Here is a 144179-nt window from a genome sequence, read left to right as displayed (position 1 = left end):
CTACCTTATGCTAGTGGGAATCTTCATTATATAACTTGGCTTGTATATTCCAGTGATGGGCTTCCTCAAAATTGCCCTAGGTCTTCGTGAGAAAGCAAGTTGGATGCACACCCACTACTTCTCCTGTTGAGCTTTCACATACTTATAGCTCTAGTGCATCTCTTGTATGGCAATCCCTACTCATTCACATTGATATCTATTAATGGGCATCTCCATAACCTTTGATATGCCGAGTCAATGTGACCATCTCCTCCTTTTTGTCTCACAACCACCACCACACTCTATTCCACCTATAGTTATAAAAAGTTTGAGAAAGTAAGAGTGCGAAAACAATTACTTGGCCAATACCGAGGTTGTGCATGATTTACATTAGTTGTGTGAGGATGATGGAGCATAGCCAGACTATATGATTTCGTAGGGATAAATTTCATTGGCCTTGTTATTTTGAAAGTTCATGATTACCTTCCTAGTTTGCTTGAAGTATTATTCTTTTCATGTCAATAGCAAACTATTGTTTCGAATCTTACGGATCTGAACATTCATGTCACGTGAAAGAAGTTGCAAAGGACAACTATGCTAGGTAGCATTCCACATCAAAAATTCATTCTTTATCACTTCCCTACTCGAGGACGAGCAGGAGTTAAGCTTGGGTATGCTTGATACATCTCCAACGTATCTATAATTTTGGATCGTTTCATGCTATTATCTTGTCAAACTTTGGATGTTATGCATGCCTTTTCTATATTTTTTGGGACTAACTTATTAACTCAGTGCCAAGTGCTAGTTCCTGATTTTTTTTCACGTTTTTGACCCCTTTCAGAGGAGATTTTGAAATGGAGTCCAAACGGAAGAAAATCCCCAAAAAGATTTTTTTCGGAACGGAAGAAGATCGGGAAGCTTGAGAGCCAAGGCAGGGGAGCCTCAGGGGCCCCACAAGCCCCCACCCCGCGGCCAGGAGGGAGGCTGCGGCCCACAGGCTTGTGGGCCCCTGGGCGCCCCTGCCCTAGGGGTTGCGCCTATAAATTCCCTAAAAATCCCAAAAAAATCAGGAGATCATCGAAATTACTTTTCCGCCGCCACAAGCTTCTGTCTCCGCAAGATCCCATCTAGGGCATGTTCTGGTGCCCTGCCGGAGGGGAGATTCGGATACGGAGGGCTTCTTCATCAACCCATGACCTCTGTGATGATGCGTGAGTAGTTCACCATAGACTTACGGGTCCATAGCTAGTAACTAGATGGCTTCTTCTCTCTCTTGGATATTCAATACAAGGTTCTCCATGATCTTCATGGAGATCTATCCGATGTAATCTCCTTTTGCGGTGTGTTTGTCGAGATCCGATGAATTGTGGATTTATGATCAGATTATCTATGAATCTTATTTGAGTTTCTTCTGATCTCTCTTATGCATGATTTCATATCCTTGTAATTCTCTTCGAGTTGTGAGTTTTGTCTGGCCAACTAGATCTATGATTCTTGCAATGGGAGAAGTGCTTGGTTTTGGGTTCATACCGTGCGGTGACCTCACCCAGTGACACAGGGGGTAGCGAGGCACGCATCGTGTTGTTGCCATCAAGGGTAAAAAGATGGGGTTTTCTTCATTGGTTTGAGATTATCCCTCTACATCATGTCATCTTGCTTAAGGCATTACTCTGTTCGTCATGAACTCGATACACTAGATGCATGCTGGGTAGCGGTCGATGTGTGGAGTAATAGTAGTAGATGCAGAAAGTATCGGTCTACTTGTCTCGGACGTGATGCCTATATGTATGATCATTGCCTTAGATATCGTCATGACTTTGCGCGGTTCTATCAATTGCTCGACAGTAATTTGTTCACCCACCATGATATTTGCTATTTTGAGAGAAGCCTCTAGTGAACACTATGCCCCCCCCAGGGTCTACTCCAGACCATATTTTTAGCCTTACACTTTTTTACTTCGTTGCACTTTCCGCCTTCAGATCTCACTTTGCAAACAATCTTGAAGGGATTGACAACCCCTTTGAAGCGTTGGGTGCAAGCTTGTTTGTGTTTGCGCAGGTACTATGGACTTGACGAGACCCTCCTTCTGGATCGATATCTTGGTTCTCATACTGAGGGAAATACTTACTGCTCCTGTGCTACATCATCCTTTCCTCTTCAAGGGAAAAACCATCGTAGGCCCAGTCTCCGTCAACGTGTCAATTTCTGGCACTATCGTTTGAGAAGTAGCAGAAGGATTTCTGGCGTCGTTGCTGGGGAAGGACTTTTGTTGCCGTAGCAGACATCATCTCATATGTACTTCATTCCATGTCCATAGATATCCTTGTATTTGGTCCTTGTGTTTGGGACTAACCCATGTTGGTGAGAAGAGTAAGAAACAACAAGGATTGCTCCCAACTCAAGATGATCTTCATCAACAATGAGCATGCACCACTAGTACACCTACATGAAGTCTTCTACGACAAAACCCATGGTTAGTTTATCCCTCTTAGGGGGGTGTCACATCAAGGGGGAGATTTACTCTAAGACTTGAGTTAAAGCATCTCTTAAGATGTGAACACATTGTAAGATTTATGTAAAGGTGGCAACCCCACTTGTGCTTAAACGATGAGTATGACCTATATTCTTGCTTGGCTCCTAAGTCAATATACTCATATAGATGACTTTGTCATCGCCAAATTGCTTGGTATATACTAGAGTGGTTGTGCACGTTTGCCATGTTTTATTTGACATCTTATGTGTGAGCATGTTTGTATGCATATTTTTTCTCTTTCGAGGATATCCAATTGTTGTTATATGGCTTTCTATTTTATTTGGCCAATTGGATCAGTATGCTGGCACACACAGTACATCAATGCATATATCAAAGTGCAATCACATGGAAATAGCATAAAACTGATATATACCTTAAATATCTCAGCGGAAACAGTCAAGGAGGTGGAGTCCCAAATAACACCAACGGTAGGTTGAGTGCGGACCGTAACCCTGAATCGTACTCTTACTCGTCGAGGAAAAATATCTGCAACGTAAGACGTTGTAGCCGTGTAGGTCAGCATATTGAATATGCCGGCAAGTCACAAAAGAGAGGGGTAAAATATCATCTATACTATATGCATATATGACAGGTGGGGCCGTAAGTTTTTAGCGAAAAGCAAAGTTTTCTCCTACATCAAGAGAGGGGCTAAAAGAAAAATATTACTACGTAGTTGGTTGTACATGAGATGGTTCCGCCAACCAGTTCTCATACCCAAGTTATCAATATTACCCACAGCAAATATATATAATGGTGTTGAGAATTCCAGATAACTTCAGTTCCTTTGGCTCAAGTTGTCCATGACCGTGGACACGGCTAATCGATTAGGTTTGAGTACTTTGCAGAGTTTTTCACACGTTCCCCACAAGATTTGATCGCCTCCGTGTATGTCCTCGCACTTCAGGGTGTTTGAAGACGGGATGATCAAAACTTGGTCTTTCAACGGGTCCCTCTGAATCCCTGTCGGTGCCCATCCAAATCCTACCGTTCTTCTACATCTGCTGGCACCGCCTGTCCAGAGTCGCCGCGTTGTCCAACCAAGCCAGAGCCCATAATGACTTGTGGCTGTGCAGGTAAGCCTTGGGTCTTGAAAATATCCGTCCGTCTCTTTGAGCCTGGGTGAAGCTTTTCGCAAGATGTCATGGCACGTCTCCAGCATCCCGGGTCATCCACTAGTTTCTCCAGGGAGCCGATCAACCGTCCTTCACCCAGAGTTGCATTGCATCACGAGGTCTTGAAAAGTCTTGACTTAACCGGTCTTGGTTATTAAATTATTCTCGCATCACTCGTGATAAACTCTCAACCAGAATCCCGTCTACTCAAGCATAGCAATATGAAATTTGTCGTCCCGGGCCAAGTAACGGGGTTGTTGGGTGCCTACCACATGATACTACAATATATAACCATAATTTCCAAGTACCTACTCAGCATGCAATTGGGCATATGATGGTAGAACTACGATGCATAAAACATAGGTGATACATGATCAAATGACTTGCCTGGTGATGTTGACGAAGAAGAATTTTCGTTCTCGAGGAATAACTTGATAGACTACTCGTCACTCTCCGATGAAATCTATATAACAACCATATCATTCACGTAAGCACTCATACTAGCAATCATTCTAGCAATCAAAACAAAGGAGAGACCGAATAAGAATCCAAAGGAAACTTCAAATAAGACTAAGGAGTCTTCTACTACATCAAACACTAAATAGTTTTCGTCTAACAAAAAATAAAGTACTTAAATAACAGGGAACTATGATATAAATTTAACTAAGATAAAATAAAGTATTTTTCACTAAACTATTTGAAAGTATTTCCAAACGGGATTTGAAACAGTAGAGAAACCAATTGCAAGTTATTAGAGAACTAGAATTGATTTCATGATAACATATAAAAATAAAATCAAAACTTGTTGCAAACCTACTGTTAACTAACAGAAACAAAACATAATCTTTCTGAAATATAAAAGAAAAATAATAATTTAAAAACAACTAAAGAAAGAAATATAGTCATAATCCTAAAAGAAGTGAAACAGAATGTGTTTCACAAGAAACAATGAGCTAAAATACTCAAACAATTTTGAAATTTTTTACCACTGATAAATAAGATCCGTAGTGATCAGTAGAAAAAAGAATTAATAAAAAATCTGTTTTGAAACTCCCAGAATAAGCAAAACAAGGTTTTAACTAAATCTGGTCTAATTCAAATTTGAAAATTTCAACCATACGCAAATAATATGTTTTTGAAAACTACAGAAAAATTATGATCTACTGGAAAAAGATTCAACTCTATTGGAGTTCTGGATCAAAAGTTATGGAGGAAAGAAGATTGGAACTCTCTTTGTTTTTGAATTAAAACAAAAAAACTGAATAGCTAATTAGTGAGCGGGGGTCCACGTGGCGTGCTCTGATTGGCCTAAGGGTGTGTGTTCGTTAGCTAAACGAGCGGATGGCCGCTAAGTAGAAGAAATTGTTTCGGCTAACTAGTTCTAATAGAAAACCGAACGGTTTTCTTAACAAAACCGAAGGGGTACCTTCAGATCTAATCTTACGCGTGGGATTTTGATCGAACGGCTAAGAGAGGGGGTGGGGTTGCTCACGGAGGTGGCTGCCGGTGCTGGTTCTTCTCCGGCGAACAGTGAAGTGGAGGTCGACGGGGATGGCCCTCCGGCGGTCTCCGGCGGCGTCTAGAGGGTCCAAGAGGCGGCGACGATGCTCCTCCTTCGGATGGCGGCGACGGCAAGGTGGCTCGGGGACCGGGGCGTGCAGGGGAGGCTCGGGGGGCTGCGGTGGTGGTCGGAGCTCCGGCGAGCTTGGGCAGGGGTGGCTAGAGGCGGCAAGGCGGAGGGGTGGCGAGGGGAATGGAGTGCGGGGGTGGCGGCGGAGTTTTGGGTGGCGTCGGGGGGTTTCGGTGGCTAGGGGAGGCGGAGCAGGGCGCCGGGGTTTCGGCTCCGGCAAGCTCGAAGCAGGGGTGGCGGAGCAGGGCAGGGCGGCGAGGAGGGCGGCTGCGGGAGGGGGAAGAGGGCCGAGGCGGAGCTTTATAGGGGAGAGGGGGGCACCGAGGGGAAAGGGAGGGAGATCCGGCGGGGATTCCGGCGAGGCGGAGCTGTCGGGCGCGGGGAGGAAGGAGAGGGAGCGCAGGGGAGGGGTGACCGAGGGGTGGGGGCTTCGGTCGGGTGGGGTCCGCCTGGCATAGGGAGATAGAGGGGAGAGGTCCTGTTGGTGGCCGTAATGGAAGGGGAGAGGAGATCCCGGGCTAAGGGGATTTGGGCCGGCTATAAAGCTCCCGGGGCGGGTTTCCTTTTAAAAAAAAATTGTTTCCGTTTTTGATATTTTTCAAAAACAGAAACTAAAAAGAATTAAAGGGAAACAAAATAAAATAATAATATAGGGTATTATATACCAAAATGATCAGAAAAATCTATACTTATACTAATTATTAGAGACTTTCAATACATTATCACGTTAATCAGAATTTACCAGCCATTCATCTGGTGGGACCGAGTTATTATGGTGTAGATTAACTTTGAAATCTTAATCAAAAAGAAAAAATGAAAGGCCAATACTCCCTTCACAGCCATAAAAATAGTAGTAGAAAAGTCCTAACTCAATCTATCTATGACCTCACGTCTATTTTGAAAAAGAAACCCCTAAATCAATATTTCTGCAGTCTATTTTAAAAGAGAAACAACATCTATAACTTCACGGCCTTTTCCCTGCCCCATAAAAATAAATGAACTGAAGCAATCTCTACGTATACTCCGTGGTCTCTTCTCCCATGGAGTCCATCGTCTCTAGCTATGCCAATAGAAAAAAGTTTATTGTCTCTCTCAAGCTGAAGCAACGACGCAGACATGTGTTTTCCAGCCATACACACGTACATGACAATTGCCAATTGGTATTGCGAGGGGATGGAAGTATATGGCCGAATTCGTTGACATATAGAAGCACAGGCGGCTGGATCGATTTCATAGGGAGACACACGTACATGAAGCTAATCCGTTCGATCCGCTCAGCAAAATACACGCACAAGAGGGCTCAATTTAATGCGTCATAGATTCAGGCGTTCGATAGTTTTAGTCAGAAATATATTCGCATTACCTCTTCTGATTTATTTGCAGTTTTAGTCAGAAATATATTTGCATTGCTTTTTCTGATTTATTTGCAACACCGACTCAGCTGTACGTACAAGATGAAAGAGGCCTCTCTACAAGACGATCTCACCCGCAGCAGGAAGAGATAGAACTGACGGAGTGGTGAGACACTACTGCTGTCCGTTGCTGCGTTCCAGCGGCATCAATGGCTGCACAAGATAAGATGCAAGTCACCCCATGCATGACATATCTCCTGTGTCATCTACATGCTTTAAGAAAAATAAGACCCGTGTTCTCTTTATTGCTTAAGTGTATGTCCGTCCAGATGATTCCCCTCTAACCTTTCTTCTAACCCCAACTCACGCAGTAGAATTTCATTGAGCCTTTGGGGGAAAAGGAGGTCTAACGCTGCGACGTTTGGTGCAGCTGCAGCAAACAGAGGTTAGGCCTAATTCTAGAACATACTTTATATAATGAATGTGTACTTGATTTGCTTAAATCACGTCTCCCAATCTCCAAAACTATGCCATGCTGAAATTTTAAAGGTCGACTGAATCCATCTAAATCAATTTCATGTCACAGTGTAGCCTCTCATTGATCATGCATCCTCCTCTCCATATTTTAACCCAGATGACTACTAACGGAATGTATTAGATGTAAATTCCGTTAGTAGTCATGTCATGATAGTCATGTATTTGTCGATATGATTCAGCCTAAAAACAGGACAAAATTTAACTTTATTGCTACTAATGTCACTCTCTGTGAACAAATAACTTTTTGATTTTGGATCTTTTGTCATTGACAAATTCATGTTCAATGGCATTTACCTTTAAAATGTTTGCATAGAAAAAATTGACACCAAATTTCTCGACTTCGTAAGATGTGGGCCTGCACTGTTAAAGTTGGAAGGATGAATGACAGGTCATCTGGGTGTGCAATAATATATTGTTTTTATCACTGGAAGTATTAGCTATGCTTTGTGTAATTACGAGGATCTTATGGCAAGGAGTCGTTGTCTTCTGCTGTCATGTTACCACTATTCAAAAGGAGTGTGAGATTCAAGGTACTTTATTTCATCGACAGAGTTATTCAACATGGTATTTGGACTTAATAAATAGTTACTCAATCATCATGTCTATATCTGCTTTTTATTCTTCTCTTGATTATGGATCGGATGAATAGTTGCATGGAATTTAGATTGAGATTTCAATGTTCCATAGATAGATAATATGTTTTTAACCAATAACGTAGTACCCCGAATTAGTACAAGAAATAACTTTTCCTTTATTAATAGTTCGAGTATAGATAAATCAACACCGTCCAAGAAATAACTAGACAAATGAATATTAGTGTAACATAATTTGTAAAGTACAGATATATGGAAATTGTATGTTTAGGAATTTATTTACTCATAAATCCATTCTACCACGCCGTAAACAATACACATAGTTTCATGTTATTGCTTGCCATAAATCAGAAAATACTACAATTAGTATTTTGCCTGTTAATTTCAAACAAGTGTTACCATGAAACAAATATTAAAATAAGTCAAACCTACATACATCTATCAAAAATAGGCCCGTGCGGATGCACGAGTTGACGACTAGTATTTCCTAATTATTTATCATTTTTCCAAGACCAAAATAAATACTTTCTAAAAATATTTTTTCAGAAAAACCCATAAAGGTTTTATTTTCTTTTGTAATTATTTTCTCAATAAAGATCTGGTTTTCTTGGCTCAAAATATTTCCAAAATGCCCCTGATTTTGGGAGGGTCATTTTCCTCCGCTCTTTCTTGCTAGCAAGAATTTATTTTTTCGGGGTATTTCTCAGGGAAGAAAAATAGAGAAGAAAGGGCAAATATTTGAAAGAATTCAAATGCAAAACTCCGTTCAAATTCTTTATAGTTGAAGAAGTCATGTCATCTTCTCTCATTGCTTTTAATAGGATGAATTTGAATTTACCGGGGAAGGGGAAAGTCATTTTATTCCCTCTCATTCAAAAGTTTTGAAAAGTTTCAAATTTCACTCAAGCTTCAATTACTCAATCAAACAAACAATCATTCTAATAATTATTTTAACATTTCAAAAATTTGGGATGTTACAAACTTACCACACTTAAAATGAATCTCGGCCTCGAGATTCGGAGGGGCTCGAAAGAAAAGGTTAGGGTTTGGGGGCCTTCAAACAAATCAAACCTCCGGCAAAGCGGGATGCTACCACACTTAAAATGAGAGCTACTGGTCCCTCAAAATTTAGAAATCCTCTCGGGTTTGTGCATCTGACTCCTCACAGTCTTCATACTAACTCCTCTGGTGACGCTCTTCCGTTCTATTCATAACGTTTCCATCAAAATCGAGGGTTCTTCTGTTGGTATAAGCTTCTTCCGTTACTGGGTCTTCTTAACTGGCAGCCTCGTGACCAATTCTAAATAACCTATCGGTGATTCTCATGGTGGTCTATCATTTGTGGTTATCCTGCAGAGAGAAGGGTCTTGGTTTCATCCTCGCCGTAAAATTTCCTACGCGTGACAACAAGTGCCATGTACATGGACTTTTCTTATACCATTCTAAGGCTTAAACAAAAGCTTCAAAGAACGTCGTCTCTCACTATGGGTAAGTCTCTCAGATTTACCATTCCGAATAGCAAGAGAATGATAATAGTAAGTCGTCATGGTGGCCAACTCATGTCGCACTGAAATCATTACCTTGTATAAGGCTTAGTGAATCTCGTATTCTAACACTTGGGCTGTTGGAAATATGCCCTAGAGGCAATCATAAAATGGTTATTATCATATTTCCTTGTTCATGATAATCGTCTATTGTTCATGCTATAATTGTATTAATAGGAAACAGTAATACATGTGTGAATAAATAGATCACAATGTGTCCCTAGCAAGCCTCTAGTTGGCTAGCTCGTTAGTCAATAGATGATCATGGTTTCCTGATCATGGGCATTAGATGTCATTGATAACGGGATCACATCATTGGGAGAACGATGTGATGGACAAGACCCAATCCTAAGCATAGCACTAGATCGTATTTTTCGTATGCTAAAGCTTTTCTAATGTCAAGTATCTTTTCCTTCGACCGTGAGATTGTGCAACTCCCGGATACCGTAGGAGTGCTTTGGGTGTATCAAACGTCACAACGTAACTGGGTGACTATAAAGGTGCACTACGGGTATCTCCGAAAGTGTCTGTTGGGTTGGTACGAATCGAGATCGGGATTTGTCACTCCGTGTGACGGAGAGGTATCTCTGGGCCCACTCGGTAGAACATCATCATGAGCTCAATGTGACTAAGGAGTTAGTCACACGATGACGTGCTACAGAACGAGTAAAGAGACTTACCGGTAACGAGATTGAACAAGGTATAGGTATACCGACGATCGAATCTCAGGCAAGTTCTATACCGACAGACAAAGGGAATCGTATACGGGATTAATTGAATCCTTGACATCATGGTTCATCCGATGAGATCATCGTGGAGCAAGTGGGAGCCACCATGGGTATCCAGACCCCGCTGATGGTTATTGGCCGGAGAGGCGTCTTGGTCATGTCTGCATGTCTTCCGAACCCGTAGGGTCTACACACTTAAGGTTCGATGACGCTAGGGTTATAGGGAATTGTAATACGAGGTTACCGAAAGTTGTTCGGAGTCCCGGATGAGATCCCGGACGTTACGAGGAGCTCCGGAATGGTTCGGAGGTAAAGATTGATATATAGGACGGATGGTTTCGGATACCAGAAGTGTTTCGAGCATCACCGCTAACGTACCGGGACCACCGGAGGTGGCCCCGGGGGTCCACCGAAGGGGGGCAACGACCCCGGGAGGTAAGGTGGGCCATGTGGGGAAGGGAACCAGCCCCTAGGTGGGCTGGTGTGCCTCCCCACTAAGCCCAATGCGTGGGCGAGAGAAAAGGGGGGCAAACCCTAAGCCAGGTGGGCCTAAGGCCCACCAGGGGTGCGCCACACCCCTCCTCCCCCCTTGGCCGCCGCACCAGCCCACATCTAGGGCTGCCCCCCCCCCCCCCCCCGGAGAGGGAAACCCTCAAGGGGGCGCAGCCCCTCCCTCCCCCTATATATAGTGGGCACTTTTGGTCATTGGAGATCAGACTTTTGCCTCTCCCTCGGCGCAGCCCTGCCCTACTTCCTCCTCCTCTCTGCCGGTGCTTGGCGAAGCCCTGCCGGGAGACCTCGTCTCTCCATCGACACCACGCCGTCGTGCTACTGGAGTTCTTCCCCAACCTCTCCCTCCTCCTTGCTGGATCAAGGTGCGGGAGACGTCACCGGGCTGCACGTGTGTTGAACGCGGAGGTGCCGTAGTTCGGCACTAGATCGGAATCACACCGCGGTGCGAATCGTTGCGAGTACGACTCCATCAACCGCGTTCTAGTAACGCTTCCGCTTAGCGATCTTCAAAGGTATGAATATGCACTCACGCCTCTCTCGTTGATGGTCTCTCCATAGGAAGATCTGAATATGCGTAGGAAATTTTTGAATTTATGTTACGTTACCCAACAGTGGCATCCGAGCTAGGTTTTCTATGCGTAGATTCTATGCACGAGTAGAACACAAAAGTTGTGGGCGATGATGTGTCAATTTGCTTTCCGCTACTAGTATTATTCTTTTCCGGCGGTATTGTGGGATGAAGCGGCCCAGACTGACTTTACACGTACGCTTACGTGAGATTGGTTCCACCGACAGACATGCACACCGTGCATAAAGGTGGCTAGCGGGTGTCTGTCTCTCCTACTCTGGTCGGATTGGATTTGATGAAAAGGGTCCTTATGAAGGGTAAATAGCTTTGGCATATCATCGTTGTGGCTGTCACGTAGGTAAGAAGTCGTTCTTGCTAGAAACCCAAATCAGCCACGTAAAACTTGCAACAACAATTAGAGGACGTCTAACTTGTTTTTGCAGGGTTTGACATGTGATGTGATATGGCCAAAGTTGTGATGTTGCATGTATGATGTATGAGATGATCATGTTATTGTATTAGGTTTCACGACTTGCATGTCGATGAGTATGACAACCGGCAGGAGCCATAGGAGTTGTCTTAATTTATTGTATGAGATGCAACGCCATGTGCTTACTACTTTTACTTCATTGCTAACGGTTAGCTATAGTAGTAGTGATAGTAGTAGTTGGCGTGACGACTTCACGGAGACACGATGATGGAGATCATGATGATGGAGATCATGGTGTCACGCCGGTGACGGTGATGATCATGCGATGCCCGAAGATGGAGATCAAAAGGGCGAAGATGATAATGGCCATATCATGTCACTATATGATTGCATTGTGATGTTTATCATGTTTTACATCTTATTGCTTAGAATGACGGTAGCATAATAAGATGATCCCTCTTAAAATTTTGAGAACATATTCCCCTAAGTGTGCACCGTTGCGAAGGTTCGTTGTCTCGAAGCACCACGTGATGATCGGGTGTGATAGATTCTAACGTTCGCATACAACGGGTGTAAGCCAGATTTACACACGCGAAACACCTAGGTTGACTCGACGAGCTTAGCATGTACAGACATGACCTCGAATACAAGAGACCGAAAGGTCGAACATGAGTCGTATGGTTGAATACGATTAGCATGAAGTTGCTCACCATGGTGACTAGTCCGTCTCACGTGATAATCGGACACGGGTTAGTCAACATGGATCATGTATCACTTAGATGACTAGAGGGATGTCGATTTAAGTGGGAGTTCATACTTAATTTGATTAAATGAACTTAATTGTCATGAACTTAGTCTAAAAGTTGTCTTTATAAATATTGTAGATGGCCAACGTCAACCTCAATTTCAACGCATTCCTAGAGAAAAACAAGCTGAAAGATGATGGTAGCAACTATGCGGACTGGGTTCGCAACTTGAAGCTCATCCTTGAAGCAGCTAAAAAGGCTTATGTCCTTGATGCGCCGCTAGGTGACCCTCCCGCTCCCGCAGCAGCCCAGGACATTCTGAACGCCTGGCAAACGCGGAGTGATGACTACTCTCTGGTTAGGTGTGGCATGTTATACAGTTTAGAAACGGGGCTCCAAAGGCGTTTTGAGCAACACGGGGCATATGAGATGTTCCAGGAGCTGAAGCTAGTTTTTCAAGCTCATGCCCGTGTCGAGAGATATGAAGTCTCTGACAAGTTCTTTAGCTGTAAGATGGAGGAGAACAGTTCTGTCAGTGAGCACATACTCAAAATGTCTGGGTTACACGGTCGTCTGACTTCACTTGGAGTCGAACTTCCGGATGATACTATAATTGACAGAATCCTCCAGTCTCTGCCACCAAGCTACAAAGGCTTTGTGCTTAACTACAACATGCAAGGGATGGAGAAGACCATTCCCGAGTTGTACTCGATGCTCAAGTCTGCAGAAGTAGAAATCAAGAAAGAGCATCAAGTGTTGATGGTCAACAAGACCACTAGTTTCAAGAAAGGCAAGGGTAAGAAGAACTTCAAGAAAGACGACAAAGTTGTTGCCGCGCCCGGTAAGCCAGATGCCGGGAAGAAGAAAAAGAATGGACCCAAGCCTGAGACTGAGTGCTTCTATTGCAAGGGAAAAGGTCACTGGAAGCGGAACTGCCCCAAATACTTAGCGGACAAGAAGGCCGGTAACGTTAAAGGTATATGTGATATACATGTTATTGATGTGTACCTTACCAACGCTCGTAGTAGCTCCTGGGTATTTGATACCGGTGTTGTTGCTCACATTTGCAACTCAAAGCAGGAACTGCGGAATAAGCGGAGACTGGCCAAGGACGAGGTGACGTTGCGCGTCGGGAATGGTTCAAAGGTCGATGTGATCGCCATCGGCACGCTACCTCTACATCTACCGTCGGGATTAGTCTTAAACCTTAATAATTTTTATTTAGTACCAGCTTTAAGCATGAACATTGTATCAGGGTCTTGCCTAATGCGAGACGGCTACTCATTTAAGTCAGAGAATAATGGTTGTTCTATTTATATGAGTGATATGTTTTATTGTCATGCTCCGCTGGTGAATGGTTTATTCTTGATGAATCTTGATCGTGATGTTACACATATTCATAGTGTGAGTACCAAAAGATGTAAAGTTGATAATGATAGTCCCACATACTTGTGGCACTGCCGCCTTGGTCATATCGACGTTAAGCGCATGAAAAAGCTCCATACTGATGGACTATTAGAGTCTCTTGATTTTGAATCATTTGACACATGCGAACCGTGCCTCATGGGCAAGATGACTAAGACTCCATTCTCAGGTATAATGGAGAGAGCAACCGACTTATTGGAAATAATACATACTGATGTGTGTGGTCCAATGAACGTTGAAGCTCGCGGTGGCTATCGTTATGTTCTCACTCTCACCGATGATTTGAGTAGGTATGGGTATATCTAATTGATGAAGCACAAATCTGAGACATTTGAAAAGTTCAAGGAATTTCAGAGTGAGGTCGAGAATCAACGTGATAGAAAAATCAAGTGTCTACGATCTGATCGTGGAGGAGAATATTTGAGTCACGAGTTTGGCACACACCTAAGGAAGTGTGGAATCGTTTCACAACTGACGCCGCCTGGCACACCGCAACGCAACGGAGTGTCTGAACGTCGTAATCGCACTTTATTAGATATGGTACGATCTATGATGTCTCTTACCGACTTACCGCTATCATTTTGGGGATACGCATTAGAAACTGCAGCATTCACTTTAAATAGGGCACCGTCTAAATCCGTTGAGACGACACCGTATGAACTATGGTTTGGCAAGAAACCTAAGTTGTCGTTTCTTAAAGTTTGGGGCTGCGATGCTTATGTGAAGAAACTTCAACCAGAAAAGCTCGAACCCAAAGCGGAGAAATGTGTATTCATAGGATACCCTAAGGAAACTATTGGGTATACCTTCTATCTTAGATCCGAAGGTAAGACCTTTGTTGCCAAGAACGGATCCTTTCTAGAGAAAGAGTTTCTCTCGAAAGAAGTAAGTGGGAGGAAGGTAGAACTTGATGAGGTAATTACACCCCCTCTCGAACAGGATAGTAGCGCAGCGCGGGAAGTTGTTCCTGTGGCGCCTACACCAACTGAAGAGGAAGTTAATGATGATGATCATGAAGCTTCGGATCAAGTTACTACTAAACCGCGAAGGTCCACAAGGGCACGCTCCGCACGAGAGTGGTACGGCAACCCTGTGATGGAAATTCATGTTGTTAGACAACGGTGAACCTTCGAACTATGAAGAAGCGATGGCGGGCCCGGATTCCAACAAATGGCTTGAGGCTATGAAATCCGAGATAGGATCCATGTATGAGAACAAAGTATGGACTTTGGTGGACTTGCCCGATGACCGGCGAGCCATAGAAAATAAATGGATCTTCAAGAAGAAGACTCATGCAAACGGTAATGTAACCGTTTACAAAGCTCGACTTGTCGCAAAGGGTTTTCGACCAATTCAAGGAGTTGACTACGAAGAGACTTTCTCTCCCGTAGCGAAGCTGAAATCAGTCCGAATCATGTTAGCAATTGCCGCCTTTTTTGATTATGAAATTTGGCAAATGGACGTCAAAACAGCGTTCCTGAACGGGAACCTTAAGGAAGAGTTGTATATGATGCAACCAGAAGGTTTTGTCGACCCTAAGGGTGCTAACAAAGTGTGCAAGCTCCAGCGCTCCATCTATGGGCTGGTGCAAGCATCTCGGGGTTGGAACATTCCCTTTAATGAGGTGATTAAAGCGTTTGGGTTCATACAGGTTTACGAAGAAGCCTGTCTGTACAAGAAAGTGAGTGGGAGCTCTGTAGCTTTCCTCATACTGTATGTGGATGACATATTATTGATGGGGAATAATATAGATATGTTGGAGAGCATAAAGGCCTATTTGAACAAAAGTTTTTCAATGAAGGACCTTCGAGAAGCTGCATACATATTAGGCATCAAGATCTATAGAGATAGATCAAGACGCCTCATAGGTCTTTGTCAAAGTACATACCTTGACAAGATATTGAAGAAGTTCAATATGGAAAACTCAAAGAAAGGGTTCTTGCCAGTTTTGCAAGGTGTGAGATTGAGTAAGACTCAGTCGCCGACCACGGCAGCAGATAGAGAGAAGATGAGTTTTGTCCCCTACGCATCAGCCGTGGGCTCTCTAATGTATTCCATGCTGTGTACCAGACCTGATATAAACCTTGCCATAAGCTTGGTAGGGAGGTACCAAAGTGATCCCGGTATGGAACACTGGACAGCGGTCAAGAATATCCTTAAGTACCTGAAAAGTACTAAGGAAATGTTTCTCGTTTATGGAGGTGACGAAGAGCTCATCGTAAAGGGTTACGTCGACGGTAGCTTCGACACATATCCGGATGACTCTAAGTCACAGACCTGATACGTATATGTGTTGAATGGTGGGGCAGTGAGCTGGTGCAGCAGCAAGCAAGAAGTCGTGGCAGCATCTACATGTGAAGCGGAGTACATAGCTGCTTCAGAAGCATCTCATGAAGGAATTTGGATGAAGGAGCTCATCACCGACCTTGGAGTGGTTCCAAGCGCGTCGGGTCCAATGACACTCTTCTGTGAAAACACTGGGGCCATTGCCATAGCCAAGGAGCCCAGGTTTCACCGAAACACAAAGCACATCAAACGCCGCTACAACTCCATCCAGGACCATGTCCAGAGTGGAGTGATAGATATTTGTAAAGTACACACGGATCTGAATATTGCACACCCGTTGACTAAACCTCTTCCACGAACAAAACATGATCAACACCATAATGCTATGGGTGTTCGATACATCACAATGTAACTAGATTATTGACTCTAGTGAGAGTGGGAGACTGTTGGAAATATGCCCTAGAGGCAATAATAAAATTGTTATTATCATATTTCCTTGTTCATGATAATCGTCTATTGTTCATGCTATAATTGTATTAACAGGAAACAGTAATACATGTGTGAATAAATAGATCACAATGTGTCCCTAGCAAGCCTCTAGTTGGCTAGATCGTTAGTCAATAGATGATCATGGTTTCCTGATCATGGGCATTAGATGTCATTGATAACGGGATCACATCATTGGGAGAATGATGTGATGGACAAGACCCAATCCTAAGCATAGCACTAGATCCAATTGTTCGTATGCTAAAGCTTTTCTAATGTCAAGTATCTTTTCCTTCGACCGTGAGATTGTGCAACTCCCGGATATCGTAGGAGTGCTTTGGGTGTATCAAACGTCACAACGTAACTGGGTGACTATAAAGGTGCACTACGGGTATCTCCGAAAGTCTCTGTTGGGTTGGTACGAATCGAGATCGGGATTTGTCACTCCGTGTGACGGAGAGGTATCTCTGGGCCCACTCGGTAGAACATCATCATGAGCTCAATGTGACTAAGGAGTTAGTCACACGATGACGTGCTACGGAACGAGTAAAGAGACTTACCGGTAACGAGATTGAACAAGGTATAGGTATACCGACGATCGAATCTCGGGCAAGTTCTAAACCGACAGACAAAGGGAATCGTATACGGGATTAATTGAATCCTTGAAATCGTGGTTCATCCGATGAGATAATCATGGAGAAAGTGGGAGCCACCATGGGTATCCAGAACCTGCTGATGGTTATTGGCCGGAGAGGCGTCTCCGTCATCTCTGCCTGTCTCCCGAACCCGTAGGGTCTACACACTTAAGGTTCGATGACGCTAGGGTTATAGGGAATTGTTATACGAGGTTACCGAAAGTTGTTCGGAGTCCCGGATGATATCCCGGACGTCACAAGGAGCTCCGGAATGGTCCGGAGGTAAAGATTGATATATAGGACCGATGGTTTCGAATACCGGAAGTGTTTCGGGCATCACCGGTAACGTACCGGGACCACCGGGACCACCGGAGGTGGCCCCGGGGGTCCACCGAAGGGGAGCAACGACCCTGGGAGGTAAGGTGGGCCAAGTGGGGAAGGTAACCAGCCCCTAGGTGGGCTGGTGTGCCTCCCCACTCAGCCCAATGCGCGGGGGAGAGAAAAGGGGGGCAAACCCTAAGCCAGATGGGCGTGAGGCCCACGAGGGGTGCGCCACACCCCTCCTCCCCCCCCTTGGCCGCCGCACCAGCCCCCATCTAGGGCTGCCCCCCCCCAGGAGAGGGAAACCCTCAAGGGGGAGCAGCCCCTCGCTCCCCCTATATATAGTGGGAACTTTTGGCCATTGGAGATCAGACTTTTGCCTCTCCCTCGGCGCAGCCCTGCCCTACTTCCTCCTCCTCTCTGCCGGTGCTTGGCGAAGCCATGCCGGGAGACCACGTCTCTCCATCGACACCACGCCGTCATGCTGCTGGAGTTCTTCCCCAACCTCTCCCTCCTCCTTTCTGGATGAAGGTGCGGGAGACGTCACCGGGCTGCACGTGTGTTGAACGCGGAGGTGCCGTAGTTTGGCACTAGATCGGAATCACACCGCGATCCGAATCGCTGCGAGTACGACTCCATCAACCGCGTTCTAGTAACGCTTCCGCTTAGCGATGTTCAAAGGTATGAAGATGCACTCACCCCTCTCTCGTTGCTGGTCCCTCCATAGGAAGATCTGAATATGCGTAGGAAATTTTTTAATTTATGCTACGTTACCCAACATGGGCATCCTCACAAGCGTTGCAGAATTTCTCTTGTACACGAACGAAGTTCGGATAAATCCAATGATTCTGCAAGCTGAACAAAACATCTATGGTAACTTCACAACTCTCAGGTTTTCGTATGCTCCTACGGAAATGTTGCTGATACAAGTTTCCTTCTCCAAAAGATAGTACTTGATCCTTGTTAGTCCCGGGGTCTGTGGGTTTCAAGCATACTTGGAATTACTCTGCCTTTAAATTCCATAGTGTTTCATTCCATCATACTCTTGGGGTAACCATCATATAATAATAATCCTCAGACTTATTTTTGGTACAACTCCACTCCATGGGATACCATAAGAAGCTATTGCTCATCGATAATTCATATTTTATTTCATATTCAATCATTTATTACATCCTTAATTTCTTCTCAAAAACTCCAATTCAAAAGTACTCTATTACAATGCTGCCATCCACATTGTTCGGTATGGTCGAGCATTTCTGCCAACATTATTCATTCGTCTCCCTTGGAGATACTTTAGTCCCACTGGAACTTTCCGATGTGCTCCTTGAAATCATCCATCTTTTGCTTCATCATGGTGGCCATTAGGTTCGTCTCCATCATCTCCGCATGCACTTCACTCGGGTATTCCTGGGTATGATGGAGTCTTGCTTCAAGTATTTCTCCAATCTGACGTATGGCTTCCATGGCAGGTTCACGAACAACATCAAAGAAGGTTGCTCGTGGTACACGTGAAATGAAAAAGTATTGCCCCAATGTCTTTGGACAAACTCCTTTCACATGGTGGTGGTGTACTTCCACATACCAAAGTTCTACTCCACTTTCCATGAATGGGTAGCCCTTGTAGACTGCATCACCTTCAAGATGAATGTGCTTCATCATGTCCTTCATGATTTTCGGGTAATCATGATCACTGGTCAGGGTCATGATCGTTTCTGGGCCCTTGAGACAATAAATTCCATTTATTCATGATGTTATTACAATCTCATGGACTTTTGTTACAAAAAATTTCACTCCATGATCTCATGAAAAACAAGTGTTCTTCAGATTACACTAATTGTCGCGGTCAAAACTTAACTACTCCTTTTTAGCTTTCTTCCTTTGTGGACAATCGTTAGCAAAATGTCCTGCTTCCTTGCAACGAAAGCAAATGAGTTCTGACAAGTCTCGAGGCGTCTTAGTGTTTGCTTTTGCTCCTGGGATTTCCGGTTTCCTTCCTGAGGACATGTATTTGTGGTGGCCAAATTCCATACACTTGTAACATCTGACATGACTCAGGTCTATATTTGCAGAGATTTGGCTCTTCCGAGGGTATTTTTTTCTTTTCTTTCCGGACTCCTTTATTTTGGCCAGTTCTTCTATTTCAATTGGATCAAACTCCACTTTTTCCGTCGGGAAGTTTCCCAGATACTCTTGGCTTCCCTTCGTGCAATCCTGTGAATAATGTCCTTCTTCTCCACATGAGTAGCATGCATTGGAGAAAAATCTGGTCAGACCTTGTCCATCAGGGTCTTCAATATTTTCGTTCATCACCGGCTCTTCTAGAATCTTCTTCTTGAGTGTTTCCTTCATTGCTTCTTTCTGCTGCTGGACAACTTGTTGTACCTTGGGGTAAATGTGACATTGAGCTGGGTAGTGGGTGGTTCCTTCACAAAGGAAACAAGTCACCTGACTACTTGGGCACTCCTCAGCTGGGTGATTTCCTTCACAATGAGTGCATCCATCCTTGTGTTCTTCCTGGGTGTGTCCTATTTCTCCACAGATCTTGCATGCACAAGTCTTCTCCTTCGGATTATCATAGCACTTTTGAATAAGACGGGATCTTAACAAAGTCTTCTTGAATTCGTCCCAGGTTTCTGCTCCACTAAATCCTTGTATGGCATGATGCATTTTCCACCAGATTGCAGCACTTTGTGTAAATTACTGAAGAGCGTGTTCCACTTCATACTTCCTTGAGATCAAGTTGCTCCCGAAGTGGTTCTCCATGTTTTGAATCCATATATCAGCCTCCAGCTGGGTCATTGGTCCAGAGACTATAAGTCCAGCTTCATACTCCATCTGGTAGGGTTGAGGTTTTGCGGATGAGACGGGTAAGAGAGAGGGAGATACACACAATACAAACAATATTTTTGAGAACGGGTTTTAGATGTGGTCGTTGGAAAACACACACCAATGACGGCTCACAAATCATCGTAACTAACGTGGGTATCTAATTGGGGTTTGGACTTCTAATAAACATTGGAACGTTTCGGGGTCTTGGAGTTCTTCGGGTCTTGAGAGTCTTCAATTGGTGTAGCTTCAACTGCATGATGAAATCCTCTTTACTTTGAAGTGGGAGTCGGTTGATCCTTCACGTGGTCAAATGGGAAAGGGCATTGTCTAACTATTTGAGGTGAGAGAGAACATTTGATGAAATCAGAAGAGACGAGAAGTGAAAGGTGTTCTTGCAAAAATAGAAATTTTGAGAGATCCTTTCCTAAGAAATTTCCAGTTTCTAGGGGTCACGTCCTACAGTCAACATGTGCTCTGATACCATTTCTGTAGTGACCCAACTCAAAACGAGTCAAGCCTCTGTGTATCTGCGCCATCCCTGGATCAGTATGCTGGCACACACAGTACATCAATGCATATATCAAAGTGCAATCACATGGAAATAGCGTAAAACTGATATATACCTTAAATATCTCAGCGGAAACAGTCAAGGAGGTGGAGTCCCAAATAACACCAACGGTAGGTTGAGTGCGGACCGTAACCCTGAATCGTACTCTTACTCGTCGAGGAAAAATATCTGCAACATAAGACGTTGCAGCTGTGTAGGTCAGCATATTGAATATGCCGTCAAGTCACAAAAGAGAGGGGTAAAATATATCCTATACTATATCCATATATGGCAGGTGGGGCTGTAAGTTTTTAGCGAAAAGCAAAGTTTTCTCCTACATCAAGAGAGGGGCTAAAAGCAAAATATTACTACGTAGTTGGTTGTTAATGAGATGGTTCCGCCAACCAGTTCTCATACCCAAGTTATCAATATTACCCACATCAAATATATATAATGGTGTTGAGAATTCCAGATAACTTCAGTTCCTTTGGGTCAAGTTGTCCATGACCGTGGAAACGTCTAATCGATTAGGTTTGAGTACTCTGCAGAGTTTTGCACACGTTCCCCACAAGATTTGATCGCCTCCGTGTATGTCCTCGCACTTCAGGGTGTTTGAAGACCGGATGATCAAAACATGGTCTTTCAACGGGTCCCTCTGAATCCCTGTCGGTGCCCATCCAAATCCTACCGTTCTTCTACATCTGTTGGCACCGCCTGTCCAGAGTCGCCGCGTTGTCCAACCAAGCCAGAGCCCATAATGACTTGTGGTTGTGCAGGTAAGCCTTGGGTCTTGAAAATATCTGTTCGTCTCTTTGAGCCTGGGTGAAGCTTTCCGCAAGATGTCATGGCACGTCTCCAGCATCCCGGGTCATCCACTGGTTTCTCTAGGGAGCCGATCAACCGTCCTTCACCCAGAGTTGCATTGCATCACGAGGTCTTGAATAGTCTTGACTTAACCGGTCTTGGTTATTAAATTATTCTCGCATCACTCGTGATAAACTCTCAACCAGAATCCCGTCTACTCAAGCATAGCAATATGACATTTGTCGTCCTGGGCCAAGTAACGGGGTTGTTGGGTGCCTACCACATGATCCTACAATATATAACCATAATTTCCAAGTACCTACTCAGCATGCAATTGGGCATATGATGGTAGAACTACGATGCATAAAACATAGGTGATACATGATCAAATGACTTGCCTGGTGATGTTGACGAAGAAGAATTTTCGTTCTCGAGGAATAACTTGATAGACTACTCGTCACTCTCCGATGAAATCTATATAACAACCATATCATTCATGTAAGCACTCATACCAGCAATCATTCTAGCAATCAAAACAAAGGAGAGAGCAAATAAGAATCCAAAGGAAACTTCAAATAAGACTAGGGAGTCTTCTACTACATCAAACACTAAATAGTTTGTGTCTAACAAAAAATAAAGTACTTAAATAACACGGAACTAAGATATAAATTTAACTAAGATAAAATAAAGTATTTTTCACAAAACTATTTGAAAGTATTTCCAAACGGGATTTGAAACAGTAGAGAAACCAATTCCAAGTTATTAGAGAACTAGAATTGATTTCATGATAACATATAAAAATAAAATCAAAACTTGTTGCGAACCTACTGTTTACTAACAGAAACAAAACATAATCTTTCTGAAATATAAAAGAAAAATAATAATTTAAAACAACTAAAGAAAGAAATATAGTCATAATCCTAAAAGAAGTGAAACAGAAAGTGTTTCACAAGAAACAATGAGCTAAAATACTCAAACAATTCTGAAATTTTTACCACTGGTAAATAAGATCCCTAGTGATCAGTAGCAAAAATAATTAATAAACAATCTATTTTAAACTCCCAGAATAATCAAAACAAGGTTTAAACTAAATCTGATATAATTCAAATTTGAAAATTTCAACCATACGCAAATAATATGTTTTTGAAAACTACAGAAAAATTATGATCTACTGGAAAAAGATTCAACTCTATTGGAGTTCTGGATCAAAAGTTATGGAGGAAACAAGATTGGAACTCTCTCTGTTTTTGAATTAAAACAAAAAAAACTGAATAGCTAATTAGTGAGCGGGGGTCCACGTGGCGTGCTCTGATTGGCCTAAGGGTGTGTGTTCATTAGCTAAACGAGCGGATGGCCGCTAAGTAGAAGAAATTGTTTTGAATAACTAATTCTATTAGAAAACCGAACGGTTTTCTTAACAAAACCGAAGGGGTACCTTCAGATCTAATCTTACGCGTGGGATTTTGATCGAACGGCTAAGAGAGGGGGTGGGGTTGCTCACGGAGGTGGCTGCCGGTGCTGGTTCTTCTCCGGCGAACAGTGAAGTGGAGGTCGACGGGATGGCCCTCCGGCGGTCTCCGGCGGCGTCTGGAGGGTCCAGGAGGCGGCGGTGATGCTCCTCCTTCGGATGGCGGCGACGACAAGGTGGCTCGGGGATCGGGGCGTGCAGGGGAGGCTCAGGGGGCTGCGGTGGTGGTCGGAGCTCCGGCGAGGTTGGGCAGGGGTGGCTAGAGGCGGCAAGGCGGAGGGGTGGCGAGGGGAATGGGGTGCGGGGGTGGCGGCAGAGTTTTGGGTGGCGTCGGGGGGGTTTTGGTGGCTAGGGGAGGCGGAGCAGGGCGCCGGGGTTTCGGCTCCGGCGAGCTCGAGGCAGGGGTGGCGGAGCAGGGCACGGGCGGCGAGGAGGGCGGCTACGGGAGGGGGAAGAGGGCCGGGGCAGAGCTTTATAGGGGAGAGGGGGGCACCGAGGGGAAAGGGAGGGAGATCCGGCGGGGATTCCGGCGAGGCGGAGCTGTCGGGGGCGGGGAGGAAGGAGAGGGAGCGCAGGAGAGGAGGTGACCGAGGGGTGGGGGCTTCGGTCGGGTGGGGTCCGCCTGGCAGAGGGAGAGAGAGGGGAGAGGTCCTGTTGGTGGCCGAAATGGAAGGGGAGAGGAGATCCTGGGCTAAGGGGATTTGGGCCGGCTATAAAGTGCCCGGGGCGGGTTTCCTTTTAAAAAAAATTGTTTCCGTTTTTGATATTTTTCAAAAACAGAAACTAAAAAGAATTAAAAGGAAACAAAATAAAATAATAAATATAGGGTATTATATGCCAAAATGATCAGAAAAATATTTCCTAATTATTTATCATTTTTCAAAGACCAAAATAAATACTTTTTAACAATGTTTTTTCAGAAAAACCCATAAAGGTTTTATTTTCTTTTGTAATTATTTTCTCAATAAAGATCTGGTTTTGTTGGATCAAAATATTTCGAAAATGCCCCTGATTTTCAGGAGGGTCATTTTCCTCCGCTCTTTCTTGCTTGCAAGAATTTATTTTTTCGGGGAAGAAAAATAGAGAAGCAAGGGAAAATATTTGAAAGAATTCAAATGCAAAACTCCGTTCAAATTCTTTATAGTTGAAGAAGTCATGTCATCTTCTCTCCTTGCTTTTAATTGGATGAATTTGAATTTACCGGAGAAGGGGGAAGTCATTTTATTCCCTCTTATTCAAAAGTTTTGAAAAGTTTCAAATTTCACTCAAGCTTCAATCACTCAATCAAACAAACAATCATTCTAATAATTATTTTAACATTCCAAATATTTGGGATGTTACAGATATACAAGAATGCCTAAGTACCCCTCTCTAGTTATCTTTGATTTCTCATCTCAAATTCTATTCATGCTACATCACAAAATTTGAGCAAGCGCGTTATGGACACCCTGTGAGAGGAGCACTCGGAGATCCATCTTGACAAGAGCTGACTTCCAAAACCTCCCATGTGGCACTCGGTGTTACCAACCCCAAAATCTCTGTCCCACCGAAGTACTAGGGTTGATATGGTTTTATGATCTCGGTACCACCGGTAGGTAAATCTCGGCCTCACCGAGTTTCACTGTCACGAGGGAGTTATGGAACTCGGTGACACCGATATTTCCAACTCGGTGTATATATATATATATATATATGGACCCGGCCTTTGAAATTCAATCTCAAACATAAATACTAGTGACTCCCCTGCTGTCGTGCTCTTGTCTACAGGACGTCGCCCCTTCTCTCCCGTGCACCCTCGCCGCATGAGTCCTCACCGCCGATGGAATCACTCCTCATGTCGTTAACGTAGGAGGTCTTCACCGAAAGTAGGGTAAAGATATCGCCCCTTTGCACTCCGAATCTGATTCATGCGCATTAGGATATCTTCATCATGTGGCCACAGTTTGCAAAGCATCTATCCACGGAAAATTACAATTAGGTTAGAGGAATGAAAATTTTCAGGTTTAATTTTGCGCCATGTGTGTCTCGTTGTCATCGAAGCAAAAAACAGGTGCTACCGGTTTCACTTTTCAGGTTACTGAGAACATTCTCGGTGAAATCGAGTTGCTCATTTCGGTTGTGACGCCCTCGTAGTTAAGCTATAGTAATCTACGCTAATGGTGCATCCACACCAATTTTAAGTTTTAAAAAATAAAGTCAAATTATTATTACTTCAACATAAAAACAAAAATGTTCCTAATGCTGTGAATAATCCACACTTAGTTATGGTGTTGAACAAACTTTTATCATAGAGTATTTTAGTGCCTCAAAATAATTAAACGAGAGGCCAAAATAATAAATTGGATGCCTTTAAGATTACGTAAATTCCAAACCTTTTTCAAATGCCCCAAACTTTTTGTGGTAGAGTCTAATATTGCCACCTAATTATTGGATCAATTCACAAAAAATACAAAAGTCTTTTGGTTACTAAAATAAATAAAATAAAATAAAATAAAATAAAAAGAAAGAAGAAAAAACAATAAAAAGGAAAAGCCCCCTCCCCTTGGCCCGAGGCCCACCATGGCCTCCCCAACCGGCTAGCCTACCACGTCGTCCCACCTCCCCCTCTCCGACGCTACAAGGGACCACCACCACCCCACACACACCCCTGACGCACCACTCCCCCACTCTCCTCTCTGTCCTCCCCCCGATTGGATCAGGATCGGGGAGCCCTATCCTTGCAACCATGTCGCCGCCTCGCTCCCCCGTCGGTGCCCCACCGTCGGCCACCGATCGCCTCTTCCCCGTCAGACCTTCCCACGCGTGTGCTACCAATACAATGGTGGTGAGCCTCGGGCTCCTCCCGTCCCTTCTCATTTCCCCGTCGACTCGTCCAACATGCACGCCAGCAGCACCGCCATGCTCACGTCCCGTCCATCTTGCCTCACCTCTAGTCGTGTCCTCGCCGCGCCAATGCGCGTGCCCAGCCGCATTGCCCCATGACGACTGTGTTGTGCTGCTCCTGCTACTGGCTCTCCCATGCAGCTGCTCGCCCCGCTCCCTGTGTGCCCCTTACCACTGCTACTAAGTTGTTGTTGCTCTTGCACTGCTAGCTTCCATCACCGCTGCTACTGCTGCGTTCCATGCCCCGCGCTCGCTCACGCCACGGTGCACCGCCGCCCCGCTCGCGCCCCTGCCTGTCACACCCCTAGTTATACCCTTGATTGCAAAGCATTAATGCATGCAATTTAATTTTCTTTTGAATTTGAAATGAGGAAGTGATCAAGCCTCAGGAACCAAATTTTGTCAAATAAGCAATATAAATATTGCTTCAAAATAATCCAAGAAAATGTCCATAGTTTTGTGGTAAAATATTGGCATGATGTAAAAATGTTAACCATTATTTTTGGATCATAGAAACATTTTATTTTGGAATTTTGATTTAATCAAACAATTATTTGAAATGGAATTATATTTATTATATATATATATAATTTAGTTCCATATATTTTGAAACATATTATGCGGCACTGGATAAAACATGATAATTTTATGGATTTTTAGAAATGGTTTTATATTTTTTATAAAAATACAAAACAAATGTCAGAAAAATAGAAAACAAAGGACATAAAAAAGAGCAGAAAACCTACCTGGCGCTCACCTGGCCCAGCTCATCGCACCAAGGGCATCCGTGTCTTCTACCTCTTGCCATAAGTCACACGAGAAGCAGGGAACGACGCCCGCCGTGCGTGCCACGTAGCACGCTGCTTGCATGTGCCTCGAGCCACGTCGTCGACGGGGGTGAAATCCCTAGAGCCGTTCGGATCAGGATGACTCCTTCTTCTCTCTTCCCCCTCGATCTGTCTCTCCCCCTTTCTCATGGACGATGCAGCCATGGTCGTGTGCCCCTGACCACCGTAGCTACCGAGCTCTCCTCACCGCCCCTCGGTGTCTAGAAGCTCTGCCAACATCCTCCTCTTCCTCACGTCAACGGAAATAATACGGAGGGCCCCACAATGTCGCCATCATCACCCATTCCGTCGCCGGCCACCGGAGCTCACAGAGCTTGATTCGCTCCACCCCGAGCTTCCCCTCCATTGTCGTCGCCCCCTCCTGACCCGGGGTGCGCCCTAACATCGTATCCATCTCTTCCCCGGTCTCCCCGCAGCCCTAGCTAGCTGGCCCGTCAGTTCCAAGCTCCTCGCCGCCGGTAATGGTGTGTCCATGGCCACAGACACTTTTGCCCTTGCCCGAGCACGCCAATGTTATCGAGATGCCCTATGAAGCCATAGATGCCATCAGATTCTTCCATGCCTGGTAGCCTCGCGTACGCCCTGCCCGAGCTTTGTCCGCCGTGGGTGTGCTCGACAGCGAGCACTCCGGCGACCCCGAGCCCTCTAGCCAATCCCGCTCGATGTGGTCGAGCACAGGCTACCTTCCGGTCCCCTCAGCATATCGAACCCATGCCCATAGCGGATTTTGGCGAGCCTCCGCTGCATGGGATGGTCGCCCGCGGTCTCACCCCGGCTGGTGCTGACCTGGCCTGGTCATTAGGGCCTAATTACCCTGCTAACCACCCGTAGCGAGTTATAGCGGGCCCCAAAGTGGGTCAAACCCCTCGTCGGCGTGGGGATTGACCCTGGGTCACTGACCAGTGGACCCAACTGGTCAGGTTTGGCCTGTACCGGACGGGTTTGACCGTTGACACCAACATGATGCAGTTCTGACGCAATTATTGATTTTATGGTTTAAACCAATTCAGGAAATTCTAGAAAATTGTATAAACTTCAAGAATTCATAGAAATAAATTTGTAACTCCAAATGAAATAATTTATATATGAAAAATTATCAAACAAATTCAAGGAATCTGATGAAACCATTTTCATGCATGCTTGAACAATTTAAACTTGCTGATTAGGACAATTTCACTAAAGGCATGTAAATGCTTATATGAGAAGTTTAGAACTGATCTATATGGATCAAATAACTTCCATTTAAATTGTGTTCACTTGCATTAGTTCAAAACAACATCATATTAACATGACATACTCATGCATCATTGTGAAGCATTTGTCGTGCATAATTTGTACCTTGTTTGATTTGGTTGATAGTTTTGCAAGACGTAGTTACCGATGACATCGAAGAATAGCTGAGTTCTTATCAATAGGCAAGCAACCCCCCTTGAGCATTCCGATACAATCCCACTCTCTCGCTCTTGCTCTCATTTCAATGCATTAGGACAAGATGATTGAACTGCTACTTGTGTTACGGTAGATGAACCCATTCCTTTGCATGACCTCTCATTGTCACAGTAAATGTTTGAGCCATGTTGTGCCATTACCCTGTTATGCTTGCTATGTTTAGAGTTGATTTGGTCTAATCATCTGTATGATGAATTGGAATGATCATGTCCAATTGATGAGAGTTAAATATGTGAACCTATTTTGGTAAAGGTAGCAATGAGAGGCCATGTAGGAGTACATGGTGGGTTGTCTCATTGACCCCTCACTTAGGACCTGAGATCTTGTGTTGGTGTTCCAAGACTAGCTATTACCGCACATTAGGCTCCGGTAATTCGAGCTCTCTCGGCCTATTAACTACTCTTTCTTAGTCCAGGGGCCGCAGTAGTTCAAAATGTTCATAGGTTGTGGTCAGTCCCGTGAAGTGGATGAACGGCCCAATCGGGGCCGGCTTGGGGCCCTGCTCACATCATTTGAGGCCATGTTGGAAACCTCGCCCGAACTTCCATTATGGGTTCCAACTCAGATAGGAGACTGCCTTGGACGTGAGTCATTGTGAGTTAACGTACGTGGCCGACTCCCTCGCTGGGCTTCCGCTTGAAGGTTGCCGAGGTGATTGTTTTATGTGCACATGGCGATAGGTGGCGGGAGCATGTTTGATGAAGTACACCCCTGCAGGGTAATTATCTATTTGAATAGCCGTGTTCTCGGATATGGACTGCTTAGATACTTGCATGGTTCATAGACAACTTTAACAGATACTCTAAATGGTCTAGATAAGTGTGTGTGATATGGATGGCCTTCTCGTAGGATGGCGAGAGAGAATCCATGGTGGTGTATTGATGTGGTGGATATGTGGACTCGTGTACGCTCTCTCGTAGGGAGACGAGAGAGGTATGATACAATGTTGTAGTTTAGGTTAGACAAAGCTCAAAGTTGGCATTTCTGCAGTAAACCCCACAACCCCGTTCATTGATACATGATGCATATGTAGTTAGTTCTGATGTAAGTCCTGCTAAGTACCTTCATACTCACTGTTGCTTATTTACAATTTTCTAGAGATAGACGTTGTTCTCTCTACGTTTAGCTCTTGACGTTAACATTGATGAGTTACCTTGGGAACCCAGATAGTGGTCTGACACCTATGGTAGGGTCATTGTAGCTTTTCAGGCTCTTCCAGCCGCTTTTAGTAGATGTTTGCATCTAGAAATATAACTTCTGCTTGTTGTTTGTATGCTCTGAATGTTGGGTCATGTGACCCCTCTATTTGTAACATTATACTATGGTGGCTCCTTGGAGCCTAATAAATAAATGATGTGTTGTAGAGTTATGTTGTGATGCCATGTTGTATCTACACATATCGTGCATATTGTGTGTATGTTTGAAATGCATTGGTATGTGTGAGATTATACACCTAGTTGTGTAACTATGGTAGCCTGCTCTATAGGAAAATGCCTCTTTGTGCTTCCACTAAGCCTTGGTAGCTTGCTACTACTCCGAACCCATTGATTGACTGGCATGTATCCATCTTTGCTGCTGTTTCTGTCCCCATAGTGAAATGTCACGTGGTGTAATGGAGTCCATGTAGCTTGCTACGACTGGTCTACACACACTAATGACCAACACCTGCATTGTTGGGTTATGTATGTCTGTTCTTGTATGGTTGTGCCACTTGGGTTTATAACTAGCCATGTTGACCCGGATTCTCTCACATATGATTGCTGGCGACATAGTCATATACGTGAGCCAAAAGGCGCAAACGGTCCCAACCAAGGCAAGGTGGCAGCCGTGGTGATTACCGTGCGTGAGGCCACAAAGTGACATGATGTGTTACAAGATGGAATTGTATGACTTAGGATCGGTGTTCGTACACTGCCGCCTCGTGCCGCCCTGGCTGCCCTCACCATCCGCCCCACTCGCTCCCCTCGGCCACCTCCCTGCCGGTTGTGGCCTTGGGTGGCACCGACCATGGACACAGCTCGGCTCGAGTCCCCGGCCTCCTCCCTGTTGACCGTGGGGGTTAACCCCACTGTTCTTTTGTGTGAATTGGGGGGAGATTTGGCCCCCTAGTGTATGACATATGGGGTCCACACCCCTCACTAAATGTTTTTTAAATATATAATTAGTTAATCTAACTAATTAATCAATTAAATAATTAGTTAATTAATTTAATCAGTGTTAATTAGATTAATTAATTCCATGATAATTTAAGTGTATGACATGTGGGCCCTATCAATTAATACTAACTAAACGTGTTTAAATAAGTCTATAAAATAATTTAAATAATGTGTCAATGACATATGGGTCCCACCCCCTAATTAAATGTATTCAAAATTAATTAAACTTAATTAACCCGTTTCAGCGACAACACGGGCCCACTTGTGAGTTTGACGAGTCAACTAAGAATGCTGACTCCTGATGTTAGCATGACATCATACTGATGTCATAAATATTTATTGAATCAAACTAAAACTATTTCATTCCTAAATATTAATGAAACTTCAAAAATTAATATAAAACAATCCGTAATCCGGATGAAAAAAATTGTACATGAAAGTTGATGAGAAAAGCGAGACGAACCCGCATACGTCGTCCGTTCGTGTGTCACGCGTCCCTAGCATAGCGAACATGGAACTTCTCCATTGTTTTCGCTTGTCCGGTAGTAGCCACATACCCGAGAAATATCGTGAGATATTTTCCCGATCCGTCTATGACGTATAATACAGCGTTAGCTCATGCCTAACGCTGCCTATTTCCATGTCATGCATTGCGATGCACAAGTTTGCTATTATTTATTGTTTCTTCCCCCTCTACTATACGGTAGACCTCGAGACTGACGGTGCTGCGAGGTATGACTACCCTCGTGACGACCATCCCTTTTCCGCAGAGCAACAAGGCAAGCAACCCCCCCCCTTCATTATTCACATATCTCCTATTCTTTCTACCTCATTCTTGCATTAGAATTTTGCTACTGTTGTAGATAGCTCCTATTCTGATGCATAGCCTTTTTTTGCTGAACTGCTACTTTACTCTACCGCACTTTCACTGTTTAGTACAGGTGGAGTAGTGTTCCCCTTTGACCCATTAGTCTAGGTGCCCCGCTTTATCACCAAGTCTCAATCTACTGATCGACGAGCCATCACCCGTCACATCACTCAGACCCCCTTAGTTGTATGATGCTGCACAGCTACTATCGAGTACCGAGGGTGACACCTCAATACATACTCCTGATGTTAGCTCCGTAGTGTAGTTAACCAGCGATGGTTCATGAAGGGTGATTCCTCCTTCACCACCTCCGATAACGACTCGGTAGTACAACCCATCAAGCGTGGTCCATCGAGGGTGATTCCTCCCTCGCCACCTTGATGGTTAGATTGTTTGGAACCCATCGAGGGTGATACCTCAGATCCCTCTAATGTTATAGCCACATAGTTACTTGACCTTGCTTCTAGGTACATGAAAGGTGTGCTGCAGGTGGATTTCCCGCGTGGTTGTGACGAGGCGTGGCCGAGCATTCTTGCCCTTGCCACACATCCCCGAGAGGGGGCAACGGGACCATATATCGTGAATTACTGATCGTTGCCGCAGTGCTAATTAAAATGCTAATTGGATTTGGGTATTTTCTTTGAGTTTGTCGGGACACCTTTTTTACACTAACCTTCACGATAGGAGAAGTTATGGGTACTCGACGTTGTGGTATCAACCGATGCTCTTCAGACGCCAGTAATGGAGGGGCATGCGCCCGAGTGGTCCGCATAAGCATCATCTTGTATAAGAGGTGCCAGGACGGACATCGGCCGCCCACGCATCATGCAGGAGCGCAACCCATGTGCGGTTAGGATTTAGACCAGCGGGCTGGCCTCTCTGTTGAGTCTAGGTAGGGTTGAGACGTATTGATGTTCCAAGGTCGGGCATGACCCAGGAAAGTGTGTCGGCCAGAGTTTATCAAGTGTGTTGGGTACTGTGGTGCACCCCTTCAAGGATGAAAATTAACTATTGGAATAGCCGTATCCACGATTACAGGATGACTTGGAATTGTATCCTGATCTTATAAAACCTCAACTGTTACTTAACTGGAATGTTTACTCCTGGATTGCTTTCTCACTCAGAGTCGAGGAAGAATCTCTGGGCATGACCTTAATTAAAACTTTTGCAACAATATGACTATATATTTGTGTTACTTGCTCTACTCTCGTATATTGCTGCAAGATGCTGAAGATGCTAGTCTTCGATAGGACTAGTCCCTTTTATCTATTCTCGCAATGCTGCAGTTAGTCCACCTATAACCCCCTTCACATTGATACTATTGCATACTTAGTGTAGTTCTGATGTCAGTCTTGCGAGTACTTTGGATGAGTACTCTTCGTTGCTTTGCTCCCCCTTTTCCCCTTGATACGGCTGCTGCGATGAGATGATGGAGTCCAGGAGATGGCATATCCCGTCGACGATGACTACTACCCCAACGGTGCCTGCTACTACATGGAGGTCGCTGACGGCCAGGAGTAGTTCAGGAGGTTCCCATGAAGGAGGCCTCGCCTCGTTTGATCGATGTATCTTTTGTCCTAGCCTTTTCTAAGGCATCCCCTTGTTTTATGTCTATACTCAGATATTTGTTGCTTCCGCTGACTCGTGTGTTTCTTGAGCATATGTATTCGAGCCCTCGAGGCCCCTCACTCGTAATATGAAGCTTGTATGTTTTTATTTGTGTCTAGAGTTGTGTTGTGATATCTTCTGCGAGTCCTTGAGCTTGGTCGTACACATTTGCGTGTATGATTAATGTACGATCAAATCGATGGCGTCACAAGTTGGTATAAGAGCCGAATGCGTCTAGTTAGCCCCCTTTTCCAACTCCTTGGCTGAAGTTGAGTCTAGTACTTGAAAAACTTTACTAACATTGTTGTGTGGCTTACGGGACCATATCTCAATCGGGTGGTATTAGTATCTTTTACTCCTCTTCTATACTCTGGGTTCTAATCTCTCTTCTCTTTCGGGTTAAATATTTTGCTAACTCTAACTCTAGGTTCTCGTAAATACTTCATCCCAAAGAGCCCCTCATCGAGATGATGGCTTAATTCATCAGAAGACTTCGAAAATACTCTCTGTTGTTCTCTTGAGAACTTATGCTCATCACTTTTGTGATTCCCTTCGTCCGTCAATCCCTATAGATGACTTCAAAGAAATGGAATTCATGCTTTGTTTTCTACTTGCTCTTGTTTTACAATATGCAACGAATTATCTTACTGGGGATTCGTTCGTCCTCAGTGCTCATGGGTTTCGCAAGTCCCTCAAATTACTGTTTTATCTTCCGAAATCCTAAGTAGCCTATTGTTCATGACCTTTCTCACCTGCTTCCATTATGGTTAAATCCATATGTATAGCAACATCCATTAAAATCGTTTGTGAATTTGCTTTGATCCTATTGATTCAACCTTTGTGTGAATGCACACACTCATTAGTTCATCCTCATAAATTAACTTTTCCGCTCACACGTCTTCTAAATAGGAACTGGTTCTGAAAAAATCAACCTTGATTGATTGTCCCATCTAAGTTCATTCAAGTTACTTGTATTTGATCGGAGCATCTGATTCAGATACACCAACCTGGAAATCATAATTCCTCTGGTATTTAAGCAACAAAATTTTTCAAATGTTCTATAATCCGATGCCTTGCATTCTATCTTCCTCTGATTGAGTACCGATACTCACATCAGGTCCTTTGTGGACCACCAGAGCCATTGTTGGGTAATTATCCAATGGCATCCTTGATTCAAAGTTCTTGTGGTATTCTTACCCTGATACATGATGCTATTGGTAAAGTGTGTCTTCTCCCTTTGATAAGTTATATCCTATGCCTTTGTCATCCATGCTCTATTTTCTATCATGTGTTAATTACTCTTGAAGTTTGTGGTATATGTTCATAAGATGCCCCGATGGGCTGAACCTATGCCTTCCTAAATCCGTGTGATCCCAAGAGTTTTCACGAGACTTACTCTTCTAGTGTTTTGCCTGATATTTTTTCAAAGCTACAACATCATCAAAGGCGAGGAGTAAATGGTAAGAGACGCATTGATGAAGTGAGAGTCGACCTTGAAATGTGTTCATGCACATGGAACCGATGTATGACTTATCATGGGAGCTTCTCGTAGAAAATAAAATTCCCTTAGTATAATTTGATCTGGTATCTATGATCTTGTCCTTTGCAATCACAGTTCCGACCATATTGTTCTACTTTGATTTCATTCTCACAAGTTAAAGTGCTTGTCTTCCACATATGAGCACAATGGTCTAACCTCTATTCTGATCTACCTCCGGGTATTATCCTTGGTATCTCAAGAATATCACAGAGCTATATAACTCCTTATGAGCTCCTCATCAACTATGATGTTTCTCTAATTCCAGTTTTCCTTGTGTTCTGAGTGGTTTGACTCTCAAGGACAACAATAACTGAATCGTTCACGCATTGCGATTCAGCAACTCTTAGTAATCTTCTTTGCTTATGAGTTTGTACTCGATCATATCATTTCAAGCTGTTGGGCTACATTAGCATCGTCATGCTAGAGCTTGACCAGGCTATTTTTGTCCTTTATCCCCGTAACACATTTCGAGAAGTGCAATACACTTACATTGAGCTTTCAACATCATGTTGGTTGTCTTGAAAAGCAATTTTGATTCTGAGCTAGCAATCTTATCTGTGGCACTGACAACCTTTCGCTTCACCATTCCTTTACTTGATGTCGTCGTTGATCGATTACATCTTCATGTAACCTCTCGACAAATGTGTCGTGGTCATCATCAACATTCCGAGCTCTTCCAGGATATCAATCGAATTCCTGATGAGAAATACCATCCTTGCCCCCCAATCATTTATGTTATCATCGACAACCTTATTGCCTTCCCTCCAACACAAACTTGTTCATGTTTTGTGTTGTCCCTTGAGTTCCTTGCTATTCAGCTTATGTTATCTTCTACCTTGGAGTATTACCATCTTTTATGTCAAGAATGTTGTGAGAATTGTTGCACCTCTTAAAAATTCTTGATATAGTCATACTTCTCGCCATAACCATTCATTTCTTGGTCCCTGTGTTGTTTCTAACCAGATTACCGACAAGTGAACTCTGATGTGTGATTCCAATACTTCTGGCAGACCTATTGCTTTGAAGTTAATGACTAATACTTTCATTCTTGGTGTGTTGGTTGTTGACTCACCATTCTAGCATTGGTCTTCCTACTCATTATGTATTTAGGAGTGCACCCTCCAATCAATGTTTAATTGTTGATGTTTCGTTGAGCATACGTCATTATATCATTTAATCTAACAAATGTTATCCCCTTGTTCTTTTTCATTTTGGAAATTCATCCCTAGCGAAATCTTGAGGCATTTTTGTTGAGCCCATCGGCCACACCCTTAACTTTTCCATGGTTCGTTATGAAGCTTTTGAAGGAATTATCCTCGTGCCTATCTCATGAACAATGCGTTTGATAGAAGAAGTGTTTCCCCAAAGTTCACGTGCATTCTTGTTGTCGTGGATATGATAAAGTTTTGTTTTGCTTCATGTGGGGTCATCCTAAATCATTCACGCATGTGTGAGGTGTTATATGTTTTGAAGATTTGCTATCCTCACTTCATATACCTTCTCCTAGCACCCCGAGCCACTGACTCATTTGATCAAGGAAAATAAGTTCCTTCATAAGAGATAATCAAGGCTTACACAAGGACCTTGATATCCTCGATGATTGTTCTCAAATCATAACTCACATGCATTTCGTTGTAAGAATTCCATGTGGGCATGAATGTCTTGTCATTGTGTTCATGTGTCTTACAATCCACCTCATGATTCAAGACTTGCTTCCGTAGTTCATATCCCAAGGATCTTGCATCGCCATCTTGTCGATATTTCTTGCCCCTGTTTCTTCTCACGCATCCTGAGTCTGAGGTGTCCTGACACCAATCAAATCTGAATCTTGAGCAGATATGATGGTTGGAGAATTTCCCAATAGTTATAACTTTCGTCTTTATGTAACCTAGTACGGTGATGTCTTGTCTAGCACACCTGACCAGATGACTAATACGTCTCAAACGTATCTATAATTTTTGATGGTTTCATGTTGTTATCTTGTCAACTTTGGATGTTTTATATACCTTTTATATCTTTTTTGGGACTAACTTATTAATTCAGTGCCAAGTGCCAGTTCCTGTTTTTTCTGTGTTTTCTACTCTTTTCAGATCTGATTTTGGAACGAAGTCCAAACGGAATAAAATCCCCGAAATGAATTTTTCCAGAACAGAAGAAGATCGGGGGACTTGAGGGCCAAGGTAGGAGGCCTACAAGGAGCCCACAAGCCCTATAGCCGCGGCCAGGGGGGCCGTGGCCACCAGGCTTGTGGCCTCCGTGGCGCTCCCCTGCCCTAGCTCTTTGCCCTATATATTCCCTAAAATCCCAGAAAAAATCAAGGCGTCCACGAAACCACTTTTCCGCCGCCGCAAGCTTCCATTTCCGTGAGATCTCATCTGGAGACCCTTCCTGGTGCCCTGCCGGAGGGGACTCTGCAGCTGGAGGGATTCTACATCAACATCATTGCCTCTCCAATGACTCGTGAGTAGTCCACTTCAGACCTACAGGTCCATAGTTTGTAGCTAGATGGCTTCTTCTCTCTCTTGGATCTTCAATACAAAGTTCTCCATGATCTTCATGGAGATCTATCCGATGTAATCCTCTTTGGCGGTGTGTTTGTCGAGATCCGATGAATTGTGGATTTGTGATCAGATTATCTATGAATTATATTTGAGTCTTTGCTGATTTCTTATATGCATGATTTGATATCCTTGTAAGTCTCTCCGAGTCTTGGGTTTTGTTTGGCCAACTTGATCTATGATTCTTGCAATGGGAGAAGTGCTTGGTTTTGGGTTCATACCGTGCGGTGACCTTTCCGAGTGACAGAAGGGGCAGCGAGGCACGCATCGTGTTGTTGACATCAAGGGTAACAAGATGGGATTTCATCATAGATTTGAGATTGTCCATCTACATCATGTCATCTTGCTTAAGGCGTTACTCTGTTCTTATGAACTCAATACACTAGATGCATGCTGGATAGCGGTTGACGTGTGGAGTAATAGTAGTAGATGCACAAAGTATCGGTCTACTTGTTTTGGACGTGATGCCTATAGATATGATCATTGCCATAGATAACGTCATGGCTTTGCGCGGTTCTATCAATTGCTCGACAGTAATTCGTTCACCCACCGTCTACTTGCTTTCACGAGAGAAGCCACTAGTGAACACTACGGCCCCCGGGTCTATTCACAACTATCATCTCAGCTTGTACTTTTACTTTCCTTTGTTTACTTTTTGCTTTCAGTTCTCACTTTGCAAACAATCTATAAGGGATTGACAACCCCTTCATAGCGTTGGGTGCAAGCTCTTTATGTTTGTGCAGGTACTTGTGACTTGACGCGATTCTCCTACTGGATTGATACCTTGGTTCTCAAACTGAGGGAAATACTTACCGCCGCTGTGCTACATCACCCTTTCCTCTTCAAGGGAACACCAACGCAAGGCTCCAAGGTCGCGGGGGAATCCTTTACATATTTGCCAAGGAAATCCCTATATGCGTTGCCAGCAGCAGAAGGATTTCTGGCCCCGTTTTCGGGGAGATCAAGTCAAGATCTATACAAGTAAGTGTCACAAACTCATCTCTTGCATTTACTTTTTTGCCAGTTGCCACTCGTTTTCCTCTCCCCCACTTCACATTTTCCGTTTTCATTTTCCTTTCTCTTTTGCCATTTTCTTTTGCCTTTTTGCCGTTCTCTTTTGCCCGTTTCTCTCGCTTACTTCCTGCTTGTTTGTGTGTGGGATAGTCCATCAATGGCTAGACCCACCACTCCAAACGATACCCCTGAGAACGAAGTTCTCATTTTCAAGCAGAATGAGGAAGAAAATTTAAAGGACACTTGGTACAGGATTTTCAAAGCTCAAAGTAGATCTATTCGTAAGCAATCCACTACCATTCTTCTTCGCAGTTTTCCTGTTGGAATCTCTCCTTGGAATAGGTATATTCTTGATACCATCGTAGGCGGGATTTTAATGGGGAGCCATACTGTTGACTCCTATGGAGCTATCATGAATTTGGTAGGCTCACCCCCGCTCATGGTTAATGGAACTACCTTGACCTTCGAACACGTGATGCAAAGGCTTCACGCCATTGAAAACAAAATTGCCCCAATTGAACTTATTGTGGATTTGGATAGAAAGATCCACAATCAAATTACTCAGTACGGATCCAAACTAGAAGATGTCATAACCAACTTGGGTTCCGCTTTTGCCGCTGTGCAAAATACTCCAAATCTCACTCTCGAAAAGATCGTCAAGTCTGTTTTTGTTCCTAAAGCTAGTGGTGAGTCATCCAATAAAGATGAAGATCTTAAGATGATAAATGATCACACTACTTATGGTTTGAGCACCAAAGATGACTATACGTGATTCCATCACCTTATGCCTAGCTAAGGGCGTTAATCAATAGCGCTTGTTGGGAGGAAACCCAACGAATCTATCCTTTTTCTTTCTGCTTTGTGTTTTCCACACTTTAATAATTCTATTATGATTGTGTTTTTTGTGATTCTTTTGCGTTTGTGCCAAGTAAAACCGTTATGATTAGTCTTGGGGATGATCGTTTGATCATGCTGGAAAAGATAGAAACTTTCTTCTCACGAAAAGAATTTTCCTTTTTTTATGTGAGAGCTTTTGAGTTGATATTTTTTGCTGCTAATTGCTACGTAAATTCTTCAGACTGTCGTAATTTTTCAGAATTTTTGATTTAACAGAAGTATACGAAGTATATAGATTGCTACAGACTGGTCTGTTGTTAACAGATTCTGTTTTTGTTGAGTTGGTTGCTTATTTTGATGAAACTATGGATAGTATCGGGGGGTAATAGCCATGGAATATTTAAAATACAGTAACCCAACATCAACGTAAGTAGAATTTAAGTTTGCTACAGTACCTAAGGAAGTGGTGATTTGCTTTCTTATACTAATGATATCACGAGTTCCTGTTTAAGTTTCGTGTTGTGAAGTTTTCAAGTTTTGGGTGAAGTTTTTATAGACAAAGAGATAAAGAGTGGCAAGAGCTCAAGCTTGGGTATGCCCAAGGCACCCCAAGTTGATTCAAGGATGTCGAAAAATCCTAAGCTTGGGGATGCCCCGAGAAGGCATCCCCTCTTTCGTCTTCAATCCATCGGTAACGTTACATGGGGCTATATTTTTATTCACCACATGTTATGTGTTTTGCTTGGAGCGTCTTGTATCGTAGGAGTCTTTTGTTTTTGTTGTGTCACAATCTTCCTTGCTGCACACCTAGAGAGAGAGACATGCACTCACCATGATTTTGTCGAGCATCACTTATATCCTTTGGTTAGGCAATTCAGCTCACATGTGTTTCACTTATATCTTTTGAGCTAGTTGATTTTGCTCTATGTGCTTCACTTCTATCTTTTGGAGCACGGCAGTGCGTGGCGTGGTAGATCTATGCTATGAAAGTAGTCTCAAAAGGGGTAGTTATCCAAAGGGATATGAAAACTTCCACCTTCATGTGCATTGAGTAGTTAGAGAAGTTTGATTCATCTCAATTAGTTTTGAGTTGTGGTTGTGGTAATATTGAAGTTATACTAGTAAGGTGTTGTGGATCTAGAAATACTTGTGTTGAAGTTAGTGATTCCCATAACATGCACGTACGGTGAACCGCTATGTGATGAAGTCTGAGCATGATTAGTTTATTGATTGTCATCCTTTGTGTAGCGGTCGGGATCGCGCGATGGTTTATACCTACCAACCCTTCCCCTAGGAGTATGCGTTGAATACTTTGTTTCGATTACTACTAAAACTTTTGCAACAAGTATATGAGTTCTTCATGACTAATGTTGAGTCCATGGTTTAGATGCACTTTCACCTTCCACCATCACTATCTTCTTTAGTGTCGTGCAACTTTCGCCGGTGCATAAAACCCACCATTAGCCTCCCTCAAAACAACCACCATACCTACCTACTATGGCTTTTTCAAAGCCATTCCGAGATATATTGCCATGCAACTACCACCATGACATGTGCCACAACTTCTACATTGCCATTCCATGATCATAAGATAGCTAGCATGATGTTTCCATTGATGTCTATACCATGCTAGATCATTGTCACAGTACACTACTGAAGGCATTCCATATAGAGTCATCATTGCTCTAAGTTTTGAGTTGTAAGTGTCATGATCATCATTGATGGAGCATTGTCCCGTGTGAGGAAATAAAAGAGGCCAGCGAAGCCCATTTACAAAAGAGGCCAAAGATGTCCACCAAAATAAAATAAAATAAAAAAGAGAGGCCAAAGAGCCCACCAAAAAAATGAGAGATAAAGAGAGAAGGGACAATGCTACTATCTTTCCACACTTGTGCTTATTAAGCACCATGATCTTCATGATTGAGAGTCTCTCGTTTTGTCACCACCATATAGCTAGTGGGAAATTTTCATTATATAACTTGGCTTGTATATTCCAATGATGGGCTTCCTCAAAATTGCCTTAGGTCTTCGTGAGCAAGCAAGTTGGATGCACACCCACTAGTTTTCTTTAAGAGCTTTCACATACTCTTAGCTCTAGTGCATCATTTGTATGACATTCCCTACTCATTCACATTGATATCTATTGATGAGCATCTCCATAGCTCATTGATATGCCTAGTCAATGTGACCATCTTCTCCTTGTTTGCCTTGCAACCTCGACCACACTCCATTCCACTTATAGTGCTAAAACCATGGCTCACGCTCATGTATTGCGTGAGAGTTGAAGAAGTTTGAGAAAGTAAAGGTGTGAAAACAATTACTTGGCCAATCCCGAGGTTGTGCATGATTTAAATTCGTTGTGCAAGGATGATAGAGCATAGCCAGACTATATGATTTTGTAGGAATAACTTTCTTTTGGCCTTGTTATTTTAAAAGTTCATGATTACCTTGCTAGTTTGCTTGAAGTATTATTGTCTCCACGTCAATAGCAAACTATTGATTTGATTCTAACAGATCTGAACATTCATGTCACATAAGAGGAGTTACAAAGGACATCTATGCTAGGTAGCATGAAAGCATCAAAAATTCATTCTTTATCACTTCCCTACTCGAGGACGAGCAGGAGTTAAGCTTGGGGATGCTTGATTCGTCTCAAACGTATCTATAATTTTTTATGGTTTCATGTTGTTATCTTGTCAACTTTGGATGTTTTATATACCTTCTATATCTTTTTTGGGACTAACTTATTAATTCAGTGCCAAGTGCCAGTTCCTGTTTTTTCTGTGTTTTTGACTCTTTTCAGATCTGATTTTGGAACGGAGTCCAAATGGAATAAAATCCCTGAAATGAATTTTTCTAGAACGGAAGAAGATCGGGGGACTTGAGGGCCAAGGCAGGAGGCCCGCAGGTAGCCCACAAGCCCTGAAGCCGCGGCCAGGGGGGCCACGGCCACCAGGCTTGTGGCATCCCTGACGCTCCCCTGCCCTAGCTCTTTGGCCTCTATATTCCCTAAAATCCCAGAACCAATCAAGGCGTCCATGAAACCACTTTTTCGCCGCCGCAAGCTTCCGTTTACGCAAGATCTCATTTGGAGACCCTTCCCGGTGCCCTACCGGAGGGGACTTTGGAGCTGGAGGGCTTCTACATCCACATCATTGCCTCTCCAATGACTCGTGAGTAGTCCACTTCAGACCTATGGGTCCGTAGTTAGTAGCTAGATGGCTTCTTCTCTCTCTTGGATCTTCAATACAAAGTTCTCCATGATCTTCATGGAGATCTATCCGATGTAATCATCTTTGGCGGTGTGTTTTTCAAGATCCGATGAATGTTGGATTTGTGATCAGATTATCTATGAATTATATTTGAGTCTTTGCTGATTTCTTATATGCATGATTTGATATCCTTGTAAGTCTCTCCGAGTCTTCGGTTTTGTTTGGCCAACTAGATCTATGATTCTTGCAATGGGAGGAGTGCTTGGTTTTGGATTCATACCGTGCGGTGACCTTTCCGAGTGACAGAAGGGGTAGCAAGGCATGCATCGTGTTGTTGGCATCAAGGGTAACAAGATGGGCTTCTATCATAGATTTGAGATTGTCCATCTACATCATGTCATCTTCCTTAAGACGTTACTCTGTTCTTATGAAATTAATACACTAGATGCATGCTGGATAGCGGTCGACGTGTGGAGTAATAGTAGTAGATGCAGAAAGTATCGGTCTACTTGTTTTGGACGTGATGCCTATAGATATGTTCATTGCCATAGATAACGTCATGACTTTGCGCGGTTCTATCAATTGCTCGACAGTAATTCGTTCACCCACCGTCTACTTGCTTTCACGAGAGAAGCCACTAGTGAACACTACGGCCCCCGGGTCTATTCACAACTATTATCTCAGCTTTTACTTTTACTTTGCTTTGTTTACTTTTTGCTTTCAGTTCTCACTTTGCAAACAATCTATAAGGGATTGACAACCTATTCATAGCGTTGGGTGCAAGCTCTTTGTGTTTGTGCAGGTACTTGTGACTTGACGCGATTCTCCTACTGGATTGATACCTTGGTTCTCAAACTGAGGGAAATACTTACCGCTGATGTGCTACATCACCCTTTCCTCTTCAAGGGAACACCAACGCAAGGCTCCAAGGCCGCGGGGGAATCCGTTGCATATTTGCCAAGGAAATCCCTATGCAGCAATGACCTATTCTTATAATATATTCCTTATGTAAGATTAATGATTCTCCCTTAAGAAAATGGTATGACTTATTCTATAAGTTGTTCCTGATGGATCCTTTGTGTACCAAAGTCCGACCTTGATATGGTGACCATGTCGATGCTACCTTGAAGCATGCATGTGGTACTTCAAATTTCAACACGAACATTGGAAGCGTCATGCTAAGATGTTCTTAATCAATTATCCAAACATTATTGCATGGGTAAACATCATGATTCTCATTTCCCTTTATCTAAATGGTTATGTGCTTGAGGACCTTCATGTATACCATGCTCTATTTTCCTTGGGAAAGGTATACTATAATACTTGTGTGTGAACACATTTTTCCTTCCCATTGGTTTGTTTAAATTTTCTTGTAATCTATCTTATGTGAGAAGCGTATTTCGTTGCTTAGGTAAGAACCTCGGTGAACAACTCTATAAGTAAGAGCGTGTTACTATTGTGGATAACATTTCGTTAGGCGCCGGTGGATGAGAACTTTACCTATTGGTCCGCCTCTTTTCAACGAGCAGGAAAATGGTTCTATTCGTCCCCCGCACTTGGTACCGACGTTGTTGCCAACGTAACTGACACACTATCCTCTGACACGTCTTGCTACCAAGTCTGTACAACATGTCACCGCTCTGCCTGCTCTTAACCCAGTTGGTGGACCCGTAATCCAAAGTTCCATAGGATCGATACGTGAATCTCCTGTACATCTTTGACTTCAAAGTATCCTTTACATTTAGCTTTATATGAATTACCGAGCCACCGTCCAATGCGACAATCTATTCTTGTATCATATGCAATATTTATTTCGTTGCTCTAACCCCCCCCCCCACCCTTCATATCTGTTTAGGCATAGGCAATTGCCTAACCGTTTGAAAACTTGGTATCACCGCAAGTTACTCTCAATGAACTCCATGAGTTACAATTTGAGGAATAATTCATGACTTTTTCTCCGAGTTCACTGTTAGGTGCCTAATTCCTGCTCGTCCTCGAGTAGGTGAATGATAAAAACAGATTTTTTGGTGTGGAATGCTACCTAACATATTTATCCATGTAATATTCTCTATTGTGGCAGGAATATTCAGACCCATAAGATTCAAAACAAAAGTCTAATATTGACATAAAAACAATAATACTTCAAGCATACTAATAAGGCAATTGCTTCCTTTTGAAATAACATGGTCTTAGAAAGTTATCCCTAAAAAATCATATGGTCTGGCTATGATCCATCTTCACCACACAAAGTATCTAAATCATGCACAACCCCGATGAAAATCAAGCAATTGTTTCGCACTTTTTATGTTCTCAAACCTTTTCAACTCTCACGCAATACATGAGCGTGAGCCATGGATATAGCACTATAGGTGGAATAGAGTGTGGTGGAGGTTGCAAAAAAGGGAGAAGATAGTCTCACATCAACTAGGCATATCAACGGGCTATGGAGATGCCCATCAATAAATATTAATGTGAGTGAGTAGGAATTGCCATGCAACAAATGCACTAGAAGTATATGTGTATGGAAGCTCAAAAAGGAAACTAAGTGGTTGTGCAAAAGATGTAATTCCACTAGTTATATGGAAGTGACAAAATAGGAGACTTTCTATGAAGAACATGGTTCTACTTTGAAGCACAAGTGTGGAAAAGGTAGTATCATTGTCCATTCTCTATTTCTCTATTTGTTTCTCTTTTTCGGTGGGCTTCTTTGGCCTCTTTTATTTTTTTATGGGCTTCGCTGGCCTCTTTTACTTTTTGTAAAGTCTAGGTACTCATCCCAACTTGTGAGGGAACCATAGCTTCCATCATCCTTTTCTCACACGGGACAATGCTCTAATAAAGCAAATCATCACACTTTTATTTACTTACAACTCAAAAGATTACAACTCGACATCTAGAAAAAAGTATGACTCTATAAGCAATATGGAAGTGATGGTGCGTGTCATAAAAAATGAGACGGTGGTGTTGCATGGCAATATATCTTGGAATGGCTATGAAAATTTCATAATAAGTAGGTATGGTGGCTGTTTTGAGGAAAATATATGGTGGCTGTTTTGAGGAAGGTGGGTTTAATGTACCGGCGAAAGTTGCGCGGTACTAGAGAGGCTAGCAAAGGTGGAAGTGTGAGAGTGCGTATAATCCATGACTCAACATTAGTCATAAGGAACTCACATACTTATTGCAAATGCCTATTAGTTATCAAAGCAAAGTATTAGACGCATGCTCCTAGGGGAAGGGTTGGTAGGATTTAACCATCGCATGATCCCGACCTCCACACAAAGGTTTACTATTATTAAACAAATCATGCTCTGACTTCATCACATAACGGTTCACCATACGTGCATGCTACGAGAATCACAAGCTTTAACACAAGTATTCCTTCCAATTCACAATTACTTACTTGCATGACTCTCATATTGCCATCTTCATATCTCAAAACTATATGCAAGGAATCAAACTTCTCATCATATTCAATGCACTTAATATGAAAGTTTTTATTATATCCCTCTTGGATGCCCATTATATTAGGACTAAATTCATAACCTAAACCGATTACCATGCTATTTAAAGAACTCTCAAAATAATATAAGTGATGTACGAGAGTTTAATAATTTCTATAAAACACAACACCGTCGTGCTCTAAAAGATATAAGTGAAGCACTAGAGCAACATTGCCTAGCTCAAAAGATATAAGTGAAGCTCAAAGAGTATTCTAATAAATTCACGGTTCAACGTGTCTCTCTCCCAAAAGATGTGTGCATAAAGTATGGTTGTGGCAAAATAAAAATTAAAGACTCATATCAAACAAGACGCTCCAAGAAAAACACATATCATGTGATGAATAAATATATAGCCTCAAGTAAATTTACCGATGGATTGAAGACGAAAGAGGGGATACCTTCCGGGGCATCCCCAAGCTTAGGCTCTTTGGTATCCTTGAATATGTCTTGTGGTTCCTTGGGCATCCCCAAGCTTAGGCTCTTGCCACTCCTTATTCCATAGTCCATCAAATCTTTACCCAAAACTTGAAAACTTCACAACACAAAACTCAACAGAAAACTCATGAGATCCGTTAGTATAAGAAAAATAAATCACCACTTTAGGTATTGTTGTGAACTTATTTTTTTTTTATATTGATGTAATATTTTCTGTATTCCAACTTCTCCATGGTTCATACCCCCCGATACAACCCATAGATTTATCAAAATAAGCAAACAACACAAAGAAAACAGAATATGTCAAAAATAGAATAGTTTGTAGCAATCTGTTTGCTACGAATACTTCTATAACTCCAATAATTCTGAAAAATTAGGAAGATCTGTGTAAGTTGTAAACCAATATTTTGTTCAAAATTCCGATCAAAATTGTGTTCTACTTAATTTACAAAATTCCTGGACTGAGAGCAAAAGTTTCTGTTTTCCAGTAAAATCAACTTACAAACACCGTAGACCATCCCAAAGGTCTTACTTGGATCAAACACTAATTAAAACAAGAAAACACAATTATTACAGAGGTAATAATGTGTGCTTCACTCACAAACAAAAGCAAAAAACAAAAGCATAAAAATAAAATTGGGTTTCCCCCCAACAAGCGCTATTGTTTAACACCCCTAGCTAGGCATAATGCAATAGATCTAGGTATTGTCATCTTTGGTATGCAATCCATAGGTAGCTCTCATTACAGATTCATAAGTTAATCTTAGTTTTTTATGGAAGTACTCCATGCTTTTCCTTAATGTAAATTGGAATCTAATATTACCATCTTTCATATCAATAATCGCACCAATCGTTCTAAAGAAAGGTCTACCAAGAATACTAGGACATGTAGGATTGCAATCTATATCAAGAACAATGAAATCTATGCGCACATGATTCCTATTTGCAACAATAGTAACATCATTTATCCTCCATGCAGGTTTCTTAATTGTAGAATCCGGTAGATGAAAATTTAAAGAGAAATCATCAAATTCATGGAATCCTAGCACATCTCATAAAGTTTTTGGAATCATGGAAACGCTAGCACCCAAGTCACACAAAGCATGATACTCATAAATTGTAATTTTAATCATAATAGTAGGTTCTCACTCAACATAAAGCTTTCTAAGTACAGGAACTTCCAACTGACGTTTTTCTTCAAAATATTTCATCATAGCATCCACAATATGTTTAGTAAAAGCTTTACTTTGATTATAAGCATGCGGAGAATTCAACATGGATTGCAACAAGGAAACACAATCAATCAAAGAACAACTATCATAATTAAAGTCCTTGAAATCCAAAGAGTGGGCTCATTGTTGTTTAAAGTTTTGACCTCTTTGATCCCACTTTTATCAATCTTATCATTAAGATCTATAAACTCCAAATCATTGGGATGCCTTTTAACTAAAGTTGAATCATCTCCAGCCCCACATTTTTCAAGATTTATACTAGAAAAAAAAATACTCAATAGGTGTCACATCAATCACTTTAAGATCTTCATCATCATTATCAAGAGAAAACACCTTTTCAAGCCATTCATGGTTAGCACGTATTCTAGCGGTTCTTTCCTTACACTCATCAATAGAAATTATCATAGCTTTTAAAGAATCATTAATATGATTCTTGGGTTTAATAGATCTAATTATCAAAGAATCAATCTCAAGAGAAATTCTATCAACGTTCCTAGCCAAATCATCAATCTTGAGCAATTTTTATTCAATCATAGCATTAAAACCTGTTTGAGAGATAATGAATTCTTTAATATTATTCTCAAAATCAAAGGGCATATTATTATAATTTCCATAATAATTGTTGTAGGAATTACCATAATTATTAGAGGAATTACTAGGAAACGGCCTAGGATTGAAATTACAACTATACGCGTTATTGCCAAAATTGTTCCTACCAACAAAATTCACATCCATAGATTCATTATTATTTCCAATCAAAGAAGACAAAGGCATATCATTGGGATCAATAGGAGCACTCTTACTAGCAAAACAATTCATCAATTCATCCATCTTTCCACTCAAAGTGTTTATTTCTTCCATAACATGCACTTTTTTACTAGTAGGAGATCTTTTGTATGCCATTGAGAGTAATTTGCCATAATATTATCTAGGAGTTTAGTAGATTCTCTTAATGTGATTTCCATAAAGGTACCACCCACGGCGGAATCTAAAAGATTTCTAGAAAGAAAATTCAATCCCGCATAATTTTTTTTGTATAATCATCCATAAACTCAAACCATGCGCGGGGCAATTCCTAATCATTAGTTTCCTCCTCTCCCAAGATTGCAACATGCTCATGATCAAGTTGCTTAAAATTCATTATATCGTTCCTAAGGGAGATAATCTTAGCGGGCAGAAAGTACTCGGAAATAAAATCATTTTACACTTATTCCATGAATCAATACTATTTTTAGGTAAATATGAAAACCAAGTTTTGGCATGATCTCGTAGTGAGAAAGGAAATAGCTTCAATTTAACAATTTTATTATCCACATCTTTCTTCTTTTGCATATCACACAACTTAACGAAAGTATTTACATGGCATGCGACATCTTCACTAGGAAGGATAGAAAATTGTTCTTTCAGAACAAGAGTGAGCAAAGCGGCATTAATTTCACAAGATTCCACACTAGTGGCAGGAGCAATCGAATTACTAATAAAATCATTATTAGTAGTAGTGCAAAAGTCACATAACTTGGTATTATCTTGAGCCATCGTGACAAAGCAAGCAATCTAGCACACAAGCAAGCAAACAAAAGACGAACGGAAAAGGGCAAATAAAAAGGCAAATCTTTTTGGTATTTTCTGAAAATCGTTTTAGAAGTGGGGGGAGGAAAACGAGAGGCAAAGGGAAATAAAGTAAATGCAAGAGATGAGTTTGTGATGGGTACTTGGTAGGCGTGATCTTGACATGTGGGGCCCACACCCCCACTAAATATTTTTTAATAATAAATAAATAAAAATATATAATTAGTTAAACTGGTCAATTAATTAATTAAGTAATTAGTTAATTAACTTAAAGAGGGATTAATTAGATTAATTAATCCCCTATTAATTTAAGTGTATGACATGTGACCCTATCAAATAGTACTAACTAAACCTGTTTAAATAAGTTTGTTAAGTAATTTAAATAATGTGTCAATGACACATGGGTCCCACCCCCTAATTATATATGTTCAAAATTAATTAAACTTAATTAACCTGTGTCACTCACGACACGGGCCCACTGGTTAGTTTGACTAGTCAACTAAGACTGTTCACTCGTGATGTCAGCATGACATCATGCTGATGTCATAAATATTGATTGAATTAAAATATACCTATTTATATCTTAAAAATAATAATAAATTTAAAATTAATTTAAAATAATTTGTAATCTGGATGAAAATATTTTGTACATGAAAGTTGATCACAAAAATGAGACGAACCCCAATACGTTGTCCATTCATGTGTCACGCGTCCCTAGCATAGAAAACATGGAACTTTTCCATCGTTTTCGCTTGTCCCGTAGTAGCCAGAGACCGAGGAAATATCGTTAGATATTTTCCCAATCCGTCTATGACGTCTAATACTGCCTTACTCATGCCTAACACCGCCTATTACCATGCTATGCATCGTGATGCACCTATTTGCTATTATTTACTGTTTCTTCCCCCTCTTCTCACCGGTAGACCCCGAGACTGACGCTGCTGCCGGGTACGACTGCCCTCCTGACAACCAGCCCTTTACCATAGAGCAACAAGGCAAGCAACCCCCTTGATCATTCCTATACCGCCTATTATTTCTCCCTCATGCTTGCATTAGAATTTTGCTACTGTTGTAGATAACTCCTATTCTGATGCATAGCTTGTTTTGATGAACTTCTACTTTACTCTACAGCACTTTAATTGTTTAGTATAGGTGGATCAGTGTTCCCGTTTGACCCCTTAGTCTAGTTGCCCCGCTTTATCACCAACTCTCGATCTACTGATCGATGAGCCAAGACCCATCACATCACTCAAACGCCCTTAGTTGTATGACGCTGCAATGCTACTATCGAGTACCGAGGGTGACACCTCGATGCATACTCCTGATGTTAGTTCAGTAGTGTAGTTAACCGGCGGTGGTTCACGGAGGGTGATTCCTCCTTCACTACCTCCGATAAAAACTCTGTCGTTCAACCCATCAAGTATGGTCCATCGAGGGTGATTCCTCCCTAGCCACCTTGATAGTTACATCATTCAGAACCCATCAAGGGTGATACCTCGGATCCCTCTAATGTTACAGCCACACAGTTGCTTTGTGTTGCTACTAGGTACATGAAAGGTGTGTTGCCAGTGGATTTTCCGCGTGGTTGTAACGAGGCGTGGTCGCGCATTCTTGGCCCTTGTCACACATCCTCGAGACGGGTCGATGGGACCACATATCATGGATTCTTGATCGTCACCATAGTGTTAATTAAAATGCTAATGGGATTTGGGTATTTGATCTGAGTTGGTCGGGAGACCTTTTCGCACTAACCTTCACGTGGGAGAAGTTATGGGTACTCGACGTCGTGGTATCAGCCGAAGCTCTTCAAATGTCAGCAATGGAGTGGCGTGGGACCGAGTGGTTTGCGTAAGCATCTTCTTGTATAAGAGGTGCCAGGATTGACATCGGCCGCCCACGCATCGTGTAGGAGTGCAAAAGGTGATGGGCCCATGACCCATGCGTGCTTAGGATTTAGACCAGCGGGCTGGCCTCTCTGTTGAGCCTAGGTAGGGTTGCGACGTGTTGATGTTCCGATGCCGGGCATGACCTAGGAAAGTGTGTTCGGCCAGAGTTTATCAAGTGTTTTGGGTACTCTGGTGCACCCCTGCAGGGATGAAAATTAACTATTTGAATATCTGTGTCCACTGTTACAGGACGACTTGGAATTGTATCCTCATCTTATACAACTTCAACTGTTACTTAACTTGAATGTTTGCTCTCGGATTGCTTTCTCGCAGGGAGTCGAGGAAGAATCTCTGCGCGTGACCTTCATTAAAATTGTTGCAACAATATGAATATATATTTATGTTACTTGCTCTACTCTCATGTATTGCTGCAAGACACGGAAGATGCTAGTCTTCGATAGCACTAGTCCCTTCTCTCTATTCTCACATTGTTGCAGTCAGTCCACCTATGACCCCCTTCCCTTCGATACTGATGCATACTTAGTATAGTTCTGATGTCAGTCTTGCGAGTACTTTGGATGAGTACTCACCATTGCTTGGCACTCCCTTTTCCCCATGATATGATTGCTGCGACCACATGATGGAGCCGAGGAGATGGCATATCCCGCCGCTGACGACTACTACCCCGACGGTGCCTTCTACTACGTGGAGGCCGCTAACGACCAGGAGTAGTCCTAAGAGGAGCCTAGGATGGAGATGGACTCAGGCACTAGTCCTAAGAGGACTGCTTCCGACCCAGGTATTCCAATCTCACATGCTTTGCCCAAGGAAGCTACGATGAAGAAAGAAGCTGAACACACATGAGGAGGATGATGAGTTCATACCATAAGAAAGCATTCCCCAAAAGCAAAAGGAGAGATTGATAGTCATAAAGATCCCAGAGTCTATTTCGGCAAAGAGAGGGTTGTCTCATTCCTCTAATAAACCTAATAGGACTGGAAGAACAAAGACTCTAGCTAAGAAGCCAGGGCAGGAGAGGATCAAGAAGAGGACAGTACATGTTGTTGGGAGGCCAACCTCCTTGTATGAAGATCCAGCAGAAGCTGCTGTGGAAGAAGAGGAAGAGGAAACTGCTAATCCACCTCCTTCCAAGAAGAAGGAGCGAATGGTAGATGATATGCCAAGCAAGTGTGCATCCAAGACAAAACGTTCTGCTCCCAAGTCCGAGAAGCCAGTAGCTCCCAAGAGGACTACTAAGGATATCCGTGTGGGAAATAATAACAAGGGCTCTGGATCCAAAGATACTGATGTAGAGGAGGAAGAAGATTTATCTGTGCTGAGGAAGTTGAGAGCTCACCTACCATTGCACAATGATGCTCATCCAGTTGCTGGGGACATGAAGAAGAGAAGGGATCAAGGTATAAGACAGTTGAGAGCAGCAGATCCCTATGCTGTTAAGAGGAGAACAACTGTTGATCCTTGCTGTCACACCAAGGAGCAACAATATTTTTATGAGACCATGCTATTGGACAAGAGTCCTACAGTAAGTGACATGAGATATGTAGACTGGGACTACATCAAGGAACATGAGTACTTCTTCTCTCATGTGAGAGAAAATTTCATGGAATTGCCATTAAAGATTTTGTTGGCAAAGAGATGACTACGTGGAATGATGAGATGATCATGCAATTATACTCCAGTGCACACTTGTATCCAGATGGTAGGATTGTATGGATAATTGAAGGTCACAGGTATGAGTCAACTGTGGAGGAGAGGTCTACAATCATTCGTACCCCAAAGGTCCAAGAGGGTGATTTGGATGTGTACTCTGAGCCAAAAATGAATCACAACATTATGGCTAATATGTACAATCTAGTACCCCACTAGTAATTGAAGACACACAAGTGTCGGTGCACTAAAGAATGGGGTCTCTAGTGCCCCAGACTTGTGCACGGGCACGAAGAGCCCCTAACAGTAGGGTCGGCAGGATCCAGACAAGACTCAGCCCAAAGGTATCCAAGACCCCAGCAAGCCTGCCTTGCCGGGAAGACACCCAAGGCCACGTCCGTCTAATGGGCGTGATGACCGCACCTAGCGCAAGGCCACGACGAGTGTCCCTCGCCGGGAAGACAACCGAAGCCCCCGGCAACCTTCCTTGCCGGGACGAAGCACCAAGGCCCCAGCAAGCACCCTTGCAGGGATGATGTGGCAGCACACCAGAGGGCGACCGCCCTAGTCACAGTGCTACTGCCCCCCGAGTTCCAGCGCATTCCACACGCGCCAGCGGGGCGTCCAGGTGTCGAAACACCTGGACACATGTCTTCACCAGCACTTAGCTGACATGGACAAGACGTGCATTTAATGCACCTGGCAGCGGTAGATGGATAAGCGCCGCTGTAGGTTCACTGTAACATCTCGTGAACCTACCATCAAGCACTATAGGTGACCCCTTTGCCTATAAAAGGAGGCCCTTAGCTCATTCACAAGGGCTTAGACTTTTTGGAGATTGGCCAAGAAGACGGTTATCATCACTGTAAATGAACAACAAAAGAATGCTTAATACGATCAGATGAGCAAGACGTAGGGTTTTACGCGTAAGCAGCCCGAACCTGGGTAAAAAGGCTTGCCGGGTGTTGATCGTTAGGTTTGCTCTCAACGAAGTTCTCCCCGCCCTACGATCACAAGGGTATCTCATTGATCCCCATAGGTGTCGCCCTAGCATCGCCGACATCTCTAGTGCGCCAGGTAGGGGGCGGGGGAAAGACGCGTGGAGCAGAGCAGGCTCAACACCGGCTCCATCGAAGTTTGGGGGCGCTATGTCGCGTTCCTCCGGAAACGGAGTACCGCGGCAGGCGCCCTATTCTGCTACGGCTTCCCAAGGCCTACGCGAGCGCACTGCTACATGCGCGAGCAGGGCAGGGAGGCTGAGGCTCCAAGAGCAGCATCTCTAGGCCGATGCATCGCTCGAGGGGGGGGGGGGGGGGCAACGCGCAACTGTCGAGGGCGTGCATGTGCGCTTTATAGAGGCCCCGACACATACTCCGGCGGACGCACCTCCGTGGAGCGATGCATAGTCGTTGAGGATGCGCCACGCGGTCCCGAAGCCCCGACGCACACTCCAGTATGAATGTTGTGCCCCTGAGAGTGTCGCGTCGTCGCCCAAGGACGCGCTCGGGGGCTCCACAAGCACGGCCTAGCAAGAGAAAAGAAAAAGGGGTTACACCCTGGCTGGCTCTTCCTCCAAACGACGGTCACAGGCCATCGACAAGAAGTCCTTGCCAGAGAAAGGACCGCCAGGAGCGATGATTTCTTGCTTTCCGAGGGCTCCTACGCCCCGGCGAAATATTCATGCACCAGACCACGGCGCAGACAAATAAGTTCTTAAGTTTGAGATTCAGATTTGGAGTAGATAGATCCTTTGCTTTTTCCCTTCGGAAGTTTCGGATCTTTCTTTGAGGAGTTTGCGCGTACTAGGACCTTCCCAAAGCTCGGTGCACCTTCTCTTTGTTTCGAACTCGTTCAAACGATGTCAACAGCCACAAAGCGCCTTCAAATAGTTGTGAACCTGATCAACAGAGCAAGCGGCTATGTAGCACCCTATTTCGCCTCAAGCTGCGCTTGGCAATTTCCATGGTTGCACCGAACACGGCAAGGAGGCTTGCGGGTAGTCGCCGGCAAGCTCCCGGATATACAAGAACAAATCGCACAAGGAACGGAATCAAAAAAGGGAAAAACACTCTTTTTCATTCATATGAATAGATACATTCGGCTTCACTTACAAAGCATGGTAGCCCTAACCTAAAGACTCTGTCTTTTGATGACGGCCAACCCGCGCGGAGGAGTGAAGTTCAAAAAGACAAAAAGGCGGAGCCCGCGGCGCGGTCAGGGCCGGGCCCCCAGGGTCGGCGCAGAGCCAACGAGAACGAGACCGCCCCCAACGGGCGCCGCCTGGCCCGCCTCCGGCCGAGGTGCGGAGGGCGGGGCACAGGAAGGGGCGAAGGATCCAGAGCCGGCGGACCCGCCTCCTCCCAGAGCCACGGGACCAATACCCGCTCCGGTGAGGTGGCCCAAGCAGAGGACCTTGAGAAGTCGGAGCTGGTGGAGGTGCCTCCTCCTCAAACACGAGGCACCAACGCCAGCTCCAACAAGGTTCCCCCACCGGGCAGGGGCGAGCAGCGAGCAAGCCACGGCGGTACGGTCTACGTCCGATCGGCGCCCGGGGAGTCAACACCTAGTTTGACACCCCGTGGCCCTAACCCAACACATACCTCGCCGCGACCATTGTCCTCCTCGTCGCTATCGCTCGAGACAGGATAGTCGGCATCTCCCGGGCTACCTTCGCAGTAGTCGAGAAGCACACGTGGGGGCCCCTAAAGCAACCTGGAGGGCCGCCACGGAAGCAAGCCCCGGGAAGGCGGAGGAGTTGGAGTTGTGCTCCGCCTCCCCCGGCCTCGACCTCCGTGGCGACCTCGGCCCCTCACCCTTCCTCCACCACGGGCGTTCAGGTCGCCTTCCACCGCGGCACCCCCAGAAGCTGTAGCATGATCCGAGCGGGATCCCCTCGTTGCCCTCATGGAAGACGGTGGCCGACCCCGTCCCCTAACAAGGGTTAGGGACAAGCGCCACCAGCGGACAGAAGAAGATTCAGAAGACCAAGATCGAGGATTTGGAGGATTTAGAGGGAGTTAGGTGAGAAAAACCCCTCGAAAACCTTCCCAATTTATAGGACGGTGCGCGGGGGCTAGCCTCCCTTACTCCAGAAGCCACCACTGTCTACGACCAATCGCTTGAGCTCACGGGCGAACAGAGAACCGCCCTGATGCGCCAATGCATGCACGGGCGGGCCCAGCCACTACTACGCTTTTCAAGGCCTCGACTGCCACCTGTCCATCAATGACTGTGCATGCCACGCGCGTGGTAGAGGCGTTTCAGGAGGCGGAGAGGCCACTCCACGCACGACCTCCCACTTCGCGCATCCGATGCGTGGCGTGGGGAAAGGCAACGGATGCGCGGCGTGGGGAAAGGCAACCGCTAGCAGATCCAGTCGCAAAGGCCCGTACACCTCTTTGGGCGTGGCCCAACAACGCTTCGCGCACATGAGTGGCCCAGGCCTGGGGGCTCCTGTCGGTGCACTAATGACTGGGGTCTCTAGTGCCCCAGACTTGTGCAAGGGCACGAAGAGCGCCTAACGGTAGGGCGCGGCAGGATCCGGACAAGACTCAGCCCCAAGGTGTCCAAGGCCCCGGCAAGCCTGCCTTGCCGGGAAGACACCCAAGGCCACGTCGGTTTAATCGGCGTGATGACCGCACCTAGAGTAAGGCCCCGACGAGCCTCCCTCGCCGGGAAGACAGCCGAAGCACCCGGCAAGCTTCCTTGCCGGGACGAAGCACCAAGGCCCCGGCAAGCACCCTTGTCGGGATGACGTGGCAGCACACCAGAGGGCGACCTCCCTAGCCACAGTGCCACCGCCCGCTGAGTTCCAGCACATTCCACACGTGCCAGCGGGGCGTCCAGGTGTTGAAACACCTGGACACATGTCTTCACCAGCACTTAGCTGACATGTACAAGACGTGCATTTAATGCACCTCACAACGGTAGATGGATAAGCACCACTCGAGGTTCACTATAACGTCTCGTGAACCTACCATCGAGCAATGTAGGTGACCCCTTTGCCTATAAAAGGAGGCCCTTAGCTCATTCACAAGGGGTTAGACTTTTTGGAGATTGGCCAAGAAGACGGTTATCATCACTACAAATGAACAACAAAAGAACGCTTAATATGATCAGACGAGCAGGACGTAGGGTTTTATGCGTAAGCGGCCCGAACCTGGGTAGAAAGGCTTGTCGGGTGTTGATCGTTAGATTCGCTCTTGACGTAGTTCTTCCCGCCCTACGATCACAAGTATCGTGTTGATCCCGATAGGTGTTGACCTAGCATCGCCGACAACAAGCATGGTTCCATCTACTTCCTGCAAGTTGGGATACCCACTAGAAACAACATTATGAGGTACACCCTGATGCCCAAATTAGGAGATGATAACATGATTAGATGGTATTCCATCAACATGTTGCACCACGTTGACACTCACACAATGATTAGAGTGATGGATCTGATAGGTGAGACAGTCAGGAGGACGACTGCTGATATGAAGAGATCATGTGGATATGATCCATACATTGAGATGCTCATCATGCATATCAACTTGATCGTCCACACCTGCCACTTTAACCAGAATTTGAACACAACGAGGTAGTGATGGAACCGAGACATCCTATCTCAGCTACAGCTCGTCAACAAGCACAGGCAGCAACAGAGGCAGAGGCAGCTAGAGCAACTCCAGCACCACAGCTGAGAACCATAGAGGAGCCGATGTCATTTCTTGTAAGCACCATCCAGGGGATGGAGAATAATATTTCTAAAATTGTGCTGAAATTGAAAAGCCCTGGGAGGATCGTGGAGACTAAATTCCATGACATGCATATCAAAGTAATGGAGTTGGCTACCACTGTTGAGCAGTTAAAGCATGAAGTTGATGCAGTGCACACACCATGCTCCAGGAGTGATGATGATGATTCGTCTCTTCGTACAACCACTTAGCTTAGGACTCAGACTAGGTCTGCAGCTACGCCCGTTCTGGAAGTTAGACCATCTTCATCAGCCCAAGCATGAGCTCCTTCAGTTCCACCATCTCCTGCACCTCGAGTGTCAAGACCTCCACCTTAGAGGACATCCGCTGAAGCCTTTGCCAACGCTCTATGTCGACTCCATCAAATGCTATCAGAGGAGATCGAGCCTAGAGCGGCGCGTATCTATAGACATTTGAACTTTTTGGTAACTTGTTGCCAAAGGGGGAGAAGTGTATAGATCATTAGGGCTTCGAGAGAGAGAGAGTTTTGCCTTTTATTGATCTCTTTTGACTTTTCGAAACATTTGGTATTTTGGATGTCTTAAACTTCGTTGTGTTCGATCATACGCTCTGATTGTTGATGCTACTATGTTATGTCTTTTAGCTATCTACATGAAGGGGGAGCTCTTGTTTTTCACATACTTCTCAATGTGATGATGCTAATCATTGATTATATCTTTTGTCGAAGCTTTGATCTATATGTTGCCATCAATTACCAAAAAGGGGGATATTGAAAGGACAATTGCTCCCTAAGGTGGTTTTGGTAATTAATAACAACATATGTGTCATTGAAGTAACGATCTTATCTAAGTATATTTTAGAAAATTTCAAAGATGCATTGGCTAAAGGATTGTGAGGATATACCCCTTGATGCAAGGAAAGGAATGGGATTAATCAAGCTCCAAGCTACAAGACTCTACATTTTATATTTCTAAGAAATCACATTTGAGTCCATAGGAAAGCCAATCTATTAAAAGGGGATGAGGTATCTATGATGAATTGGTTGCTCAAGTGTTGAGAGATAGCCACCAAAAATACTCAGTTAGTCTCCCAAAATATTCTCTGTCCAAAGCCTAAATATCAAATCGCTGCCACCAATAATTTCCACTCGACCCTACCGATTTTCCAAAGACAAAACCTATGCCAAACTCTACAATCTCGGTACCACCAACTTCCACTTTAGTGCTACCAAAAATTAGTGACCAACTTTCTTGTCTATCATTTTCAAGAATAGGAATTTCCGAGTCTAGGAATCGGTCCCACCGAGATTTGGAAACTGCCCTAGGTCACCGTATCGGTACCATCGAGATTCCTATATTGGTCTCACCGAAAATTCGAAAGTTGCCACATTTTCTGCAACTCGGTGCCACCACCTCTCATTCATAGAGGAAGCACTCATAACACACACAGACACACTTGCCATATTCATTTTTTTGCGAGAAAGCCACCTATTCATGTGTTGAGGTCAAGATATTCCAATCCATCCATTTGAAACTTGATCTCTAGCCTCCCCAAGTTGCTTTCCACACAATCAATCTCTTTTACCCAAGCCAAATTAGTGAGAAAGTGAATGAGTGTTGGGGAGACTATATTTTGAAGCACAAGAGCAAGGAGTTCATTGTTCTACATCATATATTACCTTTTGGAGGTTGGTGCCTCCTAGATTGGCTAGGTGGCACTTGGGAGACTCCTACTTCGTGTTGTTGAGTTGAACCAAGAAGTTTCTAGGGGCAAGGAGATCGCCTACTTCATGAAGATCTACCCCATGTGTGGACATAAGCCATAGTGGAATAGACAAGGCCGCTTCTTCGTGGACCCCGTGTGGGTGGAGCCCTCTGTGGAATGTCACAGTCGTTACCCTCCGTGGGTTGAAGTCTCCACTAACGTGGACGTACGATAACACCACCTACCAAAACTACGCCAAAAATCGTCGTGTCAACCTTTGTGTTTTATCTTCCTATCCCTACCCTCTACTTACATTTGCATGTCATTACTTTCCGATGCAATACTCTTAGATATGCATGTGTAGGGTGTGCTTGACTTGCTACAACTGCTAAAACTGGCAGGAAACTAAAATTGGGAAAAGGCTAAGTTTTTATTTGGTCAACTAGTCTAATTACCCGCCCCCTCTAGAAATACTTCCGATCCTACACTTATGCACTTTACATCGTGATAGTCATATCGTTTCATGTTATATATATTCCTATCACTTAGTGGTTTATATTCCTTAGCATAAGTTGTTGGTGCACATAGGTGAGCCTCATTGTTTTAGCTTTTGTGCTTGACAAATTAAACTCTAGTTTTATTCCGCATTTGTTCAAGCCTAAACCATAATTATTTTAAAGCGCCTATTCACCCCCTGAGCGACATCCATGTCCTTTCAATTATATTTAAAAAAATGCCCCATAGTTTGTTATAAAGGTTGTGGAAGCCTGGTCGGATCCTTTCATATTTGTTTAATGATATCCAGAATAGATATCCAAAAAGTAGAGGAGGTCATTCCCGGTTGTGGCATCAATTATTGGTTCAATCTGAGGTAATGGGAAGGGGTCCTTTCAGCAAGCCTTATTGACGTCGTTAAAATTGACACAAAGACGCCATGATTTGTCCTTTTGGGGTACCACTACTAGGTTGGCAAGCCACTCGGGATGTTTAATTTCTCGGATGAACCTGGCTTCCAATAGCTTGGTTAGTTCTCCACCCATTGTTTGTCGCTTGGGTTATAAGAATCTCTGAATTGCTTATTTTATGGTGTTTTGCATCATCAACCACGATGTGAAGGAAATATCAAGAAATATCAATGCATTTCCTTTTGGTGAAGAGTGTTTGGAAATCACGACGTGCCTCACATTAACATCCATGTCCTTGAGTAGGATCCGATCGTAGTGGCAGCCGTCGACATGCACTGTTTTCTTTTGTTCACCTCCTCCATGACTTATAATTGATCGTTCCAGCGGTCCCCAATGAACTTTGCCTCCCCATGAAGACACTTCTCGCTGGTTATCTTTTGGGCTATATTGACCCTTCTAATTAATGCATCATGGCGCAGGCCGATGAGCAAATCATTTAAGTATGTCGTTGTCTTCGGAGCCGAGGTCGCTTTGCGGGTCGTCCTCATGGCCCCTCGGGACACCACCAGGGTTATTATTGCCACTATTGTTGGCACCATCGTTGTCATTGTCGTCGCCATTGTTAGCTCTGTCGTTATTGTTGGCATGTGATGTCTCGACCATGTAGATGTTATAGGTTGAGGTCGCCGCCCAACTGCCCGAGGGTATGGTGGCTGTTGGTGGGTTAGTTAGATCTTCTACATTAGCATCCATTCCTCGGTTTTGTCAATGGTGCCTTCCACGACATCGGCCTATAGGATCTGAAGTATGTCTAGAGGGGGGTGATTAGACTACTTGACCAATTAAAAACTGATAATTTTCCCAATTTTAGTTCTGGGCAAGTTTTAGCGGTTGTTGTAAGTCAAGCACACCTACACATGCAAGTCTAAGAGTATAGCAGCAGAAAGTAATGACATGCACATATAAGTACAGGGTAGGGATAGAAACACCAAACATAAAGGTTGGCATGGCAATTTTTGGCGTGGTTCCGATAGGTGATGATATCGTATGTCCACATTGATGGAGACTTCAACCCACGGAAGGTAACAGCCACGCGAGTCCACGGAGGGCTCAGCCCAGGAGGCTCGCGGAGAAGCAACCTTGTCTATTCCATCACGGCTTACGTCCACCAAGGACTAGCCTCACTCGGGGTAGATCTTCATGAAGTAGGCGATCTCCTTGCCCTTAGAAACTTCTTGGTTCAACTCCACAACACGAAGTAGGAGGCTCCCAAGTGACAACTAATGAATCTAAGAGGCACCACGCTCCAAAAGGTAATACATGCGGTAGTACAATGAACTCCTTGTTCTTTGATACGTCCATTTTGCATCATGTTTTGTTGCTGCTATTTACAAAGTTTTTGATCAATATAGCACTTCATGGAGTATTTCTAATGCCTTTTCTCTTTTTGATCAATATAAAGTTTCTAATGCCCCTCCCCCTAGGGCGCGCCCTGATGTTGTGTGGAGCCCCTGGCCCACATCTGGACTACTCCTTTTGGTATATAAGTCATTTTACCCTAAAACTTTTATGGGGAGACTTCTGAGATGAGGCGCCGCAGCCACGAGGCGAAACTAGAGCAGGAGCACTTTTGCTCTGTGGCGGGCACATTCGCCAGGGACACTTCCCTCTGGGAGGGGGAAACCGAAGCCTTCATCATCACCAACAATCATGTCATCATGGGAGGACCAATATTCATCATCACCATCAACAGCACCATCTCATCTAAACCCTTTTAGATCTATTGTATTCAATCTTTTTGTCAAAACTTCAGATTGGTACCTGTGATTGGCTTATAGTGTTGATTACTTATCGTAGTTGATGCTAGTTGGTTTGCCTCCTGAGATATTAAATGTCCAGATCCTTTATGCTATTCACTACCCCTATGATCTTGAACACCATGATGATGAGTGAGTAGTTACTTTTGTTCTTGAGGACATGGGAGAAGTCATGTCATAAGTAATCGTGTGAATTTGGTATCCGTCCGATATTTTGATGATATGTATGTTGTGATTCTCTTAGTGGTGTCATGTGAACGTCGACTACATGACACTTCACCATTCATGGGACTAAGGGAACTCATTGTGGAGTAGTAATAAGATGATGGGTTGCTAGAGTAACATAAGCTTAAACCCCAGTTTATGTGCTATTACGTAAGGGGTTGATTTGGACCCAAACGTTTATTGTTATGGTTAGACTTTGTCTTAATTATCTTTTCATAGTTGCGGATGCTTTCAAGAGTGGGTAATCATAAGTGGGAAGCTTGTTCAAGTAAGAATAGCACCCAAGCACTGGTCCACCCACATATCAAATCATCAAAGTGGCAAGCGCGAATCAAATGAACATGGTGAAAGTGACTAGATGAAATTCCCGTGTGCCCTCAAGAACGTTTGCATCACTATAAGTACTTGTTCCGGACTGTCTTTGCACTCAAAAGGATTGGGCTACCTTGTTGCACTTTATTTGCATTTGTTCCTAGTTACTCACTACAAATTATCTTTCTACCAAACTATCTCTTACCGCTTGTTTCAGTGCTTGTACAAACTACCTTGCTCAAAACCCCTTGCATTTCCTTCTGCTCCTCATTGGGTTCGACACTCTTACTTACCGAAAGTACTAAGATTTATCCCCTATACTTATGAATCATCAAGACTCTTTTATGGCGCCATTGTCGGGGAGTGAAGCGCCTTTGGTGAGTGGAATTTAGTAAGGAAATATGTTTTTACGTGCTAAAATTTATTGCTACTTGTCACTATGGAAAGCAATCCTTTGACACGCCTGTTCAGGGTATCTTCACCTCGACCGGAAACCACTAGAGTTGCCTCTCCACCACCTACTGAAGCTACTGAAGATATTTCTTATGAAATTCCTGGCGGTCTTATTGAGAAACTTTTAGCTAATCCTTATGCAGGCGATGGAACTAAACATCCTGATATGCACTAATTTATGTGGATGAAATTTGTGGATTGTTTAAGCTTGCAGGTTTATCTGGAGATAGGGCTAAGAAGAAAGTGCTCCCTTTATCTTTGGAGGGAAAGGCATTAACATGGTATAGGCTATGTGATGATACTAACACATAGAAATTGGAATCGTTTGAAACTAGAGTTCCACCAGAAATTTTATCCTATGCATTTAGTTCATCGTGATTGAAATTATATTTATAACTTCTGGCCTCGTGAAGGACAAAGTATTGCTCAATCTTGGGGGAGACTCAAGTATATGCTTCATACATGCCCCAATCATGAGCTCTCAAGAGAAATAATTCTTCAAAAAAATTATGCTCGACTTTCTCATAATGATCGAAATATGCTTGATTCTTCTTCAACTGGTTCTATGAAGAAGACTATTGAATCTAAATGGGATCTTCTTGAAAATATTAAGCACAACCATGAGGATTGGGAGATCCATAAAGGTAATGAGTCAGGTATAAATCTTGAGTTTGATTCTGTTAAATCTTTTACGGAAACATATGCCTTTCAGAAATTCAGCACCAAGTATGGACTTGACTCTGAAATAGTAGCCTATTTTGTGAATCTTTTGCTACTCAAATTTATCTTCCTAAGAAGAAGTGGTTTAAATATGATCCTCCTATAACAATTAAGGGAAAAACCTCATGATATTAAAGAAGAGAAAACTATTGTCTACGATGTTGATCCAGTTGTCCCTACTACTTATTTTGAGAAACCACCTTTTCCTATTACAATTAAAGAGTACTCTAAGGTTTCTTATGTAGTTAGGAAAAGTTATATTAGAACACCTACACCTTCTGAGCAAATTAAAGTTGAACCTAGCATTGCTTTAGTTAAACATCTTTCAGTTGATGAATTGTTTGAACATGTTATATTCTTTTGTGATAATGCTTCTAGAATTGCTAGTCCTCATCTTAAGAATAAAAATAGACCCGTAGTTGGCATGCATGTTATTTCTGTTAAAATTGGAGATCATTGCTATCATAGTTTATGTGATGTGGGTGCTAACATAAGTGCTATTCCTTTTACTTTATATCAAGAAGTCATGAATGATACTGCATTTGCTGAGATTGAGGATATTAATGTCACTATTAAGCTTGCCAACAGAAATACTATTTCACCACTTGGTATTGTAAGAGATGTTGAAGTCTTATGTGGTAAGATCAAATACCCTACTGATTTTCTTGTTCTTCGTTCTCCACAAGATAGCTTTTGTCCAATCATATTTGGTAGACCTTTCTTGAATATTGTTAATGCTCAAATTGACTGTGCTAAGGAGATTGCTAGTGTCAACTTTGGTGGTGTGTCTCATGAATTTAATTTCTCTGAGTTTCATAGACAACCACGTGATATAGAGTTTCCTAGTAAAGATGAAATTGTTATATTGCTGCTATTGTTATGCCTCCTATTGATCCTTTGGAATAGTATTTGCTTGAGCATGAGAATGATTTGCATATGAATGATAGGAATGAAATAGATGAGGTTTTCTTTAAGCATACACCTATCTTTAAGCATAATTTGCCTAATGAAACTTTGGGGGGTCCTCCTCCACCTAAGAGTGATCATGTGTTTGAATTGAAGCAATTGTGTGATACTCTCAAATATGCTTATTCTGATGAAAATAAAATATATCATGTTATTATCAGTGCTAACCTTTCAGATCACGAGGAAAAGATATTATTAAAAGTTCTAAGTAAGCATCGTGCCTCTACAGGATATACTCTCGATGATCTTAAGGGCATTAGTCCCACTCTATGTTAGGACAAGATTAATATGGAACCAGGTGCTAAACCCGTTGTTGACCACCAACGACATTTAAATCTGAAGATGAAGAATGTGGTAAGATCTGAAATATTAAAGCTTCTCAAAGCAGGTATTATCTACCCCATAGCTGATAGTAGATGGGTGAGTCCAGTTCATTGTGTTCCCAAAAAGGGTGGTATTACTGTTGTTCCTAATGATAAGAATGAACTTATACCTCAGGGGATAGTAACTAGTTATAGGATCGTGATAGATTTTAGAAAGTTGAATAAAGATACTAGGAAAGATCACTACCCTTTACCTTTTATTGATCAAATGTTAGAAAGGTTGTCTAAGCACACACACTTTTGTTTCTTGGATGGTTATTTTGGTTTTTGTCAAATACCTGTTGCAATATTTGATCAAGAGAAAACCACCTTTACCTGCCCTTTTGGAATTTTTGCTTATAGACGTATGCCTTTTGGTTTATGCAATGCACCTGGTACTTTTCAAGGATGTATGACCGCTATCTTCTCTGATTTTTGTGAAAAGATTGTTGAGGTTTTCATGGATGATTTCTCCGTATACGGAACTTCTTTTGACGATTGTTTAAGCAACCTTGACCAAGTTTTGCAGAGATGTGAACAAACAAATCTTGTCTTGAATTGGGAGAAGTGCCACTTCATGGTTACTGAAGGTATTGTCTTGGGCCATAAAATTTCTAAAAGAGGTATTGATGTTGATAAAGAATAAGTGGATGCTATTGAGAAGATGCCAAGCCCGAAGGATATTAAAGGTATAATAAGTTTCCTTGCTCATGCTGCTTTCTATAGGAGATTTATTAAAGACTTCTCTAAAATTTCTAGGCCTCTTACCAATCTTTTGCAAAAAGATGTTCCTTTTATTTTTGATGATGATTGTGTAGAAGCCTTTAAAACTCTTAAGCTAGCTTTAATTTCTGCACCTATTGTTCAGCCACCTGATTGGGATTTACCTTTTGAAATTATGTGTGATGCTAGTGATTATGTTGTTGGGGCTGTTCTAGGACACAAAGTTGATAAGAAGTTGAATGTTATTCATAATGCCAGTAAGACTTTGGACACTACCCAAAGGAATTACGCTACCACTAAAAAAGAGTTTCTAGCAGTTGTGTTTGCTTTTGATTAGTTTATATCTGATATTGTTGATTCCAAAGTTACTATTCACACTTATCATGCTGCTATTAAGTATCTTATGGAAAATAAAGATGCTAAGCCTAGGCTTATTAGGTGGGTTCTTTGGTTACAAGAGTTTGGCCTTCATATTGTTGATAGGAAAGGGGCTGAGAATCATGTGGTTGATAACTTGTCTAGATTGGAAAATGTGCTCGATGACCCACAACCTATTAATGATAGTTTTCCTGATGAGCAATTAGCTGATGTTAACGTTTCTCATAATACTCCTTGATATGCAGACTATGTTAATTATGTTGTTGCTAAGTTTATACCTCCTAGTTTTACTTACTAGCAAAAGAAGAAGTCTTTTATGATTTGAGACACTATTTCTGGGATGACCCACATATTTATAAAGAAGGTGTGGATGGTATTGTTAGATGTTGCATACCTGAGCATGAATAGGAACAAATTCTTCGGAAGTGTCACTCCAAAGTTTATGGAGGACACCATGCAGGAGATACGCACATAAGGTATTGCAATCCCGTTTTTATTGGCCTACTCTCTTCAAGGACGCTCGTAAGTTTGTCTTATCTTGTGATTAGTGTCCAAGGATTGGTAATATCAGTAGACATCAGGAAATGCCTATGAATTATTCTCTTGTTATCGAACCATTTGATGTTTGGGGTTTTGATTATATGAGACCTTTTCCTAAGTCCAATGGGTATACTCATATTCTCATTGCTTTTGATTATGTCACTAAGTGGGTTGAGACTATCCCCACTAGAAGTGCTTATCACAACACTTCTTTTAAAATACTTAAGTAAGTAATATTTCCAAGGTTTGGAGTCCCTAAATATATTATGACTGACGGTGGTTCACATTTTATTCATGTTGCTTTCCGTAAGATGCTTGCTAAATATGATGTTAATCATACAATTGTGTCTCCCTATCATCCTCAATCTAGTGGTCAAGTTGAATTGAGCAATAGGGAGATAGAGTTGATTTTGCAAAAGACTGTCAACAGATCTAGAAAGAAATGGTCTAAGAAATTAGATGATGCTTTTGGGGTTATAGAACTGCTTATAATAATCCTATGGGTATGTCTCCTTATAAAATGGATTATGGAAAAGCATGTCATTTACCTCTTCAATTGGAACATAAAGATTTTTGGGTTGTTAAAGAACTTAACTATGACTTCAAGCTTGCAGGTGAAAAGAGGTTCTTCAACATTAGCTCACTTGATGAATGGAGAACCCAAGCCTAGGATAATGCCAAGTTGTTTAAAGAAAAAGTCAAACGATGGCATGACAAGAGGATCCAAAAGAAAGAATTCAAAGTGGGTGAATATGTTTTATTATATAATTCTCGTCTTAGATTCTTTGCAAGTAAACTTCTTTCGAAATGGGAAGGACCATATATTATCAAAGAATTTCATCATTTTGGAGCCATAAAGATCAATAATGCCGCGAGTACTAACCGGAAGGTGGTAAATGGACAAAGGATCAATCACTACATTTCAGGTACACCCATTAATGTTGAAACTAATATTATTGAGACTATTACACTGGAGGAACATATCAAGGAGTCCTTCTGGAACACTCCAGAATACTAAAAAAGGAATAGGTACATGATACAGTAAGTAAACGGACTCCGAAAATTCTGCAAAAATATATTCTGTCAGTTTTGGAATAATTAGAAGAAAAAAAAGGAAGCCGAGAGGGTCCACCTGGTGCTCACAGAACACCTGGGCGCCCCCCTTGGGCGCGCCCTGATGCTGTGTGGGGCTCTGGTGCACCTTCCTGACTCTGTTTTCCTCCCATTTTACTTGTTATGAAAGATAAAAAATCTATATATACTCCCCATATTGATTTGACCACCGCATCGAGAGATATCTTCTGTTCTTATTTCTTATTGTTTTCTATCAGATCTAAAATCTCCATGGCCTCCTCAAGCTCCTCCAAGGACAAGTCCTATGAGAACGTCATCAACCCTTACCTTCCGGAGGTGATGAAGCACCCTCAGGAGGTTGTGACCTATGAGGGGGTCCTCCACATCCGAGATGTTCAAGGACCCAAGAGGATTGGGAGCATGGAGAAAAGGCTCAAAGCAGTGGAGCAAGAGATCTTCAAGTGCAAGGGGATGGTGGAGCGTGGACTCAATGCCAATCACTCTATGATCACGATGTTCACGCGTGAGATAGTGTGGGTGGCCAACCTTTGGAAAACATCGTCCTCAAGCTTAATACTGCATCAACTATCTTCAATATCCAATATGTGACTGTAAGTGCATCTAGTGCCCCTTAGTGATTTTTGTGGTTTGAAGACTTATAGGTTAAGTATCTAATGTGTTTATGAGTATACACGGGATCTATAAGTCATTGAGGAGTTTGAGATATTTGAAGAATATCGACCCCTAAAAATGTATATCTTCAGTTGAAGAAATTGGTCTGAAGCTGAAGAAATGAATCGTGAGGAATCTGCGATGAAATTGATATTCCTCATGAAGATACTGATATTGAGAAGACCGGTGGTTCCTGAAGAAATTGAAGCGTGAAGGTTTACGTTTTCTGTTTTACTTTCTTCGCATTTGATGAATAGGAACACCGTACTGTTAAAGGGGGTCAAAGTAACACTATCGAATGGATTTCCTCATGATGCTCAACCCAAGCCTAATCCTATCAAAAGCCTCAAGTGAGGAATATGAGTGACATGAGGACTCTCACAGTTGAGGGTTCCGACCGTTTCGATAACTACGCCAAGTCATTGGTCTTATCCACTTCAACGGTCATATTATTTAAGGGCATTAGTGTCAAATCATGTCGGGATGCTCCCAGGCTATAACTAGCCACCCCCCACAACCACTAGCTGGTTGGCTGCTCCGTTATAAACTGACACTTGTCATAAGAGCAACCCAATTCCTCAGAGCTTTTGAGAGTAATTCATCAGTGAGGAAATACCCCATACACCGAAACCACAAACCAAACCTAGTGACTGAGCATCACTGAAGAAGTTGTTCCTGTGTGGGACTGAAGCCTTTTACCTTTGAGGACTGTGCATCCTCCAGACGGTTAGGCGTCATGGTCTAGAGCAATCCATCAGTCAATTGTGGATCGCCGGGTGACCAAGTTTGTGAGGGTTTGGAAGTCTGCCCTGAAGACTTACCACGAGTGTTGGGCGAGGACTGTGTGTCCTTAGCTCAAGGAGAATACGGTAGGGACTGTGTGTCCCGGGACAGGGTGTCCTTTGGTTTTAATACCAAGCCGCTCCAAACCAGATGTACAACTGTCACAGCAGTTGGAACTGGGTCATCAACAACTGTCTTCACTGAGAAACGGGTTCTAATTCCTCAATTCTTTACTTTCGTTGTATTATGTGTTGATGACTTTCACTGTGACTGTTTGAAGAATTTGCTGAAGACTTTCTCTGGATTTCCTCAACCTCAATTCTTCAAGATAGTTAATCCTCATCTTTATTCTGCGTGCCTGCTTACTGTGCAATCTGTTTTCACATTCTTCACTCTGAAATACTGCTGCTGTGAACGTTTGCACGTCTGATCCTTTACTGTTTCCGCTGTAAGTTAGTCATCAGTGAGAAATTTCCTCAAAAGGAATTTCCTTAGTGATGAAATTCTAAAAATCTCCTATTCACCCCCCCTCTAGTCGATATAACGCACTTTCAATTGGTATCAGAGCAAGGTACTCCCTTGTTTTGTGTGATTTTGGTTTAACCACCTGGAGTTTTAGTTATGTCGACTGCAGGCATGTTTAAGGTGACTGCAGCATGTCCTACCTACGAAGGAAAGAACTTTCCCTTCTGGAAGAACAAAATGCAAATGCATTTACAAGCTATTGATAATGATCTCTGGTATATTGTGGAAAATGGTGTCCCCATTATCTCTGCCAGTGTCACTGCTGCTGATGTGAAGAAATTCAAGCAACTCGATTCTCAAGAGAAGAACATCATCTGTGGTCATCTGAGCCCAGGCCAGTTTGGAAGAGTAAGTGCTTTGGGCTCTACAACACTGATCTGGGAAAGACTCTGCAAGGTAAATGAAGGAGTATCAACCCAGCGTGACTCTCGTGTTGATATTCTTTGCAATCTCTTCAATCGCTTCAAGAGACATGACAATGAAAGCTGCCAAGACACCTTTGATCGCCTCACTGACATATCAAATGAACTGCAAGCACTGGGAGCTCGAGACATCACTGATCACAAAGTTGTGAAGAAACTGCTGAGATCTCTGGATTCTTCATTTGATACTTTAGTTCTGATGATTCAAGAAAGACCAGACTACAAGATGCTGGATCCAGCTGATATCCTTGAAAGGCTAAATACTCATGAATTCCAGCTAGAAGAAAAGAGAGATCTATATGGACAAAGCTATTCCAGACCACGTGCACTGAAGGCTAGAGCAATTTCCTCATCTGGAGAAGAAGACACAGATGACAGCAGTTGTGACCCTGAAGAATTTGGACAGGAGCTTGCAATGCTTGTGAGGAAATTCCAGAGATTTACACGACGAGGCCAATTCGGTAAATCTTCAAGAAGAGACATGAGGAAATCAGAATCTGCATCTCAGGACTACAAGAAACGAACCTGTCACAAGTGCAAGAAATCAGGTCATTACATTGCTGATTGTCCCCGTTGGGGAAAGGAATCAAAGAAGAAGAAATACAAGGATGACAGTTCTGATGACTCGAAGAAGAAGAAGAAATCTTCAAAATCCTCATCTTGAAAGCCCTCATCGCACAAGAAGACTAGTTTCAGAAAGGCTCGGGCACTTATTGGCAAGGAAATGGACTCCGAGGCAGAATCAGAGGAATGTGATGAAGAAGAGGGTTCTGATGAAGACTCAGAATGAGGACAGGCTAGTCTTGCACTAGCAACCACTTTCGTCAGCAAGTCAATCTTCAATCTTGAAGAAAATGATTGCACCATCCATACTGATGACTATGCTGATGACATCGCTCCAACCTATTGCTTCATGGCAAAAGGTTCAAAGGTATCAAATAATGCCTCCTCCTCTGATTCAAGTGACTGTGAACCTAATGATTATAAGAAACCCAGTTACAGTAAACTTGCTATTATTGCCACTAAACAACAAACTGCTCTCGAAAAGCTTCAGAAACTGCTAGACAAAAGTGATGATCTGTTGAATGATGAAATGAACCTGAACCAAATCCTCACTGATGACATGAAAAGTCTTCAGTCTAGATTTGATAATCTTCAGGATCATTATGATACACTCCTCACTGATCATGAGAAGCTTTCCTACGAATTTCTTCAAAGGAAGCTTGATCTTGAGAAGCTGAGGATGCCTCATGATGATCTTCGTATAGAAAATGATTCATTACTAGCTCAACAGATCAGCGCTAGTCAAGTTGAATTTATTCCTCCATGTCTTAAATGCATTGAATGCGAAACTGCTGATTCTTCACCAGACTCTTCAAATGCTACCATTACTACAAATTCTTCAACTGCACCGGTTGTGTCTATTTCCTCACTTGAGGAAAACACAAATGTCACTGATGAAAATGCAGGGTTGAAGGAATTGTACGTGACAGGCATGTACAAAAGCCTCAAAGGACATCAAATCCTTTGTGATGTGCTCAAAAAGCAGATCTAGAACAGGAACCCGAGGAAAGAAGGAATTGTCTTTGAGAGGAAACTAAATGTTGATGGATCTTATTGGAAACCTGAGCAGTATCCCAAAACCTCATGGGTTGCTGCTACTGGGCCTCCTTTTGATCCATCTAATCTAACTGGTTTTTCATGTGAACTATCCTATTCCTCAGATGAGTCATTTGATTCCAACTATAAACTGTTCAAAAATCAATCTGGTGAAGTATTTGCTCGATATGTTGGAACTAACTGCAGGAATGGCCCTCCTCTGAGGAAAATCTGGGTTCCCAAAAGTTGTCTTGAAAATCTTCAGGTGAATGTCCTCATGACACCACCACTGAAGAATCTGAACACCAGATCAAATTCCTCAGCAGGACCAAAGTCTTCAAGAGGATCAAAGTCCTCAACTGGTCAAAACTATGCTCGTACCCGTGCTTATGCGTCTAACATGCAGGGAAACTATAAGGAATATGAATATGAGCGTTACTCCTCAAATCATTATGTTCATAAATCCTCAAACCAGTTCTCTGCATATTCATATGATTACTTTAATCCCCCTACTGTTAAGAGAAGTGCATTAGCTTCAATGTCACCTTTCTCATATGGTGCTCGCAGGATGATGCACGCTTTGCCACCCCTTCAGATGTGGGTGGTGAAGAAATCAAACTAATCACTTCTGCAGGTCAGGTCTCCAGATGAAAATCATCATCTAAAAAATTTGCTGGAGACCTGAAGAAATGCTTGATAGGACGCAAGCTAATGATTGATGAAATAGAAATATTTCACACGTCCTTACATTTCTGTTATGATGAAAGTAGTGATCTTATGAAATTAGTATAATATTCTTCAAATCTGAAGCATATGAGATGGTAAGCTGTACTAATTCATCTGCAGGATGACAAACCCAAAAATACTGAGTGGGTTCTCGATAGTGGCTGCACACATCACATGACTGGTGATAAAAGCTTACTGATGAATATGCCACTAATTCCATCACCTCTGAAGCAAATCACATATGCTGATAAAGGTAAAAGCAAGGTATTGGGACTTGGCAAAGTAGCTATTTCCAAGGATAGGCATATGGACAAAGTGATGCTTGTTGAATCCCTTGGTTTTAACCTTATGTCAGTCTCAATGCTTTGTGATCTTGATATGATTGCTATCTTTGGTAGATATAGATGTGTAGTCATCATGGAATCTGACAGATCCAAAGTCTTCGAAGGTGTAAGAAGAGGGGATTTGTACATTGTTGATTTCTCTACAGGTCCTCAACCAGCCACTTGCTTACTAGCAAAAACCTCAGAAGGATGGCTGTGGCACCGAAGACTAGGTCATGCAGGCATGAGGAATTTGCACACGCTTGCAAAGAAGAAGCATGTCATCGGCATCGAATCAGTCAAATTCCTCAAGGATCATCTCTGCGGTGCTTGTGAATCTGGGAAAATGACCAGATCCAAGCATCCCTCTAAAACCATCATGACCACTACACGTCCATTCGAATTGCTTCATATGGATTTATTTGTACCTACTCACTATGCCACACTAACCAATGCAGCATCTTTATATGGCTTCGTCATAGTTGATGATTATTCCAGATATACTTGGGTGCATATCATAGTGTATAAAACTGAAGTGCAGGAAATCTTCAAACGATTTTCTTCTAGGGCCTCGACGAACTTTGGCATCAAGATCAAACACATCAGGAGTGATAATGGAACCGAGTTCAAAAACACTGGTCTTGATGATTATCTTGATGAACTTGGTATTACTCACGAATTGTCTGCTCCTTATACTCCTCAGCAGAATGGTGTCGTCGAAAGGAAGAACAGGACTCTGGTTGAAATGGCAAGAACCATGCTTGAAGAATATCAGACTCCTCGTCGCTTTTGACCTGAAGCAATCAACACTGCATGCCATATCATCAACAGGGTATATCTTCACAAATTCCTCAAGAAAACCTCATATGAACTCCTCACTGACAAGAAACCCAATGTAAGTTATTTCAAAGTCTTCGGTGCAAAATGCTGGATTAGAGATCCTCACCACAGCTCAAAATTTGCACCTAAGGCACATGAAGGTTTTATGCTCGGTTATGGAAAGGACTCGCACACTTACAGAGTCTTCAACAACTATCACAACAAAGTTGTTGACACTGTAGATGTGCGGTTCGATGAAACTAATGGCTTGCAAAGACAGCAATTGCCTTCTGATCCAGATAAGCTGTCCCCTGAGGAAATGATAAAGCTCAAGCCTACTGAAGACATTGTTCCATCTGAGGAAATTGATGAAGAAACGATCCCCATCGCTGATAAAAATCAAGAAGATGCTCCTGAGGAAATTGCAACAGCACCACTTCCTCAGCCCAGACAAAATCCTCAACCAGCTCATCCGAGGATTGCAAACGAAGTAGAACTTGACAAAATCCTCAACGACATCAACGCGCCAGGTCCGCTCACTCGCTCAAAAGCTTCGCCCTTGGTTAACTTTTGTGGGCATTTTTCATTTGTATCCATCACAGAACCCTCAAAAGTTGCTGAGGCTTTTCTGGAACCGGAGTGGATCCAAGCTATGCATGACGAACTTCTTCAATTCAAGCTGAATGACGTATGGGAGCTCGTCAAACGACCAGATCCTCGCAAGCACAACATCATCGGCACCAAGTGGATTTTCCGAAACAAGCAAGATGAGGACGGTCGAGTGGTGAGGAACAAGGCACAACTTGTAGCCCAAGGCTACACCCAGGTTGAAGGAATAGATTTCGATGAAACTTTTGCACCTGTTGCTAGACTTGAGCTTATGCTAATCATCATAACATCACCTTATATCAAATGGATGTGAAAAGTGCATTCCTCAATGGTAAGCTTGAGGAAGAAGTATATGTTGCTCAGCCCCCAGGTTTTGAGGATCCAAAGAATCCAGACAAAGTCTTCAGACTCAAAAAGGCTCTGTATGGCCTCAAGCAAGCCCCTCGGGCATGGTATGATACATTGAAGGAATTCCTCATGAAGAAAGGCTTCAAACCTGGTTCACTCGATCCAACTCTTTTCACTAAATCCTATGATAATGAGTTATTCGTGTGTCAAATATATGTCGATGATATTATATTTGGCTGTACTGACAAAAGATACAGTGATGAATTTGCCTACATGATGAGTGAGGAATATCAGATGTCCATGATGGGGGAGCTGAAATTCTTCTTAGGTCTTCAAATTCATCAACAAAGCAATGGAATCTTCATATCACAGGAGAAATACCTCAAGGATGTTCTGAGGAAATTCGACATGCACGAATGCAAAGGTGCCAAGACTCCAATGCCTACCAACGGCCACCTCGGCACCGATGAAAATGGTAAAGATTTTGATCAGCAGGTATACCGTTCTATGATTGGCTCTTTATTGTATTTATGTGCATCTAGGCGAGATATAATGCTTAGTGTTTGCATGTGTGCACGTTTTCAAGCAAAATCGAAGGAATGACACCATAAGGCTGTGAAACATATTCTTCGATACTTAGCTCACACACCAACACTAGGATTATGGTATCCCAAGGGCTCCAATCTTCATCTGGTAGGGTATTCTGACTCAGACTATGCTGGTGATCGTGTGGATCGCAAGTCAACTTCTGGCACATGCCATTTCCTCGGAAGATCACTAGTTTGCTGGTCCTCAAAGAAGCAGAACTGCGTATCACTCTCTACTGCCGAAGCTGAGTACATTGATGTTGGTTCTTGTTGTGCTCAATTGCTGTGGATGAAGCAAACCCTCAAGGACTACGGCATCAACATGAAGAATGTGCCTCTCTACTGTGACAATGAGAGTGCTATCAAGATTGCATACAACCCAGTACAGCACTCGAAGACCAAGCACATCCAGATTCGTCATCATTTTCTTCGGGACCATGTCCTCAAGGACAATATCCTCATCGACCATGTGAAGACTGATGATCAACTGGCAGATATCTTCACTAAGCCCTTGGATGAGAAAAGGTTTTGCAAGTTGCTGTGTGAGCTAAATATCTTAGAGTCTTCAAATGTTTTGTAAAAACATGCACACATCCTAACACTTATGCAAAGTTGATGACTTAGATGTGCAACACATGATGAAACGATTTTCTTCAACTGATGAAGAATGTCACTCTGAATGTGAAGAAATTAACGAAGAAATTGATTCTCAGGGCCCTACGACAATTGTACGCGGCGTCTGTAATCAACATTCTTATATGGTGGGTAACACCACCGCCCAATGTGAAATTCCTCAAGTTGATTTTCTTCAAATGATCAATTTCCTCACAATGCATTCTTCTTCAAAACAGTTGTTCTTCATTGTGATGATCTATTACAAAACCTTCAAAAACACTTGATGACTTTCATTTGACTAGGTAGACTGAGATTTCTAGTCCTCAACAGCATTCACATATTGCTATTTCTTCAAGTTGATGTTTCTGCTAAGTGAATGTGATCGGACCCTACTTTCCCTCTATGCTATACTTATCCAATCTATTCAATTCTTCATATGCGTTCTATTTGAAACTTTGTTCAAAATCCTCACTGCATCCTTGTCAGCTGATGATTTTGTAACGAAAATCCTCAAATCTTCAAAAATTGTTTTCTTTAAAGGCACAGTAACTGAACCCCCACTTCCCACGATCGGATAACCACTATCTCCACCGCATCGTATGGGAGCTACACGTGTCCTGCGGAGACGTAGAGGCAGGGGCGATTCGGTCCGAAACTTTCGCGCCAAACAGTAACTTTTGGGCTATAAATATGTCCTTATCCCCCTCGGTATCCTCTTCTTCGCGTCATCACTCTCCTGCCACAGCACACTCCACCGAACCCTAGCGCCACCGCTGGTAGTCTTGTCGCCGGTGAGGAAGAGCTTCACTGCCTCGACCTTTTCGTCGCCAGAATCACGCCGGAGTCGGACCATCTTCGTCCGCCGCCGCCGTAGACGTCCTCTGCCGCCAAGTTAGGGTGCATTGGAGACTCGAACGAAGAACCTCTCCAACACTACTTTCTGTGTTCTTTGTACGCACCTTCCAGGGTAAATATATCCCATTTTTACAGCAGATTAGATCTGAAATTTTACATCTTCTAGGTGAAATCTGTTTTTCCTCAAGTTACGATACGCACATGATACCTCAAACACTACCTATCACCACAATCATTGATGAACTAGCTAAGCATCTATTCACGAGATTCCTCAATTGTGCTAATTTTCGGATCTGTACAACTCTGGAACCCAAGAAAAGTATGCTTAGGCAAATTCCTCAACCACTGGTTATATTCCTCAAACTGTCAAACTTTTTCATTTTCTTCAAATCTAAGAACGCATATGACCTCTCCAAATTCCTCGCAACCATACTCTGTTCACAGGTACACACATGTCAGCTGATGAATCTCTCGGTTCTCATCACATTAACTCATTTGCCGCGTTTCTGGAAGAAACTCTTCAAGGCTCATCAGAATCCTCAAGATTTCAAAATCATCAGAAAATTCCTCAACTGAAGAAAATGAAGGAAGAGAGAAATCAGAAGGGAGGAAAGAAACTGGAGCAGAACACAGCTGCTGATATCCCTGAGGACATATACGTGGACTATTGTACGCCTCATGAACATGAGACAATGGCCAAGAGAAAAATACGTCTGCAGAAAATTGAACGCCGATGGGCGAAGGAATGGAAGGAGTACAGGTTTGTGACTCCCAAATATGCGAAGAAATTCGCTTTGAAGCCTCCTGGCAGAAGGGCCCCACTTGAGGATCATCAAGTAGCACATCCATCAAGCCTCAAAACCATTGATGACTATCCAGATGAAAAGGAAAAGCATCTGGCCAAGCTCAAGAGGCAAGCAGAAGCTGCAGTGAAGAAATTCAATGAATCCTCAGGTGCTGCATCCGGTGCTTCTCATTCCTCAGCTGCAGAAACCTCAGGCTCAGAGATTCCTCAAATGCAGTCTGCTTCATCAAAGCCAAAGGCTCCAAAGCCTCAAGAGAAGTCTGCTCATACTTCTGTCACAAAACCCTCAGCACCAAAACCCTCATTACCAAAACCTTCAACACCAAAACCATCAGCGCCAAAGCCCTCAGCACGAATCTCCTCAGTATCAAAATCCTCAGCTCCAGCTCCAAAGCCTCAAGAGAAACCAGTACGGAAGCATGTCGTGAAGCCTACGACCGCCAGCTCCAGCTCCTCACTCCCAGCTACAACTAGCTCGGAGACAAAGTCTTCAACACCACTTGTGAAGACTTTGGCAACTACTGAACGTGCACCTCTCCCAGCTCCAGCAAAATCATTGCAGTCCCATCTGCATCAAAGAGAAGTGATGATTATGATGATGAAACCCTGCAAGCCATCATCAGAAACAAGCAAGAAAGGGTAGCACAAGCATCAGGCAGTGCTATTCCTCTGGCCATGGACCCCAAGGTCCTCCTTGACTACATCAATATATGGTATGAGGATCCAAAACACTCCCATTGATGATTTGAAACTTCCTCCTGGCATCAGCCACATGGTGGCCACCTTCATAAATGAAGCCAAGTGGAAAGAACAGCAGGCCAGGCAGGCAAAAGTTGCAAAGGCCAAAAAGGAGAAATTCCTCAGGCAGAATCTCCTCAAGCTGACTCGTGATGCACTGGTGTCAACCCAGGCAGAGCTGCAAGTATTGACTGACAAGTATGACAAGCTGTCAGATCGCAAAAGCATCAAGCGCAATTTCATCAAGCTAGCCACTAGTGATGTTGATGACTACAACAAGAGAAAAGCACCACCAGCACCAACTCCTCAACCCCTGGTTGAGCAGCCAGCAGATGCATCTCCTGATGAGGAGGAAACTCCTCAAGCTGAGGAAGAACACCAAGAGCGCCGTGTTGATGAACCGGCCATTGAAGAAATCATCACGGAAACTGCAACTGATGAAATTGCAACCACTGATGAGACTGCTCCTAATCCAGCTGCTTCATCAAAGCAGACTGATGACTCTGTTCCAGCTCGTTCCTCACTACCAGCTGAAGAATCTGAAGAAAGAACACCTTCACCAAAAGCTTCAAAGGTGAAGAAGATAATTCCGTCTGCATCAGACGCGAAGAAAACAAGGGCTGCTGAAAAGGAAGCCAAGAAGAGAAAAGCCTCCTCAGCAGTAGAAGAGACAGAGGCAAAGCGCCTCAAAGAAACTGAAGAAACTGCTCCTCTGGACCCAGTGCCTCTCAATGTCGCCCCTTCCTATGAGATGGTCGTCATTGATGACCCAGCAACAAGGGCAGATGAGGAAATGAAGGATGTCGCCTCTGAGGAACACACTGATGAGGAAATCCAGATTGATGACAGTCCTCAACCTCTTATTCCTCAAACCGAGACTGCTCAAGCATCAGCTGCACCAGCTGATGAAACTGCTTCTGCCACAAAGCCAGCTGAAGAAAAACATGCTGAGGAAAATGTACATTCTGAGAAGACTCCTCAAGATGAGGAACAGGCTGACCCAACTCCTCAAAATGAGAAAGAAGCAGAAATTCATCAACCTGAAGCTCAGCCAGAGCAAGCATCATCTCCCCAGCAAGAAGTACCAGCTGATGAAATTCCTCAACTTGAGGAAAATGCTGAAGAAAATGTACCCGCCCAAGACAATGAATTCATTGTGCTCAACCCAGAGACTGCCATGGTTGTCTCCTCCCCCATTCCTCAGCAAAATCTCAAGCCATTTCAGCGCCAGCCCTTCTCCAAGCGTCCAAAGTTTCAGAAAGAAAAATTCTTTGAGGAACGCATGTATTTCATCGGAGAGAACCCTTATGACAAGCCTCAAATGAGGCATCTGAAGTTTTGGACAAGGACTCACATGAACTACTATGCCTCTGTGCTCTGTGGACGCAACAAGATATTCCAGCACAGGCACATTCCTCATGTTGAGCTTGAAGAAATACCTTGCATAGAACCAGTCCTTAGTGTACTCCACGATGCAGGTTTGCTTCCTATGTGCTCCGACATATCAGACTGGAACAGTGATCTTATTCTTCAGTTCTATGCCACTCTTCATATATCTGGCAACCCTGAAGACATCAACACTTGGGTGTTTGATTGGATGACCCAAAACACTCACTACAAGGCTCCTGCTTCTGAACTCCTCAGAGAACTGCCCGTACCAATTCCCTCAGATAGGGCAGTGAAGCTTTATGGTGAGCGTGAGCTGCCAAATGGAATGATGGAAGTCCTCATGAAGCCTTTGGCTGCAGGAAAACCCTCAAGAACCACATTCCTCGTCCATGAGCTCAAGTACACACCCCGCTGTGTCTACAGAATCCTCTGCAGTGTGCTCGCGCCAATCAAAGGCCATGACAATGAAGAAGATGTTGTAGGCCTCATGAAGAATATCCTCTTCAACATCATTCACGGTATTCCTATTAATATCCATGATTTCTTCTTGAGGACTTTGGCTGACAATGCAATGTGCCCATATGATCACAAGATTTATACCCCGTGGATCATGAGATTCATCAGGACAAGGACAGGCATCAACTTCCACGCTGATTTCCAAAACCACATGGGTTATATGCCTCCTATCCGGGTCAACAAGAAAACTTTCGAGCCCATCGAAGGAAAAGGAAAATCTATGATTGAAGAAGGCTGCAGGCCCCTTGATGGCCAGTTCAAAGAGCCAGAAGCATATTCTTCACGGGACAATACTGAGACTCGTCCAGCAAGCCCTGTTCCTCCTCGCATGCTGAACACCAGAGAGATCCTCCTCACTCTTCACCAGAAGGTGGATCACAACCACAAATGGGTCAAACGCCAGTTTGGTGCCATTGTGAAAACCCTCACTGAAACTCAGAATGCTGTGAAGCTTAATCATCACTATCTGCATGAGGTCTTCGATCGCACCTGGGCTACACTTGCACATCTGAAGACTCAGACTGAGCTTGAAGAAATGCACTTTGAGCAGGACTTTGACTGGTCGTGGCCTCCCAAGAGGAAGTTCAGGCCCATACCAGTGCCAGACCTTGAAGATAGCTCCTTTTCTTCATTCCGCACTGCTGAATCTGATGAGGAACAACTCGACACAGCAACCGGCCCAAGGAAGAAGACTACCCCCAAGAAGCGACACGGCTCTTCATCAACCGCCAAGAAATGAAGTCTTCTCGGGCGTTAGTCCTCAGCTTGTCCCTTTTTCTCACTTGATGACAAAGGGGGAGAAACTCGAGAGTTAGTCTACAAGCGGGAAATTGTTGGGGCTTATAAACTATATTAAGTTACAAACTCTTGGCTCTTCTGAAGTTTTTATGTAATGAGTTGTAACTTAAGCCCGATGGTACTCTGACGCTTTTGAACGCTTTTCTTCGCATACTCATTCCTCAAGTTTTAATGCACGCATGCTGGAATTCGTCAGATACCATTTGCCATCATGCATCTTCATTTTCTTCATATGATATGTTATATGTATGCATGATTTACAAGACTCACGGGAGATCTCCATGATATAAATCATCAATGTGCGTCTGCTATAAAAGCAAAATCCTCAAGGTATGCACATCTTCAGGGGGAGTCTCTCTGAATCTTATTTTCAAATTCCTCAAATGAGTATTTACACTTCATATTTTTGATCCTTGTTGAAGACTTAACCTAATTGTCATCAACCACCAAAAAGGGGGAGATTGTAAGTGCATCTAGTACCCCTTAGTAATTTTGGTGGTTTGAAGACTTATAGGTTAAGTATCTAATGTGTTTATGAGTATACACAGGATCTATAAGTCATTGAGGAGTTTGAGATATTTGAAGAATATCGACCCCTAAAAATGTATATCTTTAGTTGAAGAAATTGTTCTGAAGCTGAAGAAATGAATCGCGTGGAATCTGCAATGAAATTGATATTCCTCATGAAGATACTGATATTGAGAAGACCGGTGGTTCCTGAAGAAAATTATTCTGAAGAAACTGAAGCGTGAAGATTTACGTTTTCTGTTTTACTTTCTTCGCATTTGATGAATAGGAACACCGTACTGTTAAAGGGGGTCAAAGTAACACTATGGAATGGATTTCCTCATGATGCTCAACCCAAGCCTAATCCTATCAAAAGCCTCAAGTGAGGAATATGAGTGACATGAGGACTCTCACATTTGAGGGTTTCGACCGTTTCGATAACTACGCCAAGTCATTGGTCTTATCCACTTCAACGGTCATATTATTTAAGGGCATTAGTGTCAAATCATGTCGGGATGCTACCAGGCTATAAATAGCCACCCCCCACAACCACTAGCTGGTTGGCTGCTCCGTTATAAACTGACACTTGTCATAAGGGCAACCCAATTCGTCAGAGCTTTCGAGAGTAATTCATCAGTGAGGAAATACCCCATACACCGAAACCACAAACCAAACCTACTGATTGAGCATCACTAAAGAAGTTGTTCCTGTGTGGGACCGAAGCCTTTTACCTTTGAGGACTGTGCATCCTCCAGACAGTTAGGCGTCATGGTCTAGAGCAATCCAGCAGTCAATTGTGGATCGCCGGGTGACCAAGTTTGTGAGGGTTTGGAAGTCTGCCCTGAAGACTTACCACGAGTGTTGGGCGAGGATTGTGTGTCCTTAGCTCAAGGAGAATACGGTAGGGACTGTGTGTCCCGGGACTGGGTGTCCTTTGGTTTCAATACCAAGCCGCTCCAAACTAGATGTACAACTGTCACAGCAGTTGGAACTGGGTCATCAACAACTGTCTTCACTGAGAAACGGGTTCTAATTCCTCAACTCTTTACTCTCCTTGTATTGTGTGTTGATGACTTTCACTGTGACTGTTTGAAGAATTTGCTGAAGACTTTCTCTGAATTTCCTCAACCTCAAATTCTTCAAGATAGTTAATCATCATCTATATTCTGCGTGCCTGCTTACTATGCAATCTGTTTTCACATTCTTCACTCTGAAATACTGCTGCTGTGAACGTTTGCACGTCCGATCCTTTATTGTTTCCGCTGTAAGTTAGTCATCAGTGAGGAATTTCCTCAAAAGGAATTTCCTCAGTGATGAAATTCTAAAAATCTCCTATTCACCCCCCCTCTAGTCGATATAACGCACTTTCAGTGACCTCCATCGCCAAAACTATGAGTATGAAGAAAAAATCAGAGGTATGAGTTTGGCTGCAAGTTTCAGGGATCCGAAGCCTCGCTCCGCGTATTATGGTGGAGAAACCACCCCATGGAAGTCGGAGGATGGTCTTGCTTCTTCATCACCACCATCACCAAAGGAGGAAGCTTGATCATATGAGTATGGGCACTCCCATTGGCTTGTGCCAAGCTTGGGGGAGGTTCACTGGTATCGTATCACCATCACTCTTATTATCTTTATCTATTTTCAGTTTGATCCTTAGTTATTTCATGATCTAATAGAATAAAGTTTAGTATGATCTATCTTTGAGTGCTAGTTTCTTTCCATCTATCTATGTAATCGTGTGTGAGTTAAATAATAAAGAGTAGCTTGAGTTTTTCTTCTTTACTCTTGTGCTCTAATCAAAAGAAATGAAATAATGAAAAGAAAAGGATCATATGCTAATCTTATGGTGAGTAATGACACCACATAAGGAAGAGTATAAGTGGTAAAATTTATTGAAGGTTGACAAACATAGCATTGGTCAATGATGAAATTCATGAAAAAGTTAATCAGGAAGAGAAGATTCACATGCAAATATACTATCTTGGACATCTTTTATTATTGAGAGCACCCACTAAATATTATATGTCAAACGGTTGATGTTGGACAAGGAAGACAACATAATGGTTTATGTTTGTTCATATTTACATAGAAGTTATATTGTCATGGATCCTCCACCATGGGGTGCTTGCCCAATACCTTTGCTAGCCAAAAACTCCGCACTAAGTAGAAATACTACTTGTGCATCCAAAACCCTTTAACCAAATACATGCCATAATTGTCCACCATACCTACCTATGGATTGAGTAAGATCCTTCAAGTAAGTTGTCATCAGTGCAATAAAGAAATACAAATTGCTCCTAAATATGTACGGTTTTTTATTGTAAGGGAAAATAAGTGTGGTACGAACTTGTGATGGCAAAGAATAAAAGCGACAGACTGCATAATAAAGGTTGTTATCATAAGGGGCAATATCACGTGACGTTCGTTTGCACTAAGAGTGAGTGCATCCAAAATTAAAAGCGCATGACAACCTCTACTTCCCTCCGCGAAGTGCCTATCATTTATTTTATGCAAAGAGTTAAAGTTTTCCCTTTATTCCTTTTTATTTTATCCTTTGGCAAGCATCATGTGGTGGGGAAAGATCTAGTCACATATATCTAGTTGAATGTGGGTGAGCCTGAGTTATTGTTGTTGACATCACCCATGAGGTGAATAAGTTCGGATTCCTATCTTCCTCTATGTCCGGCTTAAACTTGATGCTCCATATGTATAGAGTGAGTGTTAGCAATCATGAAAGACTAGATGATAGTTGATTATGTGGACTTGCCAAAAGGCTCCTACATGTGAATCTTCTTGAAAGTACAATGAATTGCAATTACATTGTTGACTCAGAACATAGTTTGTTAGTTTTCAAGAAAGTTTATGCTTCATACTTCAATATTGTGGTGAAATGTTCCTTGCTCATGAGAATTCTATGATGATATTTATTGTTGTTATGTTATTGTTCATGATGCTTCCATGTCCGTATTTTATTTTTATCGACACCTCTCTCTCTCTCTTAGCATGTGGGCATGTTTTTCGATTTTGGCTTTCGCTTGAGGACAAGTAGGTCTAAGCTTGGGGGAGTTGATACATCCATTTTTTATCATGTTTTATTGATGCTATTTATAAAAAAAATTATCAATATAATACTTCATGGAGTAATTCTAATGCATTTTCTCTTTTAGTATGCAAGATTTACACAAGGAGGGAGAATGCCGGCAGCTGGATTTCAGGGCCTGAAAAAGCTACAATAAAGATACATATTCTGCACATATCCAAATGGGCTGAAATTTCATGGGAATTATCTTGGAATATATGAAAAATACTGGGCCAAAGATGCACTGGAGGAGGCAAGCCAGGCGCCCAAACAGCACGAGGGCGCCCCTCCCCCTAGGGCGCGCCCTGATGTTGTGTGGAGCCCCTGGCCCACGTCTGGCCTCCACCTTTTGGTATGTAAGTCATTTTACCCTAAAACTTTTATGGGGGGACTTTTCATATGAGGCGTCGCAGCCACGAGGCAGAACTAGAGCAGGAGCACTTTTGCTCTCCGGCGTGCAGATTCCGCCAGGGACACTTCCCTCTGGGAGGGGGAAATCAAAGCCTTCGTCATCACCAACAACCCTCTCATCATGGGGGGACCAATCTTCATCATCACTATCAACAGCACCATCTCATCTCAAACTCTTGTTCATCTCTTGTATTCAATCTTTGTGTCAGAACTTCATATTGGTACATGTGATTGGCTTGTAGTGTTGATTACTTATCGTAGTTAATGCTAGTCGGTTTGCCTCTTGAGATATTAAATGTTCAGATCCTTCATGTTATTCAGTACCCCTCTAATCTTGAACACCATGATGATGAGTGAGTAGTTACTTTTGTTCTTGAGGACATGGGAGAAGTCTTGTCATAAGTAATCATGTGAATTTGGTATTCGTTCGATATTGTGATGATATGTATGTTGTGATTCTCTTAGTAGTGTCATGTGAACATCGACTACATGACACTTCACAATTCATGGGACTAAGGGAACTCATTGTGGAGTAGTAGTTAGATGATGGGTTTCTAGAGTGACAGAAGCTTAAACCCCAGTCTATGCGCTATTCCGTGAACGGGTGATTTGGACCCAAACGTTCATTGCTATGGTTAGACTTTGTCTTAATTCTCTTTTCGTAGTTCCAGATGCTTGCGAGAGGGGGTAATCATAAGTGGGAGACTTGTTCAAGTAAGAACAACACCCAAGAACCGGTCCACCCACATATCAAATCATCAAAGTAGAGAGCGTGAATCAAATGAACATGGTGAAAGTGACTAGAAGAAATTCCTGTGTGCCCTCAAGAACGTTTGCATCACTATAAGTACTTGTTCCGCCCTGTCCTTTGCACTCAAAAGGATTGGAATACCTTGCTGCACTTTATTTACATTTGTTCCTAGTTACTCACTATAAATTATCTTGCTACCAAACTATCTGTTACCGCTTGTTTCACTGCATCCAGAAACTACCTTGCTGAAAACCACTTGTCATTTCCTTCTACTCCTCATTCGGTTCGACACTCTTACTTATCGAAAGGACTACAACTGATCCCCTGTAATTGTGGGTCATCATTCTTGTGATGCAAAAGATAGTCCTCTCAACATTCAATCACTCTCTCATGGATTTGGCATGGGTAGAAGAGATTGATTGGGTGGAAAGAAACTTGGGCCGGATAGATATCAAGTTTCAAATGGATGGATTCGAATAGCTTGATCGCAACACATGAGTAGGTGGCTCTCTCTCAGAAAATCGGATATGGAAAGTGTATGTGTGTTCTGAGTGCTTCCTCTACAAATGAGAGGTGGTGGATGGGTATATATAGGCATCTCCCAAAATCCAACCATTACGACATTATTGCCCAACTCGGTGAAACTGAATTGTATCTCGGTGGCACCGATTTGCACAAAATGTGGTAACTTTTGAATTCTCGATGATACTGATATAGGAATCTCGATGGTATCGATATTGTGGCCTAGGGTAGTTCCCAAATCTCGGTGACACTGATTCCAAGACTCAGAATTTCCGATTCTTGAAAACAACATACCAGAATCTCGGTCACCGGTTTTGGTGGCACCAAATGGAATGTTGGTGGTAACGAGATTCTAGGGTTTGGCAAAGGTTCTGTGTGGTGGAAAATCGGTATGGCAGAATGGAAATTCTTGGTGCTACCCATTTTTCTATTTAGGTTTTGGACATAGAAATTTTGTGGAAGAATGGTTGAGTATTTTTGTGGCTATCTCTAAGCACTTGAGCAATCATTTCATCATAGATACCTCACCCATTTTAATAGTATTGGCTTTCCTATGGACTCAAATGTGATTTCTCACAAATAAAAAATGTAGGCTTGTAGCTTGAGGCTTGGCCAATCCTATTCATTTCCTTGTATCCACGGGTTCTCCTCACAATCATTTAGCCAATGCATCTTGAACTTTTTTTAAATATACTTGGATAAGATCATTAATTCAATGACACATATGTTGTGATTAATTACCAAAACCGTCTTAGGGAGAAGTTGTGCTTTCAATCTCTGCTTTTTTGGTAATTGATGACAACATATAGATCAAAGCTTCAACAAAATATATAATCAATGATTAGCATCGTCGCTAAATTTGTGAAAAGTAAGAGCTCCCCCTAAATTTGTGCATTATTTTAGATTTTTGTTTGAATGCAAATGCACAAACAATTAGGATCATGGGTCACTCTTTCATGTCACATACATCTTGGTGGTGCGCATAAATGATATGAATGAATAGTAATGCAAATTACACCAAACAATGAGTGAATGATCATCATATAAATAGCTCAAAGGTATGAAATAGTAGCATCAACAATCAAAGCATATGATCAGACACAACGAGGTTTAAGACATCCAAAATACCAAATGTTTTGAAAAAACCAAGAGACCAATAAAATCAACACACACACTCTCTCTCTCGAAGCCCTGATGATCTATACACTTCTCCCCCTTTGGCAACAAGTTACCAAAAAATTCAAAGGTTTAGAACTAAGCGTCACTCTAGGCTCGATCTCCTTCGATAGAAGTTGATGGAGTCAATAGGAGAGTGTTGGAGAAGGCTTCATCGGATGTCCTCTGAGGTGGAGATGTTGACAGTGGAGGTGCAGGAACTGGTGGAGCTGATGGAGCTGAAGGTGTTGATGCTTGGGATGATGAAGATGGTGTGGCTTCCGAAACTGACACAACTGTAGATCTAGCTTGAGTATTGAACTGAGCGGTATAGGGAAGAGACGGATCATCCTATCATCACTATTGGAGCGAGGTGTGTGCACTACACCAACTTCATGTTTCAGCTGCTCAATAGTGGTAGTCAAATCTTTTACTTTGATATCCACGTCATGGAAATTTGTCTCCACGATCTTCACAAGACTCTTTTGGTTCAGCAAAATTTCTAAGATATTCTTCTCCGTCCCTTAAATGGTTCTGACAAGATAAGACATTTGTTCCTCTCTGGTTCTCAGCTGTGGAGCTGGAGCTACTCTGCCTGCATCTGCCTCTGTTGCTGCCTCTGCGTGAACACGAGATGAAGCTGAACTAGGATGGTTGGGGTCTATCACTACCTAGTTTTCTTCAAACTCTGGTTGTAGTGGCAGGTGTGGACGATCAAGTAGATATGCATGCTTCCCAATCTTTGCATTTATCAACACTTGAATGTAAGAAGCATATCCAAAAGATCTCTTTTGATCAGCAGATTTCCTCTTGACAGTCTCAACTATCAGATCCATCACTCTAATCCTGGTGTGAGTGTCAATGTGGTGCAGCATGTTGATGGAATACCCTGAGATCATCTCATCCTCTCCTGACTTAGGCATCAGGGTGTACCTCATGATGGTATTCTTGGTAGGTATCCCAGCTTGCACAAAGTAAACAGATCCAAGCTTGTGGGTCTTGAGGTATTTGTGGGGCACTAGATTGTACATCTAAGCCATAGAGTTATGATTCATCTTCTTCTTAGAGTATACATCCAAGTCACTCTCAAGTGCCTTAGGAACACCTATGATAGTAGGCCGCTACTCAATAGTTGACTCATATATGTGACCTTCAGTCATCCACACAATTCTACCATGAGGATAGAAATGTGCAGTGGAGTAGAACTGCATGATCATCTCGTCGTTCCAAGCAGTCATCTCTTTCCCAACAAAATCCTCTCTGTCAATAGTTATGGAATTTTCTCTCACATGAGGAAAGAAGTCCTCATGTTTCTTGATGTAGTCCCAGTATACATATCTCATTTCGCTCACAGCTGGACTCTTGTCTAAAAGCACAATCTCATAAAAGTCCTGTTATTCCTTGGTGTGAAAGCGACCATCAACAGTTGTCCACCTCCTAGCAGCATAGTGATATGCTGCTCTCCACAGTATCAGTCCTTGATCTCTTCTATTTTTCATGTCCTCAGCGACACGATGATAATCATTATGCTCTAGCAGGTGAGCTCTGAGCTTTCTTAGCACATCATGTTCTTCTTCTTCTGCAGCAACATCTCTAGATACAGAGCCTTTGTGTTTCTCTACTACAGGTATGTCCCTTGTAGTCCTCTTAGGCTTAGAAGCTACATTCTTTTTGGCCTTGGGAGTAGATGACTTTGTATTGGTTACAGCCTTGTTGGGCATAACATCAGCCAACAACTTTTCCTTATTGGGAGGAGGTGGATTTGCAGGTACCTCTTCCTATTCTTCCTCGTCTGCTTTTGCTGGATATTCATACATAGAAGTTGGACTTCCAACATCATTTATGACTCTCTTTATCAATCATTTCTGTCCAGGCTTCTTGGCCAGCTTGGAGGTAGGGTTCTAAAGGAAAAGTGCCATCCCTTTGTTAGTAGTCTCTGGAGCTCTATTAACATCTGAGTTGGCATACTCTTTTCTCACTGTTTTCTTGACTGTGACCCTCTCCTTCTGCTTGTGAGAGATGCTTTTTTCAGGAATGAAGTCAGCATCCTCGTCATCTCAAATTAGCTTCTTCCTGAACCTGGTAGCAGGCTTGGGTAGATCAGGTGAACTGGGAGAGCGTGGATCAGAATCAGTCTTCCTAGGACTAGTGCCTAAGTGATACAGGGAAAACCCGTGGTGGTTGATCTTTTCACACTTGGAGGGGGGAAGAGAGGGAAATCAAGAGAAACACAAGAACTCAAGAACAATCCTCAAATCACACATCCACTACATCCACATGAACATATGGGGATACACGATCCAAAGTCAACAAAAGGATACACGTAATGATAGTCTTCCCTATGAGAGGGGCCTTGTATTCGCGAGGGGATCTTCCCTAGATTAGGGGCCTTGGCATCACTATGGATCTTCTCACATGGAGTACATGTCCATGGGAGGAGGGTAGTAGATGGAGCTAAGCTCAACAAATGGTTGTCCAAACATTATCTAACCCTATAAAGGAAGAAGAGCTCGTCTATTTATAGTCCAAGGCAAGATAGGGGGTACATGGGTCGTGGCCCAATGGACTGTGTGTAGAGATGTCTCAGTCATCTGAGAGGCCTCGAACGTCCGGAGGCTTAGAGGGGCTCGGACGTCCGGTGGGGTCCGATCGTCCGACGACTCTGATTTGGGAGCGAGAGTGTCAGAATTCCGGGACGCGTCGGTCATCCGGCGGGTTCGGAAGTCCGAGCGAGCGGTTCGGTCGGGGCGAGGCCGGTCATCCAAGCGGTGTCGGTCGTCCAGGCGCTATGGAGTGAGTACTAGTGTGGCCCACGCGTTGGTATTTTGGACGAGCTTGGACGTACGGACTCTGGGACGGCTCGGACGTCCGATCGGGCTCGGTCGTTTGGCCGCTCGGGTGTTCAACTACAGTTGCTTCTCCTTCTTCGTGCTCCTTAGAGTGATCTCCTTATGAGCACCCTTGTACGTAGAGGGTCTCCGCTTGAGGTAGCAAGTAACAACCATGTCTCGAGTGGACCAAATGATAGGTGAGCAAAGAGAGATGTCACCTAGTTTTCAATGGCACGAGTACGGGCTCTCGTCATGGGTCCACTTGCATCTTGAGGTGTTGGTGTCGTATCCATGGGGATGATCAAGGTATTCTCTATATCATCTCCCCCTCCCCTTGGGAAAGATTCGTCCTGAGATCAAGTTCGTCATCACCATGGAAAGGAGATAGGTCATTGACATTGAATGTGTCTCTCACGTTGTACTTGTCACGTGGAATGTCGATCTTGTAGGCATTTTTGTTGTAGTGTGCCAACACCTTGAAAGGTTCATCCTCTCTAGGTAGCAACTAGGATTTGCGTTCATTGGGGAAGCGGTCCTTACGATGGTGTAGCCACACACGATCGCCGGGGATGAACACCACGGGGTGTTTGTTGATGTTGTGATTGTTGGTGACGTGTTCCACTTGTCGTTCAATCACGTGCCTTGTATCTTCATGCAACCTCTTGATATAGCTTGCCCTTGTACTTGCGTCCATGTCCACTCGTTCTTGAAGTGGCAGAGGAAGGATGTTCAATGGGGACAAGGGGTTGAATCCGTATACCACTTGAAAAGGAGACTTGCCAGTGGTGAAGTGTCTTGTACGGTTGTAGGCATACTCGGCGATGGGGATGCAATCTTCCCACTCCTTGAGATTCTTCTTAGTCAACACACGTAGAAGAGTTGAGAGCGTCCAGTTTGTCACCTCCATTTGGCCATGGGTTTGTGGGTGATATGTCGAAGATAATAGGAGCTTAATTCCGAGCTTGGCGCATAGAGTCTTCCAAAAGTAGCTAAGGAACTTGACGTCACGGTCCGACACAATGGTCTTGGGTATGCCGTGTAGTTTTAAATATCCCTACAAAAGAGCTTTGCAACATTTGAAACATCGTCTATCTTGTGACATGGAATGAAGTGAGCCATCTTGGAAAAATGGTCCACAACAAGAAACACGAAATCATGGCCATTCTTTGTTCTAGGCAAAACGAGCACAAAGTCCATGCTTATATCTTCCCAAGGTTGAAAATATATAGGAAGGGGCATGTAAAGACCATGAGATTGAGCTTTTGACTTAGCTTTGCGACATGTAGAGCATCGGTTGGTGAAGCGTGCAACATCACGAAACATCTTTGGCCAAAAGTACTTGTTTGAGAGTGTGGCGTAAGTCTTGTCGCATCCAAAGTCAGCCATTAGTCCTCCACCATGATCTTCTTGCAAAAGGAACAAACAAAGAGAAGACTCGAGAATGCATAATTTGTTAGCATGCATAAGATAGCCATCATTCATGTAATAGTTTTCCCAACAAGTTTTAGCACGGCATTTAACATATGGAATCGCAAAAAAAGTATCGTGCGCATATAAATCCTTGATATGCTCAAATTCAATCACATTCAATTCAAGTTCCGTAATGATCATGCATTTGCGGGAGTCTCTTTACCCTTAATGTATTTGATAACATAAGGAAACTACTCAATGAATTCACTCCATTTAGCATGCCGCTTGTTCAACTTGGTTTGACCCTTAAGGTATTTCAATCTGTCATGGTCGGTATGAATGACAAATTCATGAGGTCGTAAATAATATTCCCAAACATACAAGACTCTCACTAAAGCATACAATTATTTGACATAAATGGGATAGTTAAGTTAAGCGCCCGAAAGTTTCTCACTAAAATAAGAAATTGGGCATTTATCTTGCATGAGCACACCACCCATGCCATTACCACTTGCATCACAATGAACTTATTTTTTTATCAAAGTTTGGTAAGGCAAGCAATGGTGCGTGAGTAAGCAAGTTCTTAGGCTCATGAAAAGTGGTGTCTTGCGATGGTCCCCAAAAAATGGTGCATTTTTCTTGCTCAAAACAAATAGAGGAGATGCAATGGTGCTAATATCCTTAGAAGAGCAACGGTAAAATTCGGCTAGGCCAAGGAAACTATGCACCTGTTGCAAATTCGTGGGTGTGAGCCAAGTTTTAATAGTAGAAATTTTAGTTTCATCAACTTGCACACCCTTAGAAGATACTACAAATCCAAGAAAAACAATTTTGTCAACACCAAATGTGCATTTTTTTCATGTTTGCATAAAGTTGTTCATTTCTAAGGACTTGCAATACTTCCCTAACATGTTGAGCATGCTCCTCTAGAGTGTTTCTAAAAACAAGAATATCATCAAAGTATACCACAACGCAATCTCCAATGACATTGCGCAAGACATAATGCATGACACACATGAAAGTACTTGGTGCTTTGGATAAGCCCATAGGCATCACTAACCATTCATATAGACCAAATTTGGTTCAAAATGTAGTTTTCCACTCATCACCTTCTTGTATGCGTATTTGATGGTGACCACTTTTCAAAACAATTTGGGAAAATATAGTGGCACCGCTAAGTTCATTTAGCATGTCATCAATGCGAGATATATGATGTTTATAACGAGTGGTGAAAGCATTTATGGGGCGGCAATCTGAACACATGCGCATAGTACCATATTTCCTAGGGACAAGAATTACCGGAACTGCACAAGGGCTTAGGCTCTCAGGTACATGCCCATTATCTAGGAGTTTTTGGACTTGCCTTTATATCTCCTTGGTTTCTTCACGGTTAACGCAGTAAGGTGCCTTGTTAGGAAGCGGTGCTCCGGTATGAGGTCGATATGATGTTTAATCCCTTGTTTTGGTGGTACTCCCGGAGGTAGCTCGTCGGGAAAGACGCCTTGGAATTCTTGCAATAGACGAGACAACACAAGAGGTAGATGTTGTGAAGCATTAGTCCTTACGACCTCATCTTTTCACACAAGTACAAAGTGAAGAACGGTTGATGGGATCTCACTCACATCCCTCAAGTCTGTTTTGGTGGCTAAAAGAAATAGATCTCTCTTTTCTTTCATCATGGAGTCACTCAATTTTGGCTTGTGGCGCTCACTCTCTTTTAGGTGGGTCACTCTCTCACTTTTGTCTCCATGATAGGATGTATTTTGTTTGTTGGTGGTGACTTGACTAGGAGTCATTGGTCGAAGCACATATTCCTTGCCCTTCATCTTGAAGCTATAGTGATTGGTCCGTCCATTGTGGATGACACCACGCTCGAATTGCCAAGTTCTTCCAAGTAGGAGATGGCAAACGTACATGAGAACCACATCACACTCCAATGTATGTTCATATGCACCAATCTTGAAGGATACTTGCACGGTGTGTTCGAGTTGGAGTGTGCCGGAGTCACTAAGCCATTGTACCTTGTAGGGACGTGGATGCTTATGCTTGACCAATTGTAGCTTTGAGCAAAGTTCCCCGCTCGCCAAATTGTGGCAACTTCCACCGCCGATGATGACCTTGACGGATTTTCCTTGAATGCCCGTCTTGGTGTGGAATATGTGGCAATGTTGGTCTTCATCCTGTTGTTGTTGAAGAGTCAACACATTTGAAACAACGAGAGCGGTGCTCGATTCATTGTCGCAATAGATTTTCACATCTTCATCTTCATTGACTTGTCAGTGCATGGCCACATGTTCCAATGCATCCATCTCGTCTTCTCTCATAGAGTCATAGGTGTCATCATCTTGAAGGATCGTCATGCGTCTTGTGGGGCACTCGTACGTCTTGTGGCCGCGGCCTTGACACGTGAAGCACTTGATGGAGCTTGTTTTAGCGGTGGCATCCGATGTTGGACTAGAGGATGAAGCCCTTGGCTTGTAGTTGCTTGTTGTGGGAGTATGGCTTGAAGAAGTCATCTTGTCCTTGTAGCTTGACTTGTTGCCGGTTGTTGTAGAAGGCTTTTTAGTCGAAGGCATCATAGTCGTAGAAGCTTGGGTACTTGAACCATAGGTCTTGGAAGAGAACTTGGAGTACTTATAGTCATCTTGCACTTGGCGTTCCGCTTTTGATGCTTGATGCACTAGCTCGAGTAAGTTGGCGTAGGGTTGGAAATCTGCAATTTTATTGACTTGGTAGTTGATACCATTCAATAAACGCGCCATTGTTTGCTACTCATCTTCCTTGACATTGGCTCGGATCAGGGCCATTTCCATCTCTTGATAGTATTATTCTACCGACTTTGTGCCTTGCTTGAGTAGTTGTAGCTTCTTGAAGAGGTCACAGTTATAATGAGTAGGCACAAAGCGAGCTCTCTTGAGATCCTTCATTTGATTCCAAGTGGTGATAGGAGGATCGCCCTTTTCTCTTGTTCGCTCAATCACTTGTTCCCACCAAATGAGAACATAATCTTGGAACTCAAGTGAGGCCATGGCAATCTTCTTCTCTTCATCAAATTTGTGTAGACGAAATATCTTGTCAACTTTGAGTGCCCATGAGAGATAATCTTTGGGATCATTGCTTCCGGAGAACTTAGGCATGGTGAACTTGAGATTGCCAAGGCAATGCTCGTCAAGGTTGTTGTTTCGCCATTGCCCTTGTCTTGGCAAAGGGTATTCGATGTCGTTGTCAACTTGGTGTTGTTGCTCTTGCCTTGGAGCTTGGTCATCCATTGACTCATCATGATTTGCGTGATGTCGTTGGCGAGATCCTCTTGCGCGGGGTCATAGCTCTTGGTGCACGGATTCTTCTTGACGTTCACGCCTTAGTGCTTCTTGTTCTTCTTGCGCTTGGTGATTGCATTCTTGCATCGCGCGTGTTGCGTCATGTAGAGAACGTTGAGTTCAAGCGCTTGTTCTTCATGTCGTTGTTCGTCTTCATAGTGTTGTTGAATGCGTGCTTGCTCTAAAGCTTCTTGTTATTGCCTATGGCGTCGATCACGCTTGTGAAGTCGATCTTGTGATGCATTTCCATGGAAAGGATTGTTGTAATGTTCGTTGTAGTGACGTTCGTCACATTGATGATGTCGAGCTCGTGGAGGACTTGCACCGAAGGAGTACTCGTCGGAGTGGCGCCGCCACGATGAAGTAGAGGTTGACGGCACGCGGTTCACCATCAATGCGTGGATCTCGTCCATTTGGTTTGATAGCTTTTCATCGAGGTAGTCCCTCGTGCGCACCTGGATTCACAGAAGTCGGTGGTGAGTTGCTCGATGCAGTCGTTCATAGTATCGTGTTCTTGGCACATTCCTTTTTGGGCACGGAAGAAGCGTAGTTTAGTGACGTAGTTGTTCTCATCGATGTCTTGCTCCTCGAGGGCCGGGTTCGACATGGTAGTCCTATCCATAGCACTCATAGACGATAAAAGTGGAACAGTGGGAAGACAATATCAATTAGCGATCCAAAAGTTGAAGATGAATCGAGATCACCCAATGTGCAATTATGGAAATAGTAGAATTGGTACCGAAGAGTGTCCTTCTCAAACCTACGCAAATAAAATTTATGGAGGAGCTTGGTTAGGATGGTGGCACAAATTCAAGCAATCTGAAGATGAGAATCAATAATGTTGAAAGAAATTCACAAATTCGCAAGTAAGACAAGGTAGATCAATATCAATGAGTATCCACGAAAACACACACACAGATAGAAAAGTAGGGTCGTGCAACCAAAATATGAGCACAAAATGTGGTTTTCCATGAAAACGCCCGCGTAGCACAACACTAGAGAGACGCTAGCATGATTTCTCAAATGGGCATGATGCAAACTTGTGCACAACCTATAAGAAACAAAATGTATCGTCTTCCTACTCCTGACTTTTGCTATATGTATGAGGCACAACGTACCTCGCTCAAGTGATCTAAGATGATCAAGTTTGATATGATATGATATCAATGTTATGCAAGTTGGTGATGCTATTGCTCTTTTGCACTTGCTTAAAAGCTTTGCTTTTCTTTCTTTTCATGAAGATATTTTGTATGGCCACTATGCAGGACGTGCACAAACAAGATAGCAATTTTGTATGCAGGTACTAATGAAACACAAAAGATACTAGTATGACACCACAGTATGATGGTTATGGTGTTTTCATGCAATTGAAGCTATGTGACGTATGTATCGCTAATGCGCGCAAGTAGCATGGCCCGCAATACTCGATGGCTAGTCTCGATAGGAAAGTTACACAAGTAGACCCACTCCTAATTAGCAGAAACGCCTTAGGAAGTGGCGGGGCTCGCGACTCTAAATCTGAAATGCAAATGGGTTGCGAAAGAAAGATGGCAGAAAAATGGTGTAGAAAACTCAGCTTGGTCAGGGTTGTCCGGATGTCCAGGCTGGCTCAGTCGTCCGACAGTCTCGATCATCCCACAAACTCAACCGTCCGACGGTGTCCGGACGTCCGGGTGGCTCCGTCGTACAAAGCCTGTGGATCAGCCAGCGAATGAACTCGAGGCGGAATTTGATGAATTCGCAAAATTCGGGCGATTTGACAGGTGAAAAATGTGGGCGTAGTGGGGAAAAGGTAGATCCACTTGTCCACAACGAAATCCACAGATCCAAATCAACAAAATATCTTCAAATCCAACGAATCCAAGAAATATTGGTATGGCTATTTTTGTGGGAATATTCGAAATTAGGTGAAATCAAAGCAAAAATTGGCTAGAAAGTGGTGGATGAGACTCCAAGGTGTGAATCAACATGGCTCATGATACCAATATGATACGGGGCAAACCCACGGTGGTCGGTCTTTTCACACTTGGAGGGGGAAAGAGAGGAAAATCAAGAGAAACACAAGAACTCAAGAACAATCCTCAAATCACACATCCACTATATCCACATAAACACATGGGGATACACGATCCAAAGTCAACAAAAGGATACACATAAAGATAGTCTTCCCTACGAGAGGAGCCTTTTATCCGCGAGGGGGTCTTCCCAATATTAGGGGCATTGGCATCACTATGGATCTTCTCACATGGAGGACATCTCCATGGGAGGAGGATAGTAGATGGAGATAATCTCAAAAAATGGTTGTCTAAACATTATCTAACCCTAGAAAGGAAGAGGAGGTGGTCTATTTATAGTCCAAGGCGAGATAGGGGGTACATAGGTTGTGTCCAAATGGCCTGTGCGTAGACAAGGCTCGGTCATCCTAGAGGCCTTGGACGTCCTGAGGCTCACACGGGCTCGGACGTCCGGCGGGGCCCGGTCGTCCAACGACTCTGATTCAGGAGAAAGGGTGTCGTAATTCCAGGGCATGTCGATCGGCCGTGGCTCGATCGTCTAGCGTTTCCGAAAGTCCGAGTAGTCAGTTCGGTCGGGGCGAGGCCGGTCGTCCAGGCGGTGTCAGTCGTCCGAGCGATGTGGAGAGAGGACTCGTGCGGCTCCAGGAGTCGCTCGTCCGAATGAGTTCGGATGTCCAAACTCTAGGACGACACGGACGTCCGACCGGGCTCGGTCGTCCGGTCGCTGGGGCATTCAGCAACAACTGCTTCTCCTTCTTCGTGCTCCTCCGCATGATCTCCTTCCGAGCACCTGAGTATGTAGAGGGTCTCCGCTTGAGGCAGGGACCATGTCTCGAGTGGATAAAATGATAGGTGAATAAAGACAAATGTCACCTCGTTTTCAATGGCACGAGTATGGGCTCTCATCATGGGTCCACTTCTAGCTTGAGGTGTTGGTGTCGTATCCATGGCGATGATCAAGGGATGCTCTGTATCATTGAGTCCACATCCATGCTCTACTCTGTGAAATCATTCTGGCTATCTTCAGAACCTGACATATTGGCAAGTTTACAAGCAAAGAAGCTGACCCTATGAATAGTTATAAGAGAGTGGGAATGGATGACCATCACAAAACACAGATTTTAAAAAATTTAAACTCAAAACTTTAGTTCTAAGTATTAGTTTTTATGTGTTTCGGTTCCACCGAGATGAAAAACTCAGAGCTTCTGAGACTGGAGACTCGGTCTCATCGAGATGGTTCTTAGAAACCCTAGTACACGAATCGGTGACACTGATCCAATTCATTCGGTGACTCCGAGACGCAGAAAATGGAGACCTAACCATAAAATTCATTGTTCCTCTATGCTACGTGATCTAATTTGTGGATGATTCAATCTCATATTGTGGCAAGATTTGGATCTGAGCCTAATGCGCATGAATCAGACAAGGAGCGCAAAAGGGTCAAAATCTTTACATTAATCTTGGCGAAGATCTCCTACGGCGGTGACGGCAGGAGATAATGCAGTCGACGATGAGGACTCCTGTGGCGAGGGCGCACGGAAGACGAAGGGGAACGTCATGTAGACACGAGAACGACATTAGGGGCTTGCGAGAGACAACATTTGAGAATGAATTTCAAAAGTCGGTTCCGCTGGATATATATATCCCCTACCTTCGGTGACACCGGTTCAAAAATATTGGTGCCACCCAGTTTCGTAACTGCCACGTGATAGTGAAACTCGGTGAGCCCAAGATTTACAAATCGGTGGTACCGAGATTCTCAAAACAGATCAACCCTGGTGATTTAGTGGGACCGATATTTTGGAGTTGGTCACATCGAGTGGCACTTGGGAGGTTTTGGAAGTTAGCTCTTGTCGAGGCGGATCTCCGAGTGCTCCTCACAGAGAGTGTCCCAAAAGTGCTTGCTCAAATTTATGATGTAGCATGAATAAATTTGAGACAAGAAATCATAGATAGCTAGAGAGGGGTACTTAGGCATTCTTGTATGCCCAATTGGCCAAATAAAAGGAAAGGCCAAATAACAACATTTGGATATCCTCGAATGAGGAAATATATGCATACCAACATGCTCGCACAATAAGATGTCAAATAAAACATGGAAAACATGCTAAACCACTATAGTATCTACTAAGCACTTTGGCGATGATAATGTCATCTATATATGAGTGTATCTACTTAAGATCCAAGCAAGAATACTTGATCATAGGTCATACTATCGTTTAAGCACAAGCAGGGTTGACACTTTTACATAAAGCTTTCAATGTGTTCACGCCTTAAGAGATGCTTTAACTCAATTCTTAGAGTAAAGCTCCCCCTTGATGTGACATCCCCCTAAGAGGGATAAACTAACCTTGGTTTTTGTCGTAGAAGACTTCATGTACGTGTAGCAGTTGTGGATTCTCATTGTTAATGAAGATCATCTTGAGTTGGGAGCAATCCTTGTTGTTTCTTACCCTTCTCACCTACATGGGTTAGTCCCATACACAATGAACAAATACAAGGATATCTATGGACATGGAATGAAGTACATATGACATGATGTCCATTGATACATTAACTACCTTGTCCCTTGCTTACCTTTGAGGAAATGTGTGACTCCTAGAACTAATGCATAAGGTTGGAGTTGATTGCAACTAGTTCTTGCCTAAATGAATAAGAGTGAATTTCATTGGCGGATTCACCCCTCAAAAACTTCTGTAGTTCTTCTTCTTGAGGACCCACATCAACTTGATGGGAACCTGGGAGTTGAGGTAGCACTTGATGAAGTAGAGCTAGTAGTGACCTTGGAAATCCACTTGACCATGGCTTGTGGTTCTTCCTCAAATGAGTCAATCTCCTCTTGAACCTTTTCCTTGCCCTTGTGGTCTTGTGGTGGAAGGTCATCTTGAGAGCTTGTTCCCTTGGGGAGAGTAGGATCATACTTCTCCTTTTCGGGAACAAACTTCGGGTTGGGGTATTGACCTTCTTGTTGGAAATATGCCCTAGAGGCAATAATAAATTGGTTATTATTATATTTCCTTGTTCATGATAATCGCTTATTATCCATGCTATAATTGTATTGATTGGAAACTCAAATACATGTGTGGATACATAGACAACACACAGTCCCTAGTGAGCCTCTAGTTGACTAGCTCGTTGATCAAAGATGGTCAAGGTTTCCTGGCCATAGGCAAATGTTCTCACTTGATAACGGGATCACATCATTAGGAGAATGATGTGATGGACAAGACCCAAACTATAAATGTAGCATATGATCGTGTCAGTTTATTGCTACTGTTTTGTGCATGTTAATGTATCTATTCCTATGACCATGAGATCATGCAACTCCCGGACACCGGAGGAATACCTTGTGGGTTATCAAATGTCGCAACATAACTGGGTGACTATAAAGGTGCTCTACAGGTATCTACAAAGGTGTCTGTTGGGTTGGCATGGATCAATACTGGGATTTGTCACTCCGTGTGACGGAGAGCTATCTCGGGGCCCACTCGGTAATACAACATCACAATAAGCCTTGCAAGCAATGTGACTAAGGAGTTAGTCATGGGAGCTTGTATTACGGAACGAGTAAAGAGACTTGCCGGTAACGACATTGAACTAGGTATAGAGATACCAACGATCGAATCTCGGGCAAGTAACATACCGAAGGATGAAGGGAACGAAATACAGGATTAACTGAATCCTTGACATAGAGGTTCAACTGATAGAGATCTTCGTAGAATATGTGGGAGCCAATATGGACATCCTGGTCCCGCTATTGGTTATTGACCGGAGAGTGTCTCAGGTCATGTCTGCATATTTCTCGAACCCGCAGGGTCTGCACACTTAAGGTTCGGTGATGTTTCGGTATAGTTGAGTTATCGATGTTGGTGACCGAAGGTTGTTCGGAGTCCCGGATGAGATCCCGGGCGTCACTAAGAGCTTCGGAATGGTACGGAGGTAAAGATTGATATATATAGGAAGCCCTGTTTTGGTCACCGGAAAAGTTTTGGGCTCATCGATAGTGTACCGGGGGTGCCGGGAGGGGTGTCGGGGACCATCAGGAGGGGTGTCACGCCCCAAGGGGCCTCATGGGCTGTGGGAAGAGATAAATCAGCCCCTGGTGGGCTGGAATAAGTTCCCACTAAGGCCCATAAGGTTTGAGAAGGAAAAACACAAGGTGGAAAGAGTTTCCAAGTGGGAAGGAGGAATCCTACTCCAAATAGGATTGGAGTAGGACTCCTCCTCTCTCCCTTGCGCAAGAGAGAAAAAAGGCTGCCCTAGGGCGCAGCCCTCTCCCTCCTATCCTCCTGTATATACTAAGGTTTTGAGGGTTTTTGATATAACAGAAAACAACCACATGATGCCCTCTCTCTCTAGATCTGTTTCTCCTCTAGTTTCAGCGGTGCTTAGGCGAAGCCGTGCTGGAATAGCATCACCACCACCACCACGTCGGTGTGCTGGAGAACTCATCTACCTCTCCGCCCCCTCTTGCTGGATCAAGAAGGTGGAGATCGTCATCGAGCTATACGTGTGCGGAACGCGGAGGTGTCGTCCGTTCGGCACTTGATCGGGACGGATCGTGGGATGGATCGTGAGACGGTTCGTGGGATGGATCATGAAGACGTACCACTACATCAACCGCGTTTATTAACGCTTCCGCTTAGCGATCTACAAGGGTATGTGGATCCGATCTCCCTCTCGTAGATGATCATCACCATGATAGGTCTTCGTGTGCGTAGGAAATTTTTTGTTTCCCATGCAACGTTCCCCAACACTTCTTCCCATTCAACTCCATTGGCATTGAAGTAGTCAATTCCTTGTTTCTTCCGTTGTCCTCCTTGCTTGCGTAAAATTTCCTCGAATTTCTTATTTACGGCAAGACTCTTTAAGACACCTCTCTCTATAATCCCTTTCAATAAATCATTTTCTATCTCAAGTGTAACTTCGCTAAGAGCATCATTAGTGGAATCAAGAGAGCTAATAGCAACAACATCATTTGGTTTAAAATTAGTATTATTGTTACTAAATGAAGAAACTTTCTTGCCTTTTTTACTAGTGTTCTTAGGTTTAAATTGTGGAACAACAGTAGACAAGATTAATCGTTTAGCTAGATAAGAAGAACTCTTCTTTCGAAGATCATCATTGATTGCTTTTAGAAACTCATGCTCTTGCTCTGAATTTAGGTTCTCGAAGCGTAGCTTCTCACGACTTCTTCCAAGATCTCTATGACTTTCTAGAGTAGATTCATGGTCTAACTTAAGAGTATTTAATTCTTTAGTTAGATGCTCAATCTCCTTCTTATTATCATCACACGACTTATGTTGACTAGCATGATTATCATCAAGTTCGTTTTCATTGCTATCACTAGTTTTATTGAAGAACAAGTCGTCATCTCCAAGTAAGTCATCCTCATCACTATTAAAGTCAATGTAATTGGCTATGATACCTTGGGGCCTTTAGCCATGAAGTAGTTTCCAATCCCTTCATTTGGTGAGTCAAAAATGTCATAGGAGTTGGAGAGTACGAGTGCAAGACCAGCAACACTTTCATCTTGACTATAGTCAGAGTTGGAGTGGTAGCTTCTCTCGGGTTGGTTGTTGGACTCATAGACGGATACCCATTCACCAACATGAGCTTGATGCCTTCTTATTGAGTGGCTCTTGGTGAACTTGTCCTTCTTCCCCGATTCCTTGCTTCTCCGGGAGGATCTTCGTTCATAACAATCTTTTCTACTCCTTTATCATCGATGTGACTATTCTCTTGAGCTTCGTATTCTAGTTGACTCTACTCTACTTTTGAGTTTGGGGGCGAGCACTCATTGGAGTAGTGTCCGAGCCTTCCAAAATTGTAGCAGTTTCGGTCACGACTAGATGAACGCGTATCTTCATATCTTGAGTTGGAGCTTCTTTCTTTCCCTCCACTCTTGTAGAACTTGTTGAATTTATTAACCATGAGGCTTATCTCTTCATTGGTTACAAGGTTGTCATTTGAAGTAGCGGGAGCATCACTTGAAGCTTTGTAAGCACCGCTTGAATTGATGTGCAGCTCTTCTTTGTCCTTGAGTGACATTTGATGAGCGACAATCCTTTCAATGACTTTCGTTGGCTTGAGATCTTTGTAGTTCAGCATCATTTGGATCAATGTGCACACGGTGTCATACTTTCCATCCAAGGCTCTAAGTATCTTCTTCATGATGAATTTGTGGGTCATCTCTTCGCTTCCTAAGCTGGCAATCTCATTTTTGATGAGAGCAAGCCTAGAGTACATCTTAGCGACTCCTTCGCCATCCTTCATCTTGAACTTGTCAAGCTGACTTTGTAACACATCCAACTTAGATTCCCTGACAGATTCGGTACCTTCATCCATATCAATCAAAGTGTTTCAAATTTCCTTGGCATTCTCAAGACGGCTAATCTTGTTGAACTCTTCGGGGCATAGGTAGTTGAACAAAATGTCACATGCTTGAGCCTTGTATTGCAATATCTTCAATTCTTCCTCAACCGCTTCACGATTCGGTTCCTTCCCATCGCCAAAGAATTCACCTTGCAAACCAACACGAACAACAGCCCAAAAGGCGGGGTTATGACCAAGAATATGCATTTTCATTTTATGCTTTCAACTAGCAAAGTTTGTACCATCAAAATATGGACCTTGCGGTTATAATTTCCCTCACTACACGCCATACTCTCCGAGGTTGTGAAACCAATGCAATGGATACCAAAGCTCTGATACCATTTGTAGGATCCGAAGTATGTCTAGAGGGGGTGATTAGACTACTTGACCAATTAAAAACTTAGCCTTTTCCCAATTTTAGTTGTGTGCAAGTTTTAGGATTTGTTCTAAGTCAAGCACAACCTACGCATGCAAGTCTAAGAGTATATCAGCGGAAAGTAATGACATGCTCATATAATTAGAGGGTAGGGACAGGAAAACCAAATGCAAAGGTTGGAACGATGATTTTTGGCGTGGTTTCGATAAGTGGTGCTATTGTACGTCCACATTGACGGAGACTTCAACCCACGGAGGGTAACAGTCATGCGAGTCCACAGAGGGCTCAACCCACGGAGGGTCCACAGAGAAGCAACCTTGTCTATTCCATCACGGCTTATGTCCACGAAGGACTAGCCTCACTCGGGGTAGATCTTCACGAAGTAGGCGATCTCCTTACCCTTACAAACTTCTTGGTTCAACTCCACAACACGAAGTAGGAGGGTCCCAAGTGACACCTAACCAATATAGGAGGCACCACCCTCCAAAAGGTAATAGATGCGGTAGTACGAGAAAATCCTTGCTCTTGTGCTTCAAAAGATAGTCTCCTCAACACTCAATCCGCGTCTCATAGATTTGGCATGGGTAGAAGAGATTGATTGGGTGGAAAGCAACTTGGGGAGGTGAGAGATCAAGTTTCAAATAAATGGATTGGAATATCTTGATCTCAACACATGAGTAGGTGGCTCTCTCAGAAAAATGGATATGACAAGTGTATGTGTGTTCTGAGTGCTTCCTCTAGAAATGAGAGATGGTGGATGGGTGTATATAGGCATCTCCCAAAATCCAACCGTCACAACATTATTGCCCAACTCGGTGAAACCTAAGTGTATCTCGGTGGCACCGATTTGCATAAAATGTGGAAGCTTTTGAATTCTCAATGAGACCGATATAAGAATCTCGGTGGTACCGATATGGTGACCTAGGGCAGTTTCCAAATCTCTGTGAGACCAATTCCAAGACTAGGAATTTCTGATTCTTCAAAATGACGTACCAGAATCTTGGTCACCAGTTTCGGTGGCACCGAATGGAATGTTGGTTCTACTGAGATTCTAGGTTTTGGCAAAGGTTCTATCTGGTGGAAAATCGGTATGGCCGAATGGAAATTCTTGGTGGTACCGATTTTGCTATTTAGGTTTTGGACAGGGAACTTTTGTGGGAGAATGGTTGATTAGTTTTGTTAGTTATCTCTAAGCACTTGTGCAACCAATTCATCATAGATACCTCGGCCCCTTTTAATAGTATTGTCTTTCCTATGGTCTCACATGTGATTTCTCACAAATAAAAATGCGGAGTCTTGTAGCTTGAAGCTTAGCCAACCCTAATCATTTCCTTGTATCCATGGGTGTTCCTCACTGTCCTTTAGCCAATGCATCTTTGAAATTTTCTGAAATATACTTGTATAAGATCATTAGTTCAATGACACATGTGTTGTGATTAATTACCAAAAGCACCTTAGGGAGAAGTTCTGCTTTCACAATCATATCTTCTACATTAGCAATGAGAAGGGTGGTGGGTTGGTTGGAAAAATCAACCTTTTCCGAGGACTCCCAAATCTGATCGTACATTGAGATCGGGTCGTCCGATGTTGCAAGTTTCTAAATAGGTTTAATACTTCGTGCACAGGAAATTTCACATGCTCCTCATGTGTATAATCTGATATGAAACAGGGAGGGCAGCATCAAGGTCTTATTTGACATCGATCTCAAAAAAGATTATGCGTGTCCCTCATGAGTTTGATCCGAGACTACAACCAGGTGAAGCGACTTTAGAGTTAGACGTGAGATCAACCTCGGCATAAGATGTTCATCCTCGACCTAATCTAACACCGGATCTAAGACAAGTGGTTCGTGTTGTTCATCAACTTGGCACGACACCAAGTTAGTGAAGACCAGCTCTCCGCGGTGTACTCTACGCTACCGAACCTAATAGTCCGACTCGGAGCGATGGACTCGACATGACAAAGGTGGCCAGACAAGTTGGTGTCGAGGGTGCCACCGCCAAATACAAACATTTGGCCTCGCACGAATACTGCACCGATGCCGATTTGAATGTTGATCTTGGCTACCATCAATCAGTGACAATCACCTAGCACGACCTGGATGGGCCACCGCCAATGGTTCTCGAGGTAGTGGATCCTAAGCTATGCGTCTAGGAATGATGGTAACAAGGACACATGATTTTACCCAGGTTCGAGTTCTTCGAGGAGATAATAACATATGTCATGCTTTGGTTTCTTGTGTTGGGGTTGTTGGGAAACGTCGCATGGGAAACAAAATTTTCCTATGCGCACGAAGACCTATCATGGTGATGTCCATCTACGAGAGGAGATTTGGATCTACGTACCCTCGTAGATCGCACAGCAGGAAGCGTCAAGAAACGCGGTTGATTTAGTGGAATGTCCTCACGTCCCTCGATCCGCCCCGCGAACCATCCCATGAACCGTCCCGCGATTCGTCCCACGATCCGCTCTGATCTAGTGCCGAACGGACGGCACCTCCGCGTTCAGCACACGTATAGCTCGACGATGATCTCGGCCTTCTTGATCCAGCAAGCCAGACGGAGAAGTAGATGAGTTCTCCGGCAGTGTGACGGCGCTCCGGTGGTGGTGAAGGATCTACTGCTGCAGGGCTCCGCCCGAGCTCCATAGAAATACGATCTAGAGGAAAAACCGTGGTGTTTGTTGTCGGGCTGTCGTGGCAAAAGTTGTCTCAAATTAGCCCTAAAACTCCACTATATATAGGACGAGGGGAGGGGAGGCTTGCCTTGGGGTCCAAGACCCCAAGGGTGCGCCGGCCAAGGAGGTGGAGGGGTCCACCTCCAATCCTAGTCCAACTAGAATTGGAAGGTGGAGCCCTTCCCTTCCTTCCCACGTCTTTTTTTTCTTTTCTCTTTGATTTTCTTATCCCTTGCGCATAGGCCTTATTGGGCTGTCCCACTAGCCCACCAAGGTCTGGTGCGCCACCCCTAGTTCCTATGGGCTTCCCCGGGTGGGTTGGCCCCCTCCCGGTGAACATCCGGAACCCATTCGTCACTCCCGGTACATTCCCGGTAATGCCCGAAAACCTTCCGGCAATCAAATGAGGTCATCCTATATATCAATCTTCTTCTCCGGACCATTCCAGAAACCCTCGTGACGTCCGTGATCTCATCCGGAACTCCGAACAACATTCGGTAACCAAACATATAACTCAACTACACTAAAACATCACCGAACCTTAAGTGTGCAGACCCTGCGGGTTCGAGAACTATGCAGACATGCCCCGAGGTACTCCTCGGTCAATATCCAATAGCAGGACCTGGATGCCCATATTGGATCCAACATATTCTCCGAATAACTTATCAGTTGAACCTCAGTGTCAAGGATTCAGGCAATCCCGTATGTTATTCCCTTTGTCCTTCGGTATGTTACTTGCCCGAGATTCGATCGTCGGTATCCGCATACCTATTTCAATCTCGTTACTAGCAAGTCTCTTTTCTCGTTCCGTATTACAAGATCCTGTGACTTACACTTAGTCACATTGCTTGCAAGGCTTGTGTGTGATGTTGTATTATCGACTGGGCCCCGAGATACCTCTCCGTCACACTGAGTGACAAATCCCAGTCTTGATCCATACTAACCCAACGGACACCTTCGGAGATACCTGTAGAGCACCTTTATAGTCACCCAATTACGTTGTGACGTTTGATACACACAAGGTATCCCTCCGGTGCAAGTGGGTTATATGATCTCATGGTCATTGGAACAAATACTTTACACGCAGAAAACAATAGCAATAAAAATGACACGATCAATATGCTACGTTCATAGTTTGGGTCTAGTCCATCACATGATTCTCCTAATGATGTGATCCAGTTATCAAGCAACAACACTTCGCACACAGTCAGAAAACCTTGACTATCTTTGATCAACTGGCTAGCCAACTAGAGGCTTGCTAGGGACATTGTTGTGTCTATTTATCCACACATGTATATATGTTTTCATTCAATACAATTATAGCATGGATAATAAACGATTATCTTTAAATAGGAAATATAATAATAACTATTATCATTGCCTCTAGGGAATATTTCCAACAGGGGTGTAGTGCAAAGTATAAGTATCGGCCAAGAGATCTTAATGTGTTGTCTATGAGTCTGGCTCCTCGGTTTATATAAGTAGGGGGCTAGGATTACAAAATTACAATCATCTACGTAGGAGGAGACATAGATCTCCATGGATCTGGTGTCTTGAAACGCACGTCTAGTCTTTTGGATCTTCCTTGTAATCGCCAAACCGTCAATGGGGGTCCTCGACCCCGTCCACCAGCTCGGGTCGTCATGATGATGGGACCCCCTAGCCGGGGCACCGCCAACAATCATGGTCCTCCGACCATCACTATTTTCCAATCTCTCAAGCATTGAAATTGAACTACACACAAATTCTGACCCATCATCTTGAAAGTGATTTGTTATGTCTATGACCATGCAGTACACATGACATTAAACAATGTTGAGTGACTAAATGACCGAGTCATATGGACTCTGAAGATTGCCAACCACCTCACTAGCTTGATCAAACCCTCTAGTTCATCGAAGAAATCTAGATCGACATTGTCCTCTTCAAAGACATGCAAACCCTCGAACCGGTCGTACAAGTTCGGTTCCAACACCCATTTGTATTCCTTCTTTTCCTCTTTTGTTCATTCTCCACTGAACTCCGACTGAGATCATCGGGTAGAAGTAAACCCTAGAAAAAAGGAAAACACTTTAAATCAGGCGGCTGATTTCATCAATGCGTAAGTCGGGTCACCTACGCGACACATGTCCGCTGCATATGAGCTAATCCGCTGCTTTCCTGCTCCAACCTTATCTCCTTCACCCGTCCTCTCCTCCGTTCATTTTCCTCCTCGTTCTTTTCCTCTCCACCATGGCCAGCCTCCAAACTCCGTCTGCTCCTGCTCAAGGTCTTCCCATTCAAATCATGTCTCGCATGGCATGCCCAAGCTTCACTTGATGCTGCTCAAGGTCCTCACGTCCAAGCCTCGTGTAGGATCGAAATTATGTCTGAGGGGGTGATTAGACTACTTGACAAGATAATTTTTTTGCATTTTCTCAATTTTACTTGAGAGGCACCTACGGCAGTTATCACAAGTCAAGTACACCCTACACATGCAGTTCAAATAGTATTGCAGCGGAAAGTAAAACATGCAAGTGTAAAGTAGAGGAGTAAGGTAGGGAGATCAAACGCATGAGGTTGACACGGTCATTTCTGGCATGGTTCCGATAGGTGGCGCTATCTTATGTCCATGTTAGTGGAGACTTCAACCCACGGAGGGTAACGGCTGCGAGAGTCCACGAAGGGCTCCACCCACGAAGGGTCCACAAAGAAGCGGCCTTGTCTATTGATACGTCTCCAACGTATCTATAGTTTTTTATGGTTCCATGCTATTATCTTGTCAAACTTTGGATGTTCTGTATGCCTTTTATATCTTTTTTAGGACTAACTTATTGACTCAGTGCCAAGTGCGAGTTCTTGTTTTTTCCGTGTTTTTGACCCTTTTCATAGGAGGATTTTAAACGGTGTCCAAACGGAATAAAACTTCCGAAAAGATTTTTTTCCAGAACAGAAGATACGTACGGGATGTGACAACCAAGGTAGAGACCACCAGGGGACGCCACAAGCCCCCTAGGTGCGGCCAGGGGGGCCCGCGCCTAGAAGGCTTGTGGGCCCCCTGTGGCTCGTCTGCCCTACCTCTTCCGCCTATAAATTCTTGAAAAATCCAAAACTGCGAGAGAGATCCAGGAAAATACTTTTTCGCCGCCGCAAGCTTCTGTCTCCGCAAGATCCCATCTGGGGCACGTTCTGGTGCCCTGCCGGAGGGGGATTCGGATACGGAGGGCTTCTTCATCAACACCATGACCTCTCCGATGATGCGTGAGTAGTTCACCATAGACCTTCGGGTCCATAGCTAGTAGCTAGATGACTTCTTCTCTCTCTTGGATCTTCAATACAAAATTCTCCATGATCTTCATGGAGATCTATCCGATGTAATCTTATTTTGTGGTGTGTTTGTCGAGATCCGATGAATTGTGGATTTATGATCAGATTATATATGAATCTTATTTGAGTTTCTTCTGATCTCTTATATGTATGATTTCATATCCTTGTAATTCTCTTCGAGTTGTGGGTTTTGTTTGGCCAACTTGATCTATGATTCTTGCAGTGGGAGAAGTGCTTGGTTTTGGGTTCATACCGTGCGGTGACCTCACCCAGTGATAGAAGGGGTAGAGAGGCACGCATCGTGTTGTTGCCATCAAGGGTAAAAAGATGGGGTTTACATCATTGGTTTGAGTTTATCCATCTACATCATGTCATCTTGCTTAAGGCGTTACTCTATTCGTCATGAACTCAATACACTAGATGCATGCTAGATAGCGGTCGGTGTGTGGAGTAATAGTAGTAGATGCATAAAGTATCGGTCTACTTGTCTCGGACGTGATGCCTATATGTATGATCATTGCCTTAGATATCGTCATGACTTTGCACGGTTCTATCAATTGCTCGACAGTAATTTGTTCACCCACCATAATATTTGCTATTTTGAGAGAAGCCTCTAGTCAACACTATGGCCGCCGGGTCTACTTCACACCATATTTTCAGCCTTACACTTTTACTTCGTTGCACTTTCGGCCTTCAGATCTCACTTTTCAATCAATCTTGAAGGGATTGACAAGCCCTTTATAGCATTGGGTGCAAGCTCGGTGTGTTTGCGCAGGTACTCTGGACACTTGACTTGATTCTCCTACTGGATTGATACCTTGGTTCTCAAACTGAGGGAAATACTTACTGCTCCTGTGTTGCATCACCCTTTCCTCTTCAAGGGAAAACCAACGCAAGCTCAAGAGGCAGCAGAAGGATTTCTGGCGCCGTTGCCGGGGAGGATCAAGTTCTAGGTGAAGCTCATCCAACTAAGTGTCGCAAACTCATCTCTTGCATTTACTTTTTTGCCTCACGTTTTCCTCTCCCCCACTTTTGAGAAACAAAAATTTACAAAAATATTTGCCTTTTTCGTTCGCCCTTTTCTCTCGCTTGCTTTTTGTTCGCTTGTGTGGGATAGTCTACCTGTCCTCATGGCTAGACCCACCGCTTCGAACGATACTCCCGAGAACGAAGTTCTCAATTTCAAACAAATTGAGGAACAAAATTTAAAGGATGCTTGGTATAGGATTTGCAATGCTTAGAGTAGATCTACTCGTAAGCAATCTACTACCGTCCTGCTTCGCAGCTTTTATCTGGGTATTTCCCCTTGGAATAGGTTTATTCTTGACACCATCGTAGGCAGAAATTTCTTGGGTAGCCATACCGTTGATTCTTATGGAGCTTTACGAAATTTGGTAAGCTCACCCCCACTCATGGTTAATGGAACTACCTTAACTCTGGAACATGTGATGCGTAGGCTGGATATCATTGAAAATAAAGTTGCTACGATCGAACTCATTGAGAATTTGGATAAAAAGATCCACAATCAAATCACTCAGTACAGATCCAAGGACGGAATGTGCTACGGCAACAGGCAACAGCGCCAGAAATTGGCACGTTGATGGAGACTTGGCTTGCGCTAGTTTTTCCTTTGAAGAGGAAAGGGTTATGCAGCACATGAGCAGTAAGTATTTCCCTCAGTTTGAGAACCAAGGTATCAATCGAGTAGGAGAATCGCGTCAAGTCCAGAGTACATGCGCAAACATAAAAGAGCTTGCACCCAACGCTATAAAGGGGTTGTCAATCCCTTCAAGACTGATTGCAAAGTGAGGTGTAAAGGCAGAAAGTGCAACGAAGTAAAAGTGTAAGGTTGAAAATATGATGTGAAGTAGACCCAGGAGCCATAGTGTTCACTAGAGGCTTCTCTCAAAATATCAAATATTACGGTGGGTGAACAAATTACTGTCGAAAAATTGATAGAACCGCGAAAAGTCATGACGATATCTAAGGCAATGATCATACATATAGGCATCACGTCTGAGACAAGTAGACTGATACTTTCTGCATCTACTACTATTACTCCACACATCGACTGCTATCCAGCATGCATCTAGTGTATTGAGTTCAAGGCGAACAGAGTAACGCCTTAAGCAAGATGACATGATGTAGAGGGGTAAACTCAAACCAATGATGAAAACCCCATATGTTTACCCTTGATGGCAACAACACGGTGCGTGCCTTGCTACCCCTTCTGTCATTGGGTGAGGTCACCGCACGATATGAACCCAAAACCAAGCAATTCTCTCATTGTAAGAATCATAGATCAAGTTGGCCAAACAAAACCCACAACTCGAAGAGAATTACAAGGATATGAAATCATGCATAAGAGAGATTAGAAGAAACTCAAATAACATTCATAGATAATCTGATCATAAATCCACAATTCATCGGATCTCGACAAACACACCACAAAAGAAGATTACATCGGATAGATCTCCATGAAGATCATGGAAAACTTTGTATTGAAAGATCCAAGAGAGACAAGAAGCCATCTAGCTACTAGATATGGACCCGTAGGTCTATGGTGAACTACTCACGCATCATCGAAGAGGTCATGGTGTTGATGAAGATGCCCTCCGTATCCGAATCCCCCCTCTGGCAGGGCACCAGAACGTGCCCCAGATGGGATCTTGCGGAGACAGAAGCTTGCGGCGGCGGAAAAGTATTTTCGAGGATCTCTTGATTTTTTCTGGGATTTTAGGGAATATATAGGCGAAGGAGCTAGGGCAGAGGAGGCCCAGGGAGCCCACAAGCCTGGGAGGCGCGGCCCCCCTGGCCGCGCCATGAGGGCTTGTGGGGTCCCTAGTGACCCTATGCCTTGGTTCTCAAGTCTCCCGATCGTCTTCTGTTTTGGAAAAAATCTTGTCGGAAGTTTTATTCCGTTTGGACTCCGTTTAAAATCCTCCTCTGAAAAGGGTCAAAAACACGGAAAAAACAGGAACTGGCACTTGGCACTGACTTAATAGGTTAGTCCCAAAAAAGATATAAAAGGCATACAAAACATCCAAAATTTGACAAGATAATAGCATGAAACCATCAAAAATTATAGATACGTTGGAGACGTATCAAGCATCCCCAAGCTTAACTCCTGCTCGCCCTCGAGTAGGGAAGTGATAAAGACTGAATTTTTGATGTGCAATGCTACCTAGCATAGTTGTCTTTTGTAACTTCTTTCATGTGACATGAATGTTCAGATCCGTAAGATTCAAAACAATAGTTTGCTATTGACATGAAAACAATAATACTTCAAGCAAACTAGCAAGGTAATCGTGAACTTTTGAAATAACAAGGCCAAAGAAAGTTATCCCTACAAAATCATATAGTCTGGCTATGCTCCATCATCCCCGCACAACTAATTTAAATCATGCACAACCCCGGTATTGGCCAAGTAATTGTTTTCGCACTCTTAATTTCTCAAACCTTCTACAACTATCACGCAATACATGAGCGTGAGGCATGGATATAGCACTATAGGTGGAATAGAGTGTGGTGGTGGTTGTGAGACAAAAAAGGAGGACATGGTCACATTGACTCGGCGTATCAAAGGGTTATGGAGATGCCCATTAATAGATATCAATGTGAATGAGTAGGGATTGCCATACAAAGGATGCACTAGAGCTATAAGTATATGAAAGCTCAAAAGGCGAACTAGTGGGTGTGCAGCCAACTTGCTTGCTCACGAAGACCTAGGGCAATTTGAGGAAGCCCATCATTGGAATATACAAACCAAGTTATATAATAAAGATTCCCACTAGTATATGGTGGTGACAAAGCAAGAAGCTCTCAATCATGAAGAACATGGTGCTATTATGAAGCACAAGTGTGGAAAAAGATTGTAGCATTGTCCCTTCTCTCTTTTTCTCTCCTTTTTTTTGTTTGGGCTCTTTGGCCTCTTTTCATTTTTTATTTATTTTTGGTGGGCGTCTTTGGCCTCTCTTTTTTTATTTCCTCATACGGGACAATGCTCTAATAATGATGATCATCACACTTTTATTTACTCACAACTTAATACTTAGAGCAATGATGACTCTATATGAAATGCCTCCGACAGTGTACCGGGATGTGCAACGATCTAGCTTGGCGTATGACATTGAAACATCTCGCTAGCTATCTTAGGATCATGCAATGGCAATATGAGAGTGATGGCACAAGTCATGAGACGGAACGATGGGAGTTGCATGGCAATATATCTCAGAATGGCTATGAAAATGCCATAGTAGGTAGGTATGGTGGCTGTTTTGAGGAAGGCATATGGTGGGTTTGTGCACCGGCGAAAATTGCGCGGTACTAGAGAGGCTAGCAATGGTAGAAGGTGAAAGTGCATCTATACCATGGACTCACATTAGTCATGAAGAACTCGCATACTTGTTGCGAAAGTTTTTATTAGTAATCGAAACAAAGTGCTAAATGCATACTCCTAGGGTAAGGGTTGGTAGGTGTTAACCATCGCGCGATCCCGACCGCAACACAAAGGATGACAATCAATAGATCAATTATGCTCCGACTTCCTAACATAGCGGTTCACCATACGTGCATGTTACGGGAATCACTAACTTCAACACAAGTATTTCTAGATTCACAACACCCTACTAACATAACTCTTAATATTACCAAATCCACGTCTCAAAACTAATTGAGAGGAATCAAACTTCTGTTTCTACTCAATGCACATGAAGATGGAGGTTTTTGTATCCTCTTTGGGTACCTATCACCTTTGGGACTACTTTCATAACACAAGCCAACTACCAAGTTACGCACCGCCGTGCTCTAAAAGATCTAAGTGAAGCACATAGAGCAAAATTATCTAGCTCAAAAGATATAAGTGAAGCACGATGAGCATTCTAGCAAAACCATGATGAGTGCGTGTCTCTCTCAAAAGGTGTGCAGCAAGGATGATTGTGACACAACAACAAAAAAGACTCCTACGGTACAAGACGCTCCAAGCAAAACACATATCATGTGGTGAATAAAAATATAGCTCCAAGTAATGTTACTGATGGATTGAAGACGAAAGAGGGGATGCCTTCCCGGGGCATCCCCAAGCTTAGGCTTTTTGGTGTCCTTGAATTTGGCTTGGGATGCCTTGGGAATCCCCAAGCTTGAGCTCTTTCCACTCTTGATCCCTTTGTCCATGAGAACATCACCCAAAACATGAAAACTTCACAACACAAAACTTAAACAGAAACTCGTGATATCATTAGCACAAGAAAACAAAATACCACCTCTTTAGGTACTGTAGCAATCTTGATTTCTATTTATATTGGTGTTAGATTACTGTATTCTCACTTTTGCATGGCTAGTACCCCCCCCCCCCGATACTATCCATAGTTTCATCAAAACAAGCAACCAACTCAACAAAAACATAATCTATTAAAAACAGACCAGTCTGTAGCAATCTGTATACTTCATATACTTATGGTACCTCAAAAATTCTGAAAAATTACGACTGTCTGGGGAAAAGGCATATCAACCAGCAGCAAAACTAATCAACTCAAAATCTCTTTCTGAATAAAAATGAAAAATAATATCGTGAGCGAAAATTTTCTGTCTTTTTCCAGCAGGATCAAACAACCATCACCAAGACTAGTCATAAAGGTTTTGCTTGGATCAAACACAAAAGACACAATCATAACAGAATTATGATGGTGTGCACACAACAAAACAGAAAGAAAAAGATAAATTCATTGGGTTGCCTCCCAACAATCGCTATTGTTTAATGCCCTTAGCTAGGCATAAGGCGATAGAATCACGTATCGTCGCCTTTGGTGCGCAAACCATAAGTAGCGTGATCACTCATCATCTTAAGGTCTTCATCTTTCCTACTAGATGATTCACCACTACTTTTAGGAACAAAACAGACTTTGTGGCCTTATTGTGGGCAAAATTTGGAGTATTCTTCACAGCGGCAAAAGCGGAACCAAAGTTGGTTATAACATCCTCTAGTTTGCCAATCCTAGCGGAATCGTGACCTAGTTTTTCGTTAACTGTGGGTTCCTTCTCCTTTAAATTTTTAAAAACCATTCCCACCTTGGATCCGTACTGAGTGATTTGATTGTGGATCTTTTTATCCAAATTCTCAATGAGTTCGATCATAGCAACTTAATTTTCAATGACGTCCAGCCTACGCATCACATGTTCCAGAGTTAAGGTAGTTCCATTAACCAAGAGTGGGGGTGAGCCTACCAAATTTATTACAGCTCCATAAAAATCAACGGTATGGCTACCCAAGAACTTTCCGCCTATGATGGTGTCAAGAATATACCTATTCCAAGGAGAAATACCCACATAAAAACTGCGAAGCAGGACGGTAGTAGATTGCTTATGAGTAGATCTACTCTGAGCATTGCAAATCCTATACCAAACGTCCTTTAAGTTTTCTTCCTCATTTTGTTTGAAATTGAGAACTTTGTTCTCGGTAGTATCGTTCGAAGTGGTGGGTCTAGCCATGAGGACAGGTAGACTATCCCACACAAATGAACAAAAAGCAAGCGAGAGAAAAGGGCGAACAAAAAAAGGCAAGCGAAAAAAAGCAAACGAAAAAGGAAAATGAAAAAGGCAAATATTTTTGTAATTTTTTGTTTTTCACAAGTGGGGGAGAGGAAAACGAGAGGGAAAAAGTAAATGCAAGAGATGAGTTTGCGACACTTACTTGGATGAGTTCTTGACTTGATCCTCCCCGGCAACGGCGCCAAAAATTCTTCTGCTACGGCAACAGACAACAGTGCCAGAAATTGGCACGTTGACGGAGACTTGGCTTGCGCTGGTTTTTCCCTTGAAGAGGAAAGGGTGATACAGCACAGGAGCAGTAAGTATTTCCCTCAGTTTTAGAACCAAGGTATCAATCCAGTAGGAGAATCGCGTCAAGTCCAGAGTACCTGCGCAAACACAAAAGAGCTTGCACCCAGCGCTATAAAAGGGGTTGTCAATCCCTTCAAGATTGATTGCAAAGTGAGATGTGAAGGCGGAAAGTGCAACGAAGTAAAAGTGTAAAGCTGAGAATATGATGTGAAGTAGACCCGGGGGCCATAGTGCTCACTAGAGGCTTCTCTCAAAATAGCAAATATTACAGTGGGTGAACAAATTACTATCGAGCAATTGATAGAACCGCGCAAAGTCATGACGATATCTAAGGCAATGATCATACATATAGGCATCACGTTCGAGACAAGTAGACTGATACTTTTTGCATCTACTACTATTACTAAACACATCGACCGCTATCCAGCATGCATCTAGTGTATTGAGTTCATGACGAACAGAGTAACGCCTTAAGCAAGATGACATGATGTAGAGGGATAAACTCAAACCAATGATGAAAACCCCATCTTTTTACCCTTGATGGCAACAACATGATGCGTGCCTTGCTACCCCTTCTGTCACTGGGTGAGGTCACCGCACAGTATGAACCCAAAACCAAGCACTTCTCCCATTGCAAGGATCATAGATCAAGTTCGCCAAACAAAACCCACAACTCGAAGAGAATTACAAGGATATGAAATCATGCATAAGAGAGATCAGAAGAAACTCAAATAAGATTGATAGATAATCTGATCATAAATCCACAATTCATCGGATCTCGACAAACACACCGCAAAAGAAGATTACATCAGATAGATCTCCATGAAGATCATGGAGAACTTTGTATTGAAGATCCAAGAGAGAGAAGAAGCCATCTAGCTACTAGCTATGGACCCGTAGGTCTATGGTGAACTACTCACGCATCATCGGAGAGGTCATGGTATTGATGAAGAAGCCCTCCGTATCCGAATCCCCTCTTCGGCAGGGCACCAGAACGTGCCCCAGATGGGATCTTGCGGAGACAGAAGCTTGCGGCGGCGAGAAAGTATTTTCGAGGTTCTCTTGATTTTTTGGGGATTTTAGGGAATATATAGGCGAAGGAGCTAAGGCAGAGGAGGCCGAGGGATCCCACAAGCCTGGGAGGCGCGGAGCCCCCCTGGCCACGCCATGAGGGCTTGTGGGGTCCCTGGTGACTCTGTGCCTTGGTTCTCAAGTCTCCCGATCGTCTTCTGTTTCAAAAAAAAATCTTTTCGGAAGTTTTATTCCGTTTGGACTCCGTTTAAAATCCTCCTCTGAAAAGGGTCAAAAACACAGAAAAAAACAGGAACTCGCACTTGGCACTGAGTTAATAGGTTGGTCCCAAAAAAGATATAAAAGGCATACAAAACATCCAAAGTTTGACAAGATAATAGCATGAAACCATCAAAAATTATTGTCACACCCTGTTTTTCACCCCAAGTATTCTATGTTGCAAAAATCAGAGCTTGTTAAAACTTTTTCAAATAATGTTGTGAGTGCAATGTGAACCCTTGTTTGAGTGTGTGCTTGTTTGTTTGATGACTCAAATCTATGAAAATTTATTATTTTTCTCTCCTCAAAAACCCTTTCTCCTTTATACCAAGATCACCTTCATCATGTTGGGATACACTACTAGCTCATGAAGCCAAGTGGCACTTCCAACCAAAGTTGGTGATCTGATCCAAATATTATTTTCATTCATTAAAAACATTAATTGGTGATTTAAAATATTATTTTCCTATTTTATATCTATGTTTGTTTCTAAGGCTAGTAATGATATTCCCACAAGGAAAATTGCTTTCCTGCCTTAGAAAATTCTGAGTAAATTCATGGAAGCTCAGAAGGACATATATTTTCCATATATAAGATTTCCAACCCTATTTTATATTAATATTATTTGAGCAAAACCCTGAAAACCATTTCTGTCTGTTTTAGCTTTTTGAGATGTTTCCAAAGGAAATTATGTCAATAAAATCCCATAAAATTACAGGAGCCCTTCCAAGCCATATTAGGTGCTCACCTAAAATATCACCTTGATCCAAGGTGGGGAAGTGCACCTAATGAGCCCAAAACCCTCTCTGTCCAGAGTAGAGTTGGAACAACTCTACATTGCAAAGTTTCTCCAATGGAGCTGAAACTTTGCAGAGGTGTTTAACACCCCAAATGAGGACTCCACACCAAAGATGGGATTTGTGAGACTCTGTTTGGCCACACTCCCTTTGTAAAGGACAGTACTGGTCATTTTGAGACATTTTCAAGTTTACAAAGTCAAACTTGTTCAATGGAGCTCAGATTTGGTGGAACCCCATGTTTTTACCCCAAGATCAAACTTGTTAAGTTTCATTTACAGTGGTGGAGTGGAAGCACCCCAAGTCACATTCGAACACCTACTGACAAGAAGGTAAAAACCCTCCTAGCCACTATTTTACCCAATGCCAAGGCCCCAAACTTGGTGGGTTAGAGCACCAGAACACCCTGAGCACCCAGTCAATCAGCCCCTCCCCAACTCCAAGCACAAGTGACAAGAACTCCAATTTGAGCTGCAGGGCAGTACTAGCAACACTTGTGTTCCTTGCTCCCTTTACCAGCTCGAGCTCCCACTAAGCCACAACGGCTAGGCGCACTCCCAGCAACACTCAGGACATGGAGGACACGTCCCAACTGCCCCAGAGCGAGCCAGCATGCCGTCGCATGCCAAAACTGCGCTCTGGGCGCGCTGCAGAGAGCCACCAGCAAGGGGACGACGCTCCTGTCGGTCCCAACCTCCCGAGTTATGTCCAAACACTCCCCCGACAACCATTCAGTGCAAAGCTACCCCAGGGACCCTCTCCCCCTCGCGCAAGAGCTCAGGCGACGCGTGCCCGTGCGCGCCCGATGCGGCCGAGCATGCACGGTCGCTGCGCCTCGACCCCACTCGCTTTCCCTCTACGGCCGTTGCACCAGGAGGTCCTAAACCACGTCCCGAACCCGTGGTTTCGCGGCCAGCACCTCACTGTGCTCGCACGCGCGCCACGGTGAGTCACCAGCACGCCCAAGTCGGGTCACCGTCGTTGGGCTATAAATAGGTCCCCCGGGCGCCCCACCACCCTCCAAGCAGCTTCAGCACAACCAGTATACACTCCCTAGCCACCCAATCGAGCTCACAGAGCCCCGGTGCTCGAGATCGACCGAGGCCCCTCCGCCTCGGAGCTCCGGTCGATCTCCGGCTACACGTCGGCTCCTACGCTGCCTGACCCCCCATTACACTCCCCTTGACACTAGGAACATCTCCCCTAGTTTTCCCGAATGAATCCGTGCCCCTAGTCCCTAGTTCAACACCAACCCAAAACCGTTCCGCCACGGGCACCTCGTCGCCGGCGACCCAGACCACCTCCGGTGACGTCCCGACCACGAGCAGGTAGGCGGAGGCATGAGGGACCCGTTCCCGTTCTTAGTTTGTCCTGAGGACAACGGCAGCCTCGCCGGCGTCCATCTCCACCTCTCTGGCTGGAGGTAGGAGAAGGACCCGACAGGTGGAGCCCACCTGTCGGTGTCCTGGGGCAGCCAGCGCGCGCAGCCGCTGACGCTGGCCCCACGGGCACGCAGGTCAGGTTTGAACCTGGCCCGCGCGCGCCTGGTGGCCAGGCCTACTGGCTGGGCCGGCTGGATCTGTTCCCCTGGCCCTTTTTCCTTTTATTTTAATCCTGTAACTTAAATGATTTTTATAAAAAGATTTAGCAAGTGGAAAAATATAATTCTTCCACCAGTAATTTTCTAAAAATGAGTAGCATTTGATTCTGCAATAGTTGACATTTAACAAAAACAGAAACTATTTTGATATAATAAAATGATATTAAAAAGCACTTATTTACTTCTGTTTGCTTTTAAATAAATATGCTTAGCTAATAAAACTATAGGAAGCATTTTCCAAACTAATAAACTGAATTTATTCAAGCCTTACAACATTTTTAAAAGCACTTTGTGATCTGTTTTAGTGAGGGCTAGTATTTATTTATTCCTTTCTCGACGATAGAGTTACCGAGTGACGGAGGATCCGGAGCGCAAGACCTCGAAGACCCCGAATACCTAACTGACCAAGGCAAGCAGCCCTTTGACCATGACTTGAGCATATGAAATGATGCATGCTAGAATAGCAAGTACCTTTTCCGTTGCATGTGATCACAGTGTCGGTTCATGATTGATGTGGTGGTACCGAAGGCTTCTTCGAAGCACTTGCATGATAGTAATGTTATTCGCATGGCTCCTCGGAGCACAAACATGATGAGCTGACCCTACTGTCTATGAGGATCATGCTACTGTCATGTTAATTAGTAAAGTTATAAGATCATTGCATTGAGCTTGACCCTACCCCGTGAGGGTCATGTTATTACCATGTTGACAAGTAAAGATAGAGCATGTTATCATGAGCATGATGATGAGTTAAATAAAGAGTTTATGAAAACCCCGTCGGGTGCCACTAATGCCCGAGGGTGATGATGAGTTGGTGATCACTTTTGGTGAAGTGATGCACAGGTGATTTTGGTGTGAGTATGGTTTCGGAAATGGATTAGATTTATGATATGTCGACCATCCCAACCTTACCAGTACGACCACGATACCCCTTTATGGGACGGGGCTTTGTTGATTACTCTGGTCGGTACTAGCAAAGAGCCACATTACTAGTGGCGGGAGTGATCGGCGTCACTCTCGTGATGGGGTCGTGCCAGGTAGGACGACTATGCCATTATTATGAGTTCCAGGCACACCGTTGGTCCTTGCATGGTTGATACAGTCCAGAGTCGGTGCTCGTAAGACGTACAACATGTGGGCTGGGTACCAATCGAATGGACCTCTTTGTCTAGCATCGTCACGGGAAAGATGATGATCGGGTACTTACCTCGGGTATATGTGATATACCGCGAGTCGTGGATGACACGGAAGTATCCAGTTTTTCGTGGGTCCAGCGTACTACCTCTGCAGAGTGTAAACTATTCGAATAGCCGTGTCCACGGTCAAGGACAGTTGGGTGGTGCTGCTTAAACTATGTCCTGTGTTTCCGCATAAACCAAGTGTGTGTGTGTGTGTGTGGTGTTAAAAAGGTGTTGTTATAATCATGATAACATATGACCAAGTCCGATGACTTGGCATATAGGGTAAACCCGGATGGTTTAGCCCTCAGTTGATACATTGAGATTATGACAAGTCCGATGACTTGGCATATAGGGTAAACCCGGATGGTTTAGCCCTCAGTTGATACATTAAGGTTATGACAAGTCCGATGACTTGGCATATAGAGTGAACCCGGTGTGTTCAACCCTTGTCAGATATGTCGATATCTGTAACATGTTCTTCAAAAGAAATTCTTTAACTTGTTGCATATACTTGATCATGCCACCACATTGCATTCACTAAAGAAGCATGTTACTGTTATTCCTTACCAAATATATTCATATCATGGGCTGTTTGCGAGTACATTCAAAGTACTCATTGGCTTGCCACTGGTTATGTTATTGACCACACATGGAAGGACCGGAGTTTGGCGATGAGTACGCCGTCGGAGACGAACCTGCGATCTAGGACGCTTCCAAGTCAGAATGCCTCTCGGTGTAGGCTTGATGGCATGGGCACCGCTCAGCCCTTACGAGTTTTCGCTACTCGATGTATCCGTTTAATTTGGCTTTAGTCCTTGCTCTTGAACCCGACCTTCTGGTCGTTCGATGTCATAATTTCGGTACTTGGATGTAAGACTCTATTATTCAGTATCTGTGTTCAGTGAACATTGATCCTTGGGGTCACTGGGCACGGCGAACTCGACTTGCTAGTCGGAGTCCCCACAATTATAGATACGTTGGAGACGTATCGGAATGGCTTTGAAAAAATTAAAGTTGAAGGAACCCACAGTTAACGAAAAACTAGGTCATGATTCCGCTAGGATTGGCAAAATAGAGGATGTTATAACCAACTTGGGTTCCGCTTTTGCCGCTGCGCAGCACACTCCAAATTTTGCCCACAATAAGGCCACCCAGTCTGTTTTTGTTCCTAAAGATAGTGGTGAACCATCTAGTAAGAGAGATGAAGACCTTAAGATGATGAGTGATCACCCTGCTTATGGTTTGAGTACCAAATACGACGATACGTGATTCCATCACCTTATGCCTAGCTAAGGGCGTTAAAAAATAACGCTTGTTGGGAGGCAACCTAATGAATTTATCTTTTTCTTTCTGTTTTGTTGCGTCCACACCATCATAATTCTGTTATTATTGTGTTTTTTGTGCTTCTTTTTGTGTTTGAGCCAAGCAAAACCTTTATGACTAGTTTGGTATTGGTTGTTTGATCCTGTTGGAAAAAGATAGAAACTTTTTTGCTCACGAAATTATTTTTCATTTTTATTAAGAAAGAGCTTCTGAGTTGATTCTTTTTTCTGCTGGTTGATATGCCTTTTTCCCAAGCTGTCGTAATTTGTCGGAATTTTTGAGGTACCAGAAGTATACGAAGTATACGGATTGCTACAGACTGGTCTATTTTTGACAGATTCTGTTTCTGTTGTGTTGGTTGCTTGTTTTGATGAAACTATGGATAGTATCGGGGGGTAATAGCCATGGAAAAGTGATAATGCAGTAACCTAACACCAATATAAATAGAAATCAAGATTGCTACAGTACCTAAAGAGGTGGTAGTTTGTTTTCTTGTGCTAATGATATCACGAGTTTCTGTTTAAGTTTTGTGTTGTGAAGTTTTCAAGTTTTGGGTGATGTTCTCATGGGCAAAGGGATAAAGAGTGGAAAGAGCTCAAGCTTGGGGATGCCCAAGGCATCCCAAGCCAAATTCAAGGACACCAAAAATCCTAAGCTTGGGGATGCCCGGGAAGGCATCCCCTCTTTCGTCTTCAATCCATCGGTAACATTAGTTGGAGCTATATTTTTATTCACCACATGATATGTGTTTTTCTTGGAGCATCTTGTATCGTAGGAGTCTTTTCTTTTTGTTGTGTCACAATCACCCTTGCTGCACACCTTTTCAGAGGGACACACACTCATCGTGAATTTTCTAGAATACTCATTGTGCTTCACTTATATCTTTTGAGCTAGGCCATTTTGCTCTTTGTGCTTCAGTTAGATCTTTTAGAGCACGGCGGTGCGTAACTTGGTAGTTGGCTTGTGCTATGAAAGTAGTCCCAAAGGTGATAGGTACCCAAAGAGGATACAATAAAACTTGCATCTTCATGTGCATTGAGTAGAAGAGAAGTTTGATTCCTCTCAATTAGTTTTGAGACGTGGATTTGGTAATATTAAGATTTATGTTAGTAGGGTGTTGTGAATCTAGAAATACTTGTGTTGGAGTTAGTGATTCCCGTAACATGCACGTATGGTGAACCGCTATGTTAGGAAGTCGGAGCATAATTGATCTATTGATTGTCATCCTTTGTGTTGCGGTCGAGATCGCGCGATGGTTAACACCTACTAATAAAAACGTTCGCAACAAGTATGTGAGTTCTTCATGACTAATGTGAGTCCATGGTATAGATGCACTTTCACCTTCCACCATTGCTAGCCTCTCTAGTACCGCGCAATTTTCGCCGGTGCACAAACCCACCATATGCCCTCCTCAAAACAGCCACCATACCTACCTACTATGGCATTTTCATAGCCATTCCGAGATATATTGCCATGTAACTCCCATCGTTCCGTCTCATGACTTCTTCCGTCACTCTCATATTGCCATTGCATGATCGTAAGATAGCTAGCGAGATGTTTCAACGTCATACGCCAAGCTAGATCGTTGCACATCCCCGTACACTGCCGGAGGCATTTCCTATAGAGTCATCATCATTCTAAGCTTTGAGCTGTGAGTAAATAAAAGTGTGATGATCATCATTATTAGAGCATTGTCCCATGTGAGGAAAAAAAAGAGAGGCCAAAGTTGCCCACAATAAAAAAAGAGGCCAAAGAGCCCAAACAAAAAAAAAGAGAAAAGAGAGAAGGGACAATGCTACTATCTCTTTCCACACTTGTGCTTCATAATAGCACCATGTTCTTCATGATTGAGAGTCTCTTGTTTTGTCACCACCATATGCTAGTGGGAATCTTCATTATATAACTTGGCTTGTATATTCCAATGATGGGCTTCCTCAAAATTGCCCTAGGTCTTCGTGAGCAAGCAAGTTGGATGCGCGCCCACTAGTTCTTCTTTTGAGCTTTCACATACTTATAGCTCTAGTGCATCCTTTTTATGGAAATCCCTACTCATTCACATTGACATCTATTAATGGGCATCTCCATAGCGCTTTGATACGCCGAGTCAATGTGACCATCTCCTCCTTTTTGTCTCAGGACCTCCACCACAATCTATTCCACCATAGTGTTATATCCATGGCTCACGCTCATGTATTGCGTGAAAGTTGAAAAAGGTTTGACAAAGTAAGAGTGTGAAAACAATTACTTGGCCAATACCGGGGTTGTGCATGATTTAAATTAGTTGTGTGAGGATGATGGAGCATAGCCAGACTATATGATTTTGTAGGGATAACTTTCTTTAGCCTTGTTATTTCGAAAGTTCATGATTACCTTGCTAGTTTGCTTGAAGTATTATTGTTTTCATGTCAATAGCAAACTATTGTTTTGAATCTTACGGATCTGAACATTCATGTCACGTGAAAGAAGTTACAAAGAAAAACTATGCTAGGTAGCATTCCACATCAAAAAATCAGTCTTTATCACTTCCCTACTCGAGGACGAGCAGGAGTTAAGCTTGGGGATGCTTGATACGTCTCCAACGTATCTATAATTTTTGATGGTTCCATGTTATTATCTTGTCAAACTTTGGATGTTTTGTATGCCTTTTATATCTTTTTTGGGACTAACTTATTAACTCAGTGCCAAGTGCCAGTTCAAGTTTTTTCCGTGTTTTTGACCCTTTTCACAGGAGGATTTTAAACGGTGTCCAAACGGAATAAAACTTCCGAAAAGTTTTTTTCCGGAACAGAAGATACGCACGGGACGTGAGAACCAAGGCAGAGGCCACCAGGGGACGCCACAAGCCCCCTAGGCGCGGCCAGGGGGCCCGCGCCTAGCAAGCTTGTGGGCCCCGTGTGGCTCGTCTGCCCTACCTCTTCCGCCTATAAATTCCTGAAAAATCCAAAACTGCCAGAGAGATCCATGAAAATACTTTTCCGCCGCCGCAAGCTTTTGTCTCCGCAAGATCCCATCTGGGGCACGTTCTGGTGCCCTGTCGGAGGGGGATTTGGATACGGAGGGCTTCTTCATCAACACCATGACCTCTCCGATGATGCGTGAGTAGTTCACCATAGACCTTCGGGTCCATAGCTAGTAGCTAGATGGCTTCTTCTCTCTCTTGGATCTTCAATACAAAGTTCTCCATGATCTTCATGGAGATTTATCCGATGTAATCTTCTTTTGTGGTGTGTTTGTCGAGATCTGATGAATTGTGGATTGATGATCAGATTATCTATGAATCTTATTTGAGTTTCTTCTGATCTCTTATATGCATGATTTCATATCCTTGTAATTCTCTTCGAGTTGTGGGTTTTGTTTGGCCAACTTGATCTATGATTCTTGCAATGGGAGAAGTGCTTGGTTTTGCGTTCATACCGTGCGGTGACCTCACCTAATGACAGAAGGGGTAGCGAGGCACGCATCATGTTGTTGCCATCAAGGGTAAAAAGATGGGGGTTACATCATTGATTTGATTTTATCCCTCTACATCATGTCATCTTGCTTAAGGCGTTACTATGTTCGTCATGAACTCAATACACTAGATGCATGCTGGATAGCGGTCGATGTGTGGAGTAATAGTAGTAGATGCAGAAAGTATCGGTCTACTTGTCTCGGACATGATGCCTATATGTATGATCATTGCCTTAGATATTGTCATGACTTTGCGAGGTTCTATCAATTGCTCGAGAGTAATTTGTTCACCCACCGTAATATTTGCTATTTTGAGAGAAGCCTCTAGTGAACACTGTGGCCCCCGGGTCTACTTCACACCATATTTTCAGCCTTACACTTTTACTTCGTTGCACTTTCAGCCTTCAGATCTCACTTTGCAATCAATCTTGAAGGGATTGACAACCCCTTTATAGCGTTGGGTGCAAGCTCGTTGTGTTTGCGCATGTACTCTGGACACTTGGCTTGATTCTCCTATTGGATTGATACCTTGGTTCTCAAACTAAGGGAAATACTTACTGCTCCTGTGCTGCATCACCCTTTCCTCTTCAAGGGAAAACCAACACAAGCTCAAGAGGGAGCATCTATCCCACCACGGCTTCCGTCCACGGAGGACTAGCCTTACTCACGGTAGATCTTCACGAATTAGGCGATCTCCTTGCCCTTATAAACATCTTAGTTCAACTCCACAACACGAAGTAGGAGGCTCCCTAGCGACACCTAACCAATCTAGGAGGCACCACCCTTCAAAAGGTAATAGATGGGGTAGATCAATGAACTCCTTGCTCTTGTGCTTCTAAAGATAGTCTCCTCAACACAAATCTCTCTCACACAGAATATGCATGGATAGGAGATGTTGATTTGTGGGAAGCAGTTTGGGGAGGCTAGAGATCAAGATTCAAATGATAGGATTGGAATATCTTGCTCTCAACACATGAGTAGGTGGTTCTCTCTCAGAAAATGGATCTGGAAATGAAGTGTGTGGTCTGAGTGTTTCTCCCACGAATGAGAGGTGGGTGAAGGGGTATATATAGGCAGCAGCCAAAATCCAACTGTTACACACAAAGGAGCAAACTCGGTGACACCGAAGTGGACAACTTGGTGGTACCGATTAGCACTAAAGTGGTGAACTTTTGAATCTCGGTGAGACCGATATATAGAATTCGGTGGCACCGAAAAGGTGACTAACGGTCAGATGGCCAAACTCGGTGGCGCCGATACTCAAACTTGGACATTCCGATTTTGTGTATCTTGGCAACAAAATGTTGGTCACCGTGAACTCGATAGCACCGATGCAGTTTCGGTTGCACCGATTTGGTGGGAATGGCTAGGGTTCTGTCTTAGGTTCAAACTCGGTGGGTCCAATGTGGCAATGTTGGTGACACCGAATTTGTGAATGTGGAACTTGACAGAGTGGATATGTGGGAAAAATGACTGAGTGTTTTGGTGGCTAACTTTGAGCATTTGAGAAATCAGTTCATTTTATTACCTCACCCCCTTCTAATAGTATTGTCTTTCCTATGGACTCAAAAGTGATTTCTCACAAATATAAAATGAAGAGTCTTCTAGCTTGAAGCTTGAGCCAATATTATTCCTTTCTTGCATCAAGGGGTATCTCCACATAAACCTTAAGCCATAGCTCTTCATGGACTAAACCTGAAATATATTTAGGTAAAAGTGTTAGTCCAAGAGGCAATATATGCTGTCATGAATTATCAAAATCACCAAGGGAGCATATGTGCTTTCACCCCATCTGCCACGGCCTGCCCCTTGTTGTTGCTCATCCACCCGGTGGTGCTATAGTGGAGCTTCACCAACGGTTGCTATGGAGCACCACCGGCAGCGCCAAGATCTGCGATGCAGCAACCCGAGCTGCAATGGAGATTTGCCGGCGGCTACAATGGAGCTTCATCGGCAGCACCAAGAGCTGTGATGCAGCACCCAAAGCTGCAATGAAGCTTCACCGTCGGCTGCAATGGAGCTTCACTGGCTGCTCCAAGAGCTGCGATGCAGCGCCCAAAGCTACAATGAAGCTTCACTGGCGGCTGCAATGGAGCTTCGCCGGCGGCGCCAAGATATGTGATGTAGCGTCCGGGCTACAATGAAGCTTCACTCGTGCTGCAATGGATCTTCATCATGATGAGCGATCGTTTCTCGCGTTGACCCGATCCAACGTCTCTCTGAAATGCATCTAATGGTTGGGGACCCGACTGATTTCCTGGGAAATCAGTCGGTTGATCCGTAGCAGCCGCCTAGAAAAAAACCTAGGGGACAAAAACATTGGTGCAAGAGTTTACCTAGGGCGTGTTTGTTTCCATTAGTGAACAGTAGCTGCATTGCATACACATCTCAAATCAGCCTGGTTGAGCAAAAACAACCCCAAATGCGCCATCTGCAAGTTGTTTGGTTGCCTGCATCTAGGGTCCCTCCATTAGGTAATACGCAAGTGCACTTTGTTTGGTTGCCTTCATTGGCCCAAGCGGCACATGAACATGGTGTTCGGTTGCATACGGCGTACATGGTGTGCTTACCTTGTACCCTACTTGGTGAGATTACCCACAATGAGCACATCTAGCACACCAATGCCACACCACAGCAGTGGCGATGAATTGGGCGAACATGATGAAGTTCTTCAGCTTCGGCCCCAACTAACGATCTACCGTAGCACCTTCCACTTTGACACCCCCAACCTTGCCATTGTCAACACTGTTGCCTCCGTGCTTTCGTGCCCAGTCGGAGTAAGCTTGTTCTGCTGCCTCCGTGTTGTTGCCACCTCCTTCACCGCCTCAGTCATGCTGCAAAAGACATTGATCTCCTCCTTCATTAGGCCTCCTCTCTTCCTCTTCCTATCATGGACGGGGTCAAAGGGCTTGTCGAAGGGATTCTCGAAGTGCTTGTCAGGGCCATCAATTACCTCGACATCCGGGGTCAAAGGGAAGTCTAGCATGGGAGAACCGAGAGGCTCCCTCGAGCGCATGGCATGCTTCCCAGTTGCCAGTCCGAAGGAGAAGATGTGTTGCATCTGGCTGTAGTTTTGTATGGGTGTGTTGAGGAACTCAGCATCCCTTGGATGGTCCTAAGAATTAAACACAAGTGTTGTTAGTTGCGATTAGGAGTAGGCAATGGTGGACAGTACGAAAAGGAAGAGGGTTGTGAGCTAACCGCAACATGGCTGGCGTAGTGCTCTGCCTCCAGGACTATGGAGCAAGTGTTCTCATTCCATGAGGCGCCGCTAAGGTCTCTCAACTTGGACACTTGGATCCATCGACCTCTCCACTTCCTCGGGTGGTTGTACACCTGGGTGGCGGACACGTCCTGCCCACGGAACTCGAACACCTGCTTCGCAACGGTGTTCAAGTGCACCTCCTTGAAGACCCTTATCAGTCCTAACTCCACTAGAGATGAGCTCCCACAACTTGTTCAGCACGAACGTGGACATGAATGGCTGCCACTTCATGTTGTTCGAGCTACCATCCTTCTTTGCCTTTGCTGTTGCAGCGGCAGCAGCAGCAGCAGGAGTTTGCTGAACGAGCACTACTGGCACATAGACAGAATCATACGCGAACACCTCTGAATCAAGTGTCATCTCGGACATAGGTGCGAGTCCTCGACAAACAATGGAGGACACTGGTTGTCCGACACAAAAAGGGACTGACTAAGATCTTACGTCTGTGTGGTCATTTTCTACAATTGTAGCATGCATTAACAGTAAGCATAGCACACAACATATCGGACAATCCATGAAAGCAGGAGCATACATGCACATGGTTCATCACTATCATACCAAGCACATGCTTCATCACTATCATATCAAGCACATGGTTCATCGCTCTCATACTAAGCATACTGCACAATTTATGAGCAGGAACATACATCTACAACAAACAACATGCTGCAAATGAACCACCAATAGCTACAAATCACAGATCTAAGCACGAATCAACACAAGCATAAGGTTCAACTTCAAACTCTACTACTAATCTAGCCTACCACATGCTTAAACATCTAAACCTACCACAAATTGCAACCACATCATAGCAATCAATGATATGAGTTCATAGATCAGAGCACTAATCAACCATGCATCTACATCAAACCCTAGCTGCAGCTCAGATCTAGCTAGAAGGAACAGAGAGAAAGGGGGATTGAACTCACAGAGGCCATGGATGCATGTCGAGGACAAGGGGGAACGGTCGTAGAAAATCACCGCCGAACGGTTAAGGACCGCCGATGCCGTGAACCGTCGGCCGATGAAGATGCACCGCTTACCTGCTCATCGGTGTCGATGCGTGTCGACGGGAAAGCTCGAAAGGGGGGAGAATGGTAGCACGAGTTGGGGCGGTGAGGGAGGGGCTAAATAGTGGCGGGCTCGGCGGGAGGTGAACCGAAATCCTCACGTCGATTTTTTGGCGACGCGGGCGGGCGCGCACCATCTCCCTGGTCACACAAGGAGAGAAGCACGTCACCCTCCCCTGCGTCGTCGCTCGAGCCAGGCTCGCGAGCTACTGTCGATTCAGACGTTTCCTCTAGGCCTGGTCAGAAGTTGCTTTTAAGATTCATGTCATGTGGGCAGTACAATAAACACACACAACCAACCGGATCACTTTCTTTCCCCACGGGTGAGGCTAGGCCTAATCCAAGGGACCAAACGCGGCAAAATTGACAAAAATAACCTCTGGAGTGAAAGAAGTCACGAAGTGAGCCCGAAAGCAAAAGAATTCACCCGTTGACCCTTTTGTGTGGCGCCCGACACCTAGGCGCCACACTACACTGTGTGACGCCTAAGTCGCCGGCGCCACACTCCCCGGCCACCTGGTAGAGCGGGCCCCCCCAGGAGTGTGACGCCTAAGCCTCGGGCGTCGCACCCTATAAAGTGTGGCGCCGAAGGCTTAGGCGCCACACTGTGACTTATCCAGCCGCGGTCCAGCCCCCTCCCCCACCCCTTCCTCATTCCCCTCCCATTCGTTTTTCAAACCGGCGGCTGGCTCTTCTCCTCATCCGAATCCCCTCTTCTAAATGCTTCACATCTGGTGATTTCTTCCGTGGATTGATCCCCCAAACTTGTCTACAAGGTAATCCCTTCCGTTTCCCATCTATATATCCAAATAGTATTGCTTATTTTTTTCAGATTTGGGTTAGTTAGGTTGAGAGTCATATTTTGATTGGATTTTGAAATGTAGATGAGGAGTTAGTCCTATTTTATTAATCCTAGATGAGTAGTTGTGTTCTATGACTATTCCTACGAGTAGATGGCGTGGATTTTATGAGGATATGAGTAATATGCGGGGTTTTTTTGAAGATGAGTAGATTCATATGAGTATTTTTTTAGTAATATATAGATGAGTGGATGAGTAGATGAGTGGATTAGTAGATGAGTAGATTCATTTGAGTATTTTTTGAAGATGAGTACATTCATAAGTTTATTTTTTTGTGATATGTAGGATGGTGTGGCTTTTGAATGATGTCTATGACGTTGAACACCGGGCCTATTTGATGTCGGAGAAGGATAGGGTAAGTAGATCATATTTTGAACACCGGGCCTATTTAATAAGATGAAATTGTAATGATATCACTCATATCTGTTTGCGGGAGCTTATGCCCTTGAAGATTCGGTCTCACGGAGCATCGACTATAATGCAGTACGATGAGCTGTACACGCCATATATCGAGATGAAAGGACTCCTTCCATTCATTCAGCTTGTGAGTCGGTCAACGCCCAACCTGAACGCTGCGGCAATCACTGCACTTATTGATCGGTGGAGGCCGGAGACCCATAGTTTTCACCTCCGGACCGGAGAGATGATAGTGACTCTTCAAGATGTTTCCATGATCACCGCACTTCCGATCGAGGGGAAGCCTCTTTGTATGAGCACTAATTTTGAGGGATGGCGGCACCAAATGGTTGCCCTTATTGGTATGTCACCTCCAGAACCGGAGGTAGAAGATGGAGGGAAGAAAGATAGAGTCTCGGCTGGTGCTCCTTTCACTTGGATTGCCGCCAACTTTGCTCATTGTCCTCGGGACGCAAATGACGAGGTGATCCAGACGTATGCTCGCGTGTACATGTGGTACGTGATATGTACGACTATATTCGCTGACGGCACTGGCAAGAATGCTCCATGGATGTGGCTGAAGGCATTGACTGTTTTCGACAACAAGTTCAGTTGGGGCTCGACCGCACTGGCCTACTTGTACCGGCAGGTAAGAAATTGTTAATAGTAAGTTCACTTTTATACTTTTCTGCTAAAATGATCCATGTTTGTTGTTACTTGTACTTGGACGATGCTTGTCGCAGGTCCACAAAGGACGGTGGAGTTGGTGGTTGTATGCTCCTACTTTCGATATGGAGCTGGGAACGCCATCCTATTGGACACCCTAAAGCCGCAAAGTGGAATACCTGGGATGACCACGACAACCCTGTACGGCTTCCTACCTGGGCTTACAAGTGGGACGTGGTATCGGAGGTGGCGAGCAATGTGAATCTATTGTACAAGCAATACACCAACGAGATGGATTCGCTTACGGCCGAGCAGGTAAACATCTTAGAGTTGACCCCCAGCTTTTGTTGTGAGTAAAATCAATTGTGCCTTTTATGTTGTGTTGTAGGTGGAATGGCAGCCATATGGTGTCGGGCCAAGCTTTGGTGATGCACAAATGTTCCATCTCAATCCAATATGCCTGCAGGAAAAACATATTTGGCTAATGTGTTGTCCCCTTATATGCAATTGGGCGGTTGAGTTTCATCTCCCGCATCGTGTGATGCATCAATTTGGGTTGTTTCAGCCACACCCGCCGGAGTGGGTGGACACCGACACACAGCTTCATAGGTAAAAAAGCATGCACAATAAAGAACTACTGATGGGTTTTGTGTTTAGTGTTGAGCGAGCTACTGATGGGTTTTGTAAAAAGCAAGTTGGATAGGAGGAGGCAGCGAAAGATCAAAGATTGGCACAAGCATCATAAGAACTATGTCATCATGTTCGAGCAAAGTGTGCAGGCAGCTACGAGTACGCAAGGAACCCAGCCCCGCGAGCATTGTCCACTTGCGTTCAACAACTACGTAAGATGGTTTCAGGAGAGTACTCGTGTCGAGATTTGTCCGTCGTCTTACGAGGAGGACATATTGGAAGAACCCACTGAGTACGATGCACTTTCCCATGGCGAATACAACAAGCTAATTTGCAAAGGGTACCAAACTTCTTTTGGCCCTATCCTAAACTTTGTGGTAAGTGTGCTCCCCTATGTTAAGTATGAACGCTAGTACACATATGCACTTGCCTTACATGTCATTTTATTGTGATCATAGCGCAAAGAGGTCAAGAAACAAGCTGATGAAACCGAAGATATTCTAGACAAGACACCTGGAGGAAAAAGGGAGAATCTGCACTTCGAATTTTCATAAAGGTGTTGTGTCATTATTAAGATTTTGTCGACGAATGCAACACAGGGTACCTTATATATGTCATTTATCTTTCAATCTAATAGAAACATGGGCAAGAAGTTGCGGCGCCTATCCAACATTTTAGGTTGTCGTGACCCTGAATATGTTTCACCTTCGAGATCGGTTCATCCCAAAGAAATACTCTAGACGATTCAACTTCTTCGGGAGCTCATATGGACGATGGTGACATTACCTCGGCAGCTCATTTAGAGGATGATGTTGACACTCCAGAGGTATGACATAGCCATCATACATTGTGCACTTTCAACCTTCATATGTATGACGATATCATTTTCGCATCATAGGTTGCATATGAAATGACGTTGAAGGCTTTCCAACGCTGGTAACAGAGACTCCCCCAAACTTTCCCGCCATTTCGTTCCCTCCTCCGTTCCCGCCAATATTTCCACGTCTCTATTCCTGCCAAATTTTGAGCACAACCTTTCCCGCCACCTTTCCCGTCCAATTTTGACCCTCTTCTTTCCCGCCAAAATTTTCCCGCCTCATTTCCCTCCTCGTTTTCCCGCCATCTTCCTGCTCATCTGAGTCTATAAAAGGAGGCGTTGGACTGCCTTCCTCCATCATCCAGCCTCACTTGAGAACACTACCACCGCTTTAGTCAATATGAGTTTGCCTTGCTCGGATCAAAGCATCAGGCCTAAGAAAATGAAGAGTGCGAGTTGTATCTTAATTTCAGCAAGTTGTATCAGCAAGTTGTATCAGCACGTTGTATCTTAATTTCAGCAAGTTGTATCTTAATTTCAGCAAGTTGTATCAGCACGTTGTATCTTAATTTCAGCAAGTTGTGATTTAATTCCGGCAAGGTGTATCTTACTTTGTTTGTAATCTCAAGTTCTTGGTAGTATATGTGTTATCCACCCTGGTCATACACATAAGTCTCATACATAAAATACATAACCAACACAGGAATCTCGGATCCACCCCGGTCATACTGTGTATCCTCTATGGGCCATGGTGGAGGAGTCCAAAACATGGTCATACTGTGTACCTAGGACCATAGTTGTAAAAACAGCGGGCAACCAAGACTGGCCGTGTAAAAACAGTTGTTCAACCTACTCGCATCTGTTACTCTCTGTTTGACATGTGTGGCGTCTGAGCCTTAGGCACCACACATGTGAACAGAGAGTAACAGAGAGTCCACAGTTCAGATGCCAGTAGGTTTTCACATGTGTGGCGCCTAAGCCTTAAGCGACACACATGTGGCATCCGAAGTGTGGACTTTCTATTACTCTCTGTTTCACATGTGTGGCGCATGAGCCTTAGGCGCCACACATGCAAAACAGAGAGTAATAGAGAGTGTACACTTCAGATGCCACATGGGTGGCGCCTAAGGCTTAGGCGCCACACATGTGAAAACCTACTAGCATCTAAAGTGCCTACTCTATGTTTCGCATGTGTGGCGCCTAAGGCTCAGGCGCCACACCTTCTGGCATGCTGAAAACTGCAGCACATAGTAGTGGAGTTCAAACATACATCACATAGTAGTGGAGTTCAAACATAAAGCACAATAATAGTGGAGTTCAAACGTACAACACAAATATAGTGGAGTTCAAACATATAACACACATAGGGTTCTTAAAGTACATACGTCCAAAAGTACATAATAGTGGAGTTTCATAGTAAGAAAGCGCGCAAGCGAACAAGGTTCAACAACACATAGGGTTCGAAGATGAAAGCGCGCATGAGAATAGAAGCATCCGGCTCTATTGGGTCGAGCAAGGCCCCTTTCCCTTCTTCTTCTTACTCTCTTCTTCCTCTTCCTCTTCCCTTTTGCGAATTTTTGAAGCCTCTTCCATCACCCTCTCCTCAAAGCATTGACGCTCCCGCTCTCTCTTTGTTGCGCTCTCTGCCAGCATCTTGTTAAAGCTAGCTGCAAATTCTTTTTGACGTTTCTCCATCATCTTCTTGTGTTGATCCTTCATCCTTTTCTCATATCTCTGGTGCACAAGGTCTATTTTCCACTCATTCTCCATCCTTGCGTTATACTCCTCTTCCTTCTTCTTCCGCGCTTCGACTGTGTCCTCCTCTCTCAACTTCTTTGCATCCCTCTCCCTCAACCCCTGGTCCTCATCGACTGCATCCTTCTCCTACCCCCACTCCGTTGTTGCCTTGTTAGGTTGAGACGCCGCCATACCTACATAAAAACATCAAGGCTCAGAGTTAGTAAAATAACATACAAAGGAGCATGAAAAACAACATGATAAAGATAAGTCAAATATGTGACATACGTAAATGGTCCTCGTAGGTATCCACGCATACCAATCCTACTAAGTCCACCACATATCCCACCCCTGCCTCTAGCACCACCACCACCTATCCCACCCCTTCCTCTAGCACCACCACGACCTATCCCACCCCTGCCTCTAGCACCACCACCACCACGTCCTATAGTAAGCCCAAGTCGGCTAGGAACATGTTGAGTAGGAACTTGTTGAGTAGGAACTTGTTGGCTTGTGCTTGCTTGACTAGGACCTTGTTGGCTTGAACTTGGTTGGCTATGACCATGTTGGCTAGGACTTGGTTTGCTTGACCTTGAATCATTGTTTTGGACTTCTTCTTTGGCTTCGTACACCTTCTTGTGTTGTGCCCTGTTACACCACACTCTCCACAATGTGATCTCTCAGTAGGCTCTTGGAATTTGTTGTTCCCCATTTCTCTGCCACCACCATGGCCCCATCCATCCATGTCTCCTCTAAAACGCTCTGTCTTTCGTCTTCCCCATTTCACAACCTTCCACACCGGGTCGGGCCATAGTTGTACTCCATGATACTCCGGCCATTGTGATTGGTCAAAGTATCGTTCAAATCTAGGAGCCATGTATGCTTCGTGGTCATGATCGAGAACTCGGACTCCCTCACGGTTAGTGGACGGTTGACGTCCACATTCCTAGTGCAAGCTGTCGTGTACAAATACGAGCATGCAATATGAAGGAACCTTGGCCTCCCACAAGAGCAATCAAACAACGATAAAGATACCTTGAACGCCCTATTTCCGTGTTGCTCGCCATCGTTTCTCGTTCCTCCGGGCTCATTCACTTGGTATGTCCAATCCTCGTTGTCGTACAACGTAGCTGTTTGGGAGTCAGCCTTCCATGATTGAAATACCATCCATTTGTCAAACTTTCGTGGAAACTGATACTTGTACTTTTCTTGTTCTCTCCCGCAATCTGATTATCCATTTCTTGCGGGTACTTTAGAAAGTATGCTCTGAACTTGTCGAATGTGTATTGAACTATTGCCGTCACCGGCAATGCACGGACACCCTTCAGCACCCGGTTGAAGCATTCTTCCATGTTACTTGTCATTTGACCATATCTTCGGCCATCTTCGTCATAAGCTCGTGCCCACTTGGGCCGAAGTTGAATGTGTTGTTGGAAATATGCCCTAGAGTCAATAATAAATTAGTTATTATTATATTTCTTTGTTCATGATAATCGTTTATTATCCATGCTATAATTGTATTGATTGGAAACACAATACTTGTGTGGATACATAGACAAAACACTGTCCCTAGTAAGCCTCTAGTTGACTAGCTCATTGATCAAAGATGGTCAAGGTTTCCTGATCATAGGCAAGTGTTGTTACTTGATAATAGGATCACATCATTAGGAGAATCATGTGATGGACAAGACCCAAACTATGAACGTAGCATATTGATCGTGTCGTTTTATTGCTATAGTTTTCTGCGTGTCAAGTATTTGTTCCTATGACCATGAGATCATATAACTCACTGGCACCGGAGGAATACCTTGTGTGTATCAAATGTCACAACATAAATGGGTGACTATAAAGATGCTCTACAGGTGTCGATTGAGTTAGTATGGATCAAGACTGGGATTTGTCACTCCGTGTGACGGAGTGGTATCTCGGGGCCCACTCGGTAATACAACATCACACACAAGCCTTGCAAGCAATATGACTTAGTGTATGTCACGGGATCTTGTATTACGGAACGAGTAAAGAGACTTGCCGATAAACGAGATTGAAATAGGTATGCGGATACCGATGATCGAATCTCGGGCAAGTAACATACCGAAGGACAAAGGGAATGACATACGGGATTATATGAATCCTTGGCACTGAGGTTCAACCGATAAGATCTTCGCAGAATATTTAGGATCCAATATGGGCATCCAGGTCCTGCTATTGGATATTGACCGAGGAGTCTCTCGGGTCATGTCTACATAGTTCTCGAACCCGCAGGGTCTGCACACTTAAGGTTCGACGATGTTTTATGCGTATTTGAGTTATAAGGTTGGTTACCGAATGTTGTTCGGAGTCCTGGATGAGATCACAAACGTCACGAGGGTTTCCGGAATGGTCCGGAGACGAAGATTGATATATAGGATGACCTCATTTAATTACCGGATAGTTTTCGGCTTTACCGGGAATGTACCGGGAGTGACGAATGGGTTACGGTTGTTCACCGGGGGGGCAGCCCACCCGGGGGAAGCCCATAGGCCTTAGGGGTGCCGCACCAGCTCTTAGTGGGCTGGTGGGACAGCCCAAGAGGCCCTATGCGCAGGAGAAACAAAAAATCAAAGAGAAAGAAAAAAAGGGGAAGTGGAAAGGAGGGGAAGGACTCCACCTTCCAATCCTAGTTGGACTAGGATTGGAGGTGGACTCCTCCACCCTTGATTCAGCCGACCCCTTGGGGCTCTCTTGAGCTTCAAGGCAGGTCCCTCCCCCTCCCTCCTATATATACTGGGGTATTAGGGCTGATTTGAGATAACTTTGCCACGGCGGCCCGACCACATACCTCCACGGTTTTTCCTCTAGATCGTATTTCTGCGGAGCTCGGGCGGAGCCCTGCTGGGATAGATCACCACCAACCTCCAGAGCACCGTCACGCTGCTGGAGAACTCATCTACCTCTCTGTCTCTCCTGCTGGATCAAGAAGGCCGAGATCATCGTCGCGCTGTACGTGTGCTCAACGCGGAGGTGCCATCCGTTCGGCACTAGATCGGGAAGGATCATGATGAGATCGCGGGACGGATCGTGATGAAGTTCGCGGGACGGATCGTGATGAGATCGTGGGATGGAGTGTATGACTATGGTGATTTGAATCGCGCAAGCTGTTCCACTACATCGTCCGCGTTTCTTAACGCTTACCGATGTGCGATCTACAAGGGTATGTAGATCTGAATCCCCTCTCGTAGATGAACATCACCATGATAGGAATTGCGTGTGCGTAGGAAAAAATTTGTTTCCCATGCAACATTCCCCAACAGTGGCATCATGAGCAACGTTCATGCGTAGAAGTTATCTCGAGTAGAACACAAAAGTTTTTGTGGGCGGTGATGTGCGATTTGTTGCCCTCCTTAGTCTTTTCTTGATTCCGCGGTATTGTTGGATCGAAGCGGCTCAGATTGACATTACTCATACGCTTACGAGAGACTAGTTTCATCGCTACGAGCAACCCCGTTGCTCAAAGATGACTGGCGAGTGTCGGTTGAGAGGTTAAATAGCAATTCATACATCTCCGTTGTGTTGTTTGCGTAAGTACGATGCGATCTTACTAGATACCCATGGCAACCATGTAAACCATGCAACAAAAATTAGAGGACGGCTAACTTGTTTTTGCAGGGTATGCGTGTGATGTGATATGGCCAATGACGTGACGTGATATATTGGATGTATGAGATGATCATGTTGTAATCGTTAATATCGACTTGCACGTCGATGCTACGGCAACTGATGACCCACAATTATAGGGGAACAATCGTAGTCCTTTTGATAAGTAAGAGTGTCGAACCCAACGAGGAGCAGAAGGCTTTGATAAACGGTTTTCAGCAAGGTAATAACTGCAAGCACTGAAATTAGCGGTAACAAGTGATGGTGTAGTGAGGTGAAACGTAGCAGGTGAAAAGTAACAAGTAACAAGTAATAGCAACGGTGCAGCAAAGTGGCCCAATCCCTTTTGTAGCAAGGGATAAGCCTGAACAAAGTCTTATAGGAAGTAAAGTGCTCCCGAGGACACATGGGAAATCTGTCAAGCTAATTGTTATCATGTTCACATGATTCGCGTTCGTTACTTTGATAGTTTGATATGTGGGTGGACCGGCGCTTGGGTACTGCCCTTACTTGGACAAGCATACCACTTATGATTAACCCCTCTCGCAAGCATCCGCAACTACAAAAGAAGAATTAACACAACGTCTAACCATAGCATTAAACTAGTGGATCCAAATCAGCCCCTTACGAAGCAACGCATAGACTGGGGTTTAAGCTTCTGTCACTCTAGCAACCCATCATCTACTTACTACTCCCCAATGCCTTCCTCTAGGCCCAAATATGGTGAAGTGTTATGTAGTCGACATTCACATAACACCACTAGAGGAAAAGACAACATACAGCATATCAAAATACCGAACGAATACCAAATTCACATGACTATTAATAGCAAGACTTATCCCATGTCCTCAGGAACAAAAGTAACTACTCAGAAAGCCTGGATATATTCATGACCAGAGAAGTAATGAATATCATAATGGATCTGAACATACAATCTTCCACCAAGTAAACCAACTAGCATCAACTACAAAGAGTAATCAACACTACTAGCAACCTTACGGGTACCAATCGGCGTCGCGAGATGGCGATTGGTTACAAGAGATAGACTAGGGTTTGGATAGGAGATGGTGCTGATGAAGATGTTGATGGAGATGACTCCCCTCCGACGAGAGGAGTGTTGGTGATGACGATGGCGACGATTTCCCCCTCCGGGAGGGAAGTTTCCCCGGCAGGATCGTCCTGCCGGAGCTCTAGATTGGTTCTGCTCAAGTTCCGCCTCGTGGCGGCGGCGCCTCCTCGAAAAAGCTCCACCCTGATTTTTTACCGGACGAAACCCTTCATATAGCACAAGAGGGGGGCCAGTGGGCCACCAGGGTGCCCACGAGCCCTGTAGCCGCGGCCAGGGGCAGGCCGCGGCTACCAGGCTTGTGGGCCCCTGGCAGCTCCCCTCTGGCACTTCTTTCGCCTAGTATTTTTTATATATTCCCAAAAAATTCCACGTTGATTTTCAGGGCATTTGGAGTTGCGTAGAATAGAGGACTCAGACTTGCTCCTTTTCCAGTCCAGAATTCCAGCTGCCGGTATTCTCCCTCTTCAAATAAACCTTGCAAAATAAGAGAGAAAAGGCATAAGTATGGTACCACAAAGTATAATAACAGTCCATAAAGCGATAAATATCAACATGAAAGCTTGATGCAAAATGGACGTATCAACTCCCCCAAGCTTAGATCTCGCTTGTCCTCAAGCGAAAACCAAGATCCATAAACATGTCCACATGTTTAGGGATGAAGGTGTCGATAAAACAATATACGGACATGAGGGCATCATGATCACACACAGAACAGCAATACATCATAAAGATTCTTATGGGAAATTAACAATTCCTTCACAAAGCAAAGTATGAATCAAAAACCTTACCGAGAATTAGCCAACAACAGTCCATAGTCATTGAAGCAATTGCAATTTATCATAACATCAGAAAGAGTCAAATAAGAACTTGTAAAGAAAATCCACATACTCAACCATCTCTTTTGTTTTCCACAATTGTTACAACTCACGTGGTACTCATGGTATCAAAGTTTCAGCTGGACACACAGAAAGATAGGGGCTTATAGTTTTGCCTCCCAACCATTTACCTCAAGGGTAAAGTCAACAATAATAAAGCATAAGTACTCATCTCCAAGTTGAAATATGAATATAGATCTGTCCCTAGCATATGACGTTCACCAAGATGAAGACGGAATAAGGAATTGGTGTTGATCACCATGACTTTCACAAGGACAAAAGTAAAGGTACAAGATAGGCCCTTCGCAGAGGGAAGCAGAGGTTGTCATGCGCTTTTAAGGTTTGGATATACGACCTCTTAGTATAAAGGAACGTCACTTTATATTGCCCCCTGTGATAAATAACTTTATTATGCAGTCTGTCGCTTTTATGTCTTCCTCATCACAGGTTCGTACAAAGCTTATTTTCCACACACTAATAAATCATACATACTTTAGGTAGCAACTTTTTATTGCTTGCACCGATGACAACTTACTTGAAGGATCTTACTCAAACCATAGGTAGGTATGGTGAACTCTCGTGGCAAAACTGGGTTGAAGGTTTATGGATGCACAAGTAGTATTTCTATTTAGTACGGAAGTTTTTGCTAATATGAGGTGGAAGCAATCGTCACATGCTAAGGGATCTCTAGACATATAACATTGTTTGGAATCAAGCAAACACAATTCATTATGTTGTCTTCCTTGTCCAATTCTAAGCATGTAATAGTTTGGTGAGTGCTCACAATTGTAAAAAGTGTCTAAGATGATATATTTATATGTGAACCTCTCTTTCCTTATTACTTATTATTAATTGCAACAATGATTGGGGTCTATGTTGGTCTATTCTCAACAAGTTTCAATCATCATACTTGTTATATGTGAAGCTATCACTTTCCATAAGATCATCTCATGATCTTTCATGCTATCGTTCTTTCATACTTTTGATCACGGCACAAAACAAAGCCCTTGACTAAGATACTCTTTATTATATAGCTCGCAAGCTCAAATACATTGGGGGAGACACAAGGCAAAAGACTCAAACTAAACACTAAAGACTTATCCCACTAAGAGAAAAAAGTAAAAACTGAAAAAGAAAGAACTAAAACAAAGGTAAAAGCAAAAGATATAAAGGTGATACGATACCAGGGCAGCTCCCCCGAGCTTGGCACAAGCCAAGGGAGTTGCCCATACCAATGCTTAGTTGTCTTCCTTTGGTGGTGATGGTGGTGGAGTCTTTGCCTTTGATTCCAAGAGAGCTATCAATCTTTGATTTATACCTTGGAGATGTGCGACATGATTCTCCAGCAAAACAACTTCACGAAAAAGGGAAATATTGCGAGCACGAGTTGTTTCACAAAACCTCAAGAGTTCAATCAAGAATGGAGACAGCATGTTGAGGAAGGGTTGGAGAAAATCCACTCCTTCAACGTCTTCAATGTTGAACATAGGTTGAACTTCCTCCCTAGCTTGAGTTTTCTCCTTGGCTTTGTCCCTGGCTTCCGTGACTTCTACTCTTTTCAGATCAGCATCTACTTCTTCATGAACTTGAGGGAGATTATTCTCCCCAACAGATTCCTGAGACATCTTTGCTCTAAATCTGCGGCAGACAACAGGCTCGAAACGAAAACAGAGGAAAACTGCGTGATACGGAGATCAAAACCCTCGAGCGTATATATAATGATTTTTTATGGACCAGAAGGAGTGCTTTGCAAGAAAACGGAGTCCGGGAGGCACACGAGGTGCCCACAAGCCCTGTAGCCGTGGCCAGGGGGGAGGATGCGGCTACCAAGCTTGTGGCCACCTCGTGCGCTCTCCGGACTACTTTTTATTTTTCTAATTTTCGATAAATTCCAAAACGAAGAAAATTTCCTACTGGAAAAGTTTTGGAGTCCAATTACTTACCGAAACACATACCTCTTCGTTTTCAGAGTCTGAAACAGGCTGATAAACATCCCTTATGTACTCCTATCGAGTTATGATATTGATCATATTGCTCTCAACACTTATGGGAGTACCAGAGATATAATGTTTGATTCTTTGCCCATTTACCACTCTAGGAAAATTACCTTCCGTGTTATTGATTTTGATGGCACCGGAACGATATACTTCCTCAACAACGTAGGGACCTTCCCATTTAGAGAGAAGCTTGCCTGCGAAGAATCTTAAGCGAGAATTGTATAGCAGGACATAATCACCTACATTGAACTCACATTTTTGTATTCTTTTATCGTGTCATCTCTTAACCTTATCCTTGAACAAGTTGGCATTCTCATATGCCTGGGCCCTCCATTCATCTAATGAGCTGATATCAAACAACCGCTTCTCACCGGCAAGTTTGAAATCAAAGTTGAGCTCTTTGATTGCCCAATAAGCTTTGTGTTCTAGCTCAAGAGGTAAATGACACGCCTTACCGTAAACCATTTTATATGGCGACATGCCCATGGGATTCTTATAAGCAGTCCTATAAGCCCATAGTGCATCGTCAAGTTTGCTAGACCAATTCTTTCGAGATCTATTGACAGTCTTTTGTAAGATCAATTAGATCTCCCTATTACTCAACTTGGCTTGACCACTAGACTGAGGATGATAAGGAGATGCAACTCTATGGTTGACATCATACTTAGCGAGCATCTTGCAGAAAACACCATGAATGGAGTGTGAACCGCCATCAGTCATCAGATATCTAGGGACTCCAAATCTTGGGAAAATGACTTCTTTAAGCATCTTAATAGAGGTGTGGTGATCAGCATTTCTAGTGGGGATAGCTTCTACCCACTTAGTGACTTAACCAACAGCAACTAAGATGTGAGTATACCCATTGGAACTCGGGAAGGGTCCCATATAATCAAAGCTCCAGACATCAAATGGTTCAATGACAAGTGAATAGTTCATAGGCATTTGCTGACGTTTACTAATGTTCCCTATTCTTTGGCATTCGTCACAAGACAAGACAAACTTACGAGCATCCCTGAACAGAGTGGGCCAATAGAAACCTGATTGCAATACCTTATGAGCAGTTCTATCTCCAGCATGGTGTCCTCGGTAGGCTTCGGAATGACACTTCTGCAGGATTTGTCCTTGATCATGTTCAGGCACACAATGTCTAATAACACCATCTACTCCTTCCTTATATAGGTGAGGATCATCCCAAAAGTAGTGTCTCAAATCAAAGAAGAATTTCTTCTTTTGCTGGTAGGTGAAACTGGGTGGTATGTATTTGGCTACGATATAGTTTGCGTAATCAGCATACCACGATGCACTATGTGAAGTGCGGATGACATTCAATAGCTCATCGGGAAAGTTGTCATCAATAGGTCGTGGGTCATCAAGGACATTCTCTAGCCTGGACAAGTTATCTGCTACAGGGTTATCAGCACCCTTTCGGTCAACAACGTGCAGATCAAATTCCTGTAGCAGGAGAACCCATCTGATGAGCCTAGGCTTAGCGTCCTTCTTCTCCATAAGGTACTTAATAGCAGCATGATCATAATGAATAATGACTTTTGAGTCAACTATATAAGATCTGAACTTTTCACATGCGAACACGACTGCTAAAAATTCCTTCTCC

This window comes from Hordeum vulgare, chromosome 3H, assembly GCF_904849725.1.
Source record: "Hordeum vulgare subsp. vulgare chromosome 3H, MorexV3_pseudomolecules_assembly, whole genome shotgun sequence".
Lineage (NCBI taxonomy): Eukaryota > Viridiplantae > Streptophyta > Magnoliopsida > Poales > Poaceae > Hordeum > Hordeum vulgare.
This window is presented reverse-complemented; position numbering follows the sequence as displayed.